Source organism: Mytilus trossulus, chromosome 8 (genome assembly GCF_036588685.1).
Source record: "Mytilus trossulus isolate FHL-02 chromosome 8, PNRI_Mtr1.1.1.hap1, whole genome shotgun sequence".
NCBI lineage: Eukaryota > Metazoa > Mollusca > Bivalvia > Mytilida > Mytilidae > Mytilus > Mytilus trossulus.
In genome coordinates, this window is record NC_086380.1 from 73,202,370 (window position 1) to 73,346,548 (window position 144,179).

Below are 144,179 nucleotides of genomic sequence, written 5' to 3' on the forward strand. Positions count from 1 at the left end.
TGAGCAATGAATTGAAAGGATTGCACTTTTGGAATATGGGATATAGCTTATCCATCCTTTTTCTCATCAAATAGAGATATATAGGTAAATGTATCCTAGATATTAACCTGTAAGTTTCTTCATTTATTTTTATATGCGTTAATGTCATCGTTAAACTGGGCATTTACATTTTTAACACACAAAATACCATTGAAATGCTGAAAGACACATTTATTATGCTTCAGTTACTATTATCCGATAAAGAAAATTACGATTATCAAAGAAGAAAAATACCATAGAGTTACGATTATCATCCCGAATTTTTCAACGGCTTTTTTCACAGCGCTTAGACAATTCCAGTGCACCGTTACGATTCACATATGATGTAATGGTATAGATAAACCTTGCAGCTGAATAACTCTTGACAAAAACATGCTACATTTAAGAAAAACGAATGTAAAGATTTTACCTATATCTACCGTCACCATATTGGGATAATCGTAATTGCAGTTACGATTATCTCTTTAATACCAGTGTAACTCAATGATATATGAGAAGAGACAGGCTCAGTAAAATTGGTAATTGTAGTACAAAGTCTTTGTTCAGACAAAACAGAAGATTATAAGTTGTGCTTACTTGTGGAATAATTTATAGCAACTCTTATGATATTTTGTACTTTCAAAAAGCATGTTTTCATTATATTTTCATACTTCTGTAAACTTCGTCTTTCCGTTTTTCCACTGCGGTAATACAACTGTATCTTCATTTGAGTGTTGAACTACATAGTTTCTATGTAGTAAATACCTTACAGACTATGCATCTGTGCTAATCAATTATGGATAGTTTTTGTATTTTAGCTAAGGAAGGATTTTCATTTTAACTGGACTGTGAAAATTCGACACGACTCGAAAGATTTTCTACAATTTTCCGATACGACTCCTTATTTAGAAAGGGGTGAATTCGACAGAACTCAAAAACTATGTTTTAGTTTGATTAGATCTTAATTTTGGACGATATTATATCTATTTAAGCTACACTGAAGTTAAAAACAGAAATAGAACCGTTTAAATATGATTTCTCGTACTCTACTAGCACTATTGGCCGAGTTCACTTGAAACTCTACAATGGACTTCAGAGTTAATAGATTATCACGTGAACGCACGCGAGTTTATATTTGGAACTCAAGGGTACAAAACAAAATATTCTCATTGGTTTGACGTCATTCAAGAGTTTCTCGAGTTTAACCCTGGTTCGGTGATGATTGAACCAGATTACGAGGGGTTAACTCGAGTGGTTCAAGTGAAATCGTATTGTTGAAACCTGAGTAAGTAAAGATAACTCGAGAGTTTCAAGTGAACTCGGCCATTAAGTACACGGAAATCGACTAAGGTAGCAATAAACAGTTAGGAAAAATTATTAAAATTTGCCCTTATAAATTTTGCCATCCCCTTTTCATTACTTTCTTGCAATACTAAGCTTACTGTTTGTGTCATATATGTGCATATGTATGTAATCAGAATCTTTCATAGATTTTATATCCAGTATATAAAATGGTAAAATATAATTTCTTTTGGGTGTATCCATGGCAACAATCTGCACTTATTTGCTATAAAATATTGCAAAAAGGGGGGAAAAGATGTCACATATTTCCCCAAAATTTGACTAAAAGTAGAATTTCAATCGCTTGAAGTAATACCTTTTCTGAAACTGTGTACATATATCATTCAGTAGATCCAATGAAAATCATATGTCTTTCGTCTCATTTTTTTGTAATATTGCGTCAAAAACTTCGTGTAGAAAAAAGCGTTTGTAAACATTACATTAATTTCTGGACTGATGGCCGGTCAAGCTATGAAAATACGGATTGTCAAACAGAAAATAGCCCATAAAACATGTTAAAAACAATCTTGATGCTCTTATAAACCATCTTTGAAGGCTAAATTAGTACTCAGCTGTCTAAAAATGAATTTTATTACACAATAACTTTCCTATTTGAAAAATCCACAGGGGCCAAAATGCGAAACTAAACTCCTAACTGTGTATTGATACCTTAATAGTAAATATTTTTTTCGAATTCTCCCTTTTTACTAATTTTCTGTGTTCTGCTAGCTTAAACGAGTAAAATGGCCTTTTATTTTTGAAAATTGGTTGAGTAATGAATATTTTATGAAGGTTAGCAGTTGACACTGAAACGCGACAAAAATTGATTTAAAGAAAAATGCCAAGTCAAAGTGTAAAATCTTGTTTCTACCTCAATTTTTGGCCAAATCTTTAAAACTATACCTTTTTTGTCAGTTTGTTTAGTTGAAAATCTTAAAAAGATATCTGATGATGCAAAATTGTACAAAATTTAGCAATTTCAAGCATCAAAATGTTAATCTTTATGTTTATTGCATACCTAAGCCTTGATTAAAAAACTTGGTAGTAGGGACTTAATTTCCTACATCTGATTCAACTATACATTTAATATATGCCAAAATGTAACATGAAATTTTATATATTCGCAAGAAAAAAACAAACGCGTTCAATTCTTGGGCTACTACATGCACCCCAATCCTTCAGAAGCAACGGTTAAGCCGTTAGAGTACAAATATAAGCCTTGTGTCAAAATGTCTAATTTTGGTTGCTAAGGACTGTAAACAATAAAATTGACATGTATTGTCATTCTTAAAGACTTAATTCCCTCAGAAGTTGATTTAGAATCTAAATATCAATAGATTTGTCGTATGAAAAGTATTGAATTATACAATTCTGAGCTTGGTAAGTGTGCCATAAGGTAGCAATATACAGTTAGGAAAAATTATTAAAATTTGCCCTTATAAATTTTACCATCCCCTTTTCATTGCTTTCTTGCAATACTAAGCTTACTGTTTGTGTCATATATGTGCATATGTATGTAATCAGAAAAAAAGTGTTTGTAAACATTAGGTAGCACTCCACAGTTAGGTGTGTAGTTTCGCATTTTGGCCCCTGTGGATTTTTTAAATATGAGAGCTAGTGTGCAATAAAATTCATTTTTGGATAGCTGAGTATTAAAATAGCCTTTGTATTGGGTTTATATGAACATCAAGGTTATGTAATGTATGTAATATAGGCTGTTTTCTGTATGACAGTCCGTATTTGCATGTCCATACCATACATTGGTCCGGCAATTATTGTAATGTTTTTTTCCAACTTTTTATCGCACGAAAGTCACTCAAAGGCATTGAAATTCTAGTTTGATCCAAATTTTTGGGGGATATATGACATGCTCACCCCCCTTTTTGCAATATTTTATGGTAAATAAATGCTGAATGTTGCCATGGATACACATAAAAGGAATTAATTTTCACCCTTTTAACTTTGGAAAATTAAATCTATGGAAGATACTGATTACATACATATGTACATGTACAACACAAACAGTTAGGTTAATGTATTAGAAATCCAGGAATAGGAGATGATAAAACATTTTGGGGCTCATTTTAAATTTTATTTTCTAACTGTGGAGTGCTACCTTACATTAATTTCTGGACCGATGGCCGGTCAAGCTATGAAAATACGGATTGTCAAACAGAAAATAGCCCATAAAACATGTTAAAAACAATCTTGATGCTCTTATAAACCATCTTTGAAGGCTAAATTAGTACTCAGCTGTCTAAAAATGAATTTTATTACACAATAACGTTCCTATTTGAAAAATCCACAGGGGCCAAAATGCGAAACTAAACTCCTAACTGTGTATTGCTACCTAAGATATTTAGTCAAAAACCGATAACGACGTAGAAAAGGAATTCCGGAAACTATAGTTATCTTACCCAATATTACAAAATTACAGAAATTCGTGATTTTAAGAAATGTTGAGATAAAGTCTTGGTCTTGATTGAAAAAAAGATAACTGACGAGCAATTGGGTGTGTTCTAATACGGGTAGAGGCCAAAACATTTCACAAAAATTAGATTGTAGATCCGAAAAGGTCAGGATTATGAAAATGTTCGTATAAAATGTAAAAAAAATATAATGAATGAAAATGTATGCGGACTTACAGTTGTAAATATTGTTTTTTCTTATCCATTTTATTATTATGCATAACAGAAGAGATGCGCCTTATTTCCTTTGCTCGAAAAACATGCCGTTATTCTATAATTTTCAAGTAATTTCAGAAATAAAGTCAATTTTACCAAAAAAAACTGCACCGTACGATTTTGTGACGACCAGGCAAAAATCAAAGTAAAATCATTATTCTTTCATTTGAAAAAAAGAAATTAGTCGTATGTTAGGTGGGTGCATTAAAGTCTTTATCTAGACGTCTTTTTTCAAATATAACACTCACCTATATCGATACATGTATCTAAGGACTGATGTAGACGCTTTTAATAAATATAATTTTGTAAGGCCCTTTACAGATGCTACTACCGGTCTACTTTATGGAGCATACCACCAGTGTAATAGACACATCCATCGACCAACCTTTACTGTGCTGTTGCCAAATGACCACCTCCACCATAATACCACCGAAAATAACTTACCACAAAGTTCCTTTACAATTTTTTTTGTACTTTCAGCTTCAATCAAATTCAACTCTTTCTGAACACGAGTCATAAATTCATCATCCTGTTTGAAAAATTAAAAAAAAATCTAGAATAATGTTTTATTCAAATATCGAAATATTACATCACGTAGGAACACGGATTTTAAAAGGCAGTTATAGGTAACTATTAGCATGAAAAGGTCAGCATAATCCGAAAATTCCCCATTTAAAATCGTTTAGTACTGCGATTCAGTTTGTTTTTTAAATATTTTCTATGGGTAAATTCAGTACTGTTTAACATTCTGCTGGCAGTCAATATAGGACTGTTTGGTGCTTTTCAGCCGCGGGAGACCGAAGTGACTGCAAAAACTGGTGTGGTTTAACTTTGCTGTCAGTACTAAGCAAGATACTACTGATAGTACTTTTAAACAGAATAGTTGATGCTATAGATGAAATTCTGAGAAAAGAGCAGCCAGGGTTGAGATCAGGTAGAGGATGTATCGACCATATTTTTAATATCATAAATAAAATAGAGCAAAGTATAGAGTAGCAAAACAAACTTATCCTTAATTTCATCGACCTTCGTAGAGCCTTTGACGGTATTAAAAGAAGTACATGTGGGCCATCCTTAGGGCATATGTGTACTATTTAAAATCATCACCTTAATACAAGCTTTCTACAACAACTCTGAATGCTGTGTATTGCATAACGGTCAACAATCAGAATGTTTCCAAGTAACATCAGGAGTACGACAAGTGTTAATATAATCTCCGATCTTATTCGTTACAGCAATAGATTGGTGCATATGAACAAAATTGGGAAATGAGTACACAGGCATCAGATGGACCTTGAATTCTTTTCTTGAGGATTTATATTTTGCTGATGATATCTGTCTACTTTCCAGCAACAGGAACAACTTGCAGAATGAAACCATCAGACTGAATGAAACAGCACAAAGTATAGGCCTTACTATAAATGAGAAGAAAACCAACCTCATGAACATCAACAGTAACACAATACAACCAGTGTATTTGGAAAACAAAATCATGGAAGAGGTTGATGACTTTACATATCTTTGAAGCATGCTAGCTAAGTAACACCAATGGAACAGCAAAAGATATAGGAACCAGAATAAGCAAAGCCAGATGAGCATTCTGCCAACTACAGCCCATATGGAAGAGGAGGTCAACCTGTCTAGAAAAAAAATCCGAATACACACCAGCTATATAAATTCAGTCCTTCTATATGGCTCAGAATGCTGGAGAATTATCCAATCAGACATGAAAAAGCTTTCCTCATTCCATAACACTTGCTTGAAAATAAACTGTACGACATTCTGACAATATATATGCCAATAGAGAGCTTGCGCAGAATGGTAAAAATTGATATGACAGATCTTGGGAAAACCTGGAAGGAGATTGAGAAGAAAGCAAAAGACGGACAAATGTGGCTAGTACTGGTTGAGGCCTTGGATTAGTGAGTGAGTGAGTCCTTTTCAGTTTGTTGCAGGTTCGCAAATCAGAACTTTCTTGACATACATTGAAAAGATCTTATTCAACTGCATGAAGAGTGTCTCAAAAGAACTAAATGCCTAAATTATCATGTTTCTTGTGGAGAGTTGTCTCATTGGCCATCATACCACATCTTCTTTTGTATATAAATGTACCGCAGTGGCTGAGTCTCGTGTTCGAAATAACGACTGAACACGATCAAATTGATTACGCTTTAACCAGCTGTGTATAGTGTATATCAAAATGGCTGTTTCCTTTTAAAACATGTTTATCAATGTTTTTTATTTAGGTTTTTCAAACTGAACTAGAACAGTTTTATGGAAAACAATATTTAACCTATTACTCTTAGTTAGGTGAAACCGGTTAGTTGTCATGCCCTAAATTATCATGTTATCAATTACACATTCTAATATCCTAAATTACGAAATATAGCGTTGGATAAATCGACTACGTTAGTATTTTTCATACTTTTGATTGTAAGTTACGATTAATACACTTGAGCGTGTCAGGCACGTTTTCAAATAAGATTATTGTGTTATTCTAACTTTATTCAAATAAATACATTTAAAGCCAGGCAACAGTAGTATACCGCTGTTTAAATTTCTTAAATCGATTGAGAGAAAACAAACCCGGTCTACAAACTAAAACCGAGAGTTACACATCAAATATGAGGATGTATATATATATATATAGGAAATCAACAGGAACACTGTAAAGCAACAAAAAACAAACGACAATGAAACATACATAGAAACGAACTATGAGATAACTGCCATATTTCTGAATTGGTACAGTACATTTTAAGAAAAAAAATCGTAAGGGGTCTCGCCTACATTTGCTGTTGTCTATGGGAAAAGTTTGTTACAAATATTACTCTAGATACTATCTTTTGTTTATAAGACGCTTCCGTCCAAGTCTGGTAAAAATCCAGGATGGTTTATGACATACATATTGTTGTGTCGTTGTTCTCTTGTATTTAATGCGTTTAGATCAGTTTTAGTTTGTAACCCGGATTTGTTTTATTTTCTATCGAGTTTCGAACAGCGGTATACTACAGTTGCTCATATTTATGAATCTAACAAATGCTTTAAAAACTTGTTCTGCAGACTGTATGTAATGTTCACTGACAAAAAACTAAGTTTATTTATAAAAATATGAGGATAAACAGGAAACAATTTTTTACAAAATATGCTTCAAGACACTAGCTTTTGATCATAAACAAGTTTAGTACAAATCCAGGATAGTTAGAAAAAGTTAATAAAAGATTTAAAACTTTAACCAAAGAGTGAATGGTATGTTCACTTGCAGAAAAAAAATACGTCCATTTATAAAGAAGTATACGGATAAACAAGAAATAATCTTTTACAAAATGTCCTTCTAAATACCAAGTTATTATCATAAACATGCTTCAGGCCAAGTTTGTTACAAATCCAGGATATTTCAAGAAAGTTTATTTAAGATTTTAAAACTTGCAGTACAGAGTGAATATAATTTTCACTGGCAGAAAAACTAAGCACATTTATAATTAAAATACTGATATACATAAAAAAAAAAAAAATTTACTTCTGAGTACTAGCCTATGATCATTAACAAGCTTTTGTCTACGTTTGATAAATATCCAAGACAGTTATTAAAATTTCAAAAATTTTAATCACAAAGTGATGTTTTTTGGACGACTCCGCCGACGACGGAATGTAGGATCGCTACGTCTCGCTTTTGCGACAAAAAGTCTTGGGTTGAAGTAGGTTTTATGGCTAAAAAACCTCGAACTTTATGGCAATGTTGAATATACCGATAAAATTAATACATAACATGACAGTTTAACAGTACAAGTAAATGCAAGAACCATCAGGACAGGCAACTGCACAAGTAAATAATAAAGTTACTTTGATGTACAATAATACTAACAAATGGCTTATAAAAATCTTGTAGATATCAGTTTTCCAATAGTAAACCTTTTTTTAAAACAAACGATTTGTGAAGCTCTTTAAGCACAATAACATTGTAAGTGAATTCACAAAAGTAATGTATCATTTTGAATATGTAAGCATCGAATCACATTCTATTCAGTGTATGAGTTATCCTCACTATGCATCTAGTGTTAATTCAACATTGGTCCTGATTAACAAAACAAATATTTTAACTTAAATAAAAAAAAATGTAAATATCTCTGCACATATATCAATATGAGAAAAAAAATCATAGTCCTTCCAACTATGGTTTGTTTGTTCTTCACCAGGAAAAACTAAGAATCATTGTGCTTTTGCTACAGATATTCGCTTGCTCGTTCGTTGCCGCTTTACTCATAATCCGGACCTAGGATCAATGGCAAACTCACTTTCTGCAACAATCCAGGTTATGTGAACTATGTTGGGTTTTTTTTATATGTATTGATGTGTGTGCGTCTATTTCACAGATGAATTAGGTACTGGTGTTTGATGTGATTGTGTTCCCTCTTCAATGAATAAGATACTTCTTTAATTATTCAATTTATTTGTTAATTTAAATATTTAAATACAGGATTACATAAATGCTTTGACACACTGGACAGTATTAAAACAACACCAACTATTCAACAGAGACTCTTCTATAAACAAAAGATATGTAAAGAATAGCACCAATAACTACAGCATAGTGTCAAGTTCACCGGACTAATTACACACAAAAAGTGTAATAAGGTTACACCATAGAACATACAATAAACAGATGTAGAGGTTTTTAGATGATTTTTTTCATAAACAGTACTAGTACTTTTTGTTTATTTTAAGGACTTTCCTTTTAAAATACAAAATACAGATCAAAACCACATTTTAATGGGTCCTAAATGAAAGAAGAATACCAAATATACCGAACTCCGGGAGAAATCCAACACAGAAAGTCCGTAAGACATGGCCATACCTAAAGCTCAAACATACCAAACGATTGGATAATAATATTCCTGACCTGGTTCAGGCTTTTTCTTGTGTATCAAAATGGTTGATTAAATCAGGTTGAATAGCTAGCTTAATCACTCATTTGTATGACAGTCCCACAAAATTCCAATATATTGACGAAAATGTTTGAATGATGTTTTTTTGCATAAAAAGCTTGTCATGCACAGAAACGTATTTAATTAGCAACAAAAGAAAAATAGAAATACGGTAATGAAGCCTAATTTGTAGGGTAATGCAGCTGTTAGTATGAAATTGCCAGAGTAGTCTAAATAGTATTGCAATGAGTTATGAAAACACCCTGTGAGCGTTAGGTAAGAATATGGTACCCGTATCATACAATACATGTATGTTTCCATATTCAAATCAGTAAACAGGAAGTATAAAGTGTGTATTTAAGAATAAGTAGTAACAACAAAAAAATCAAGTAATAAATTATAAACATAAACAATCGTTCCGTCTTTAGACCTATATCAAATTAAAACTCACCTTTGAGAAGGTTGTGTTGTCAAAAGTAGATTCCAAAATACATTTCCGGTATTCTTGTGCTTGTACACAATTAAATGTACCTTCCTTGATCTTACTTAGTTTGTGATCATAATAAGTGTCACAGATACAATAGCTACTGATAGGTTTTAAATGTGTTGTCATCACATCCCACATTTCTTCGAAGGCCTCGTTGTTTATTTCATGTTCAACAGCGATCCTCGATAGCTTCATTTGATTTGTTGTAACAACTTGTAAAGACTGATATAACGGACACATATTGCTCAAAAGAACAAAGTTCATAGTATTATCGAAAGATTGTATTGTTAGTCCTTTATTTGGAAATGTTAAAGATAAATCAAAATCATTGTCCTGTGTGTCCTCAATCTTTGGACCCTGATATAAATATTCCCATTGGCTTTTTGATAAATAGTCCCACTTTCTTTCGTTTCTTAAAGATTGGTTATTATCACGGCCACTTGTTTTATAAAGTCTGTATAAATTCACCTTATATCTATTAAGGATATTTTCAAGACTCGTTTTATCCTTATCTAAACAGCTGTCCCAGAACAAGTCAAAACATTGATCCGACAACAGTGCGTCAATTGCGTAAATCCCTAAATCTGAAAGTTGGATATTTTTTGTTCGGAGGGCACGTTTTATGTCATCTGGCGGAAGAAATTGATACTTCCCATACAAGTAACCAGCTAAATCTCGTTTGGTTTGAGAGAGATAATATTGTAACAAATGCCTTTTTACATCTGTTCCAGTATGATATAGAGCCATCAGTCGATCATGGTTGTCTTTACCAGGGCATTGCTTTACGGTTGCAGATGGGGTACAACCATTAAGTGGTAATTCCATCTTCCTAAAAAAAAATCTGTATTTTTATATACTTATGAATCGTTTTTATCGATAAGATTTGCACCCTTCTTGAGGGGAGTAGAGAAAATACAGCTGAAAAAAAATCAGTTTAGTTATACTCAGCAAATAAGTATAAATAGTACATTTTTTCTGTTTACAATATAATGTACTTGTAACTATCATTCAAATTTAACAAGTGGAAGGTATATTCAGGTCACTAATCTTACCAAGGTCAATTGAGTTTAAATATATTAACTGTACTGACAGTTCATCCCTTCAGGAGTATTATGTTATAGATAATGCATATTGTAAGGTGTTGCATGTCGTTAAACACACAGATGGGTATCCGGATTGGTCAAACGAAAGACCGACCGTGGGGAGGTCTTTCTTTGGACAATCCTGACTTCCCGAGATGTTTTATATGACTTATATTCCGTCACAAAATATAAATATTTACAAAACAATTGGGACGATTTCCATCCAATTTTACCAACCACACTAAAGTGGGAAATTCTTTTCTCACACTGATGCGTTCAAGTATTACTTTGCCCTACGGCTTATTTTTAATTTAATAAAAAATCCCTCGGTTTTGGTTTGTAACCCAGTTTTATTTATTTTTTAAACGAATTATGCTTTTGTATAGTAATATACTGCTGTTGCCTTTATTATTCATGTTGCAAAAGTATTTAAACATTTCAGTTTTCTACTCAAGTATTTCACATTCCATATTAAAAGGCAAATTGAAAGAATTGCTTCTGCTTTGTTTTGTAAAAAAAAATATTGACCAACGTAGATACCGTATAGCGGGTTATTTTCGCGGGTGTAAAATTTCGCGATTTTCATTGAATAAGGTATACGAAAAATTTTGACGGTTATTATTTTGGCGGATTCAACATTTTTAACATTGCCTTTGCATGTACACTTTGAAATTGGCGGAATTTATTTTGGCGATTTTGTTCTATCCGCGAAAATAGGCGTAAATTTACACCCCGCGAAAATAACCCGCTATACGGTACTAGTATCTTGTCTAAGTGAGTGATAAAGTTTCCATTTACTTCACTTGCTGTTATAGAGATGTTCTCCTCTCAGCAAATTATTCAAATTTGGTAACTAAAAGAATGCACCTATCCCATCGAACTAGTGATAAAGGATATACCAATTACAGTTAAATCTGTCTCATATCTTGACATATATCTAAAAATTGACATCATTAGGTCGGTTTAAAACATAACTATCAGACAAAAGTGATAACTTCAGCTTCCTAATTGAGAACTTCCCATTCTTTAAAGCAACTTTCCAGCACCGAATGAATACCGATCATTTATCTCCACCTTGATATTTCATTTCAGGGCTTGTATTTCCTATCCTGATTTTTTATTACAGGGCTACTGCTCACACGGAAACAATTAAAACAAGAATTCCAAGCTGTTCAGCCAAAATCGTCACTTTGTAATTTTTTTAGGACGTCATCACGAGTTTCTTAATCGTTATGGAATATCTGTTTTACTGATGATATCTTATACGTTCTAATTAGCGTAACTACAATACAGTCCTCTTTTCCATGATTGTGACCTACCGAATTTGACTTATAAACCATTTGCTACTTTTCGTACTAACATGTGTTACACGACGGGTGCCACATTTTGGAGAAGGATACGCTTTTATTTTGTTACTTTGTTTTGTGTATTATTGTGCTTTTGTTTATAAGATATTGCGATGTCAATATATTTTCGAATTGTGAGATTGGTATCCTTTGTCACTCTTAGAATTTGTCCTTCTACCTCGACAAAATTACAGTAAATTTTGCTTATTTTCGGACTTAACTGGTACACAATTTGAAATTTGAAGTGCCAAAATAGTCTACAATAGTTATCAAAGGTACCAGGATTATAATTTAGTACACAAGACGCGCGTTTCGTCTACATAAGACTCATCAGTGACGCTCATATCAAAATATTTATAAATCCAAACAAGTACAAAGTTGAAGAGCATTTAGGATCCAAATTTTCAAAAAGTTGTGCCAACTACGGCTAAGGTAATCTATGCCTGGTATAAGAGACGATTTCAACAGGTAATCTATGCCTGGCAAAAGAGACGATTTCAACAGGGGTATATCTTTTGTCACTCTTAGAATTTGTCCTTCTACGTCGCCAAAATTACAGTAAATTTGGCTTATTTTTAGACTTTACAGGTACACAATTTGAAATATGAAGTGCCAAAATATTCTACAAAAGAGACGATTTCAACAGGGGTATATCATTTTAAATGGCGATACCTTTCATGTTACCTTCCATATCGAGTTGATCCATATATCACAATTTGTACAATTTGATAAGATATTTTCTTATAACGCGGAATTTATTCATCGTAGCCCAACATTAACTCACAAGTATATTCAACAGGGGGGGGGGGGGGGGGGGTGCGTATGCAAAACTGGTTTGGTTCTATTTTTTTTATCCAAAAGCACCATCTGGGCTTTCAGAACCATATGTAGGTAACAAAAATATGTACTAGTTTTGTGAAAATGGACGTCATACTGAACTTCAAAATCTATATAAAAAAGCTAATATTAAGAATTATACAAGACTAACAAAGGCCAGAGTCTCCTAACTTGGGACGGGTGCAAAAATGCAGATAAAACAAAAATTTACATGGACCACCAAACAAGAAAAACATATCAAACATATTTGAATATGGTTTTAATGAAATGAAACATGTTATATAATTTCTAGATGTTCCCAAGATCAACATCCAGCTGATTTGTTAATGAATGGAAAATTTGGAATGATAGAGTAACGTAAGTATCAAATGGATAAGTTGTTCATACAGCTGAATGTTCACCAGATTTTTTTTACAACAAAATCACTGTGAAACTAATTGCTTTCTGTATCTTTCAAAAATTAAATTAATAATCATATCTTTGTTAGATTTATCATATTTTGATTTAAAATAAAACTCTTTCCACAAGTTTAAATTAGTTTTTACAATGATAAGTGCTTAGTTTTGCCTATTTCATTTGTGTCTGCTTTTTTTAATTCATTTATAAAGGTAGAAAGCATAGTTTATATGTGGTTCATGTTCATTAGACATCATCTGACAAACAAAGTATTCTCGAAATTCTTACAGAAGGTCAAATCATACCATGGATTGTTTGACTGTATGCTGTCAATAAAATGATTACCTTGAAATTAGAGTACTATACCGCACCATTCTAGACAAAAAAATCTATCTTTTATAAAGTTTAAAAGGAATATGAAAAATTGTACATTTTATAACTCATATTGAATGGTTTAGACTTAACAGAAATATGGTTATATTTTTCATTAACTTTTGCTTGTACCATTTCATTATATTTTAGCAGTTGCGACACAATTATGCCAATAGATGATTTAAAGAGGGCATCTGGAGAAAAAAGACTACTGAGTATAACAATAAATAAGATTTATTATATTAGAAATGTATTATGACAATGACATTTATCAATTTATAAATCATTTTAACATTTTTATTTTTCAAATTCAGTTTAAGACTAAGTAATTCCTCCAAAATAGTACTTAAATTACATACCTAACATGCCTAAACAGTTTCATTCATAAGATTCACGACGCTATCATTATAAATTTCTTAATATCACTCATCATACCTTATACAACAAAGTACTAATGGTTTATATATCTACCAGTAAATACTTTTAAAAATACTGTCTCTATCTTTCAGTGACCATGCACATTACCATCTAAATTGCAGTCCTTCAAATTACCATTACCATGAGTATATGTGTTTATGTTAACAGAAGAAGAGGAAGCAGATGATGGACAGCAATCCAGTAATTGTACAAAAACAATTATAAATATGAGGACTATAACGAGTAACAAAGATTATGACTATTTCAGTTTATTACGAACGAGTACCCAAACAGACATGAGTGAACAAGATATTGTTATGGCCATTATTCAGGAAATGAAAGAGCAGCATTATTAACACTCTCATTTAGCCAATATATATACAAATGATTAAGGTTATGTCGCATGATTGTCATTGAAACTCCAAATGCTGATATAGATGTAAAATTTAGGAACAGTTACACTTAAAGGTAAACGTTTTTACAATGATCAAACTGATGATTACTCGTGTACTACATGTACTAAATAATAATAGTTATCAAAGGTACAAGGATTATAATTTCGTACGCCAGACGCGCGTTTCGTCTGCATAAGAATCATCAGTGACGCTCATATCAAAATATTTATGAAGTCAAACAAGTACAAAATTGAAGAGAATTGAGGATCCAAAATTCCGAAAAGTTGTGCCAAATACGGCTAAGGTAATCTATGCCTGGGATAAGAAAATCCTTAGTTTTTCAAAAATTCAAAGTTTTGTTATCAGGAAATTTATACAAATGACCACATTATTGATATTCATGTCAACACCGAAGTGTTGACTACTGGGCTGGTGATACCCTCGGGGACGAAACGTCCACCAGGAGTGGCATGGACCCAGTAGTGTAAATAGTTATCAAAGGTACCAGGATTATAATTTCCTACGCCAGACGCGCGTTTCGTCAACTAAAGAGATGCATTAATTACTTATTTCTACTATAACTTTAAAATAAATTTATTGATGATACCAACTGACAACCCCTTATAAAAGGCTCCTGACCTGAAACTTAAATAATATTTCAGGTATATACAGTAATAACCAGTTAATGAGTGGCTTTTCTATGCTTTACACTTAAACATATTTTGGTGGAAAAAAGCAATTTTACAGGATAGCACAGATATTTCTCTATTGCTTAAAATATACCGGTATGTACTCAACTTTTTTTAACTATTTACTTTTGAAACATCTTCAGCTGTACAAATTTGCTTGATACATTTATATCAGTACGTGTAAAAGATAAGGAAAACGTTACAGTTAGACAAATACTAACAAGTGTAGCAGTGGCTTTCTCATGCCTGATGTTCTTCAGGAATAATAAAAATTCTGCTATTCAGAGAGTTTTGACTCTATTTGCTGTGAAAGGAGATTCTTATGATGAGGTATGAACAATTCATCACAATATTTCCTTTTTCTGTAAAATAAATTGAATTACAATTACAATTTATGCTCTACATACTTTATACTACTAACAAAGTACATGATATATAAGTCTGTATCTAAGGGAAAAACACTTGCTGTATGTTGGTTAGAATCCAGCTGCAGACAAATAAATCATACCCAACTATGTCAGTCCTATTCGGGACCGATAACTCTGTCGATATATATTATAGGGTATACACTATTGTTGAAATCAGAGCAATCGCATTATAGGTCTCTGTTGAAATGTAAACAATAAAATATGATTTACAAATGTTAAACTTTATATCGATTCATCGAATGCCTGAATTTAGCTTAAAACATTGAATTAAAAAAAGTATTTAATCACATATGCAATGAAATCTCGTTGAATTTCCTATAAAATAAAAAATAAATTATTTGAATTAAAATTTGAATCATAATATTTGTTTAAAATATTTATGGAAAAAATTTCTAAATTGAATATCTTTTAAGCAAAAACTATTTTTTAAAGACATTTTCATAATATTCATATTTTCTTCAAGTTTATTTTGATAGATACTTCTTCTGATTTGAAACGGGAAATTAAGAGAAAGTTTACTTGTACATTTATGAAAACTTTTGTATATCGCAAAATTTAAACTCTGGTAATACATGTATACACAGGATGTTTAATGTCACCTGGTTGCTTTTGGTTTGCACTTCTTCCTGACACTATATCAGTGTATATAAAGTGCGAATCCAGCTAGTTCATTTTTACTGTTATATGCGGGTATGTCTTTTGTAGAATAAAGGATCATGGGAAAACTGTATTTGTTTACGTTTTGAAAATATCAAGTTAAGTGATTTGAAGGAAAGTTTTAACATATTTTCATTGTGATATGTCTTTATAATATACAAACATAGCATTAAAGTTCAAATAAGTGTTATAAAAGCATCATAATATAGCATATCGATTATTGAAAGCGATCCATTTTAACTATAGATGCGATGAATTATCACTGTTAGTGCAGTCATTATTAATGTAGAATTTTCAAAGATGCGAGGAATTTTTATTGTAGAATTATGTGATAAATGCACTTGCAACAAATGAAAAAACTTAGTTGATGACGTTAGGATTTATGATACATGTATTTTGAAATTGAAATACAAACTCCTCATTCATTCTTCATCAAATATATAGTTTTTCGAACTTGTAACAAAAGCGATTCTCAAAATGAAAAATTCTAGATCCGCGAATGGATACTACCGCAGAGGTAAAACCATACACATTTGGGTTATTGTACACGAAATGCATGCCACAATTCATTTATTTTTTATTTTAGACCCTTTGAAACTCAAGTGGGCTATTTCAGAAACTAGGCAAAAAAAACCAAACTAGATACACAGTTAGATTCAGCATGTCAACGAAACCCAAATATCTATATTAAAGGACTTTTGTCTATAGATTTGGACCCCACAAAATTGAAAAAGGGACCAAAAATATAAAAAAAAATGCATGCATCGGATACATTTGTTATTGAAGTCATGACTGTAACAATAGGATGAATATACAAAAATATCTTATTCTGGGGTCTCATTGGGGGGTTCTGATCCTGGATCCCGCTTACTGTTTTGGCAGATTCCTGTTTTCCGCTTATTGTTTTGTCAGATTCCCGTATCCCGCTTATACTATGCTGTTCTTATTTTTTGTAATTATCCGTGTCCCGCTAGACTTCATTTCTCGTTTTTCACGACACAATCATTTGACTTTCACCTGTCACGCTTGCAAAAAAACGGCAATCCGGCGTCACGCTTATACCCAAATGCGACCGACTATTTACTCTATTCTGACTCATATTAAGCCCATTATAAATATATTAAAAAAGTAGCGTGGATTTTTTTATCCCGTCTTTGTCCCGTCTCGTTTCGTTTTTGGGACATATATAGATGTCGTACATGTATGTGACAATGAGACAACTTTCCATCCGAGTCACAATTTATAAAAGTAGACCATTATACGTCAAAATACGGTCTTCAACATGGAGTCTTGGCTCACACCGAACAGCAAGTTCTAAACGGCTTTAGTGTAAAACCTTTTAAACGGGAAAACAGAGGTTCAATCTATATCAAGATGTACGTAATTAGTGGTGAAGTGTCATGGAAATGGATAAAAAAATAAGGATAAAGATCCATATACGCTTTATAAGAAACTAAATGGAATACATGTGAAATAAATGTTATTTCTATTGAATTTATTACAGTGTTTTAAAACCAAACTTTCCTCCGTCAGTTAAATTTTATCAAATCTTTCTCTTACTTTATCTATTGTTTGAGCAAGTCGGCTAAATTTAGGCTTTACAGCTTATTTCCTAATGCATGTAAAGCAAAACTTTGATTGGCTTGCTTGCTTTGTTTGTTTAATTGTTTATACACACTTTGTAAATAAGATTGACATTTTTAAACAATATGAATAGGCAAAGTTTAACCTGTATGTTTAATATTTGAATTAAATTGGGTTTTATCATAATGATTATCCAATAAAAGAAAAGCAAGCAAGTCAACCAAAGTCTTGCTCTACATGCTTAATTAAGAAATGAGCTGTAATAGATAAAAAAAAAATTATACAGTGAAAATGCACCGCATATACAATACTAATGATTCGCTCCACAGTGAAAATGAAAGAATAGTATCATTATTCGACAGTAAACATGACTAGCATTCCGAAATCATCATAGTGGAATTTAGTTAAATATGAAGAAACTGAATGACAAAACATATTCTACGTTATACAACTTTATTAATTGTATTAAAATGAATATTTTTTACTGCAACAACATCTTACCTGTTAGTTATAAAGCACCTGCACGATCTGTTCGTGAAATGTCCTAAATATTCACCTATTTTGGTATATATTTCACAGCTGGATGGCTTTAGGCGCGATAAAACCCCGCTCGCACCTCTTTCTTTGTTTTATTAGTATTTTGTATTTCTGAACATATACATTTTAACTAATTTTCTTCATTTTCTTCAAAAATTAAAAAAAGTTCGTCTGTTTATTTATCCTTCTACATTAGACATTTATAGCATATACAGTAAAAATGATATTTTTGGATCCGCACTTTACATACACTGCTATATTGTTATGTAACATTACAACGCAAGTCAGAGTTCGCCTGTTCTGTAGAGGGATAAAATCTTAAAGGTATAAAATATTTATCTATTATTTTCGTGCATTGGGTTTTTTCTAATGGGATGAAAACTTTTTTTGTTCTGAAAAGGAGGTTTAAATAGAATCATATTCAAAACAGTGTGGTCCTGGCGATTGATTGACGACCTAAATTATCCCATTGACTGTGACAGATTAGGTGAACGTTTGTCTGTAACGACCATTGCTCACTTCTTACTTATTATAGAATTTAAACTGTGGGGTCACCAAAGGTTCTTAACGCCTTAAATAATAAAATAATTCGAAAAATTATTCAGGAATAACCTTTATGTTTTGATTTATATTATTGATATAAATCAGCACATCGTATTATTCCGGATTCGTTTTTCGAATTGCTTTATTTAGATGTTGAGAACCTTTGGTGACCCCACATATTCAGTGTCTTTAAAAAGTACATAGTGAGCAGTGATTGTTACCGACAAACGTTCACCTAATCTGTCCCAGTCAATGGGATAATTTAGGTCGTCAATCAATGGTCAGGACCACACTGTTTTGAATATGATTCTATATTTCTAAAGAAAGATAAAATATACAGAAAAACACCTTTAAAAAAATAAGAGAAAAAATTAATTTTAATTTTATTGTAAACCATTTTCGGATAACAGTATATCCTGGATATCTGTCAAATAAATGTTCCCGTGTCACACTTTACTTTTTATTTGTTTTATCAAGAAATTTTGAAATCTAACATATCGAAAAATCTCCATAGAAAAGAACAGAAACATCTAGGAAAGTCTTACTATACAAATACTTGATTTGATGCAACATTTCCATATTATGGGATATACATCATCCGCCATTTTGAAAAATCCCGAAAAATTCCATTTTTAAATCGATATTTGACCGACTTTGACTTGAAATTAAACCATTTTAAGGGGGCTCCTGGGTATAAATGATTTTTTTTTCTAATATAGGATTTCGCTATTATTTTTTTATAAATGAACTTTATCCTATACTTAAAAGAAAAATGAAATAAAAAAATGGAGTCACCGTTCGTTTAAGCTAAAATCTGCCTCTGGAAGAAGCATACATTTTTGTTAATGTCCTTTTTTTCTGTTGAACTAATAGGAGAAAAAGAGAAAATATCGAAATAAAAAATAACCTAATATAAGAAATCTCTTAAATTTTACAATTATTTAGTTAATGTATAGCTTATTTGAAAACAATAATAAAAAAAAATGTAGGTCACCGATGAGTTAAAAAAGATATTTCAAATTTAAGGTAAAAAAATGGCATTTGTGCACCAAAGGGAGATAATTTGGAGCTTTTTCAAGTTTTAAAGTCATCTGGGGCGAAACCAAATAATTTTTGGGGGTTGTTTTTGTACCATATCATAAAGTAACAACTAATAGACTAAGTGTAATAAATAAAATTTGTAATGAAAAAATAAAGGTTTAATTTTTTGCTAAAATTTTGGTACCCACGAGCTACCTTAAGTAGTATTTTTTGCAAGATATATGTATTAATATACTTAATCGATTTGCAAAGTTTGCTTTTAATGTACAGAATTTCTTTATTTGTTGAACAAGTAGACATGGGTATCGGTAATAATTTAGCATGGAGGCAACAAAGAAATGACGAGAAAATTGCATGATTTTACAAGTCTAAAATAACAGACTTTAATAAAGAATTAAACTGTATGGACCAATATAGTTTGATAGAAATATGTTTGAATATCAAGGATTGATTTGCAAAACTTAGAAAACGGGTCAGGTTTATCCCGGGCATAAAAACAATGCTGTATTTGGCGAAACCTTTTCAACTTTTGATCTTCAGTGCTGTACAACTTTGTACTTGTTTCACTATCGATCTTTTATATCTGGGCGTCACTGGTGAGTCTTGTGTGGACAAGACGCGTTTTTGACGTATTGAATTTTAAACCTGATGCTTTTTGTTATCTATTAATCATGTTTTTCTTTGTCTAATATGTTCTCCTATTTATTTGTATTGTAGTCCTGTAATATTATGTTGTCATTTCAATGTTATATTCAACTTTGCCATTAAAGTGCGAGGTTTGGCATGCAACAATACCGGGTTCAACCCACCACTTTTATTCCCCTTTAAAAGTGTCCTGTACCAAGTCAGGAAGATGGCCACTGTTATTTTATTGTTCGTTTCTGTGTGTGTTGTATTTTAACGTTGAGTCGTTTGTGTTTTCTCTTATTTTTGAGATATTGAGATAAAACATGGCACGGTACTTGTCTATCCCAAATTCATGTATTTGGTTTCATGTTATATTTGTTATTCTCGTGGTGTTTTGTCTGATGCTTGGTCCGTTTCTGTGTATGTTGCGTTTCGGTGTTGTGTCGTTGTTCTCCTCTTATATACAATGCGTTTCCCTCGGTTTTAGTTTGTTACCCCGAATTTGTTTTTTGTCCATGGATTTATGAGTTTTGAACAGAGGTTTACTTCTGTTGCCTTTATTTAAACTTTATTGAAGCATCTATGCATTTTATATGGGGAAATATAATACAAAATGGTGGCTAGAATACGTCACAACAGTCACGTGATGTCTAACTTAGTTGGATATGGTATTTCATTTAAGCTATTCACACTTTACTTGTGAAAGCATTCTTTAACATTTTTAAAAAAAGCCATGATTTTTAAGACAATAGCTCATTTAATAATATAAATTACAAAAAAATATTCTGAGTTTTTGGTTTTAAAAAAAAACCCATACTATTCATTTAATTGGCATAATGCTAAATTGAATATGAAATAAAACAGATTGACCAGGAATAGATGTTAAAGAATGGTGTTGATGTTTAAACTAACAGAAACACACTAGCTATTGCTTTGCTTTTTATGCTTATTTCTTGCATGCCTATAAAACTGTCTTGGATTAATACCCAATAATTTGTCTTTTCAGATGAACAAAAAAATTAATTTATATTTCATTTTAAGAAACAAATACAATATTGCTAATTCTACTTGAAGCTTGGCTTGAAATATATTGTGTTGATTATCATACCACATTTTCATACCGGTTTTTTTATTTGTATTTTATTTCAAAGTTTATTAGAAGCTTAAACAGGATATCATTGAGCCTTTCCTGTTCTGGGAAAATAAGGATATTAGACAAGGCTGTCAGTGCTGTCAGTTGATTGAAGCAATTCGATCAAAACCTCTAATGAAAATTACTGGCGATAATCTAGACTTCTACATAAGAACTAACCACCAGAGCACTGAAAATAGCAATCAGGATATACACTGGTTTGCATCAAATGCTACGAAGGTCTTTCTGATAATAATCCAGAAGCTAGTCCTGTTTTCGTTGGTGCTTTTTTCACCATGGTAACTTATTACATATCATTTGTTCATACAATTCCTTTTCTAAAATTATATTTCGATGGAGCTGAAACGAATCGTCTATAACAGTTTCTTTATTACTGTTTTTACATAGTATTCTTTCCGGTAAAGAAAGTCATTATGCTGATTAATTAAAGAAATTGTGCTTATCAAAACAAGTATTTCGGTAACTTCTATTTTGTCCAATTTTACATACTTCTCAATTTTCTTCAAATCCATATATATATAGATATATATAAATATATGTAAAGTGGCTCTAAATTCTGTCTGATGATGTTAGAGTAAGTCTGATTCTTAACTTCCATCATGACAAGCTTTAAATGGCAAGTTCAATATTAAAATAAGACAAATTAGGGGAGACAATTATCAAAAAATAAATGTAGGAGGGATTATTTCTCTCAGTTTAGTATTTGATAAATTAATGGATAAAAAAATATTTTAAAAAAATGTTCAGGTAAGACAAGAAGACTTTGACGCACAAATGTTTGTTTTGAATGACAGTGAAACAGTTAAGATGAATGACGTAAAGAAAGTGCTGATTAGTCATCTTCTTTGTGACAGTGATGAATTTGAGTGGCTGAAAAACAATACCACAACACATACCACATCGGTACCAATATCAACTCTGAACTTTGGCAAAACGTTTCATAATTTTGTTATACATTTTGCTTTAAAATGCTTTACATTTTATAGTTTACCAAAAAACAAATTGTTGTCAATATTTACACAAGAAATAGTAAATATTAAATAAACAGGGCAGATTGTCTGTTTTAAATTGTGAATACAGATTATGCTAAAATTTCAGATCAAATATCAGATAATTTGAATATGATAATAATAGCTGCATCTCTTTGACTCATTTACTGTTATATGATAAATCATCTATCTCATTACAAATGAAATGTATTAGAAATCCTTTATTCCTACATTGAATCTAAAGTTTATAATTGTTTCTTTATGTCAAAGAAACAACAGGTTTTAAAAATTATGTTCAAAGATAAATAAAAAAAAATGAGGATTGTCGGAATATAATGATTAATTATGAGGATCAAATAGTTGAATTGCACATGTTCACAAACGCATACGGTAATTATCTTATTATAGTCTTACAATACAGTCAAGAGCCTCTGATCTTTGTTCCTCTTAAGCTTGTATGAATATTAATTTTAGTTTATTCATATGTTCAGTATGACGTCCATTATCACTGAACTATAGTACTTATTTGTGTTAATAATAATAATACTTTATTCCGAAAGCAATACAGCTTATAGGATACATATACACAATTTTACACCAATATAAGAATTTCACAAGAGATATATAGTATATATAAATATAAGGTGTGCATGAAAGAGCATATAATACATAATACATAATACAAAATGCAAAATACGAGCGGAGAATGATATGATACTTAAATAAAGTGAGAACAAATTATTAATGGCAATTAAAGTCTAAGTTTTTCAGCAGATTTTAGAAATATACCTAAGTTATTCAATTCTTTAATATTTCTGACAGATAACAACTGGATAAGTTTGAATGTAGAAGGATTTCTCCAATAATACTTTTTTATATACTTTTCTCGAATCTGTCAGACTATATTTTTTACATTCAAGTATAAAATGGTATTCATCTTCAATAGAGCTAGTATTACAATTTGTACATAGTCTATTTTTTTTATCAACATAATAATATCTACTTGTTTCTATACTTAATATATGAGCTGATATACGATATTTACAAATGTATGGTTTGTATATATAATTTACAGGTCTATCTAAATAAAATTGCAATGTGTGTGTACTATACATGTATCTATACAAATGACATTTGTTAAGGGGCCCGCTGAAGCACGCATTCGGGTGCGGAATTTTCTCCCTGTGTTGAAGACCCATTAGTAACCTGCGGGTGTTTTCAGATCTTAGGTCGCGTTGTTGTCCCTTTGACACATTCCCCATTTCCTTTCTCAATTGATCATGTATTTTAAATGTTGCTATACTGAAGAAATTATCCGATTCTATTTTAATAATTGGGTTGTTGCACGTAGCTAGTAGCAATAAACAAAGTATGTAAATTTTTAACGAATAATGTCTTATCTAAACATGTTAAATAAAACTGCTGAAAGATTTGGAGAAACATTTGTACCAACAAATACGTTTACAAAGGAAAGAACTGTGTAACCCATGTTTATTCAACCGATCAAACTATATCTGTTACTTCTTCCATTGTTCAAACCTTCTAGCCTTTATATTGTTTTAGTATTTAAAAAAAGACACTGGTATATCAGATGATAGATCATCTAAAACATTTAAAGTGTATATGCAATGAAGAAATAAACGTCCATGACATGACTATTCAGATCTTCTATTTTTATACGATAACATGTTTTGTCTGACGGTTTTTAAATAACATTTTTCATTGTATAGATTTAATATTTTCCTAAATGGACGATTTTAGAGAAAAACAGCTTTTAATCAAATGTGTGACAAATCGTCCGTCATTAATGAAGTAAATTTTTGTATTAATTCTTTGGACTTGTTTGGGTTGGATCTCGGTTTTTCATGCATTCGCAGATGATCTGTTATGCTTTCCGTATGTTTATTTCAGATGTGACTTGGTAACCGATATCCAAAAAAGTATTCGTAATTTATCTTGTCCACGGAATATCCTTCAGAATACCCCCGAGGTGATACATTGACAGCTAAAAGTTAAAAATTCCAACACTTTTTTTAATTAAAACTATGTATTGTTGATAGTTTTGACTTTTTAAAAACACCCGTCACGATTTAATAAATCCCTATCAAATTTACTTGTAAATATCAAAAAGGAAAACAAGCTCACCTCTACAAAATCGTACTATCCTGATTAACTAGTTTGTGTCTGTATCATTATTCAATAATTTTAGTAAGTCTGAATTTTCTTCAATATTACTTGACATTGTCTGAAATGATTTTGAAGTAGTCTAAATAATTCTCGACATCACTCTCAATTGTTTAAACCAATTCTGTTTTGTATTTATACAGTCTCGACTATCAGAAATATACTGTTTGTTAAAATGTTCAAGAATGATTGAAATCAACACTATACATGTTATGGTCAATGTCACCAATTGTTTGAACTCTACGATGGGTCCCAACTCACGAGTGCTTTCTTGACCTTTAAATTTTATATCCAAAAAAGAGTCGTCAAATTTCTGATTCAACCAATTGTTTCCTGTTTCCAAAATCTTCATTATAAATACAAGAAAAGCATGAGACGCTTCTGTTTTCAGCGCCTTCATATTCAGTTTCAATCTGCATATGTTAAAAAAATTTGGACAAGTTTTCTAATTTTCACCAAATTCACCGTAATATAAAAGAATGTACGACAGTGTTTTAATTCATGCAGTCAAATGTTTAAGTTGCTTTATAAAAGCTTTTTGAATAAATGAGTTGTTACACTAGCACACCCGTGGTAATAAACACTGTTTTGTAAACATTGTGAATTAATGCCACCTCTATATTAAAACTGCTGAATGTTTTTGTAAAATATGCAGCAGCAAAAGGAACGAAATGTTACGTATAATTCCGCGTTTATTTAACCCATCATGCAGTCTGGGTTACTACTTGTATTGATAATACCTTACGGCCTATGTATTTTATTAGTTATGAAACAATGACACTGGTATATGAATTCAGATGATAGACAATATTTAACTTATAGAGTTTGTTAACAATGATGAGCTTAACGACAGAGACATGAATATTCAGATATTTTATTTCAATACGATAAATTGTTTTAGATATTTATCATTGTAAACTGATATTCGTCATTGATTTAATTATTTTTTCAATGGCCGATTTTGGACAAAAACAACTTTAAAATATGCGTATTGGAGAAGCTATCACGGATAAATTTAAATTTGTGTATCTTTTTTGAGACTTATTTATATCTACCTATCTTGAGATGTATTATTTGAAGCAAATCATTGTAGTACATCACATCATTGATGCATTTAATATACCGCGTAGTTAGTGCAGTAAATTTATTCAGTCAATTATAATATGTTAGACACCTCTGCTGGTGTACTGTTTATTTCAAATACTTTTTACCAGCTTTAATGCGCATAGCTTTGACTGTGGCATGGAACAACTAGTATTAATTTCTTGACATGTGTTTCAGAAAAATAGGACTATTTTAGATTTTAAAATATTTTTCCCTATGCAAAAGTCTGATTCCTTTAACTTTTTATATATATCTTTAACGTTAAACAAGGTTTTTATACTTTCAAAAAAGTTTATTTGATTACGAATTCAAAGAAGGTATATTAGGGAAAATTCCATACATCTACGATGGGTCCCAACTCATAAGTGTTTTCTTGTCCTTAAAATTTTATATCTAAAAAAAAGTCGTCAAATTTCTAATTCAACCGATTGTTTCCTGTTCCCAAAATCTTCATTAGAAATACAAGAAAAGCATGAGACGCCTTTATATTCTGTTTCAATCTGCATATGTTAAACATTTTTTAACAAGTTTTCTAATTTTCATCAAATTCACTGCAATATAAAAGAATGTACGACAGTGTATAGTTCATGCAGTCAAATGTTTATCAAAAATTGCTTTATTTAAGAACTTACCCGAGTCTATTTGAATAAATAAGTTGTCACATTAGCAAACCCGTGGTAATAAACACTGTATTGTAATTATTGGAATTGATGTCTCCTCTACATTAAAACTGCTGAATTTTTTGGTAAATCATGTAACAATAAAAAAAATTGTAAAGGAACAAAATATAAAATTCCGCGTTTATTCAACCCATCATGCAGTCTTGGTTACTACGTGTACTGTTCAAACCTTACTTACGTTGTATTATTTTATTATTAAAACAAAGACTAAATGATTTCAGATGGAAGATAATTTAAAACTTTGATAACAATGAAGAACTAGACGACCATGACTTTATTATTAAGATCTTTTATTTCTTTACGATAAACTGTTTCGTCTTGCGTTATTCAGTATTGATTAAATTTTCACGATTTAAGACAAAACAGTTTAAAATATATGTGTTGGAGGAAATAATAAATTAACATTATTGCATCGGGTTTTATTTACTCTAATTCCACCTTTCTTGAGATTTTTTTATTTTGGAGGAAACTATTGCATCAAATCCCCTTATGAACACATTTAATAGATACCGTGTAGGTATTGCAGTACAATTACTATATATATGTCAATACCTCTGCTGGTCGACTGTTGATCTCAAAGACTTATTGGCAGCTTCAAATAGCATATAAAATGAAGTAGGGGTGGGGGGGGGGGTGAAATTACATGTTAAAACATTTGGGTGGTGAATCTTTATGTAAAGAAGTTAGTTGGTCCAGTAAAAGACTAGTGTGTCTGAAGCTGTCAAACTGAATTTTCGATTCCTCAACACACAATTGTCAATATTCTCAGTTAGAGCTTGTAGACTTTTCTACTTTATTATATTGTTTGTCCCAATAGTTGTTCAATACACTTTAAAAAAAATCATTTAAATAGAGTAAGTGCGATTTTTTTTTAATTGGAATGTATTGTCTAAATGAAATGCAATACGAAATAACTATTCTCGGGCCCCTTGACATTTGCTATTAAAAAAATAGGAAACTATTCTAGATTATGAAATATGTCTCCCTAATACGTAACTCTTGTACATTTTACTCTTTTTTAATAGATGTTGATCGTTTACCAAGTTATTACACCTTCAAATATTTTATTAGATCACGAAAGAAGACATATCAAGATAACTCTCATCAGGTGCAGTAACATGTTTACTGGTTTTTTTTCTATATTTCTAATTGGTCGATACCTCTGATGGTAGACTGTTAGTAAAAGTTTGTTTAAAATTAAAGCCGAAAGCATGGAGTATAAAGACAAAGATAATCTCTGTGGCTATCATGCTTCCTAGCCGTGAAGTCATCATTATTGTAAGTAAACTATCCTCCTTTAAGAGTATAAACTAGTTCGCAGATAACGAATCTATCTGTGTTCAGGACAAAGCTACTTCGAAAGGAGTGTAGTATACCTTACCTAATAATGACTTCACGGTTCAGCTAGCAAGTAAGCTAACCAAGATATCAACTGTGCCTACACATTTAATGCAATCGGTTGTAATAAATATATTATTCTCGTGCATCTCAACAATCAAGACAAGTTTGTGGGAGCAATAATCTGTTTTTAAAAAGTATTCATATTGTAATTATATAGATTTCATGAATAATGTCTTTTTTTTTGTTTTTTTTTTTAAACTTGTTTTCAAAATGTTCAAGTAGAGTGTATTCTAAATCAATTATTGAAGAGTATTGTACAATGTTGTAAGCAATACCAAAGGATCAAATAACAAAAGTGTACAATAACTACAAAAATAACGACTTATGAATTTTACCAATGAGACCACACCATCCACTAGATAACGAATGACGTAAATACAACTAACTATAGGTCACAATTCGGCTTTCACCAATGAGCAAACTCCATACTGTGTAATTGAGTCAATATTACTCATGTGCCCCTTATTGAGGAACAACTCAAGAGTTGTTCGTAAACAAAAAATATTTGTTTAGTGATATTGGACATGTTTCTATTTTAACAAGTGACTTAGCTTAAGTATTTGCTATGATTTGTAAAGTAGAGGACCATAAACTAAATGTGTAAAAACTATGGAGCTCTTAAATATGTTTAAAGTATTAAATTTACATAGAAATTATTGTGTGAAAGAAAGGGATATTTGCCAAGAGGAGCCGTATCACGAAAATGTTTTCGAGGTAACCTAAGTTACGGAAAAATTAATCTCACTTCGTACCCCGAAAATTTTACCACATAAACTCTATGCATTCATCTTGTATTAAGCTCCATAAGAGGACCTGGTCCTGCCCCTTAAATCAGTCTCTGATATTCACGTAATACTATGTTCTTGTTCTTAATCTGTCATTTGTTGAAAACTATTTTTTTTAAATGGGGTTTTTTTTAAACACCGATTTCATATGTGTTTGTTTTTTCGTCTTCAACTTTCATATTCAATCAATTTTTAATTTTCTAGAACGAACTTTATATACATTATCACACCAAACGAAATGATCATAACGTTAGCTTTGACATGCCATAGTACTATACATTAAAGTTGGTATTCCCCTTAAATACCTCTCTAACCAATGATTTAAAAAAAACGTATATATATATATCAATAGAGGTCGGTCATTTACAAACGTATCAACCGTATCGTATACGTTGACGTATCCGCATCTGCAGATATATATAAAAATATTATGTGATCCCGAGCTTATAAGTTAGACCATGCTTCTTTAAAAAAAAAGTAATTGGAATCTCTTTGAAACGTTTCAATCAAACATATACACTTTCAATATTTGTGATAGTGGTGTTCTGTAAAACAAAATATAAGGGATTCTATCAACTACATTTTTAGTACTTTAACATGCGCTTAAAAAGGAGCCAATATAGGACAGGTACACGAATATCGTACACAATCCTTTAATAATCTAGTTAAAAAAATCAAGATCTTACATGAATAAACACAAAAAAAATCAAATGGACTACTCATACACATGTACGGAACTTTGAATATTGTTCATTTGCGTTTTTATCATTAAAGGTAATAGAAAAGTACTGAGTATCACTCTATATGTCAATTAATTAGAAATTAATCAGTCGCCCGTTTGCATTATTGAAAGTACATAAAATTAAAGCTCAGGATCACATACTGTTTTTATGTATTTCTGCAGATGCGGATACGTCAACGTATATGATACGTCTTTAAATGACCGACCTCTAATAGAGCATTTGCAGGAGACTATATTTCAGTGGTTGTCGTTTGTTTATGTGTTACACATTTGTTTTTCGTAAAATTTTTTACATAAATAAGGCCGTTAGTTTTCTCGTTTGAATTGTTTAAATACATTGTCTTATCGGGGCCTTTTATAGCTGACTATATGCGGTATGGGCTTTGCTCATTGTTGAAGGCCGTACGGTGACCTATAATTGTGTATGTTTGTGTCATTTTGGTCTTTTGTGGATAGTTGTCTCATTGGCAATCATACCACATCTTCTTTTTTATATTGTGAGATCCAACACTAACCTCTACAAAAAATGGTACAGTGGTGTATCACCACAACATTAAAACAAACTGTAAAATCATCATTTGGATTAACGAATCAAATCGCTACCAACTAACATAACAACCATACAATTAAAACACAAAAAAAAGAACCGATCTAAGATTCAAAGTATAATTTAAAATATTTATAAAACATGTTCTAAATTCAATTACTTTCACAGCAAATAAAAGTTTCAAATATATATTTAATCGCGTTGTATTACTATCAAGATGCATAATAATTTCATGAGACACTTTATTAAAAACTAGTTATTTATGTTTACAGGAGTCAAAATAGAAAGTAACTGAGTGATTGCCTAAGTCATCATAACAGGGCTTACATGTCTGTGTCATTTTGGTTTTTTTTTTTTTTTTTTTATAGGCTTGCTAAGAGGTCTGGGTTTTACTCCATTTTTGCTAGTATGAACTTTTAATAACGTAAATAACGACATACAATAAAATATATATTCTAATTATTTTACAGGCGAAGAACAAAATGGCGTCTCAAGCTTTCTGTGACCCGTGTTCCGAAGAAGACAAGTCTTCATTTGCGACGAGATATTGTACAGACTGTGAAGAAAAACTTTGTAAAGATTGCGCCGAATCCCACCTGCGTTTCAAAGCGTTCAAATCACACCATGTGATTATTTTGTCGGCAATTGGCTCCACAATTCATGTTCCTGAGTCTGCGAAGAAATATTGTAACATTCATGTCGACATATTATTGGATTATTACTGCACTGATCACGAGTCTGTGTGTTGTCGCGCATGTATTCCGGATTGTCACAGAACATGTGAGAAAGTGTTACCTTTAGACCAAGCGGCAAAGGATGTCAAAAACTCATCTTTATTTGTGGACATCTTTAAAGATATTACGCACATTGTAGAAACTTTGGATCATCTTCTTGCGAATAGAGAACAAAATATTCAATTGCTTGAACAGAATAAAATTACAATCACAGAGCAAATACGCATGCTCAAAATTCGGTTAATAAAACACATTGATGACTTAGAGAGCGATCTGGTAGCGAAGTTTGTAAGCATGCAAGAGAAAAATGAAGCTGATATCCGGAAACAAAAAGATGACATATCAAAGTTGTCAATGACTCTCTCTGACAATAAAAACGAACTTGAGTTTCTAAAAAATCATGGCTCAAACAACCAACTTTTTCTAGCTTTACGCGAAAATGTTTCTGAAATTCAAAAAGCTGAGAGCAAACTTGACTACATAATTTCGTCCACAAAACAAGTTGAAATAAAGTTTTATGAACGAAAAAATCTTAATATGGGTTCCATAGGATCGGTCCTCGATAGGAGCCGTTCGTGTAGTGTCCAGTACAGACCACTTAAAAATAAGAACGCGCAAGCGCAGCCATATGCAGCAAAGCCGTTGATTGAATTTAAGAGTGGTGTAAAATTAAATCTGAAATCCGGTGAAAATTATTATTTGACAGATTTAGTCGTAACTCGCGATAATAAACTACTTCTTTGCAATTATAACCCGTCATATCCAAAAGTGTATGTATACAGTGAGTGCAAGTATTTTGAGAAGGAAATTCCATTCCCAAGCGATCCATTTGGTATAGCATTGATTCCACACTCAACTAAAGCGATTGTGACAATGCCACTGTCCAAATCTATACAATTTATCGACACCGCTTCCATGACAATTGCCGGAAACCAAGTACACGTTTGGTTTGCTTTTAATGGCGTTGCGGCGACCGAAGATAAAATATTTTGTGGCGACGAACAAGGCAGCATTCATGTATTAGATACAAACGGACTGTACCAGTCTAAAATACCATGTTGCAGATCGCCTATTTATTTCATTGTATATAACACACTTAACAATCAATTGCTTGTTCGCAGCAGAGGTGATTTACGCTGTGTAAAATTAGACGGTACACCAGTATACCGGTATAACAAAATTTCCGGAGTAGCCGGTATAACAATGGATAAGCACGAAAACGTTTACTTGGCGGGTTATGATACGCATAGTATACTAAGACTTTCTCCAGACGGTAAATTTCACGATACTGTCTTAAGAAAAGACGATGGTGTCTCCTATCCTTATGGTGTGACATTTAGTAGGGATTTCTGTAAACTTGTCGTTTTAAATAATAGTCACAAGTCTGTCGTTTTTTATAGATTTAAGTGATTACAAAAGTCATTAAGTTTTGAATTTCGTTTTACTCGACTTTTTAAGTTCACATGCAACCGGCATCACGCTATCTATTTCCGGTATTTAATATACTGTATGTTTATTGATGGATTAAAATGATTATGTTTTTGTAAAATAAAGGGTAAATAAAATTGTAGTAAAACAATTTAATGACGCATTTACCTTAAATCCATTGGATGTGTACTAATTGATACATTTGTCTAGAAAGACATGGTTTATTCATTAGTTGGAATTGGGGTTTGAGTTTGCTTCGGTACAACAGCGGGTACTCTTTTTTATGGTTTTTAAGTAGGGTAAAAAATTTCTATCTGATGAGTCAAGAGCATTTTGGCGCTTACTTATTTTGTTACCACGTTCAGTTTTATGCTTGTTCCAGGTCAAGAGCCTCTAATTCAGTGGTTGTCGTTCGTTGCTGTCTGCAGATTTTTTTTATTTTCTATTTGTTTTAGTATAAATCAGGTTTTTGTTTTCTTTTTGAATTGTTCCTCATGTTGTGATACTGATTTTATTATAGCTTACTATAAGGTATGGTTTTAGCTCATCGCTGAATGCCGAATTGTGAACTATACAGCTTGGCAACGTATTCTTTTGGTCTCTGCATGGTAGATAGGTGTCTCATTTATATCGTCAATCATAACATATTACTTATTTTCATATAAATGAAAACGATTTAAAAAGACAATCTTAAAAAATATATATCACACAGTTTACAAGTACTGTAAATTCAGAATTTTTTTGCGTGGTTTTTATTACTGCGAATAAAATGGCGAGGATAGTATTGTAATAATAATATTTCGCATTCTGATATGCAGAGTTTCTCAGATTCGCAATTTCCTACCGAAGTTTGGTAGTGTTCTCTCTGGCACTCCGACCCCATCCACAAATAAAAACTGACCGTCACGAAAGAACACAAAGTGACGTTCACCACCAACCAATCAATCAATTAAATTATCATAAATTAATCTCGTATTGTTGTCCATATTTTATCGCAATAATAAATGCACGCATTAATTTCGTAATTTACACTATATTGTCATGCATTCATGATGATGAAAATTGAAATCGGGAGCAATGTCTGATGCACAGATCGGAAGGTTATATAAGCATATCCTAAAACTCATTGAAGGAGAGTTATAATTCGTTATATCGGGTAATTTTTGAAAACCAATAGGAACTTTATCATGATTAGAATAGCTCTTATGTCAGCTTGATGGCACTTGTTAGTAAAATAGCCTCAACCAAATCGCCCTGTCATGGCAACCCAGAGGCGGATTGAGGGGGCAGGGGGCCAGCCACATCTCTTTTTGTGGGAAAAATGTTGTTGATTATATAGGGAATCACTGAAGCATGACTGTAGCAAGGCCCCTTACTAGGCTGTCAGTGGGTTCCCACTTATGAAAATTTCTGATCCGCCCCTGCAACTTTATACTATATCAACGTCTTTAATGTTAATTTCTATCTATCTTAAATTAAAAGTGAATGGTTATTTTCTGAGAGTACAATACGTTTGATCTATAGAGAAGGTTACTGAGTTTGCCCCATCCGCATTATAGTTTTCTATGTTTAGTGGACCGTGAAAAAATCTCTAATTTTGCATTAAAACTAGAAAGATCATATCATAGGGAACATGTTTACTTAGTTTCAAGTTGATCGGATTTAACTTCATCAAAACCTACCTCTACCAAAAACTTTAACCGGAAACGGGACGAACGGACGGGCAGACTACCAAACAGACAACAAATCAAAATGCCCATAAATGGGGCATATTAAGGTCGTATATAATTATTGGAAATGTAATATGCATGTATAAATGACAAAATGATTTAGACCGCAGAACTTACCTGCTTTGATTAATTTTATGATATAGGTATTTCGTCCTATAATTCATTTGAAGATATATCAATTATATTTAAGTGCAAACAAAGATACAATCATTCAAGTTCCCATAGGCGGATCTAGAGGGGCCTCGGGGGCCAGCCCCCTTTCGTAGTGAACATTTGGTTGATTATATAGGGAATCACTGAAGCATGATTGGATAATATCATTTATCAATATTAAAGCCAAAACAAAGATTGACTCATTTTTTTCTTCAAATTTTTCCAGTAAAATTTTTATTAAGCTCAGGGTGTATAGGTTTGCTCATCGATAAAGGCCGAGCGGTGTCCTATAGTTGCATTAGCAATCCACGTCCTTTGAAAAAGGTCCTATGGTGGACATTTGTCTCATTGGCACTGGTACCATATTTTCAACCATAGTTTTATCTAAATCAAATGCGTGCTTCTCTCTATCATAAAGATTCTAAATCTGTACGTATTTATTGTATTCATTTTACAAATTCAATATTTTAAACATACTAGTAACACACAGAACATGTGTACATGTTATTTGATAGACGTGACCTCTTTAGTACTATGTTATGTCTTCTCGTTATTATTTTTTTTATGGTAACTTATAATTATGTTAGCCTTGAAACTTCCTTTTTTTCAACATATGCACTATTCACTACGCATTATGAATTGTTTTTTATTTAATTTTTCATGTTTTAATTTTAATGATTCATGTGATGTCCTTCTTTGATGTTTATGACAATTATTATGTTTTCAAAATGTAAAAGATGTAGTATATGTCCATTTCATCGTAAAACAATAATAAATATTTATTTATTTAACATGCAGGTCAAAACTTTTGAGTTGATTTAACAAATTTAATTATTTATCGTTTGTTGAACAAGTCATTTGATATTTCCTTTTAAAAATGTATTGTATATAAAGGGAGGAGACAAAAATAGTAGTACATCCCGATTTTCTTCTTCAAAACCAAGACCAGCACTCAGGGTAAGAAGCTTTCAATATACTAGTCAATTATAAAAAAAAAAACGATTCCAGGCATTTTTCATAAAAAATAGAATTAGATACACGGTATCAAGTTTTTAAATAAAAGCCCAAATGGTGTATTGTATTGTTTACACTGTGTAACTTTCTTATCAAAATCATCACTTCAAATCTAAACGAGAAACTTTTGATGGCAATTTTACGCGTTCAGATACAAATGAATACCTTCGTAAAGATTTGAATGCATAAATCTCATCTTTAAAATTCCTTTCATGTCATAATTTTTCTATCATCATTTTCTGCAGTAAAGAACTTCCTAACACCTCTTCGTTCAATAATATGATATTTTATTACTTTTCTGCTTGTATTGGTCATGTTGGTGAGGTTTTCAGAATCGTATGCATTTGCTTTGCAACGAAAGTATTTCACATGACAGTTTAACAGTTTTCCTTATATATCAAAATTTTAAATAAATAAGAGTTCACATTTGATTATGAGCATAATGCGACTTTTGATGACTAGAATTGTCGGACATGGAACGCTTTAATAGGTTCAATTGTTTACTACATACAATTCCAATTAGTAACTTTTTTTTTATTGTGATATCTAAAAAAACAAACGTCAAGATCATGAAACCTCGTAGATTTTTGAATGTTGAGTTGTAAACGTAAATGATATACTAAAGAAAAATTATCAATTCGTTAAAATCTATACAGTTGTTATGTTTTTCAAAGCTACAGACCAATGACGTACAATACTGTGAATTAAAAGTTGTAATATTAACATAGAAAAGATCTGTAATGAAATTAATAAAACAGTATTTTGATTCAGACAGACTTCTGGGTTTGCATTAAAATGACTTTTATTAGTCTTTGTTGTTAAAAAAAAAAACCGAAAATATGCGAAGTATTATTATGATCACAATTTAGAGGCATTGTTAGATATACATTAGTAGAACTTGACTATATAGGTTCCGAAAATGTGATACAATGTTAGAACCTCATAGATATCAATTTGTAAAATTGAGAAATAAAGTATAGTTTCTAGGTAAAATCTTAATGTAGTGTAAATCGGTCATAAATCTTCTTAAATAAAGTATACCTGTTAATTTGTAGATAAAAATGAATCGCCTTCAATGTATGTCTATGGTAATGGCCGTTATGGTTGTTGCTTCTAATGCCAATGGATATGGCAGACGTGGAGGCTGGGGTGGTGGAGCAGGTGGTATTCGTGGCAGTATCGGAGGTGGTATAAGTGGCAGCATCGGAGGTAAGCAGACGATAAAACTCAACCTACTGCGCATACATTTTGGAATAAATAAATTTGGTGTATTTCCCGTCTTCTGATTGGTTAAATTATTAGTTTTATTTTCAATGTTGTCAATTTTTATGGCGACACGCCCACTCTAACGTTGTATATTCATACGCCAATTTGTGTGTACGTTGTTATTGTTAATATAAATAATATAAAAAGTTCGTTGAGACTTATTTTTGATAGAAATTTATTTATAATGAATGGCAATCATTTATTTTGAATTTATTGAACCATAAAACTAATTTTTGACTCTTCATATTTTACATAATCCGCTTCGCGGATTATTCAATGTGAAGAGTCAAAAATTAGTTTTATGGTTCAATAAATTCAAAATAAATAATAGCCATTCGTTTAATATTCTCACCAGTAGAAAATTTCATCGTAGGAACTTGACAATGCAAATAATAATTTACAGGGGACAATATTTACATCGCAACTATGTAGGCCATTTAGACGACATACTTTCAAATGGTGTAATCAACTGGCTCGATGGTTTCATTGTAGACGTGCTCCTCTTGATTTTTAATCGCTGTCGACAAAACAAAAAAGTACAAAAACAGTACCATGAGTATATTAAATAGTCAAAAAAGAGAAAGGATTGACCGGCTTAGAATTCGAGAAGATATTTGAGCAGGGTCGTTCCGACATTTCGCTACCCGTTATATCGTCATGTACTAAGTCCGAACAATCACATATTATTTTTCTGTTTTTGCTATAAAAAATCTGCCCCGTTAAATTTTCGATTCAAAATGCTGGTCTTGTAAAAAGTATTATGAAACAAACATTTTTTTTTATTTTTTTTAAATAGTAGAATATTTATGCCATGGGACTTCAAGGGGGAATACTAGTCCACTGAATGTTTTATACAACTGCGTTTTATAGCTATAAGTGATACGAAAGAATAGGTTGGTTGCACGAATAACAAGCTATAAAAATAAAATCTACACAACACAAACACGCATGTGCAAAAGGACAAAGAAGCAAAACGAAAAGAAAAAAAGCAATACCTAACAAACACATCCACAGTAGATAAATAACTTTAAAAAAAGGGTTGTCATTTATATTATACAGCTGACTACAATATCATATGGTTAAAACGTCTATCTAAGGATAATTGAAAACGAAGCAAACAAAGATCTATTATTTTCTTCGTTAACATTACAGGGGGTGGCCTAGGCGGCGGTCTTGGTGGGTTTGGCGGAGGACTAGGCGGTGGCGGTGGCGGATTTGGCGGTGGACTAGGAGGAGGATTCGGAGGTGGATTAGGCGGATTAGGTGGAGGTTTAGGTGGTGGATTAGGAAGCAGTGCATCCCTCAGTGCCAGTCTTGCTGCTCGTCTAGCCCTTTCAAGTGGTGGTCGTGGTGGTGGATTTGGCGGTGGTGGATTCCGTGGCGGTCTTGGAGGTGGATTCGGAGGAAGAATCGGCGGAGGAGTTGGTGTTGATGCTGGATTTGGCAAAAGGAGTAAGTGGATTTTTTTTAAATTACATCATTTCGCTTTTTCGGATTTGAACGAAGTATAAGTCGTTGGCTGTTAATCAGTTAACTTTAAATATTTATTCCTATTGGATTTCCAATATGTAAATCTTCTTAAATCTATATGAAATTGAAGTTGAAGCTATTTGAAATATCCTACTAGTATTCCAGAAAGCTTGTTACTCGTTGATAGTATGTAACTTATTAATAACCAGTCTCCGTACTATACCGAAATCAGAGTTCTATATTTCAATTAAACTCGCGGTATCTTAACAAATGGAGAGAGAAGACACATTTTATTATGTTCAAAATGCCAATGCATGAGTTGCAAATAACATCAATTTTCTATAGTGGACAATAAATAATGGTTTACTGTTGTTTTTCTTTCTCAGGATACAGAAGAAGTGCAAGTAAGTTTATCTTTAAAATATATATATTCCTCGTCCGACTGATATAAAAAGTCTCATGAAAATAGCAACTATCCCACTAGAATTCCATGACGTATGTTGTATCCCATCAGGTGTTTTAACTTAACACTCGGGGCTTCAGACATGTGACTGTGTGGTTTCCTGTTATCTCTTATTATCCAACAAATTCCAAATAAGCTATTTCGTTTCTATTACTAAAATTCACATCCTGTGTATTCTTTTTTTCATACAGAACCCAATGACGGCAGAACATGAAGAAGAAAAATAAACCATATCGCGTTATAACATTCTAAATTTATAAAAGACAGATGTTTTTACATAAAGCAATAAAAGTCTTTAAAATCGCTCATGAAATCAAATTCTATGTATTGTATTGTTACTTTTAGTCCTTTAAGTAACCCTTTAATCAAATGTAACTTAAAGCAAACATATGTGATTGTCTTTCTATTTTTAGGCTTCAACTACAACTATTAAACCACTGTGGTGTTTAGTAATGTGTGTGATGTTTCGGTGTGTGGTGTCCCCGTTCCCGTATATTTTGAAACAAATCCTAAATAAATTTTGTTTTGAAATTGTCTTTTTGTTTTATTAGTGAATTAAAACATTTTCAACCAAAATGTTACACAGCTTTATATTATTATTGAAAAATACTATGAGTACAGTCACAGATATTAGTGAGTAGGCCTGAATGATTTCATAACAAAAGATTGATTATTTTGAGTTTGCCTTCAATTACAGTCACATTATTAGAGAGGACAGAATGATTTCATAACAGAAGATTAGGTATTCGAGTTTGCCCTCAGTTACAGTCACATTTTTCAGAATATTAAAGTATGAATTCATACAAAAGATTAAATGTGAGGTTCAAGTACAGTTACAAATACTTCAGAACAGGAGAAGTAGAGAGTAATAAGAGTATGATTTTTTATCAAAAGATTAAGTATTTTGTAGTTGTTTCAGTTACATTCACATATGTTAAATAGTAGGACAGAATGAATTCATAACAACTGATTGAAAGCTTCATTCAAGGTAATTTCAAGTACGGCTACCAATATTACAGAATAGGTCCGTATGTTTTCAAAGGATTTGAGTACTTAATTTCGGGTTGCATCCAGTGACAGTCACCAAGTAGACCAAGTAGAAAAGATTTGTTATTTTGAGTTTCCTTCAGTTATTATTTTATAACAAAAAATTGAGTATTGGTGAATATGCCTACAGCTCTAGCCACAGTTATTGGAAAGTATAGGACTACTGTTTATGATCTCATGACAAAATATCGAGTATTTTTAACTTCCTGTCAGTTGCTTTGTCTTTACAGTCACAGATATTAGAGAGTAGGACATAATGATTCCAAATCAAACAAGTATGGACACAACATGCAAGCTGGATTCAGCTCTAAATTTGGATAGTGATTAAATAGTTGACACAGAATGAATGTGGTCTAATGAACTTAAAATTTTTGTTTTGCCTTTGAGCAATTCAATATGCTGTTGAATATTAATCCTCTCCAAAAAATGTTGAAGAAATTTTCTTTTTATTTATGAAATTTCAAATGAGAAAAATTGAACCCCCCCCCCTTTTTTTCACATCCCCCTTTCCTTTATTCCAAAACGGATCTCAATTCAAATTTCAATGGAGTTTGCAACAATAATTACTCATTTAAATACATCATAAAATATTAAAATGTAAAAAATAGTGCTTGTTATCACTGAATGGTAAAGATTGTTTTAATTTATCAGTTGGTAGTAAAAGTGAATATACATTGTATATTGTATAAAACAATGATTTAAGTTGATTCAACTACTATTCTGGACAAAGAAAGATAACTCCAATTGAAACTTCTTGCTATTGCACAATATTGTGCAATTAGATATTTCTTGCTATTGCGCTATACTGTGCAATTGAAAATACTTGCTATTGCACAATACTGTGCAATTGAAGATTTCTTGCTATTGCACAATATTGTGCAATTGAAAATTTCTTGCTATTGCACAATACTGTGCAATTGAAGATTCCTTGTTAATGCTGAGTACTGTGCAATTGAAAATTTCTTGCTATTGCACAATACTTAATATAATAATTTTAGATCCTGATTTGGACCAACTTGAAAACTGGGCCCATAATCAACCAGATGCTCCGCAGGGCGTAGCTTTATACGACCGCAGAGGTTGAACCCTGAACGGTTGGGGCAAGTATGGACACAACATTCAAGCTGGATTCAGCTCTAAATTTGGATTGTGATTAAATAGTTGACACAGCATAGGTTTCTGACAGAGAATGAATGTGGTCTAATGAACTTAAATTTTTTGTTTTCTCTTAGAGCAATTCACTATGCTGTTGAATATTAATCCTCTCAAAAAAATGTTTGAAGAAATTTTCATTTTATTTATGAAATTTCATTTCAAGTGAGAAAATTGAACCCATTTTTTTTTAATCACATCCCCCTTTCCCTTATTCCCAATTAATCTGAATTAAATTTCTAATGGAGTTTGCAACAATAACTACTCATTTAAATACATCATAAAATATTAAGATGTTCAAAAAAATGCTTGTTATCACTGAATGGTAAAGATTATTTTAATTTATCAGTTGGTAGTAAAAAGTGAATATACATTGTATATAACAAAGATTTGAGTTGATTCTGGACAAAGAAAGATAACTCCAATTAAAAAAAAATATTGCTATTTCACAATATTGTGCAATTAGATATTTCTTGCTTACTATTCTGGACAAAGAAAGATAACTCTAATTAAAAAAAAATATTGCTATTTCACAATATTGTGCAATTATATATTTCTTGTCATTGTGCAATACTGTGCAATTGAAAAGACTTGCTATTGCACAATACTTAATATAATATTTTAGATCCTGATTTGGACCAACTTGAAAACTGGGCCCATAATCAAAAATCTAAGTACATGTTTGGATTCAGCATATCAAAAAAACCCAAGATTTCAATTTTTGTTAAAATCAAACTAAGTTTAATTTTGGACCCTTTGGACTTTAATGTAGACCAATTTGAAAACAGGACCAAAAATGAAGAATCTACATACAAAGTTAGATTTGGCAAATTTATTCATTTTTTTATGAAATCAAACAAAGTTTAATTTTGGACCCCGATTTGGACCAACTTGAAAACTGGGCCAATAATCAAGAATATAAATACATTTTTAGATTCAGCATATCAAAGAACCCAACCGATTAATTTTTTGTCAAAATCAAACTAAGTTTAATTTTGGACCCTTTGGACCTTAATGTAGACCAATTTGAAAATGGACCAAAAATTAAGAATCTACATACACAGTTAGATTCTGCATATCGAAGAACCCCAATTATTCAATTCTTGATGAAATCAAACAAAGTTTAATTTTGGACCCTTTGGGCCCCTTTTTCCTAAACTGTTAGGACCAAAACTCCCAAATCAATACCAACCTTCCTTTTATGGTCATAAACCTTGTGTTTAAATTTCATAGATTTCTATCTACTTGTACTAAAGTTATGGTGCGAAAACCAAGAAATATGCTTATTTGGGTCCCTTTTTGGCCCCTAATTCCTAAACTGTTGGGATCTAAACTCCCAAAATCAATACCAACCTTCCTTTTGTGGTCATAAACATTGTGTATAAATTTCATTGATTTCTATTCACTTAAACTAAAGTTATTGTGCGAAAACCAAGAATAATGCTTATTTGGGCCCTTTTTGGCCCCTAATTCCTAAACTTTTGAAACCAAAACTCCCAAAATCAATCCCAACCTTTCTTTTGTGGTCATAAACCTGGTGTCAAAATATCATAGATTTCTATTAGCTTAAACTACAGTTATAGCGCGAAAACCAAGAAAATGCTTATTTGGGCCCTTTTTGGCCCCTTATTCCTAAAATGTTGGGACCAAAACTCCCAAAATCAATACCAACCTTCCTTTTGTAGTCATAAACCTTGTGTAAAAATTTCATAGATTTCTATTCACTTTTACTAAAGTTAGAGTGCGAAAACTAAAAGTATTCGGACGACGACGACGACAACGACGACGACGCCAACGTGATAGCAATATACGACGAAAATTTTTTCAAAATTTGCGGTCGTATAAAAATCTAAGTACATGTTTGGATTCAGCATATCAAAGAACCCCAAGAATTCAATTTTTGTTAAAATCAAACCAAGTTTAATTTTGGACCCTTTGGACTTTAATGTAGACCAATTTGAAAACAGGACCAAAAATTAAGAATCTACATACACAGTTAGATTCAGCATATCAATTATTCAATTTTTGATGAAATCAAACAAAGTTTAATTTTGGACTCCCAAAATCAATACCAACCTTCCTTTAATGGTCATAAACCTTGTGTTTAAATTTTATAGGTTTCTATTTACTTATACTAAAATTATGGTGCGAAAAACCAAGAAAAATGCTTAGTTGGGCCCCTTTTTGGCCCCTAATTCCTAAACTGTTGGGACCTCAACTCCATAAATCAATACCAACCTTCCTTTTGTGGTCATAAACCTTGTGTTTAAATTTCATTTATTTCTATTTACTTTATTTCTATTAGCACAATAACTACTTAAAGTTATTGTGCAAAAACCAAGAATAATGCTTATTTGTGCCCTTTTTTGGCCCGTAATACCTAAACTATTGGAACCAAAACTCCCAAAATCAATCCCAACCTTCCTTTTGTGGTCATAAACCTTGTGTCAAAATTTCATAGATTTCTATATACTTAAACTAAAGTAATTGTGCGAAAACCAAGAAAATGCTTATTTGGGCCCTTTTTGGCTCTTAATCATGTTAATTCCTAAAATGTTGGGATCAAAACTCCCAAAATCAATCCCAACCTTCCTTTTGTGGTCATAAACCTTGTGTTAAAATTTCATAGATTTCTATTCACTTTTACTAAAGTTAGAGTGCGAAAACTAAAAGTATTCGGACAACGATAACGACTACAACGCAGCCAACGTGATAGCAATATACGACGAATTTTTTTTCAAATTTTGCGATCGTATAAAAATTGAATGCTAAAGAGGTTACCTTCAAATGCAGTTACCAATATTAGATAGTAGAACTGAATGCTTTCAAAACAAGATTAATTATTTTGAGCTTGTCATCAGTAACCATTCTTACTTATGGTGCTGTTTATTTACTGTTTTGTTGTTATAGTATCAACAGCTTTTCTATTTTGTCGATTTCGTTTTTCACATGTTTCATTATATCTGCTATAATAACAGAGGTATGAGGAATCTAGTGATTTGTAGAGATCTGCAACTTTCATAATTTTTTCAAGATTTTATTGTTTAATTGATATACTTCCCCATGTAATTACATCTTATGTTTTTTCCAACATAGCAGCATTTTAGAACCTGTCCCTATTCAGGAGCCTCTGGCCTTTGTTAGACTTGTACGAATTTTTATTTTATTTTCTTGTGTATATTTCGGAGTTTAGAATGACATCCATTATCACTGAACTAGTATACCAGATCAAGTATGCCTCCTTGTGCAGGAGTTTCTTGCTGCATTGAAGGGCCCATTGATTTCCTGTGAATGTTGTCTGCTCTATGGTGGGGTTGTTGTCGCTTTGACACATTCCCCATCTCAACTCTCAATTTTACAGTGGGGCCTGTCAACATCAAGGTTGTAAGAGCAATTCACACACATGGCAGATGTGCTAGACTACAATCTCAATCAACTAAGATTGTCATAGTTCTCTCTTGGAACACCAGGTTCTACCACTAATAAAAATTGACTACCATGAAATAGCACAATAGTGTTGAAAGTGGTGTTAAACACCAATCAATCTATCAATAGTTTGATCTAAAACAAAGTCATATCTTTCCTTTCTGTGCATGCAATCTGATGTACAGTAATTGTCGTTTGTTTATGTAAATTATACGTGTTTCTTGTTTTTCGTTTTTTTTTATATACATTAGACCGTTGGTTTTCCTGTTTGAATGGTTTTATACTAGTAATTTTTGGGGCCCTTTATAGCTTGTTGTTCGGTGTGAGCCAAGGCTCCGTGTTGAAGGCCGTACATTGACCTATAATGGTTTACTTCTTTTTTAAATTGTTATTTGGATGGACACACCACATCTTCCTATATCTATGCAAATGCTAGAATGAAAACAGAACCTGAAATAATATTAAAACATAATAATAAAACAAACAATTGACAATGTTATGAATTAGTTTTAATTAAGGAATGATATTGACATTTCTTTCTGAACAATAATAATAATAATAAATACAAAATTATATCACAGATATCTATATAAACATCTAAAAGAAACAACATGTCTGATAAACACACAAATGTCAACAGTCTGAAGACGACAGAAATAAGAAGGAAGAGAACACAAATTTCAACAATCTGATCAGGACAGAAATAAACACAGAAGGAACAGAACACAAATTTATATCACCGATTATAAAAATACAACATTTTTAGCAACCAGACTCTATATAATATTTAACATTTTCTAGTCATTTATTTTGTACAAATCATCATATTCAATATTTCACCTAATACATTATATTTATGGAGGTCAATATAGGTTTTTCAGGATTTTATCATAAACATGTCATTAAAAGTTACAAAAGTTTTTTTATGTTTTAATAAAAATTCTAATGTTTTTCAATCCAGATAGGATTCCAAAGTTACAATTCTTGTTTCTGTAATTTATAAGCATTTCAACAATTTAATCAATAATTTGTAAAGTTAATTTACTAACCAATGCAGTTACAAAACTCACATGTGGTAGGAAAGGATATCTAAATGGTCATAAATAGTACAAATACTTTATATTCTAAGATACATTATTTAAGATTTCGTGGTAAATAATAAATCAATTTTGCATGATAATAACCAATTAATTTGGTTGACAATAAACAATATTTTAGATTTATCGGTGGACAATTATTTTTAAACATTAAAACTATGTCATCTCTTAACAAATTTAGACTTACTAAAATTGATACATAAATTTAAGAAAATACATCTGCTCAAAAGTTTTGAAATAAAATATATCATTTTAAATCTTTCTACATTTTTTTTTATTTTAACACATCAAATCTAAATAAAATTAACAGATAAATTTCACCAAACCTCAAGAAACTTTTATAAACCTTTAATGTGTATTTAAGGTGATTTGTTGGTTCAGCTACAGTACACAAGTTGTTTCAATGTACTGTTGGCCCATAAAACAATAGTGCTGAATTAATATACGGTCGGCCCATAAAACAGTAGTGCTGAATTATTATCATTAGTGCAATACCAAATTTTGTATGGATTTTGTTAATAAAAGTGATAACAAATAATTAAACCTCAAGCATGACAGCCACTTCTATTTTTTACAATGAAATAAAAAAGTTATTAAAAATTATATGATAGCACTCTGAGTAAACACTTTTAATTCACACAGTAATGGTATAAAAGTTTAAAACTTATATTCAACCACATAGGTTAATTAAAAAGTTTAAATGGGAAGGAAACTATGCGTTTTTAAGTGCAAAGTGAAGCAATCTCGTGTTTTTATCCAAATAACTTGGCACATATTTTTCTGATTTGTGAATGTTACAAATGCAATGATGTAGAACAACTTTCTGATTTGTCTTCACTTTCAATTTATCAATTTTATTAAATCTGGCTTGCACAGCAGAATTCCCTCATTTTCCTTTACTAAGGACTATTCCATTAATCATTAATACCGTAAGTGGGGGAGTTGAAGGGAAGTTTTACTTTAGGCATATCTATGGATGAATGTCAATTTGATACATTTAAAATAACATGCATTAAGTAGGTTGGTTGTTGAAGGGAGGAATGGGCTGGAAGCCCAACTTTTAATCATTTAAATGGTACAGCCCTGTTTTATAACATATCTATAATAAATGTCCAATAAATCTGATTAATCTATAAAAAAAAAAAAAGAACTTTGAACTTTTATGATATGAAAAGTTCTTGATACTCCAAGAAAGAGTGTTCATGCGTTGAAAGTTTATATGTACTGATTTAAAATGTTTTTTTACTAAATCAAATAAAATTTATATGACCCCCAGCTTCAGGATGAACATTGTTTCTAAGGGATCATGAAAATTCAGCGACTGTTGAGATATTTTTTAACTTGATAAATGCAGACAAGAAAAAGATAGATACCTAGTAAGTGACCACATGGCCTGCAATAATGAAAATTAATCACAAATAATTGAAGATAGAAGTTTTTAACGACCTTGACAGTAAATAATTAACAAAGCATGTGAGCTTATATATAATCATCTTTCTTTAACCTGAGAAATATTTTTAACACTAATAATATATGTTCTGGATTATTTAACAGAAGCTAAAAGGGGAAAAATACTTGTAAAGGAGAGTTATCAATTTGTTTTTCCAGAAAAATGAGCAATAAATCTGCAGTAGTTTTTTTTTCTAGCTTTTAATTATTGTTAATAGGTGTCAAATTTTCAGTGATAATGCTTTTCCCCGTTCAGAGATAAAATAATATTTCCTAATAATATCAAATACATTTCATGATTAAATGCAGTCATATTGCTTAACAGCTTAAGAAAAAGATTGATATTTATATAAATTCAATATCACTTCAATCCAAAACATAAAGACTTTCAGTTTTAAGTACAAAATTCAACTTGAAACAATACACAATAAGAGCTCTGTTTAAAAATCTTTATAATATACTCAATAATCACTGGTTATAATGTTTCTAATCTACAACAGAATTATAAAGTAACAAAATAAAGGGACATTTAAAAAAACTTACTTAGTTTTACCAGGGGTCGTCTCAAAGAGTAAAAAGAGCATCCCCCTCTTCACTTAAGAGTTATATTTGTCAAAGTTGTACATATATCGATGCTAGTTTGTTTTGTTTGGTAAGGAACATTGTTTGGTAAGGAACATCTGTTAATGCTATTTATAGAAAGGTCTGTTTGATTGGATACATAAAGTATGCTGGAAGTATTTCATGCACGGGTGGTTTGATAGTAGTTAAAGTCATTCGAGTCATTGCAGTCAAGTGCTCTAGATGCTTTTTTCCAAATAAATAATTATGAAAATTATTTATTTACAGGTTGATAGTCCAAGAAGAGTCGCAAATATTGATGTTGCAGTGCTACATGTAGTTAGAGACAAGACAATTTTCATAATTCTCATTGATATATAATGAATTATGTGTACTTATAACCTGAATAAAAATGCACTTGACTTTAGCAAGTGGCTACTCCCATGTGAGATTTTGTATTATATTGATAAATGTTTTATGTTCGGTTGAGGTTACGAATTAGAACATAAGGAAAGATAATGAAATTAAAATGTGAATGCATTTCGTCACATAATGTAATTTCCTGCAAATATAAAACGATTTGTTCAATGTGTACTTTAACTATCTGTAGAAGTAAGAAGAAGGAATGAATGGACTTTTAGAAAATGAGGATTAAGTAGGGATTAATTTCAACTCATATCATTGCTTAGGTGCCCCCGCCTTTTTTTCTAGATCAGCAACTGTAAAATCACTAACTTTATGTTCTGAGGTTATAATATAGAAAATACAAAGTTTTCGTTTTTTTTTATTTATTGTTTATCATTAATCACAATTAATTTTGAAAAGTACTAAATTTAGATAAAATCATTTATTATTTTTAATTTTATGCTGCTCTAAATCCTCCAGTTTCTCTTAATAGTAATTGTATTCCTCCCAAATAAAACTAAATTAGCTATGAATTGAAAGCCTCCCGAAATCCCAAGCTTAAAAACACCCCATCCCCACATCCTGAAAAAGGTCCTGCCCCCCTCTTCCCAGGCTGTAAGGCTGTCAGAACTTTCTGATCTGAGGTAGAATATATTATGGACATAAACAAACAAAACTGATACACTAACATATATTTTAGCTATTCTAAAAATAACACAATTCTCACAATCTTGATAATCCGTATATATAATTCATGCAAATGAGCGTGCCTTAATAGAGGGGAGATGGTTGCTTCATTTCTATTTTTCTTTATTCTTTGTTTATTTTGCCTAATATTCTCCATCATTCATATTGTAACCCCCCAGTATGATCTTTTCTGAGGGGGGTTCAAGCTCCTGATCCCAAACAATGAGAGGTTCCGGAATTTAAAGAAATTTAAATTCATATATCCCAAAAATTCAAAATAAGAAAATTTAATTCTGACATGGATCAATCCCCAAATCCCAAACTTAACAACACCTCATCCAGGAGGCCTGATAAAGGCCCTTCCCCCCTATTTTCTGTATGTTTCATTTTGGATGGAGTAGAATTTTCTTCATTTGTACACCAAATCCAGCAGTTGTTTCATGGTTTTATATTATAACATACAAATAACTTTATCGAAGGAGAACAATTTGTATAGCAGTTATATAGAAATGAGTTCACACTTTATTAGCATTATTCAAGTACTGAAAGCACTAACGTTATAATGAATCTGAATCCAAATTAAACAGCATGGATGCATTTACAGGAAATATTTTTATATCATATCAACAAAAAATGACAAATAAGCTGTATTTTTCCTTTGATAAAAGGAGATGTAAAGGATATGTTTTGTTTTCTATGGATAAAAGAAATGTGGGATATTAGACACACTAAAGTTTAAGGTGAGGCTAACTAAAAAGAAATTACCATGGGTTTTTTTTTCTGGCTTATCTCTCTTAGTATTATATTACTTTACTACTTAATTTCAGTTCAATGATTTTTCAAGACATTTTCATTATTAAATATACCAGTATTTTCATCATTGAATATTGTATTTTTTTTTAAATATACCAGTATATGATTTTTCAAGACATTTTCATCATTGAAATCCAGCGGTCCTGAAGTTAAAGAAATTTAAATTCTGACATCCCAAAAATTGGAAAAAAAGAAATTCCTAGATCCCAAAAGGATAAATCCCCAAATCCCGAAACTTAAAAACACCTCATCCCACAGGCCTGATAAAGGCCCTACCCCCTACAGGTACTTTGATATGTGTTGGAGATCTGAAATGCTAACTTAAACAGAAATTTGTAATCATAGATGATGCCATGAGAAAAATCATCAAAAATAGTAGTGACCACTTCAAAATATTTATCAATTATCAACATTTTAAACATTTTCATTGCTTCTATGTCAAAAACAAAATATATTTATATTTTCCAAAGTATAAATACATCAAAAGGGGGTCACAGGGCAGTTAAATCTAATTTGAGGGGTAATGAAATATTTTGAGTACTGTAAATTCAGAAATTATTGCTAGGTTTGTATTACTGCGAATAATGCGATTGTGCAAGTATCACAATAAAAAATTTCCATTTTGATATCTCTATAGAAATTTTCCTGAAAGCGCATAATTAATCTCGTACTTTTGTTAATTCTTCAAAAATGCAATAATAAATACAAGCAATAATTTCTAAATCTAAATAGCCTAAAAAATAAAAGAATTATAAAATGCATTTTGTGAATGGTGGGATAAAGAATGAGATGCCCTTTGACCTCATTTCTGGAACAACAGTAATTAATACAATAATAATTAGACTAGATTGTCTTTCTATTCAACTGATAACAAGTGTCTATAATTCGCCGCTTCAGAATCTAAAGCATCATGGGTAATTTCATTGTTCGCACCCCAAAGTGAAAATAATGTTACGTCATTGGTTGAATTTCCATTGTTTATAACGTTTTAAACCAATCAAAACTCTTTAGTGTACGCTTTTGAAAATATTACCCAGGATGCATTAGATTCTAAAACGGCCAATTTGTTACTACTAATACATGGTACATGGTCATAAATTGTTTTATGCTCTAACAATAATATTTTCAATATAAAGACAAAAATAACAACCTTAAAACATCATTCAGTGTCAATAACATACAATGTAGTACAAAACAAATCTGTTATTCTCAATTTATCTGAAGGTCTCAGAATTTTACAATACATATGGTTCAGAAAATAGTCAAAACTAATTAGATTAGAAAATAATTAGTACAAATTAGATAAGAATAAAATTAGTACAAATTGGGATTTAAAAGTACTTATAGACTAACAAAATAATTTGTATAAGTACTGTGGATTTATTGAGAAACTTTTGTCTTTTGGACAACAATATTTGATTTTTAGGTAATGTGGATTTATTGAGAAACTTTCATCTTTTGGACAACAATCTTTGATTTTTGGTTTTCAAAAATCTGCATTTTATACTATAGGTGTTATGTAATTTGTTCAACACTTAAAGTTTACTAAAGAAATTTTTGAAATAGCACCGACACAATAAAAGCGGTCTACAGCATTCTTATATTTTTTAAAATTGACTCTTTTATGATTTCCAAAAATGTAGCAGACATAAGAAATTATCAAAATTCCTAATTATATAATGAAACAGACAAAAGAGAAATTGTAGTCTAGCTTTGTAACAAGTTTATTTATTGTTTTATGCCAATGATAACTAATAACTTAAGGCACTATCATACTTAAAAGAATTCAGCTCTATGGAAGTTCTCAAGCTTCAGTTTGGTTCAGCAGTTCATTTTTCAAAGCCTTTAAGTCAGCTGCATAATTTTTACCGGGAAAACATTCAAGGCATTTTATTTCTGAAGCAGGTTATACTTTAAAATTAAGCTGTGCAAAATTAAACAAGTCTATTTATTAATTAGCACACAATATATAAACAGAAAAGTATGAAATGAAAACCATGTGCACAAAGGTTTTTAACATGAAGTGAAAAATGAAGATGTATATATATTATGTTAATGTTATACAGTATTTTAGTAGGTAGACCTAGGTGAAGGGAAATAACTCTTGAAATCATCAGTATGTGTCAACCATTTTCATAAATATATTCTAAGCTTCTAGGTTACATAGATTATTTTCAATCTGTTTCAGGTAAATGCTTAAAATACATTGATGAAACTTATCTTTTACAAACGCATAACTGATTTAATGAGCTATCTCCCTGAACCAAGGTCTAACCCCATAAATGTTTAACTTTAATACAAAGCTTGAAACTGTGAGAAAACAAATTCAAACGTTCAGACTCTGAAATTAAAAGAAATAAATTGAACCCCCAATGGTTGAGCAGAAGTTAAAAAAAAGTTTCAAAAAGTTGTTTGGAATGAACTTTAAGGTTTCCAATTTGTTCCATTATTGTATAACACAAGCTTTCTTAAAATCAGATTCAAATTCATCTTCAATCTCTGACAAGTCTGGTTCTTTGCCTTCCAAATTAGGCATAAATTTACTGAAGTCTACATTCTGTTGTTCATAAAATAATATATAAGCAGAATTGGTGTCCACTTGGTCATTAGATATCTCCTGTAAAAAAGAAATTGAGAAATTAATAAGTGTTATGATACTGTGGAATCATTATTTTTTTCGTAGGTACCAATTTTTGTAGATTGAGGAAAATTTGCCTTTTTAAATGGATATTTAATTTCATTATAATTGCTAAGTCAACATACATTCTTTCTAAAAAATTCTTATTCATTGAACATTTGAATTAGTTGTTCCCCTGTACCCATGAAATTCACAAAAATTAGTATCCAATGAATATCAATGACATTCAACGTCATTTAGTATCTGAGTTGTCTCATAGGCAATCATACCACATCTATCTTACTTTTAACAGACAAAAGGATAAGCAAATGTAATGATTTCAATTCAATATACACTTCTAGAGATTAATATAATAATGCAATAATATTGAGAATGAAATTTGGGAATGTGTTAAAGAGACAACAAGCCGACCATAGAAGAACGGATAACAGCAGAAGGTCACTAACAAGTCTGTGCACCTTCTAAGTGTATTATCAAGAATGCTTTCGATTGATATTCACCTTCCTGTTTCCACTTAAATAACATATATTTCTAAATATAATTCTCACCTTACAACTACTGTCATTGTACAAATACCATTTGTGGTTTGGATTTTTAGCATAGCAAACATAATGTCCTCCACCAAGAATTCCTGTGTGGCACTGCGAAATAAAAAAAATCAATCATGATTAATTTCAAATCGTTGTAAACATGTGAGTTAAGTTTTCATCCCATCATTGTGAACCTTGACATAGTTCTTGTGAGGAGTAGATAGACAATTTCAATTACATGTATATTGACTTTTATCATATACTTAGACTAAATAACATATAAATTTTACCGTATGATAATAGCATTAAATTGACGTAAATTTCATATTTTTTCGAATTGGTGCTTAGCGGGCTGATATGAAAAGTTTATCACATGGTTCGATTGTTATCACATGCCTTTCCGTAACGTTATCACATGGCATTCCGGTGATACTCGGCCAATTCCGGAAAATACACTTCAATGCTACGTTTTCAGTGAAAAACATTACAAAGTAGTGTGCAAAACAATTGAAATGGAAAGTATATCGTGTAAAATAATAAAAATAATTAAAATAATTAAAAAACAAACAAATTATTAAATAAATGCATTTTTTGATTTTTTTCTGAAACATAATTTGAAAAGTTTCTTTTAAATAATTGACTTTTCCAAAACTGTTCATAATTATGTATATTGTTGAATCATTTTTTTTTGTCGATTCGTTAATATTAAACTATTGTTTTTTTTCTTCTCTCTTTTGAGGCATATGATTGAAAAAATTAATATTGAATGTATCAAATTTTGGGTCCGACGTCCGTGAAAGTTTTTACTCTTTAAACTTCGAGAACCACGTAAAAGGATCAATACATTAATTAATCTGTTATTTTTCTTTTCTGTTGAAGCATATGATAAAAAGATCATAACATGTCATTTTTCATATCGCATGTATTATCAGCCCTCGGTCAATATCAGCCCTCGAGCCATGCGGCTCTTGAGCTGATATTAAACCTAGGGCTGATAATACATGCGATATGAAAAATGTCATGTAATAATCTGATATTATTAGGTCACATCTTTAAAATTGGTTGTAAATCATTTACTGTGGATTCATTTATTTTCGTGGATTAAGGAAAACTTGCGAATATATAATTTTGTGGCTTTAAAGAAGTCTACATAAACATGATACAAGACTTTAGAAATTTTGGTATTCGTTTAACATTTAAATTTCCTGGTTCACCTGTAACCACGAAATCAATGAAAATTGGTATCCAAAGAACAATAATGAATACACAGAAAACAGAATCATCTGAAGATGTCAATCATTATTTCCATTTGCAAATTTTTTTCATTCTTTCTGTTGTTTACTGAAATTTCTCCCTGTCTCCTATAGTTATAAAAAAAAAAAAAAAAAATTCTGACGAGAAATACGGAAAATAATCAAGGGCAAAAGCTTCTTTAAAAAGTAAACTGACAATGTAGGTCATTTTGACATATTTGTAGGTCTTAAGGTGGTACCTAACACTACAGGGAGACAACTCTGTAAAATCAACTTAACGTTTTAATAACGTTGTGTTGTAAAGGGAACAATAAGCTTCTCAATGATAAAAATTGGTGTTTGCCAAACTACTATATACCCAGTGTAATTTTTCTGACAAAAACGGTTGGTTCAAAATTTTTGAAATTTTAATATTTTTGTTAAAGGGTCAAAGTAAATACTTTGTCAAAATTTTATAAAAATTAAACGAGCCAAATTTATTTTAGTGAAAGTGTTGGGTACTACCTTAAGTTGCTGATAAATTTTGCAAGTATTGTATGTCATCATTATTTTGAATACAACTAACAAATATCAAAATGGGGTGGTATCCATTATAATTGTATATTTAAGTTATATACTTCAACTAAATTCTTGGATTTCCCAAACCATTGAAATTCACAAAAATTTGTATATCCCATAGTTTTGTGTTTCTACGTACTCTAGAAAATTTATATGACTTACAGACATAGAGTTGAGGTGGTATCGTACATCAGTGTAATCTAATTCATCTATATTTCGGTTGTTGTTACAACTTTTGCAGTCATCTGTGCTAATTTGTTTCTCTAAAAAAAAAAAACATGAAGACTAATCATGAACAAATTATTCAAAAAAACAAATTTTAAAAGTATTCAACATATCAAGATTTTAGATCATACTGACTGGAGAAAAAAACAACATTTGAAAATAAAATGGTCTGATAGCAAATAAATTAAAATTTATTAATTATCACAATGTCTATCAGTATCAGGTACAGTATAATAAATACTCCCATTCATTATATTAAAAGTGATTTGCTTGCAAAATTGCATTATTATGTCACATTGCAAAATTTTAATTTAGCACACATTTTTAAAGTTCGTATCATAATAAACATATGAATTTCAAGTTCAAATTCAAGATAAACTACTTTAAACCCAAAACTTACATCCGATAGGGGACTGAAGAATAAAAAGATGCACAGATTGGAATGCAATGTACCATTCTCAAGTCAGTAATATTAATTTGTCATTTTATGTGTTTCAGCTTTTGCTAAAGGTTTTTCTTTATGAATTTTCCTTGGATTTCAGTATCTTTTTAGCAATCATACATATATGCTGATATTGTATTTCAAACACCTACCTGAATCTGATTTGTCCTTATCACACAAGGTTGGAATATTACCATTTGGCACAATAGAATCACTAGTTTGTAAAGTGTCTTTTGATTGGTTACAATTTGCATCATAAATGTTTTTTTGTTTTTCACTAGATCTGGGCACAACATATCTTGAAGGATCAAATTCCTCGTACGGGAAATTAACAATTTTATGTGACTTCACCCATCGACCATTCAAGAACTGGAATCTTTTTAAATTGATAATCTGAAATAGAATGATAAAAGTATTTTATTCTATTCCTATCATTAAAGACAAAATGAAAGTCGTGCAAAAACTATGGGGAAGAGTTACATGGACAATAAAATCAGAACAAATGATTTAATACATGTACCAAGAATATATACCTGGTACACGAATTCTCCATCCACACTATCATTTTCTTTGTCCAGTGGATCGTTTTAAAAATGTGGGAAAATCTCTAGAAAAAAAAAATAAAAGATCATATCACAGGGAATAAGTTGATTGGACTTCAAACTTCATTAAAAACTACTTTGACCAAAAACTTGAACCTGAAGCGGTACAGACAGAGGAATGGACAGGCACAAGGACAGACAAACATTTTGTTTCGTGTCATTAATGAGTTGATAACTTACAAGTATTGGTGGTAGTCTCCATATGTCCAGTTTTTTAGAGGCTAGACAATGTTTTTTACATTTTGAGCAATAGAACAAATCATCCTCTCCTAACTCCTCCTCTTTAGTGAAGGCTTGTAGACAGGTATCCAGGTTAATTGGTTCCTTCTGTTTCCGCCGACTATCTTCTACACTTTCATGTTCTTCACACAACTGAAGAATACAAAAGGAGTTAAATCCATTTGTTAAATATGTTTTTAATTCAGAGTTAACAAGCTTTTCTATAAATATGGAATTCAAAATAAAATCTAAAATCTTAAAAATCCAAATTTATTTTTAGGCCTAATAAAATTATAATTGTGCTTCCGCTAAACTCTACCAACCCTAATTTTTTCTTCAAGTTAGCTGAATTGCTTTGGAAATTTTAAAAATCTATAAATGCAAAAACGTGATAAGTGGTTTAAATTTGTCTTTAAATAATGATAAAAATAGTGAATTATTGATATACATTATTAACTTACCCGTTCAAGAGATGTCTGATACCTGAGGTGTAATGCTGTAGGATCCCAATCAATAGCAATGAAAGACGAACCAAAGTTAAAACTGTCACTGTTACAACTTAACTTGCATCCTCGACAAAATCTATAACACAGAAACCAAAGTAATTTGATATCAAATCACACTTTTATAAATTTATTATTCAACTCCCTCAGCTCTTTAATGAATTTGGCCATTATTTTAAAGTCCTTTTTGGTCATAAATAATTTTGACTGTTTCTGCTCATACCCCTTTTTTTTTTAAATATGACTTTGAGCGCTCTGATGAAGGTAAATCCCAAAAGTGCTTAGACGCACACAGTTTATAAAGTGTTGTTTTTATTTTTAATACAGTCATACATTTGTGGTCCTAAAATAGTTATTGAGGCACCAACCATAAGCCAGTTTATCCATTGCTTCTGTGACCTTGAACTTTGGACCAATAAACACAAAATAATGTTTTTGTCACCACAAGCACAGATATCACCAAAACATTCATTCGCATATGATTTATGATTTTATAAAAATATTGTCAAGAATATTTTTTATTAAAAATTTCATATTACTGTGGAATTCATTTATTTTCCTGGGTATTAATTATTGTGGATTTCTGAAAACTTTTTTCTTTTGGATACTGTAAATTCAGAAATTATTGCATGCATTCATTATTGCGAATTTGTCATTTTAGACTTAAATGCGATTTTAATTATTACGATTTTGTGAAAAATCCTGTGTAATTCATATAAAATATTTCAAAACGCGAGTTTCAATTATTGCGTTTACAACTCGGTCGCATTTTTCGCAATAATAAAAACCTCGCATTAATTTCTGAATTTACAGTATTTGATTTCATGGTTTTGCCAAACTCTATACAAAGCCTATTGAAATTATGTTATTCATTGAAAATTTGAATTCTTGGTTCACCAGTTCTCACGAAACCCACAAAATTTGGTATCCATCGAATAATAATGAAGTCCCAGTATTTATAGATACTGCTGATCTTGACTTTTGACCCTCTGAAACCAAATAAATCAGGATTTTTTTTATTGCCACCTCCAAATAGGATTATCATGTTGACCTTGTGACCTTTGTTATACGTACCTGTGCCAAGGACACCATGCACATGTTAAACCATCTTTTTGTACAACTTTTAATGTAAAGGGGTACTCATAACCAAGACTATCATCACTGAAACAAAACAAAAATTGATTAATAATATAGAGAAAACATACTTAAAATAACTTAAACATTACAAAAATCTTTATGAGAATATGATTCATACTCATAACCACAAATTGTATATTGATAATTTATAAGTTCAGCTTTCAGAAAAGTTTCGTTCTATGATCAAAATCACACTTGTCATTAAATGGAGAATGTGTCCATGCGACACAGATAATGCCCCACTTATATATACCATTAAAAAGGTGAATAACTCTAGAACAGTAAAATTGACTCTGTCAAAATTCGAACTTGATTTGTGTTTTGTGGTTATAAGCATTGTGTGTACGTTTTTAAGAGACTAAGGTTCATATTAAGCCTTACTCACCAATCTTGTGCATGGTTTGTAGTTTTGGCTTCTGAGGGAGGTAGAGGGCTAACAAGTCTGGAGACCGGGGTACAAACTTGACGTTACTTACCAATCTTGTGCATGGTTTGTAGTTTTAGCTTCTGAGGGAGGTAGAGGGCTAACAAGTCTGGAGACTGGGGTACAAACTTGACCTTACTTACCAATCTTGTGCATGGTTTGTAGTTTTGGCTTCTGAGGGAGGTAGAGGGCTAACAAGTCTGGAGACCGGGGTACAAACTTGACCTTACTTACCAATCTTGTGCATGGTTAGTAGTTTTAGCTTCTGAGGGAGGTAGAGGGCTAACAAGTCTGGAGACTGGGGTACAAACTTGACCTTACTTACCAATCTTGTGCATGGTTTGTAGTTTTAGCTTCTGAGGGAGGTAGAGGTCTAACAAGTCTGGAGACTGGGGTACAAACTTGACCTTACTTACCAATCTTGTGCATGGTTTGTAGTTTTGGCTTCTGAGGGAGGTAGAGGGCTAACAAGTCTGGAGACTGGGGTACAAACTTGACCTTACTTACCAATCTTGTGCATGGTTTGTAGTTTTGGCTTCTGAGGGAGGTAGAGGGCTAACAAGTCTGGAGACCGGGGTACAAACTTGACCTTACTTACCAATCTTGTGCATGGTTAGTAGTTTTGGCTTCTGACGGAGGTAGAGGGCTAACAAGTCTGGAGACCGGGGTAAAAACTTGACCTTACTTACCAATCTTGTGCATGGTTTGTAGTTTTGGCTTCTGAGGGAGGTAGAGGTCTAACAAGTCTGGAGACCTGGGTACAAACTTGACCTTACTTACCAATCTTGTGCATGGTTTGTAGTTTTGGCTTCTGAGGGAGGTAGAGGGCTAACAAGTCTGGAGACCGGGGTACAAACTTGACCTTACTTACCAATCTTGTGCATGGTTAGTAGTTTTGGCTTCTGACGGAGGTAGAGGGCTAACAAGTCTGGAGACCGGGGTACAAACTTGACCTTTAACTTACCAATCTTGTGCATGGTTTGTAGTTTTGGCTTCTGACGGAGGTAGAGGGCTAACAAGTCTGGAGACCGGGGTAAAAACTTGACCTTACTTACCAATCTTGTGCATGGTTTGTAGTTTTGGCTTCTGAGGGAGGTAGAGGGCTAACAAGTCTGGAGACCGGGGTAAAAACTTGACCTTACTTACCAATCTTGTGCATGGTTTGTAGTTTTGGCTTCTGACGGAGGTAGAGGGCTGACAAGTCTGGAGACCTGGGTACAAACTTGACCTTACTTACCAATCTTGTGCATGGTTTGTAGTTTTGGCTTCTGAGGGAGGTAGAGGGCTGACAAGTCTGGAGACCTGGGTAAAAACTTGACCTTACTTACCAATCTTGTGCATGGTTTGTAGTTTTGGCTTCTGAGGGAGGTAGAGGGCTGACAAGTCTGGAGACCGGGGTAAAAACTTGACCTTACTTACCAATCTTGTGCATGGTTTGTAGTTTTGGCTTCTGACGGAGGTAGAGGGCTAACAAGTCTGGAGACCTGGGTCCACACAAACTGGTATACACACTGATTGGTTGTAGTGTCCACACAGGGTAGAATGATTGGTGTACCAAATAAACATGGCCTAGTCTTTTGTACGGACAGAAAATACACATCCATCAATGTCTGAAAAGTAAGAAAAAATAGTTTGGTATTCAAATGTGAAGTAAATTTTAATTTGAAAACTGAAGCATTCAAGCTAATTCTTGACCTTTGGCAAAAATGTGAAATCTTATTCTTCTTAATTGTTGAACAGTAATAGAGCAAGATTTCACTTGGAATAACATGTTTATCAATAATAGACAATACTAATTTTTCAAACATAAAATGATAAAACACAGTAGTAAATTAGTGGTAACAATATAAAATATGAATGATATGCTCAAGTTATTCAACTAAGGTAGTAAGGCTGTGTTAAACCTATATACCGGTACTTGTTTTACATTTGTAACTTTGGGGCCTTTATAATTTGCTGATCAGTTTGAGCCAATGCCATTCTTTGACCTAGTTATACTTTTGGAAATTAGTATGGCGTTCATTATCACTGAACTAGTATATATTTGTTAAGGGCCCAGCTGAAGGACGCCTCCGGATGCGGGAATTTTTCGCTACATTGAAGACCTGTTTGTTGGTGACCTTCTGCTGTTGTTTTTTTCTATGGTCGGGTTGTTGTCTCTTTGACACATTCCCCATTTCCATTCTCAATTTTATTGTTAACTTTTTATACATTGACTAAGATGGAGAGTTGTCTCATTGGCACTCATACCACATCTTATTATTGATATACACATCATAAGTTCATACCATTTTCCGATGAACTGCAATAACAAAACCATTGAAAACATCACCCACAGATTTTGACATAGAATCAGGACTAGCTAGGCTGCCCATGGTGGTTAGATCACTGGGGTTTCTGGAATGTGTGGGAGTACTGCTATTAGAACTAGAACCATTGTCTGATGACTTCTGACCATTCTCTATACTACCATTCTCTTGAGGAATTTTTCCTGTTTATGAAAAAAAAATTATTAGATTATTCAAATAACGATCGCTAACAATAATTCTTAATACAATAGGAAGGTATATTTCAATCTAAAATGTTGAAAATACCTAATACCTATTAATCTATTAAACCTATTAATAAATATTTAAACTTGAACAAAACTGGACTATCATCTGCTGCAAATGGGTATAATTGAATATATTACATTAGAATATTTCAATTGCTATAACAATTATGTTCAGTAATTTAAGCAGCAAATGCAAGTCATTTGACAACAATATTATATATCATCTCATTACACCAAGAAATAGTGGCCGGGTTAAAAATGTTTGTCCCCCTCTCCTGAGTATAAACATAAACTTACTAGCTGCTAGTCCTCTCTGTATATCACTTAGGCCTAAACTTCCCTTGGATCCTTTCTCTTCCTCCAATGACAACGGTTTGATGTCTTCAGGGGGAGGTAACTCATAGGCATATAAAGTTCCACCAAGTAAAGTCCGTACCTTCTGACCATCCTGAGGTAATGTCTGGAATGATATTAATTAAAGTCTTTAAAAAGGCATTTTCCTGGATATTTGATTTCGAAGTTGAAAACTATAGAAAATATGTAATTTATACAAACTTCAAAGGTGTTTGTATTTTCTTGTGGTCTTGTATTGTATTTTCTTGTAGTGTTCTATTGTATTTTCTTGTAGACTCTTATTATATATTTCTTGTGGTCTCATATGGAAATATTATTTCTTGTAGTCTCATATGGAAATATTATTTCTGTAGTTTCAATAGGAGGTTGTGTAATCTTTTGTTGTGTAATCTTTGTTTGTGTAACTGTTGAGGGATCCTGATATAGCAAATCTCAATAAAGTCAGCATTGCAATATGATAGCTAGCCCACATTAAAATGAGCAAAAAGACCAAATAACTGCTCCAAAACAAACTACAACCAAGGCAAATATAAGGGGTTTCTGTGTGTAAACCAAAACATAGTCTCAGCAAATCATACTGGCTTAAAGCAGAAAGACAGTCAGAATAATAATATTTATTAAAAAATCATTTAATTTTGGCCCTTGAGAAACACTCAGCATACAAAGTCAGCTTGCAACCTTCAGTGTAAGGAAGAACCTGCCTGCCCGACAATGCGCCAGCCGGGGAATGTGAAGCGAGGGTTCTCCACTTAGGTGATGAGACTAGGCGTCTCATCGGCAGCCAGGTAGTGCAAGGGTCTGCCTGGGGGATAGCCCATGTACTCGTGAAGTAGCAGGGGTCTATCAAACTGGCACTGGAATAAATTTGATAAAATTTGTCCCCGAAATGCTTGGGGATGAATGAAATTTTAGAAATGACCAGTGATAAAATTCCATTAAGGAAAACTGAAATAAAGAAAAAAATATCACTAGTTTAAGCTGAGTTGTTTCTCTAGTCATGAAACAATATTGAAGGTGTTATAGGAAGGGGAAGGTGGGAGGTAAATTGAATAATAGCACTGTAAAACTCCATCAACTAGTCAGGCTGCTATGAACCAAGAAACTGATTATACAAAGACCATGCAATAGGCTTTACACACAGATTGGGTACATCTAACATCCAGGGGAGGAGACTGACCTACTGACCCTCAAATAATATACTATTTATTGTGTAATCACTATTAAAGAGATCTGGTATCATATACTGCTTCCTCTCCCACAGTGATTGTTTGTGACATGTATCTGATTAAGACAAGATTAGTGTGCCTCCTAGTGAGATTCCAGTTGTAACTTCAAAGTGTCAAATGTTAACAAGTGGTCTATGTATGTTAATTAATTGCATCCATAATGTCAGCATCTTTATCATAAAATTAATTACTTGAAAACTGAAATAACTTTTCTGTTTGTATAAACAATACTTAAATTACATATAAGTAACTATTTAACATGGTTCAAACCAAATACACGAAAATTGATATCCCACAAAAAAAAAGAATCCACAGTACCTGAGTATTTGCTCTGTGAGGTAGTGGTAATTTAATCATGGCATACATAATAACTTTCTAAACTATTAACTTGAGGTTTATAAGAACTTTTAAAATAAACATATTTTACAACTGGTAAACCTTTAAAAAATATTGTTTCCTATACACAAATAAATATTAACATACAGTCAATTGATTTTTTTGCTCTCTTTTTTTTGTTTGGGGGGTGTGGCTTTATTTGACCAGCAATGGTATATTTTTTAATTTTTAAGTTTAAAGGATCATTAAAGTTGATTCTTACGACTCAAAGATAAAGGGCAGTAAATAAATAATTGAAATTTGAAAATAATTTCCTAACCTATTAGATTTTATGAACCCATAAGTTGAAGAATTAAAAAACAATGGAAATTTCTTCCAACGATAGACATGATAGAAGTGACAAAACATCTATAACAGTGAACTTCAGGTCATTCAACTTTGATAAATAACACAATGTATACACTTACAGATGGTTATTGATAAAGATCTGGTAAGTAAACAATCAACACTATTAAACATACATGTACTTATAGATATGAGACAGAGGAAAATATATGGCAGGCAGTTATTGTAATGACTGACAGAAAATAAGAAGCAAATCATTTAAAATTCTCTCTGAAACAACAAAACAAAAGAAATGAATTACATGACATTGGAAAAACAGGCAAATCATTAATCAATCCCTAAAATCAAAATGTTGAAAGAGGGATTTTTGTGGATTAACCTGGCTAATCTTTTCTAATGTTGCTTTTTTCTTTGACAGCTTCATCTTTGCAAAAAAATATGTTCAACAAAAAAATATGTTCATTGTTGTACACAACTGTTTTCTGCATTATGTGTTGCAGAATCTTCATTTGTGTGTGTTCATATGTAATGTTATCTTTTTTTTAGCTCTTACCAGGAAAGGATACAGGTAACCAAGATATTCATTTCCAGGCCATAATAAAGAATAGGTTTGTTTGCCCAAACGCTACCTACCCAGAAAAAAGCTGTCTACTCAAATTCTTTTTTTGTCCTGATTTGAAGAAGTTTTTTTTTAATTAAATAGGCATGAAGACTAATAAACATCTGATACTTCAATTTCTTTTTTTTTGAAAACCTACCTAAAAACTGTCTCAACCTTTGGGTAGGGTTTGGGCAAACCAAAATATTTTTAAGTGTGGAATCCCCCCTTTTTTCAAGAAAATTAAATGGTCATCCTGGGGACTCATCCCATTGTAAAAACAGACCCTGCAACCAATTTCAGTCATTGAAGTAATGGTCTGATATAAATAAACTGAGTATTATTATTTGTGATATACTTATTTTCAAGGTAGCCCAACAAAGAAAAGCAGTCCTAAAGATGAAGATACATATTTCAAACTTTTAAAAATCAACAAATTCAAATCCTTAAAATTTTGGGTTTTTTTTCTCTCACAAATTTGAAAAGTGATACTTAGGAACTACATAACTTCCACAGTATTTTAAAAACTGAATTTTCATCATTTGAAAAGCAACTATATGTTCTGTTAGAACTAAGAATTATTTGTTTTTCATATTACTACTGAATGTTGAAATGTTAATATATTCTATAGAATATAGTGCACAAGACCTTCATGAAATATAACTAATATTGCCTGCAACGTTCAAAATAAAAGACCACAGACTAGAAAGATAACATTAGCTAATCACCTTTCCATGTGCCTTTTCTGTAACATATTGTAATATTTACCAAAGTGTCATTCCTAATTCAGTATTGTGGAAACTTTATTTATTCTTGTACAAATACGTCAGTTTAAGAACAGTAAGAAGACAACCTAGATTTAAGCGCCATTAAAAAGACTTATTCTTCCTCATGATATCAGTATTAAAAGTCTTAATGGCATGTTTAGTGAAAGTCAGCTGTCGGAAACTGTAGATTACGCTTGTTATTGGGTAATCCACAATTCCACAATACCATATGGTTTCTGAAGTGTTTATAATATCTATGTAAATATCAGGAGCAATATGTCATATAAAAACAAATTGTAAAGGCTGTTAACATTTTGTTGGTTCAAAATGAAAAAAAATATGGATAACTGTGAAATTATATGATTTTCAGGTAAATATGTCTAAAATTAAGTGTTGAAATTATATTTTTTCTTCTTTTTATGTTAATTTACAATAAATTATATAACTAATGAATTTGATTTTTTTCAAATCTTATTTTATTTTCAATAGAAATATTAAGATAATAGCACGTCTTGTTTTCAAATAAAATACCAGGCAATGATTTAAAAAGATCAAGAAATTTAAACTGACATTTAGTTGTAATAGACCACTTTCGAGTTCATCTGTTACGGGAAAGAACTCGTCAATTATGGGTGCCTTTGTGACGTCATTTACCAGATAAAGGGGCTTGCCTGTATCCCTGCACTACTAACGTTCATCAAGCGTCTTAGTGATCGCCATTGTGCAGGATAAACTAGAAATAATAGATGTTTTGTATGTACTTAATGACAATTCCCTCATGACAGCAGTGCTGATTTTCAATTATGAGAATTAAATTTGCCTCAAAATTTGTACAATATAGAGTTATAGTTTTACAACCACTCCCTCCACAATGACGCACCTAAACGCACAAATGATGTTCACTAAAACCAGAGTTTTTGACAGAAATGCATCGAACTCGAAAGTTGTCTTTTGATTGTTGTATGCTCTATGCTGCCTCAAAACACTTGTAGCGAATTCAGATATATTTCTTTTGGTTATGAGCCTACTTTCATGACAAAATATGCCAAAGTTTCAATTTCATATTCCTTAAAATTGACCCAATGTTTTTATTTCTTTTAAACCTGAATATGTCTTTAATATTTTTAACATTCCATGTAACTATCAAAAATCTATTATTAAAAAAATAACAATTACTTTTATCTGATATGATTCCTTTCGCATCCTTTACCTTATACAAAATTAATAGTTCCAGAGGTGTTTTATGGCAAATATGAATATTCTATTGGTTTTATTTAATCTTTTTAATAAATCTAATAGATAATATTTATTTTTTTCTTAAACAGATACTGAAATATTGGAATAATTTCTCAATTGAAGCTATCTAGGAGGATTTTGCAAGAACTAAATAGAAGAAGAAATAATTCCATTATTTAGGGACTGTCTTTAAAATGACAACAGACAGTTAAAATTTTGCTGGAAAAGTACCAAGTATGTAGTTTTTGGCAAATCAGTCTGTTTCCTGCGGTATCTAAAACTGGGCATCAAATCTAAATCATACACCGTATCATCATCAAGTTCCTTTATATAACATCAACACCATGAACGGGACAAATATGACTTTCCCAATGAACTGGACGAGTCCTAAACCAAATCAAACCCACCATCAACACCATCCATATCATTACTTCGGGATGGATGAGAACTCTTGTGAGACGTTGGACTGCATCATGGTCAAGCGATATCGCCATGACAACTACAATGAACTGTTCAATATGTCACTGATGCTCGGCTTTATCAGTTTTATCGGAGCAATCGGCAATATAATCGTTATAATGGTTTTCATCAGAAACAGAATCAAGAAAAGTTCTACGTATTTCATGTTGACCCTCGCCATTATAGATTTTATGGTTTGTACAATGGTCATACCAGGCATTGTTGCCAGAGAATGGATGATGAAGTATTATTACGATGTTTTGTGTAAATTCATAGAGTTTATGCGATCTCTAATGATTCCTGTGTCAGCGCTTATCCTGATTGCTATAGCGTTTGACAGATTCTTTCTGATTTGCATGAGTACTAAAGAAATCATGACCCCCTTTGTGACAAAAATGGTCATATTAGTGATTATGCTTGTCGGAATGGGTTTAGGGGTACCGCCATTACTTTTCATAAGTGTTTACGTCCCCGAAGACGATGGAACCTACTATAACTGGGAGTACTGTGTGAAAACGGAACAATTCATCGGTATCAATGGTCAGTATCATTACTGGTATTTTGTCACAACTTTATTTGGAACGATGATTGTTATTATTTTTATTCTGTATCTTCTCATATTAAAGAAGGTCATTCAGCGCTCTAGAATGTGGATAAACCGAAGACCCAAAATCTTCCCTGAAAGGCGAAACACAGCAGGAACACTGCATGGGAAAATACATATTGAATCGACCATGAGTAACCATAAAACATCAGTAACAAAGATATTACATATATCAACTATTTCCTCAATATCAGAGCAATCAGAAAACCAACCATCAAATTCAGGAATCAACAGCAATCAACCAACAAACTCAGGTATCAACAGCCATCAACCAACAACCTCAGTGGTCAACATCAAAAATATTCAACCACTACCTTCAGAAACTAGCACCAAAACTCTCACAACCCGAAACTCCAAACAACAGATGGACACTAAATCTAGCAGTCCTAATATCAAAACTTTGTCAGACATACGTAAAAGATCGGTCCATGTTAAAACCACACAAGTTCTTTTCATTGTAACTCTTGTTTACATTTTTTCGTTCCTGCCAACTTTTCTGGAGACCAATGAAGTCCTTGAAAGTAACAAATACCTGACCTACATCTATTTTGTAAACAATGCGGCTAACCCAATCATCTATTCGTTTATGAATGCCAGATTCCGTGAAGAGGCTAGAAGACTGTATTGCAAATGTATGAAAACTTAAGACTTTGTATTGAAATATGTACATACTATACAACATGTACAAGTAATCTGTTTAAAGTGAATCTTACTATCATTTCATAATGTAGGCTATTACAATAAAACTTTCAACCCCTCATATTAAACTTGTTATAGAGTCTGTTCATTCACAAAACCAAATTAGGACATGGATACTTTACAGTTGTTCTCTTAACCACATAAAAATAAGATGTGGTATGATTGCCAATAAAACTGACACTATCCACCAGAGTCAACATGAAATAGAAGTTAACAACTAGAGGTCACCGTACAGCCTTCAACAATCATACCTGTCAACTTTTGAAAATCTTCATGAAGGTTTTAGTGTTTGACAACAATTTCAAAGGTTAAAATTTTGGACTGCATTTTTGTGCATGCTGTTTTGTGGTCTAGAAAAAGTGTCATATTTGTACGATGAGCTGACAAGCCTTTTTCTTCTGTTATTCCCATGAGTCTAGTTATTATATAATAGTAAATACTCTTGTAGCTATATTAGCAGTATTTATTTTCTTGTGGAAGAATAATAAATTATTGTTGACTTTTCCAATTCAAAATTATGAATGAAAAAAGACATTTATCTGGTCCTTGTGAAAAATAAAGAATCGTAAATTGTACTTTAATTGATTTGGTAATTTGATTCAATACATTGATTGATTGATTGTTGGTTGCTTAACGCCGCATTAGCACAAAAAGGCTATATCCCAGCAAGAGCTAATCCACGGAATGTTAATGAATCCACAGTATATCTTCATATGTTTACACTACAGAATCAAAACACCCACAATTTATTTATTTAGGAAAAAAACTGGCAAACAAAAATATTTTATGTCTACCCTTGCACACACACACTCAACACATATACTTATAATTAAATCACGAATTTTATGATGTCAGTCACTGATGCTAAGCTTTATCTATCACTAACAGGACTGACCATCTAAACAAGAATACAACAGACAATTTGCTATGAATCTAATACCAATACAACACTAGGATGGGATTTGACACCAATATTTCTATTCACTTTGTGTCAAATGTCAGATGTTTGACAAACAAACATGAAAGTTATGTTTTGGAAAATCGTGGTTTGATTTGGAAATGATCACCTAATTGTAACATACATCTATTCCAATGGGTCATCGGATAATAAAATCTTAAATTTGCAAGAGTGGAATACCAACAAATCTACATTTCCATTAAAGCCTTTTTATTGATTATTTTTTTCAATTATTCAATGTGTAAATTGATTAAAAAGAGGCATGAGAAAATAGGGTATGAATAAAGTCACAGCCCTTTAAAGTAAATATGTCAAATTATACAAACAATAGTGTAACAACCAGTATTAATTGATTGGTTATTTGTGCTTAACGCCACTGTTAAAACACTTGGATATATTATCCCATGATTATGGCAGTCAGGTTTTTCTGGTGGAGGAATTTGGAATGCCAGGAGAAAACCAGCAACCTCAGGTTGAGGCACAAAATGGCCCTTATATACCTTGTCTTTTATCATCTTTATCATGTTACCAAATGATCCAGTCTCAGGCTGCATCTACTCAATTCAGAAAACATTAAAGTCAATGATGTGTATAATTTATTTAAGTCTTTTACTGTTGGACAAATACATTTGTATGCAACTTAATTTGAGACACGAAATATTTTAAACCAATACTGTGGATTCCTTTATTTTCCTGGGCAACATTTTCTTGGATGGAGCAAAAATTGTATTTTTGTGGTTATATGATTTTCTGGTTTTGACATAGTTTGCATATTATCCTATAAACATGATAGATCATTTGTACTCTGTTGAACAATCTTAGTTCATGTTTACCAACAAAATGCATTGAAAATTGGTATCCAACATCAGTGTATCCAAAACTCTGTCAAAATGTCAGACTAAAATTCAGTCTGGCAGACAGAAATATTTAGATTTTTAAGTTGAAAATATAGTAGAAAAGGTGAAATTTCTTAATTTCTTATTCCAATCAGACAAACTCAAAAACAGTTTGGCACAGACTACCACATGTCAATTCACAATAGACGTCTCTTCCTTAATATCCCTTAAGTAATTCACTTGCAGAATACCTAGTTTCTTTTCTACGTATATTTTACATGACCTAAATTGCCTATCTACTGCATGTAACTTGATTTACATTATATCCCTTAATTTTTTTGGTACAAATTTTGTGGACTTTTTAAATATTTTAAAATTTCATAGTTTTGCTTAAGTGTGCAATCAAGGCAAAAGAAAATTTGAACTTTTTCAACATTAAAATTAATGGTTCATTTATATAATACCCACCAAATCCTCAAACATTATAATGAATCAATAATATATGTTATATATTAATCTATATCAATTGTAGGGTAGTAAGGCAGAGTTTATGTGTTGATGACACCAACATTGCACCAAGTTTATGTGAACATCGCCAGAATTACAAGTGATGATCAAAAAGTATTAAACAAGAGTGGACACACTGAAATGTCTTGCTTGCTGTCTTAATTTCTGCTTCTTGCTATGTTTTGATATAGTTATAAAGGCAGCAAATATGAATACTCATCAAACTAGTAATAACTAAATACGGACGTCAAATCTGTTGTCTGTTCTCTCTCATCATTGGTAGCATGAATAAATGATAAGTAGTAAAAATGATACTTTTATTAAACAGCCGAAAAGTTTCCGTACAAGTACAATATTCCAACAATTATATAATAAACATACGGGGCGAAGCTACTAAAATAATATTCTTTCTCGTGTATTTTCGTACAGGTCAACTGGGATTATCTTACACATTTCAAAGACAATATAAATAAAATGCAAGGCATACAGCTAATGCACTGCTTCTTACCTCTAGGACCCCCCGGGATGAGCCTTGCTGCATGCCAAACGTAAACACAGCAAAGACTGACGAATGTGACGTTGCACTGCTATTTATTTCAAATTACCAGAAGTAAATATTCTAAGCAGGAAGAAAAACATAACGTAAAACGCTGACATAAAATATAGGAGTCCTCGACTCTAAATGCTTATAATAATACAATTTTATGAATAATCAAATCTAGACATATTAATTCTTCCAGTTAAGAGCTCGCAAATGAACACTTTTGGGTTCACGCTTAAAATATTGACACAACGGTAACGTTCTGAACAATACATGACAAAGTTGCGCCATATACGACGTTATCGATATAACTTATAACATAAAGTAAAACGTACGTTAATTACTCATTCGATATACTATTTACTAGAAATAACTTCTGTCAACTTATGTAAACTCTCTTATTATAATAGATAACAATATTCTTTTACTTGGAAATGACCAAAACACACATTTACAACACTTGCTTAACTGATTATTGATGATTTTATATTGAAATTTTGAAATTAATTGTTTAACTAGATATAAGTTTCAAATAAACGTAATATAAAATAATAAAACTGTGAGCTTTTTAAGTATTTGGTAAAGAGGAAGTTGAAGAAACATGAATCAGAAACAACTAACATGGTCATCAACATTTTGTCTGCAGCATTTCCTTCTTTTGTTCAATATATTGATACATAACAAAATTTCAGTAGTTTTGATACCTCATGCTGACATGAAGTCTGATAACAAATTTCAGGAAGCTGCTAAATAAAGAAGAAGTTGATGAGCATTTAATCTGAAACTATAGCGAGCAGTGACCATGAAAATAAGCGCAGTTACAATCATCCCTAACACCAAATATAGTTGCACTTTTGCTTATAAAATCTGAGAAACACATCTAATCAGGAAAAACTTTACATTGATCAATGAACCATGAAAATGAGGTCAAGGTTAGATGAACCCTTCCATAGAGACATGTACGATTAGGTTTAACTTACTTTGACTATAGGACCATTGACTTCCACAAATAAAATCTGGTTACTAGGGATGCTTGTTAGGTTTTCTAATTCCTTCTTCAGAGCTCTATACTTCTCATCCATGTTAAGCCGTAATCCATACTTCACTGGTACAGAACCATCTAATCTTATCACTGGAAACAAAAACAAAAACAAAAACTTCTTGAAAATCGTGTCATCCTGTTGAGGGATATTTATGTGTTTTATTCTTAGTCTTAAGACATATGGTCTATTTAAATAAAGGGGGAGGGGGTTCTGGTTTAATTTTTGCAGGTGAAATCAAACAAACTTCAATTTAGCAAATGTTTTGAGGTCTAGATTTTATCTTTTTCCATTTTTTATTCCAATTTTAACATAAAGCCTTTCATCAAATGTCTCTTTCCATTAGCTTTGTAATATGAATTTGACAATTATGAAGTTGAAGTTGAAATAGGAAGACAAACAGTTACACCTACTTTTTACAGTTTAGATATATAATTATTTCTACATGCATTATATTATTGAGTTGAACACTTCACATCTTTTAATTCATTTTTATTTTTATTGATTTAGTTAAAAGAACTTTCCATGGCATTAATTTTGAATACCTTAAGAGAAAAAAATCATTGTACAAACAGACAGCTAAACCAATATCTCCTACCTACTAATAGGTTTGTTAGCCCAAACGCTACCTACCCAGAAAAAAGTTGCCTACTCAAGTTCTTTTATTGTCCTGATTTGAAGAAGTTTTTTTTTAATCAAATAGGCATAAAGACTAATAAACATCTGATACTTCAATTTCTTTTTTTGAAAAAAATAAGAAAATGCCTACCTACCTACCCACTGTCTCAACCTTTGAGTAGGATTTAGGCAAACCAAAATATTTTTAAGTGTGGCCCAGGCACGTTACTAATGAGATAAATCTACACTTACCAGTTAATTCAAGGTGTATACAACTATCCATTGGTAATGGTAATGATAAATAGTTAAAAGGGTCAAATCGTACACTAGTATGACCACATTCTTGGCACTTGACCTGTGACTTAAGCTGACCATGGAATAAATCAACAATAATTGACTGGTTTCTTAGGAGATGATTTTCCCATGCCTGAAAATTAAAAGTATATATATATAAAAAGAAGATGTGGTATGATTGCCAATGAGACAACTATCCACAAAAGACCAAGATGACACAATCATTAACAACTATAGGTCACTGTAAGGCCTTCTTTTTTATATTATTATCTTTAAAAAAAATTTAACATACCATAAAGGGAAGAGGAATGTTTAAACATTTCTAGTTAACATATTTTTATAGTGAATATTTCTGGGTTTTTTTCTCTCCAATTAATGACTAATCATCACAATTTAATTTGTGACAGATGTGTTTAAAGTAAAATTTTTGGAAAATATAAAGACAGTATCATAATAACAATGTTGTTTACAAATGGACATGTTTTGTCTTGACAACAAGTTTGTTCAACAGATGTACAGCAAGGATATTATCATTGCTTAATGCAGTTATCTGAAGGCTGGTGATGAAAATAATAAAAATACTGAGGTGAAATGTTTAAAAAATTGACATCAAGTTGATTTCAACCTAATACAATTTTGATGATAAAAATGTATAAATAATAAAGTGTGAAATAGCTCTGACCTCTTCAGCAACAACATCATCAGGTCGACCATCACTATCCTTTAATTCTACATATGGTTTGTCATGGACTCTGAAAATAATAAAACAATACAATAAATTAATAAATTGTTAATTAAAAGTTTCAAAACATTTTTTTAGAAAATATTGTACGAGTTGTTCATGACTGACAATTGGAATTTTCAAGCTAATCAAAATATTTTGTGTATAAAGTTGAATTGTGCCAAATGACGTTACATCTGTCTCTGAGGTCATGCAACGTTCACTTTTAATTATGATGTAAAATATTTTAATTTTGTTGCAATATTTTGCAGGAACTTGTGCAGTTGTAAGTTACGAAATATGTATGTGCACAGTTCATAGTTGTGTCGGTTCTTTAACAAAATGTTGCAATGTTTGCTTGCGTCAGATTGCCAATCAAAATCATTTTATAAGAAGCAGAAATTATTTTAAGGACACTTAATTGGAGCAATGAATATTTTAGGGTCATTTCATTAGTGCGATAACAGTTCTAAGCTCTAAATTCTATAAAACTAACTATGTAATTACCTATTCAGATCTTCATGAAGGCCATCTAAAAGAAAACTAAGTAATTCTTGGGAGTCATGCTGCTGGAAACCATTAAATCTAGGCGCATACTTCCCTATAGTCCACTGAAAAAGAGAAATCTTTCTACTTCTAGTGATTTAGATTTCAAATCATGCATGTTTGCAGTCTAGTTTGCAAAGGTATTTTTCATGAACAAAGAAGAATTTATACAAGGCCCTTAAACAACACACATTTCAAGGTGAAATTTCAAATTAGGATTTATTGGCCAATACCAACAAAAATTATAGCTAAAACAATGACTAGACAGGAAATATGTCCATTTGCTGAAAATTTCATATTAGAACTATTTTATTTATTGTGTCTGTTTATTTAACGCATCAATGTAAATATAACGGAATTTGATGAGACTGTCATTAAAGTGAGAGGGTTAGCGCTACATAACCAGGTTTAATCCACCATTTTCTCCAATTGAAAATGCCTGTACCAAGTCAGGAATATGACAGTTCTTGTCCATTCGCTTTTGATGCGTTTTGTTATTTGATTTTGCCATGTGATTATGGACTTTCAGAATTGATTTTCCTCTAAGTTCAGTATTTTTGTGATTTTACTTTTTTCTTTACATCACAAATAAAACAAATTTAAAATTTTCTACAAAAATTCAATCATAACTGGTAAATTTCGATTTTGTCCATTTTTCAAAAATTGCTGTAATAAATGTTCCCATGAATTTCTGAATTTACAACAAAAGAACATGTTAAAAGTAATATGAGTATTGATCTGGCTTTGTATTAGACCAACATGCTTAATCAAATTATAAATGTGCGTGTTCATCAGTTAACAGTTTGAAGTGAGATATGTCATATTTTTCTGATTTATGATCACAAGCTTAAGTCTTATTCCTTAATGCTAAGCGGAGAAGCAGCAAATACCAATTTTTGAATCTTTTATTTGAACCCATTATCTTCCACATTCAAGACATCATAAGCCAACACAATTGCTTGGTATTGATTGTTTTAATGTATATCTCTATTAAGTAATTGTATAATGTACAATTAGTATGCGACACAATAGTAAAATAGGCCCATAGTACTTACCCTCAATCTAAGAGGTGCTAAAGTTCTTGATGTTCCACTCCATAAATCTTTGACTAGTTCTCCATACCTCTGAGCAATATGGCCTCTCATGCCTAGAGGATTGGATCTTAAAACAAAAGGTTATATATTCATATTATTAATTTAGTATAATTGCATATTCCTATTTCCCTTTTATAATATCAGTTTATAAAATGAACAGAACTATTTTTCATATTCTAATGTAAGAAATCATAATTTACAGGATTTTAAACATCTAATTCACATATTCTTACATTAAGTGTAATAATCTATTATCTTCTACTTAATTTCGTCATTCTCATCTTTTCTTTCTTTTTTTTTTTTAAGAGGTATAAATATCATGGTCTTTGGGATTGTAGATTTGTTATTAATTACTTAGTTTATGTTAATCAAATCAAATAACTGTATGTTTTGAGAGAAAATGCTTGTTTTTACAGCCTTAACAAGGAACCAGCCAATCCAAGTCCAAGGACAGGAAAAGGAGTGTAAATGTTCTAAATGGTAAAAAAAATTTCAAAATTTGCGGTCGTATAAAAATAACAAACAGGCCCATAGCCAGGGGGGGAGGTATTTGGACTTGACTTGAACAGTCACAATTTGAACAGAAAGTTGTCTTTAACAGTGTTTATTGGGTTTCAAGGGGGGTCCGTCAGAACCCCCAAAACCCTCCCCCCTGGCTACAGGTATGATAAAATCATATTTTGGGAGAATAAATTACATTTTTTCAATCAAAGGGAGGGGAGGTTACTCCCTCTGCACCTCTCCCCCTGAAATCCAGCACCGCAGGCTCAAAAAGATTCTCTACATTTTGTTATCTACTGACCTATTTAATTCAAATCTGTACAGTCCTCCAATGAAATATTGAGTAAGTGGCCATGTGTTAGACACACACTGTACTGCAGCGTTCATAAAACATGTATTCCCAAGATTGTTTAATCCAGTAGCACCTTTATGTGTTGGCCCTGAAATAAAAAAAAAATATTTTACTAATTGATTGATTGTTGGTTGCTTAACTTCCAGTGGGGGAAAATTTCATGCATGTTCCAGAAAAGTATAATATTCATTGTTATAAATCTAATGATGAATACAAATTGATTTATTACTTATTTGATATGTTCTTGTATTGCAGAAAAACTTTTGGTTTGTCTTTTTTTTCAAAGGTATCACTAATTTTATGTTCTTCCTAATAACTTTAACTTTCAAATTTCTTTTGATATACATGTCTAATTCTTAACATTTTACTGGAAGCAGTACCAGTGGGCAGTGTTATTCAGATTTAAACTTCAGCTATTTCAAAGAATCCAATAGTGTTATACAACAAATATAACAGCAAAAGATCACCTTAAACAGATTACTTTAATCTCATTTCCACATAAAAATTTTGAGCTGCTCTGAGAAATACATATATGAAAAAACTAAGCCTAAATAATTTGTGATTTATTTTGTATGACCTATTGTAAGGGCTGTTCAAGAAATAAATGCGTGGAGTATAGGGAGGCACTTGAATTAAGACCCAAAAACACCCAGAATAAACAGTTATCATTTTCCTTCCAATTTTTCAAAATTCTAAAAGAAAATGCAACCCCAATCAATTAAAGTGCCTCCCATCTATGCCACTACCATCAATTTTGGAACTGCTCTAAGGAAACTCAGGCATGCATGTTAAAAATGACTCAATGTTCTCTTGCCCATCTACCCATCTACTGTTTATTTATATACATATATTTACCTGATCCAGCCTCCTTCCTGAGTGTTTTATTTTTAGCCAACTGAGACATTTCTTCTGGCCATGTCAAATCCTTATTCCTTACTGAAAACAAATATGTAATAAACTGTTAAGGTTTAATAATGCATTAAAAAAAAGTTTTGAGTTTATCCTAGCTATATAACAATACAATAAACTGACATGTTAAAAATAGAACCTTTCTTTTTTGAATTCATCACATTGAAAAAATTACAACAATACTTTATAAATTATATACATCCAAAGGCCTTTTCTTCATTTACATTAATCAGGAAAGCTTAAAGTTATGCTTCTCAAAAAAGAAAATTCTTTGAATTAAAAAAGATGTTGAATTCAAGTTTATATATCCTCATTTGATAAAATAATATGAATAAATTGAACTTACTTTCAATAAGCATCTGTTGATTTTCTTCAACACTACAATCTTCTAAAGTTTGATTTTCATCCTCTAGTAATGTCATACACTGTAAAATAAAATATAATTATAAATTATTTGTATAGTAGTGAATTACGTCCTATTGTTATTTCGATATATATATCAAGGGAGGGATGAATTCCTGAATTTCTCACTTGTACTTGTTCAGGTTTTAATTGGATCATCAATTTTTTTAAGTATCACCAATCATACAACAAGAAGCAAAATTATAGTAGATCTAAAAAAAAAATAACATAGTAATTTCACATATATGAAAGTTTAAGATATTTTTAACATTCATGATTTCATTACATACTCAGACTTAAAGAACAAGAACTGTAAATGAGAAATGAAAACTAATTATGGACAAGTCATTGCAGTTAACAGCCAACTCCATCAATGAGTATATTGCATGTTAAATCTTGAATGTTATTTGAAATAATGAAAACTTTTAAAATCTGTTGTACTTACATCTTCTTTAGAGCCTATCTTCCATAGTCGTGTGTCCTCTCGGGAAAACCTCAGCTTTGTGCACAGGAATTCATAGATCTGTTGTACTGTGTGTTGTCTACTGAATGTGGCTGTATATGCTACATAACGTCTTGGTGTTTGTGTATTGCTAGCAACCATGTTTGACATTGCTGAAAAAAAAACAAAATTGAAAAAGTTAATTCTTTTTTTTTAAGTTGTATGGGGTAGGTACTTTAAAATTTGGCCAAAGTCTGATATACAAAAACTAGAGGCTTTAAAGAGCCTGTGTCGCTCACCTTGGCATATGTGAATTAAACAAAGGAAGCAGACAGTTCATGACAAAATTGTGTTTAGGTGATTGTGACGTGTTTGTACATCTTCCTTTACTAAACATTCTCTATCTCTATCTATAATGAACTTGTCCGTGTAGTTTCAGTGGAAAATGTTAGTAAAAATTTACAAATTTTATGAAAATTGTTAAAAATTGATAATAAAGGACAATAACTTCCTAGGGGGTCAATTGACCATTTTTGACTTATTTTTGAGTCTTAAATTGCTGTACATTATTGCTGTTTACAGTTTATCTCTATCTATAATAATATTTAAGATAATAACCCAAAACAGCAAAATTTCCTTAAAATTACCAATTTAGGGGTAGCAACCTAACAATGAATTGTCCGATTCATCTAAAAATTTCAGAGCAGATAGATCTTGACCAGATAAACAATTTTACCCCCTTGTCAGATTTGCTCTAAATGCTTTGGTTTTTGAGTTATAAGCCAAAAACTGCATTTTACCCCTATGTTCTACTTTTAGCCGTAGTGGCCATCTTGGTTGGTTTGCCCGGTCACAAAACACAATTTTTAAACTAGATACATCAATGATGATTGTGGCAAAGTTTGATTAAATTTGGCCCAGTAGTTTAAGAGAAGAAGATTTTTGTAAAAGTTAACGCCGGACGCCAAGTGATGAGAAAAGCTCCCTTGGCCCTTCGGGCCCGGTGAGCTAAAAATATATCCACAGTACCAAAACAGCTGCATTAAATGAGGATTAATTTTATTTTTTGGCAAAGGGAATTTCCAGTAATTAATGTACCATATTAGACATTTAGTAAATATTGAATACAGGATTAAGGTTTCTACAGTAGTCTTTTAAATTCATAATTAAAAGCTATGCAACTCTTAGGAAAAGTAACTCAAAAAATGAGATATATGTTGTTTCACAAAAGCAATATTTATATAAAGTCACAACATGTCTATAAGTAGCTCTAGGTAAAAGTGAAGTTTAATTGACCAGTCATACGAAAATTAATTGACAACTGTTTAAGTTTGGGTATAATATTTGTGTGACTATGCTATAAGATATATATGGTATTTTTTGTGTTCAATAAAAAACTCATTTCAGAAAAAAATAAACGGCTGCGCTTTAGCGCATGATACGCTCATTGCTCTTTTAACTTGTCTTTTATGCTTAAAATGAATTTATATGATCAACAAGAAATAGTGTGAGCCCTGTCAAATACCCCCCCATCATACAAAGGATCTATTTTCACCGATTAAATGTCCAGCTGTTTTCGAATTTTTTTTTTAATAACACAGCATAAAAAGTAAAATCTGACGAACTTGGTATAGTTGATGTAAAATCTGATATTTATACAAATCAAAGGGGATTTTACATTAATATATTCACCAAAGTTTCACCAAAGTTGAATAAAATCCCTCTTTTCTAAGTATAAAAATTCGTCACTTAAGAAAACGTAAAATCTAAAATTTATAAAAATGGAAAGGGAGCTTATGTCAATAGATATAAACAATTTATCAAAGTTGCATAAAATTTTGTGAAAGTGTTAGTTATTGTCCCAAAATTGGAAAATCCCCCTTTTTTTATGAATAAATCCCCATAAATCCAAAACTTAAAATCTGAAATTAAAAAAAAAACAAAAGGGAGCTTACGTCAATAGATATAAACAATTCACTTAAGTTTCATGGAAATTGGTGAAAGTGTTTTTGAGTTATTGTCCGAAGTGTGGACGACGGACGGACGGACAGATGGACAACGGTATACCATAATACGTCCCGTCTAAAAGACGACGGGCGTATAAAAATGAAAAGTCTAACTTTTGTTTGTTTTGAATTTGTAAGTCTGATCATTAAAATAAGGATGAAAGATTAATAAAATTATCTTGAGCATAACACTATTTATGGACAGGTGTAAATTATCGAACAAAAAGATGGTAAAAAAAAAACTGAAATGCCTCCAAAGAAGTGGAAATTAACTAACTCACTGAATAAAGCTTGAAGAATTCATTTGAAGCAAAATCTAACAGAGTAATTATTGTAGCTTTGTGTTGTTTAGAATGTTATTATCTTACACAGAGCCATTCCACCAATACCCGACATCATTCCTGTAAAAGTTGTCATGGGAACAGGTCTATTGGTTACAAACTGGTGCCGTAATAACTTGACAGTAATGGGATACAGTTCAAGTTCTGGTTGACCATCATTTGTAGAGGAAGATATCACCTAAAATATATGAAAGCTTTAGATTTGGTTTGTTTCTAACATAAATAATTCTTACATCTTTTGTTGTGAAACAAACATATGAAAAAATATCAACAAAGGATATAAACTTCGGTGGTTTTCTCTGAATTAAAAATATTTAAATGGATATGTCAAATGTTTTTAGGGCTATTTCATAAAAAAATGTATGGGGGCTTGGAAGGCACATTGTATTAATAATACATGGGTGACAGGTATCAGAGCAACTTTTCACACTATAATTTTCAATTACAATTGTCTGGGTGGCGGGTGCTGACAAAAACTGCCTTCCAACTCCACGCCCCCCCTCCCCCCCCCCCCCCCCTTACATTTTTTTCTGGAATAGCCCTTATCTTAAAATTCATAATCACAACCACAATTAAGTGAAAAAAATAGTGTAACGATAAATTAGAACTCTTTTCAAGTCTTAAATTTATTTTATTTTTTTTCATTATTTAAGAATGCTTTAATCCCATTAAAGTAATTCAGCTGTCATCTAAAACAAATTCTACTATATGGCAAGGAATTTGTCTCTTCCTTTGTCTGTTTTTCAAAGTTTGATTTCAGAAGTTACACATCTTAAAGAATATACTAAATGTTGTTTAGGAATAAACATATTAGTTATGTAGAAAATGATGAAAATAACCTTTCAGAAAGTGAAAATAATTGGAGTACTAATGCTTTATGTTTTTCAAGAGTTTTCAATGACTTACAGTTCTTGGGAGTGCTGTATTGGCCCCATACCATGTAGACAGAGCTCTCCATATAGCCTCAGGAACTATCTCAAAATCTTTCCCTCTGACTAACATTATATCTCTTTTTAATCTACCACCTTCATTTGTTAATGAGATCACCTACAAATAACAAAACAATCTAAATTATAAATTATATCAAAAAGGTAAACAATATTTTGTTTAAAAAGTTTCCAAGACATCCTGTTTATGTATTTAAAAGCTATCGGTACTTAGTTTTCAAGTTTAAAAACAGTGAAATAAAAGAATATGTTTACCTTACCTGCCAAAATAATGCAGATATCTATTAAATTTTCGTTATAAGAAACATTAAAATGTGTATGTTTTTCCTGTTATCATAAAATTCTATCCTAACATGGAGCTGCACACAGTTGAGTGATAATACATTTAAGGAATGACCGTAATATTTTTTCTGTCTATGAAGAAATAACATAAAAAATTTGGTGCACACTGAATAACGCGCATAGTGGGTTATTTGATAGTGTGCACCACATTTTTTATGTTATTTGAATAGACAGAAAAAAATTACAGTCATTTCTTTTAATTTAATTCTTATTCCATTGTAAACCGCAGAAAACCATGATAAAAATGTTGATGACGTCACGGTCACATGACTAAATTATGTCTATGGGCTGATAACAAAATAAAGTCTGCCAATCAGAAGACACATTACATCCAAAATTAAATTATTCTTATACATGGATTAAACTTCTGACATTAGGATATCATAAAGATGTTTATCATTTTATTCTATCTTTAATAATGCTTATTATTACAAATTCTGGACATACTTCCCAGCTAGGGTATTACAAAATGAAACCATTTTCATTGCTCTACTATACTTACTTTAGACTGACTAGATACCAACAAAGGACTAATGTCTACTGCAGCAGGTTTTAAAGGGAGAGAATTATTTTTTTTGGTCCACTATACTTACTTTAGACTGACTAGAAACCAACAAAGGACTATTGTCTACTGCAGCAGGTTTTAAAGGGAGATAACTATTTGTATTGGTCCACTATACTTACTTTAGACTGACTAGAAACCAACAAAGGACTATTGTCTACTGCAGCAGGTTTTAAAGGGAGAGAATTATTGATCTGTAGAGGTTTCTTCCTGAACTTAGGTGATGGACTTGGACTGCGGTTCACTAAAGTCTGGTCCGGTGGATTAAGGCATGTTTTAAGAGGACTTGCACAGTTCTGTGATTTGATTGCACTGTTTGAGTGGTTATGTGTAAGACTAGCTCCACTGTAGGACTGAGACATGCTATAACTAGATGTCTTGGCATTGACCATGATTACGCTGTCGTCCTCCCACGGTACAGCTTTCCCAGGATGTTTATTTTTAGTTATTCTATGTTGGGTTTCCTCATTGATAACTTTGTCATTTATAGATACCCCACCATTGATGTCTCCATTCATTTCTGTCACATTCTACAAAATAAAATCATTCTTTTGTAACTTTTGGGAAATTGAATAATACAAAAATAAGGTGATGAGGTATGATTGACAATGAGACAACTATCCACAATAATTCAAATACAGTGGATGTAACACAACTTTCATAACAGATGAACAAACAAACATAATTATATTTACAAGCAGACAAACTGACAGACAAGGTAATTGCAAAATAAAATCCACTATGTAAGTATGTGTTCTATTAAATTTTGATTCTTTTTTTCAACCTGAGAGAATGTAAATCTAACTGACCAAAATTTGCTGAACACATTAATCTATAAAAGAAGACTTCAAGATGAATGAGTTTTTGGATATGCACATTTAGATATGTATGAAATAATATCATAAAAGCTTTGCTGAACTCAGAAAATGGCTTTGAACATACATAACCCCATAAAATTATCTGAAGGTAAGGGAAATTGAAAAGTAACAAGCATTGTGTGAGTATTGCATGGCAATACAAAGATCCCTACCAGTTAAACATTCATTGTATTGGAAACAAATTCTTACTTGATATATAACTTGTCATGGGGTAACTTATAAAACCAATGATAAGTCAATATCTTTAAGGCTCAAGCATGGGAGAAAAGTGTTAAAAACATTTATATGAATTTTCCAAGTCCATAGACCATAACTCTGCACAAAATCATCAAAATTTAATTTTGATCTGTTACTTATCATGATAAAACTATAAACTAATTATCAAATCAATATCTTCAAGCATGACGATAAAAGTGCAGAAAATTGATTATTTGACTAAATTTTCTATGTCCAAGGACTAAAGCTCTGCACAAAATCATCAGACCAGAACAAAATTTGAAATTGATCTGTAACTTATCATGATAAAACTATAAACTAATTATCAAATCAATATCTTCAAGCATGACGATAAAAGTGTGGTTAACTGATTATTCATGTTAATTTTCTAAGTCACTGTCAAAGACAATAACTCTGCACAAAATTAGACATAAAGATAGACAGAGTGCAAACCTAAAGTTCACATCAACTTCATCTTAAAATTCTTGCATAGGAAAAATTAATGTTAAACAAAATAACTTTAAAATTGATTCATTATTTGTTGCTAGCTTAACACCTTCTCAGTTAATGATCTTACCTTAAAACTGACATATTCATTCCAACAGTTCCACCATTGCATAGATATTAGATACCATATCTGTCCTACTTGGAATGATTTCCTCGACTCTCGACTCAACCACTGGCTGTCAAATCAAATATAAATGTTACTTTTTAGCTTTTATTTGAATCATTTCTTAAAAGAAGAATCTGTCCATAGTACACAGATGACCCACTCACACTATCATTGTCTATGTTCAGTGAACAGTGAAATTGGGGCCAAAACTCTAATTTAGCATTAAAATTTAAAAATTCATATCATAGGGAACATGTGTATTAATAAAATTGAGAATGGAAATGGGGAATGTGTCAAAGAGACAACAACCCAACCAAAATAAAAAAACACAACAGCAGAAGGTCACCAACAGGTCTTCAATGTAGCGAGAAATTCCCGCACCCGGAGGCGTCCTTCAGCTGGCCCCTAAACAAATATATACTAGTTCAGTGATAATGAACGCCATACTAATTTCCAAATTGTACACAAGAAACTAAAATTTAAATAATACAAGACTAACAAAGGCCAGAGGCTCCTGACTTGGGACAGGCGCAAAAATGCGGCGGGGTTAAACATGTTTGTGAGATCTCAACCCTCCCCCTATACCTCTAACCAGTGTAGAAAAGTAAAAGCATAACAATACGCACATTAAAATTCAGTTCAAGAGAAGTCCGAGTCTGATGTCAGAAGAAGTTTCATTTTGATTGGACTTCATCTTAATCAATAACTACCTTGACCAAAAACTTTTACCAGAAGAAGGAAAAACATATATAATGCCCACAGGTTTGGCATAATGAATCTTTCCAACAAAATAGTAACAAATATATATAAAACAGGTTTTAAAACATAAGAACTTACTTTATTTTGACACAATTGTTTTAATTAGGGATCTACCACAGTATCAACTGTGATGCAATATTTCTCCTCTATACACTCAAATTTCAATTTTCAAATGAAAGTGGAAAATTTCATATCACAGGCAATTATATGTGAGGGATGAATTGGCTATTATTATTGAGGAGTAAATGTTATATATATTATTTTCTATCTATAAACATATAAAGAATAGCATCAAAATGTAATGGACACTGAATAATACAGTCATTCTTTATCACTTAATACTAAATTCCATTTTAAAGGAGAAATTAATGAAAAAATGTTGATGACATCACAGTCATTACACAAACATTTTTCAGTCAATCAGAAGATGTGTTACATCCAAAAATATATTAGCAAATTGTCACTAGTAATCTAAAAATGATTGTTTCTAGCAAAACTGAATGTATACATGAGAGTCACTAGCAATTTAACATTGTTAATTTCTAAAGTAAAAAAAAAAATGGTTTTCTTCGAAACATATTGAAACCTGTATTTTGAAAACTTACTTTACAATGTTGCCTTCTTCTTCAGTCGACTGAGGTTTCAGTCCTAACACAATATGACAAATCTACAAAATAAGGCATATTATTAAATATTTGATGCAGACGGTTACCAAAAAGAAAGCATCCAAAAATATTTCATATTGCACTAGTACAAATAAACCTTCAAATTAGTGATGTTGATCATAACAAAAATATGTTTTAACAGTTTTTCAAGCTTTGCTATACAATAAAGCATTTTCTCTAATAGAAAATGTATTGCACTTGCAAGCCTCTGTATTATAAAAAATCTACTTGAGACAATCTTTAAATATTCATTCAGTAACTCTATATCATTTATATAATGCAACGGTGGCAACTATTATGACCCCTCAGTAATTCAAAACTTAACATTGTTTTTAAGATGTGGGAAGACAAAGTGCAATAAACATTTACACTTTTTTGTACTTTTCCCATAACTCTTAATAGCTCTATTCAGAAATTTTTACAATGGTTATGTCATTGAGAAAATCACTGCAGGTTAATATCTTTTTTTTTTTTAATTTTGAAAGCAATATCTGTAAGCACCCTATCCTTAAATGGTAATAACTAATCTTTCACTTTTTGTCAATAGTTCAACAATCTCAAATTAAATGCAGGTAACTATTTCTATAAAACAAACAGAATAGGTTTTCATATGTATAGAGTATAAGTTTTTTTTCTATGTTTGTAGAATTCCTACCTGACTTAGTAGATTAAGAAAGTCATCAGCTAAAGTATTGTTCACAGTCCATACTAAATATTCTTCTTGTGTAATACTGTCATCCTAAAGTGGTAATATAAAACAAGAATAAATACACTCATACTAAATATTCTTCTTGTGTAATACTGTCATCCTAAAGTGGTAATATAAAACAAGAATAAATACACTCATACTAAATATTCTTCTTGTGTAATACTGTCATCCTAAAGTGGTAATATAAAACAAGAATAAATACACTCATACTAAATATTCTTCTTGTGTAATACTGTCATCCTAAAGTGTTAATATAAAACAAGAATAAATACACTCATACTAAATATTCTTCTTGTGTAATACTGTCATCCTAAAGTGGTAATATAAACAAGAATAAATACACTCATTCAAATTTTATTTATTCTGTACAATAAGCAGATAAAACAAGCTTTCTGAAGATATTGCATATGCAATACATCACATTGTTCTCCATGGGTTGAAATGCTTACAAATGGATGTGTTTATGGAACAAGATCTAAGAGTTGTTTTTGCTCTGTGTTGATGGGCTCACTGTGACTTTGAGATGAAGAAAAGCAATAAAAGCACTGTTCCTTTGCTTCATTTTTCTTTGGTTGTTGCTGTGCTTGTATTTATTTTATTTTTCGAAACAATATTCTTTGTATATACATAATATGTTCAGAAAGAGTTGGTGCTTACACAGAAAACTGCTACGATGTGTATCATTTACTTTTTATGTTTTCAAATGTAAATACAGTTTCTATAAAACACATGTTTATATAATAAAAATTTGTTTACCTTATCTGCATCATGGCATGCTAAAATTTCCATAGCAACTGTTTCTGGATATAAATTGTGGAACACATCAGATTCCTGTAAATCAAAACAATAAAACTAGTCATTGAGATATGGAAGCCACCATGTCGAAATTACCCATACATACTGTACACTCAAGAACATTCAGTAGTAATTTTTTTTCAGAGAATGCTGCTAATAATAGTTATTATACTTTGAGACAAGAATGGAGCGGTGGTTGTGCTATGGTATATATTTTTTTCTGTACATGTTGTACAATCCATTTGTATGTAAAATTCTAAAATTGCATCTATATGTGGTGCCCCAATATCATTGTGTTCCATGGTTGTATACATGTTCAAATGGAACAGCCCTTATGATTTTATGTACACCATGATCATACCAGATCTGTTGTTAGTCAAACTATATTTCAAAAATCATTTAAATATTATATAAATTCTGTATCCATCTTCCTGAAATTCCTGATTGCTTTGATTGACTTGCATAGAACATGACATAACTAAAATGTACATATGTGTTGACAAATGTAATATCATAAAGTAATAACACCCTATATGCTAAAGGTACTTACTAATTCATGGCTTGCTCTATTCTCCGATCGTACAGCTAACATGGCTGTCAGCATCTGTATCAAATCTTCTTTACTCAACTTTCCATCTTTCTTTTTACAAAATACTTTAAAACAAACTGAAAAATACAAAATGTTCACCTTCTTACAAAATAAATTGGTGCAGTGTGTAGGTATCTTTTAAACATATATAACTGGGGTGCGTTCAATATCATAGCTGGTATCTAGGACTACATAGATTTAGACTACTGAACATATTGCTAGCCTAGCCGCTAAATAGATCTAGACAGCTTAAAAATTCTCACTATCTAGTCTTCTGATGTCAAATGGATAACATACAATGTAGCTACAATGTACGTACCATATCATTCAGCATGGATATCTAAGACAATGCAACCCAGTAGCCCTTTTCACAAAAAATCTTAAGTGTAAAATTAATCTTACGATAACAATATTTAGTTGAATTGTTAAGGAATATTTTAGACTTCTGATAAATTTTACACTTAAGATTTTTTGTGAAAAGGGCTACAGATCTTTGGTTAGCATTACAATGTTCGACATATTGTAAATTTATACCAGAATGTTCCCATCTATATACATGTGTGAAGTTTCTGTCTCATTAACACATCTACTTACATTTAGAACCATATTCACATGCAAGTGTTCATGAAAATGATTCAATAAAAAGTAAACAAAAATATTCATATTTCTGGTATTAACAAATTTATGCAATATAAAATTTCAAGTTATTGAATAATCATACAGATCTAAGTTCTGAGATCTTACAAAATAAATTGAAGAAATTTAGGTTACTTTCCTGCAAAATTAAAAGCTCAAACACTTCCATAAACCAAATGGATCACAACTGTCTAAGCTATTTCAGCTTTTTAGGCTTGAAATATTAATCTTAATTACATGTATCAGAACAGAAATGAAGGAGTAAACTTACATTTTTGTCTTTCCATGCTAGGTCCTCTACAACATGCTGATATACCACAAGCCATTTCCTTAAAGTCAATGTGGTTATCACAGTTCTCATCAAAAGCTTTAAATAAACCTGAAATGGAATAAAATTAAAATGAAGTGAGTGCTTTAAATAAAACTGAAATCACATACAATTAAACTACAGTAAGCATTGTTCTCTAGATTTATAAGTCTGAGTACAATAATTATGCTCAAAATAAAACTTTACTAAGAATCCATACATACATATATTATGAAAATGGGGTAAATATATCTGCACAGACATATTTGTGGTCTGGTCATATATGTGCAAACAAACAAAAACATCAAATTTGTTTTCCTAGTGCAACATGTTTTAATTTTTGTTTCTCTACTTTCTTTAGAAATTATATGCTTCACACATTTTATACATCTCTATAAATATGAGTTGATGTATAAAATGAAAGGGCACTTAAAATTCTACATGGGTGATGGTTATTAGAGCAATTTTTACACTATAATGCATTATGATTGAGATTCTCAATTACAATTGTTTAGGTAGCAGGTGCTTAAACAAACTGCCTCCCTACCTCCACCACCCCCCTTTTCCCCATTAAATATTGTTTTATATCCCTTTTCTCTCCTTTATTTTTACATCCACAACAAACCTAACAATTGTTTTGGTGACAAGTGCTTAATCAAACTGCCTTCCAACATTCAACCCACAACCTCCTCTCCCCCTCCCTACATATTTTTTCTGGATGAGCCCTATTATATATTTTTTTACACCCATAACAAACCTTCTGATATATCCTGTGGTATTGGTGGACACACCATACTCTGAAATGTTTCAAGATCAAACTTCCCAGACTTGGACTGGGATTTCAACATCCAGTATCGCTTCTCTAGTTCACTAATGTCAGTCTCTTCCACTAAAATAAACAGAATATATATATTGTAAAATGGTAAATAAACAGATTCAGTCGACTTTTTATTAAAACCATAAAAAAATAGCTCAACGATGAAAAATTAATCAAAACTCTTGATTTTATACATTACTGTAGATTCATTATTTAAGTAGGTACCAATTTTCATTGATTTCCTGTATACAGGTGAACCACAAATTTAATTTTCAAAAGTACATATTTCTAAGGGATTGTATGCAGACATCAATGTAACCAAGAAATCAATATCCACAACTATACAAAGTTTCATCAATCCAAGAAAAATCAATGAATCCAAGGTAAACAACAAAACATTTGTATGTATATCATAAATGAATCCCATCTTTCTGTTTATAAAAATATTTTCTTAATATATATAGTACATATATTAAGAAAATATTTTTATAAACAGATAAATAGAATTTTTTAACATCTGGTTTAGTTCATCGTGCTCATTGCTTGGTCATTAAAAGGGCCATTTAAATGTAAGCTAAGATAATTTTTTGTCATTCAAAACTTTGAACCCTTCATTAGTTTGGAAAGCGAAATATTTCAGCCTATCTTGCAGTTAATTGTTTTCTGCCAAACATACGAAAATTTCTCTATTATCTAGAAACTTACAATGAGTTACACCAGCCAGAGTCTGGTAGAATGTGGGCGTGTCTGTATCATTTGACAGACTGATTGTAATGTCCTCCATCAGAAGCCATTTTGTAATGATTGTTGCACCAGGGTGTTGAAAAATCCATAATCTGAACTGTTCAAATGTAACTTGGTCTCTCTGAAATCAGACAAAAAGAGTTTTATTTATAAAACAATGATTATCTTCCATTAATTATCTATATTTCTACACCTGGTTATTGTTTCTTAAAAAAAAACTGTATACTGTTGATTCTTTGAGAAAAAAAACACACTTTTGACAAAATGGAAGCATGAATCTAAAAAATCTTAAAGTGCACACAAGTTACAACTCAAAACCATGTAGTTCAGTGTGGGATGGAAGCATGAATAGACGGACAGTGGGAAATTACAATTAGAGACTGAGTAGATGTAAATTACATACATCTGAGAATAATTCTGACACAGCATGGGAGACCTGGCCCTCTGTTTCAATAATACGTCGATCCATCTCATCCTTCTGTACCATAGTATAACTGTCATCTGCATACATTCCAAATATCACTGAAAAAAAAGTTTTAAAAATATAATTATACACTGTAGATTTATTTATTTAGCTTGCCCTATGTGCCCCTGGGCACATAATAAGGACTAGGTAAGTAGGTAGGTAGGATACCAAATTTTGTTGGTTTTGTGAGCAGGGTGAACCACAAAAACAAATGTTCAACGAATTTCAAATTTTCTATAAGCTTTAAATGTAGAGATTGGCAAAACCATGTATAAAAAATCCACGAAAATGCCCAAACATAATATAGAAACAAGTCAGATTTCTTCTAGCTGACAAGAAATGCTGTAAGAAGACCTATAGTTGGTCACTTCTTTGTCATTTGGTCTCAAGTCATGTTAGTGGAGGGTTGTCTCATTGGCAATCATACCACATATCTTCTTATTTTTATATTGACCTATTCCTCATTTTTTGTACTTTCAGTATGTCACTAAAAGTTGTTTCCCTTTAATGGGCCAAGTATTTTCAATCAATATTGATCTATTTTTGTTAATGCTCCTCACGTCGTAACTTAAATAAATCAACAGTTAAATTATTTGTTTTTAATATTTAACATTTTTTAATCTGACAGAAGCCTAAAAATCAATTTATGACCAAAAGAACTTTGCAGGGTAACTTGTGGCGAGTTGTCTCATTGGCAATCATACCACATCTTTTTTTATATTTCCTACTATATACTGATAAATATCATATTCTTCAAAATCTTCAATATTTTTCATATGATTTTTAAGGCATGTAATATAAAGGAAAATGCAGTTTTAAGCTACATGTAACTGTAGAGTTAGTAAACAATCCTAAAATAATTTGAACAGTGTAAACTTTACTTAAAAATAATTCTGTCTACTAACATTTAATTCTCTCTTCTTTGGTTCCCTTGGTCAGAACTACAAGTCCACTAATCAAATCCTTGTAATTGAGTCCTTTAGATGAGCCCCCAAAGCCTTTAAATATTAGCTGTAAAAATCAACAAATTTATATTATACTGAGTCACCAAAGCCTTTCGATATAGCTATAGGCTAGATAAGTATTAAAATATGAGCTGTGTCGAATATCAACCTTATGCAACTGAATATCAACCTTATGCAAATTGAATATCAACCTTATGCAAATGAATATCAACCTTATACAAATGAATATCAACCTTATGCAAATGAATATCAACCTTATGCAAATGAATATCAACTTTATGCAACTGAATATCAACCTTTTGCAAATGAATATCAACCTTATGCAAATGAATATAAATGCACCTGTTTACCTATTTCTGATTGAAATTCCCTGGGCTTCTTCAACTTTTAAAGATCAGATGAAAACACTTTTACCCATTTGTGTCAAATATTTGTTGCATAAAAATCTATACTAGAACTGCATGCACATACTAAATATTATTTTGGAAATTCTTTTTTTAAATTAAAATATAGTCCAATGACAATAAAGAACATAACTTATAAGCCAAGGACAGACAAGTACTGTTTGTATTAAAGAAATTGTAAATATTATTAATTACATTGTACATATTGTATAATATTGAGTTATAAAACGTCTATGTAATATTAATATTACATGTAGTCTTGAGTTACAAAATTTCATTGAGTTCAATTTTAGTAATTCAAATTTAAAGCTCTGAATTAGACTAGGAGACACATGAAACTGAATTTCTCGTTAAAAAAACATAAATCAATCAGGAAATAATCAAAGGAGTTGAATGGACCAACAAAAATCATAAGCTTGACTTCATATAAAATTGCATGTGTACTTTTAACTCCAGGAAATAGGACAAACAATTCCGAGTTGCTCAACCTTCCACAATACTAAAATAAGGATAAACACTATGGGTATTTTCATGAAAGTTTTAGGGCCCCAACAAAAATTTCAGTAGCATTGGCTACTGGGTCCCTGCTAATCTTTTCCCCTGAGCTCAGTACTTACTTTTGAAACTGGAGCTGGAACACCATCTCCTAGAACTTCTCTTAAGAACATTGCTTCTGTCATTGAACCACCAAAGGTCGATGATCTCTTAAAAGCATCTTTCAGACGTTTCTGTTCTAAGTCCCTTACTGAAAAAATAAACTCTTCAATACATTTTTTTTGTCCATTAACTAAAGGGATATTCAAAATTCTAACACAGATATTCAACTAGCTATATGAATTTTGTATACTGTGGATTAATTTATTTTCCTTTGTACCAACTTTCGTTGATGGAGAAAAACTTATGTTAGTGGATATTTGGTTTTGTCTTTTGATGTATAAATGTATAAAAGCCTTTTGAAAATTTGTCATTTGTTGAATATTAAATTTTGTGGTTTACTCATCATGCTCATAGCCACAAAATCCCAGAAAATTGGTATACAAGGAACAATAATAAATCCACAGTACTCATGAGGCCAAACAAATTATACATGTGTTTTTGCTTATATGCGGAAAAAACATAGGGTAGATAGGTAATATCCTTTAACTTTACAAAGGATTGTTAGCTTGTTACAACTAGCTTTAAATAGGGAATCAGTCTGACTTTAACGGTGCTTGTTCCAAAATGGCATAAAAAGTGTTAGGGGAGGCACTAAAAATTACGGTAGGTAGGGTGAGCAGAAACACATATATTTTTGGGGGTCCAGAAATTCACACCGGTAACAATCCATTCGCAAATTTGACACAAAAAATGTCAGCTAAAAATATTGAGTAACTGTAGCCAACAATTAAAGTCAGATGACTAGCAAAGCTTCCATTCAATTTCCTTCAATATTAGTATCCATGATATCCCAAAAGCCATCACTAGATTTCCTTTAATTTTGCATACAAGTACATATTTTAATTTAATATGTGTGCATGTTGATTACACTCATGTTTTCCCTGTATGCCACAAAGGGACAACAACTCTGACTACTTGACCAGTGCCTGAAATGGCTGGTCGCCCACTCGCCTGAGGCGACCACTTTGATGTGAGGGCGATCAGAAGTTCTCAAAAGACAAGTAATTACTGGCCCAAAATAAAACGTCTGGGCAACTGCCCTACACTTCTTCTAAAATTCAAATTATCGTAATTCCAAAAAATAATATTTATTCATGTAGAGAATTGGAGGTTTTCCTGAGCTGTAGTCTCCCGTAAAAAAACCAATGGAAGACAACTCTTGATTAACTAGACATTTGTGACAACTCGGCCCACAGGAAACTCGGTCCTGGACAGTAAATTATGATTACTTGGCTTGATATCGTCCTATAATCCGGTCCATGATGTTCCGGGTTGAGTTGTCTAAAACTTTACCGAAACGTATTTGTAACAGACGTAGTGATTGGTCAAACTGAATATATGCGACCAATGATAACGAAGTTGGTAAATAAAGCAGGGGTCGTAATAAGGCACAACTAAAATAAATATGACCAAGTTAAAATACTGCTGGTCGTTTTTGAAAAGAATTGGAGGAGAAGAGAAGAAGCCAGTGTTCCCGTCTGCCCTAAATAGCACCCTTCTGCCCTCCAAAGCAAAAGAATGCCCCCTCTGCCTTTTCAAAAGATATGTTTACCAAATTTCATGCCATCTGGCTCTTTTCCGGTAAAATTGTTACCTGATTGTGTAACAATAATTAACAGACATAAAACTTAAAAAGACATAGTTTGACTAAATTAGTTAACTAGTAAAAACGTTTTGATTGATAACCATGGCATGAGTACATGAGTATGGAATTTAAAGAAGAACCAAAGAAATTTGTACTTGAACATAACAAGATTACACCACTTCCTGTGTTATTTCTTGTATTAATAATCATACTCACATAGGAGCACTTATTAAATGCTTTTATGTTTTAACCATAACGGAGAAAAATTTAACTGTTTATACCTTCTGTAATATATGCGATGTATCATTGCATCAATAAGATATGGTAATCTCTTGTATCACCTGTTATATTTATAAAACTCCCTACTAAGGAGCACTTCTTGATACTTTTTTGTAACAATTTGAATGATTATAAGTTAGGTAACTTTCAATAACATGAATACTATAGGTCTAAACGAGTTATTTTAATGTAGATAATTTAATTACATAACAAATACAATTTTGTTTAGCTTCATCTTTCAGAACTACTTGGTTATTTTTATAGACTTGTATAGTTAAGTTATTAATAAACAAAAATGAATTTCTAATGATTCTTTTCCCGATCAGAGGTTCTTTAAAGATATGAACAAAATAGAGGGTGAAGGCAGTTTCAAGAATCTTGGCTGCAGGTATCTGCTGAGTCAAAGACCCGTACTTGGTGTACAGATGTACATGAAGCACCAAATGAGTACTTCTTTGTGGTTTTTCTTTACTTTTTACTACAAAAAATTGTCAAAAATATTTGGGCTTGCAGTATATCATTTGGGCCAGTAATCCTGAAATTTTACTTGCCCAAAAAAAAATTTTCGGGCATTCATTTCAGGCACTGCTTGACTACAAAACAAATACACATCTTCGCTAGCCAAGGGTTACGATCCTTTCCCACTCACTTCACCCTTGGTGGATTGAGATCAAATTTTGGAGACACAAGGTAAGGATTTTTATTGGTTGCAGTAGAAACTTGCTGCATCCAATCAAAAAGCATCTATACCATGATCATGTGTAGATGAAGAAAGTGTTTGTAAAAAATGCCACATGTTTATTGTGCAACAAGTCTTTACATCACTAAACATATGACTATATTTAGTGATAACTTGAATGTTTTAATCAACTAAAAGAAGTCCCTGTGTATGTTTCATGCACAAATGCATGAATGTTGACGCATATTTTCTTTTCCGGCTTTACTACATGTAAGTGTGTAGAATCTAAATGCTACCTTGTTTTTATCTCCAAATTGAAGAGTTTTAGTGCTACCATTGGTCAAGAATAATGTATTCTGAATGGGCGTGACTTTTATTTTTCTATAGATTGCGCAACATTGATATCACAAATGTTAGCTCAATCTGCCAAGGGTGAAGAGGGCAGGAGTGGATCATAACCCTTGGCTAGCGAAAATGACAAATACATAACAATCGGCTTATTTATCTTATCCTGATATTAAAGTTCATACGGATACCCAGGGAATGAGGGGATTTCAAGGGATACAATAATAAACATATTTGAATTAAAACAGCTCTGAAATTCTTAATTCCAGTACACCTTATTGCTAAATCCTAGCTGACCCGGCTGCTTGAACTTTTGACGTCATACACAATCACTTTTCCATTGTGGGGCCAGATATTTTGTTTTAAAGACGTCAAAACTATACGGGAACCTGTGTGACATCCAGAAATGGCGAACAAAAAGGGACAAGCTAGGTGTATAAATTTAAAGGGAGGAAATTTCTTTCAGTCATTCAGTTATCAAGCACATCAGACATGAGTTATAACGTAAAATACATGTTTACGTGCAAAATATTTTCAAACTCATGTCGTTTCTAATGTTGTTTGATGAGTCTGAATATGTAGTCAAGTAAAAGATTGCATCTACATGTGTTTTTTTATCAACAGGATGTATTAATTTTACAGACGAAAAAATGTCAACATAAATTTGCAATATTTATAAGGTGTGTTTTCAATCAAATTGTTTTCTTACATCGTCTGACAGCTTCCTCGTAAGGAATATAAGATAATTTTGATTCTTTTCCTCCCATTCTAGCGTTTATAATTTATCAAAGATCCAAAACAATCACTCTAAACTGTCAAAAGTGTCAAAATTCAGCCGATCGTCATCCATATTACATCACGCGATGTTGACACAAGTCTCGCGAGAAAAGGTAAGGGATCGGACAGGTTAAAAAAAGTAATTTCCCGCGGATTTTTGAAAATTCTGTTTTAAACTTGTGAATCATACTGGAAACTGTATCATTGACGTCAGTGCCGTAACTACATTGAGGCAAATGAGACAAATGCCTCATGTTAGAAATTAAAAAAAAAAAAAAACTGAAACAAAAGATTTTCTTTATATCAAATTGTTTTCACGGAAAGTGTCTAGCAGGAAGCAAGTTCTCTTCGCTCTCTGGTGTCGTCCCTGTATGTTTTTCGCGTGGTCCATGTTTCTATTTTACTTTTAGTTTTCAGAGTTGATGGTCTATTGTTTGTACTTCTGTGTCCCGGGTTTGTCTTTTGTTCATTTATTGTCCTACTTCATGACTATAGTCAGCTGAGTGTTGAGTTTCATTTGTAAACGTGTGCATGGTTATGCAATGTTGCATGCCCACCCGATGTCCAGACCAGATATTGTGCGAGAAAATAGTTTAAGAATAGACGATGCTACAAGACACAGAATCAAATGGTCGTTTCTGCAAGGAGACTGATTGAACTTGATATCGAAGAATACAAAACTGGCTCTTTTTTGTAGATAAAACTAGATAGTTGAATGGTTTAAATTAAAGTAAGGTCACCAATGTCCTGGTATCAGAAAAAAAAAACAATAATGTATTGCCATATGACCTTTTACATTGAAGGGTTAAACTTGCATTAAGTCATGTTCAGACCCTTTCAGAAAATAAAGGAATATGGAGTAAGTGTGCACGATACCTAATCGCACACAAAGTCAATGCATAGAAATACTAAAGATCAATGGTCAAAGTTGCTGGAGGGTCTTCAACAATAAAAGAATCATTAATACCGTAAACCAGGGTAAATATGGTCCCTAGTGTTGACTTAAGCAGTATGCTAGTACTTAAAGTATAATACTGCACTGTCACTATATTTAAATCTAGTCATAAAAATATCACCAAATTCTAAGCACATTGGCAATATAAGACAAGAACAGACAGACAGATCCGGAATTAATGATTATGAGAATTACGATGTTTACTTTATCCTACTTTTCTACATTGACTAAAGGTATAAGGGGAGGGTTGTGATCTCATAAACATGTTTAACCCCGCCGCATTTTTGCGCCTGTCCCAAGTCCGAAGCCTCTAGCCTTTGTTTAAGTCTTGTTTTATTTTTAATTTTAGTTTCGTGTGTACAATTTGGAGTTTAGTATGGCGTTCATTATCACTGAACTAGTATACATATTTGTTTAGGGGTCAGCTGAAGAACGCCTACGGGTGCGGGAATTTCTCGCTGCTTTGAAGACCTGTTGGTGACCTTCTGCTGTTGTCTGTTCTATGGTCGGGTTGTTGTCTCTTTGACACATTCCCCATTTCCATTCTCAATTTTATATCGGTCTTTTAATGTTGTCCATAAACCTATAAGTCTTAAATTACAATGAATCTATGTTTTTGCTTTGAGACCAGATCATTGTCGGAAAAATAGCTAAACTGAATTAATTGCGTTTCAATGTCATAGTCCGGGAAACGCTCAGAATGCACGAGTTTGCGTTATTTTTTCTCAGAGCTTCTGGGGGTCTTGAGCGGCCTCCAGACCCCTCGCCAAAAAAAATTTCGGGAAACATTTGCCTCACTGTTAGAAGAGGCTGGTTACGGCCCTGGACGTGTAATTGCTAACAATTCACAATATATCTATATATGTACACATTTAAAGGGACACTTCTTAGTAACAAGATATATAAAAAAAATCTAAAGTATGATTTTTATTGTTGATCATTGTTCAATCATTTTATAAAAGTGAAATAGTGAAATAACAATTTGCTTTTTTAAACAGCTAAAATGGTTCATTTTTGTCAAATTAAGCTAACAGGCTAATAAACATTGATAATGAATTATTCACTTGCAAGTATTTGTGAACTCCGTAGAAAGAGATAGAAGAGGGAGGGTAGGAGGTCTATGAGGGGTTATTTACTTACCGTTAGGCCCTTGGCTCCTCCGGGTCCCCCCCCGAGCATAGGCCATTGACGAACTCCCTCCATCTAACTCGATTTTGGGCAAGCTTTTCTAGTGTGTTCCAGTGCTTTATTTCCGGCGATTCTGTGTCCCTACGCCAGGTGTTTCTTGGTCATCCTTGGTTTTTTTTCCTTGAGGGTTCCACTTATAAGTGCCTGCCTTGTAATGCTGTTTGCTGGTTTTCGCAGTGTGTCTCTGTGGCCTATCCATAGCCATTTTCTTTTCTTGATTTGGATGTCAATCGGTTCTTGTCCAGCTGTTTTCCATAGGTCTTCACTTATTTCTTACTTTAAAAATATCGAACCATCTGATGTTCATGATTCTCCTTAGGCAGTAGTTGATGAACTTTTGGAGTCTAGACAACATTGCTTTGGTTGTTCTCCATGTCTCTGATCCATACAAGAGAACTGATTTAACGTTGGAATTGAAATTTTTCATTTGTGTGCTTCTTGAGATGTTCTTGGAACTCCATACTTTCCCTAGAATGTTTAAGATGACTCTGGCTTTGTTGATTCTTGCTCGTTTTACATCAGCGTCTGTACCTCCTTTTATATTGACAATGCTTCCTAGATGAGTAAACTCCTCTACTACTAGTTCTTTTATGTTGGTGTTGTTCATCTTTATTGGTTGTTTACTTTTGGTATTTATCTTAATTACTTTTGTTTTTTCTTTGTTGGGTTTGAGTCCAAGCTTAATAGATGTTGAAGAGAGAAGATCAAATGGGGGGACAAGGGGGGTCCACATAACAGCAAAACAGTGAATTGATTTGGTGAAAAACAGATAACAAGGAATTGAAAAGGGAAAATAACAGATAACAGTAAATGAAATATGAAAATAAATCTATCCAGCACCAATCCAGTAGATGACTCGTAGAACTTAGTATATAACTTGTGGTATGGACCTAGAAAATTGTAATTTGTATAAACAAGACTTTTTGGCCGATTAGGCAGTTCTGCCTTGGTCGATTTTTTCCAGTAACTTGTACAATAAGTTAAAGTATGGATGTTGAATTTTTCTGAACGACATTACTAGTTTCTGCTTTTTATATAGGGATATTTTTAATCTAGAGCATTTGAGGGATTAATTTTTAATGACTTAGGTTTTATTATTTATTTTTTGAAAATAGTGCAGCCAGTGACACTTTATTATCAATTTGAATTTTAGTTTTTTTTTAAAGAAATCTGAAAAAAAAAGATTGATGCACAATAAAAAAAAAAATTAATGACCTCATAATAAAACTTACTTATAAAATACAAAATACCCAGATCAGTGGAAACAGGACATGTAACTGAAACACACATGCCAGTTATGGTTATTCTGATAATAGAAATTGACTCAAGTGACAAATCTGATTGTATAATAGAAATTGGACCCACTGAAAGTTGTGATGACACCAAGTGTAACACCATTCATGAATCTTATGTGAAATCATAGAATACGGAAAATTTGGGTACAGCATTGGAGAAGCTGTAGGATTTTAAAAAGGATATATGTCGAAAAATTAAACTGAAGACACATCTGTATTTGCATCAATGGTTTCTGAGCTTCAATTTTCGCCATGTGTAGCAGTTAAAAAGTTTTGAAAATATGGTGGTCAGGGTTCTCTTTCATGTAAATGAAAAGAGAGGTAGTAGCACTTATAATATAAATGCTAACAGAAAAAGATGTTGTATATATAGTTAATTCCCAAAGCCATAATTCAAACCAATACCACTTAGTAATGTAAAAACAATTCAAAGGAGAAAACTAACTGCATAATTTATCCACAAAATAGTGAACGAGAAACTTAGACACACAGTAACAAACTGCAACCATGCACTGAATCCAGGGTCCTGACTTAGAAATAGGCACATACAGAATGTGACTGCGTCAACTTTAGCATGCTAGTTGGTGTCCAATCCTCCCCTAATCAGGGACAGTGGTTTAAAATTACAACCTACAGATTATTATGTGGTCATTGAATAAAAAAATCTAAAGGGTGTACCAATGCCTTTTTTTATAACAAAATCCATACTATAAGTTATTGTACAAGTACTAAGTGAATTATAATTTGTACAAAATGCTACATGTTCACAGACAATGGAATTTATTACAAAGGATAATAATAATATATACTGGAATGGTCCTGGATTTTATATGTTTATATGATGTATGTTACTGAAATTCTTCTGCAAATACAGGGCCACCCGATATTACCAGTAGAAAGACCCCAATAGATATACATTGTAAGAAGATGTGGTAAGGGTGACAATAAGACTATTATCCATTCAAATCACAATTTTCAATTATCTTCAATTTCTACGGAAGACTGGCTGTCTGAAAATGCTAACATTCCAATTTTCAATAATAGATTCTCACAATAACAAATAACAAAATAGATAACAGTCCTATAACAGCTAACAAAGAATAAGACAATAACAGGTAACAGTAAAATTTCCCAGAATAACAGATAACAAAGAGTTAAAATGCCCCATAACAGCATAACAGTTAAACCCCTTGCCCCCTCATCAAACTATAAAAACAGTTAAAAGAGACCTAATTCGTTAGATCGAGACAAAGTACAAAAACAAGTACCAAAAACATATCCGAGCGTGCATGCATGCGGCCGAGGGCTGTATAGTCAGTCAACGTATATGTGTCTGCCTAACAGAAGTTTCACTGAAAATATAAGTTATATAAGCAAATGATGCCATGAAATCAGTTCCTATTGGAACAAATATTCCGTAGTTTACCATTTATTTTGTAAGGAACACAATCTATATCATCTCTCCCAGTATGGAACTTTTGTTTCATATTAGCAGCAGCTATGAGAATAAGGCACTCTCAGTCTGTATTCATGTGAAAACCACGTCGAAATCATATTGTATCTTTTTTTTAACTTTTTTTTCATCTGCAGTTGTTTCAAATAAGCATTGATATCATCATTATCATAAAAAACAATGTTATTATTCAGCTCAGCTTTGGATGTTGTTCTCTGCAGGGACTTTATATATACATTAAGTGTGAACTATGACATTGAGACGGAACCGCTGACTCTGTATGCCGTGACGGTGTGATAATCCGACCTCGAAAGTTTATAATGGGTATGTGGCCGGGGAGGGGGGCGTAGGCGGTAGGAGGGGTCCTGATCCCGAAATCCCGAGATCTCGAATTTCAATAAATTTAAAACCTGACATCCCGAAATTCGAAAAAAAGAGTTGTCGGATGCAGAAAGGGTCAATCCCGAAATCACGCATCCAAGAGTCCCGAAAAAGGTCCTTTCCCCTTTCTATAATAGTCTAGACTCTGTAATAGAATAGATGTTTTAAAAAAATGTATTGAATATGGCCTTAACATTTTATACATTGAAACATTTCAAAATAAATCAGCTAATATTTTAACATTTACTGACGTGACTAAAACTTACGTTGAACTGAGTGGGGTTAAAAAAAATCGAGAAAAGTGGCAGATGGCACTTGTTTATATTGATTGATTGATTGTTGGTTGCTTAACATCCAGTGGAAAATGTTTCATGTATATCATTCAGGACGAACACTTGTTTATATATATATATATATACAACTCGTCTAAACATCAACCCAACAATGTTAGATCTGTAAATTTGCTTTCGCAAATTTTTGGTTCTTCCCTATATATATATATATATATATATTATATTTATAACATCTCCATGCCTTATATATCATGTTACTGTACTGTAGTACGCCGCTAGATTAAAACTGACGTGGAAAGGTAACACATGGGCAGCGAAAGCTTCATTTTAATGAAGCCCAGGTGGTCGTGTGGTCTAGCGGGACGGCTACAGTGCAGGCGATTTGGTGTCACGATATCGCAGTAGCATGGGTTCGAATCCCGGCGGGGGAAGAAACAAAATTTGCGAAAGCAAATTTACAGGTCTAACATTGTTGGGTTGATGTTTAGACGAGTTGTATATACATTATGTACACAGCCATGTATCACCATGGATAAATCTGTTGTAGAGTTGTCACTGACTCAGACGTTTACTTATAAATATAATTATTTTCTGTGATTCATCATTGTATCTTACATTAATTTGTAGGATCCTTTACAATAGATAATTTAGCTGATCTGTAAAAATAACATCTCCATGCCTTGTATATCATGTACTGTCTGTAGTACGCCGCTAGATTAAAACTGACGTGGAAAGATAACACGTGGCTAGCGAAAGCTTCATTTTAATGAAGCCCAGCTGGTGGTCGTGTGGTCTAGCGGACTGCAATGCAGCCGTCCCGCTATAGACCACACGACCACCTGGGCTCTAGCGGGACGGCTGCAGTGCAGAGGGAAGAACCAAAAATTTGCGAAAGCAAATCTACAGATCTAACATTGTTAAGTTGATGTTTAGACGAGTTGTATATACATTATGTACACAGCCATGTATCACCATCATTGATGGCGATCCGATGGATACATCTGTTGTAGAGTTGTCACTGACTCAGACGTACTTATATATATATGCCTAGTGTGTGTTTGGAAATTTTAAAATTGTTCCAGCGTTCGTTTAAATTGTATAAATCAAGATTTCGATAGAGTCTCAATTTGAATTGACATGATTCATTTGTCATCGTGCAATTATACCGAAGAAGGATATCTGTTATCCGAAATATCTAATATTTGTATATTTTATAGTTATTTTATGGTGATGTTGTACCCTTTTTGACTTGTTATATATATATATCTATATAAACGAGTCTAAATTGAAAACTACGTTCAAACCTATGACTGCGTTGGATAAAAACCGCAATTTTTATACGTGTGCATGTCAAACAAATTTCGTTGTAGAAGGGTCTAAAAACAGCACAAACAACATTTTCCAAAAGACCAAAAGAGTGAAAAAGTATATTTAAACAAAACGCATTTGACTAACAGGTCGAACAACTGATGTTCTTTAACCCTGCTGACTGCCATTGGCGATTGCCAAATAAAATTGATCACAAGATGTAACAAAATGGATTCTCATATAAATTTAATACGTCACAGAAGGAAAAAAAATTGTTAACTTGTGGACAGGATGTTGTGCCACAAACATTCGGTGTCAATATTTCTTTAGTACACCATATCCGGATTTCGACAATAAATGTCTCTTCAGTGATGTTAGGGATCGAAACGGTATTTGGAAGGCCATATAAAAAGTACCCTCATTTTTAGAGAAAGTACCCTCATTTTTAGATTAACTCTTGAATTTTAAGAGTCAATATATAGGATGAACGGATCATATAAACCGGAGGGAAAATATGATACATGCCCAAACAAAAAATATAAACGAGTCTAAATTGAAAACTACGTTCAAACCTATGACTGCGTTGGATAAAACCCGCAATTTTTATACGTGTGCATGTCAAACAAATTTCGTTGTAGAAGGGTCTAAAAACAGCACAAACAACATTTTCCAAAAGACCAAAAGAGTGAAAAAGTATATTTAAACAAAACGCATTTGACTAACAGGTCGAACAACTGATGTTCTTTAACCCTGCTGACTGCCATTGGCGATTGCCAAATAAAATTGATCACAAGATGTAACAAAATGGATTCTCATATAAATTTAATACGTCACAGAAGGAAAAAAAAATTGTTAACTTGTGGACAGGATGTTGTGCCACAATCATTCGGTGTCAATATTTCTTTAGTACACCATATCCGGATTTCGACAATAAATGTCTCTTCAGTGATGTTAGGGATCGAAACGGTATTTGGAAGGCCATATAAAAAGTACCCTCATTTTTAGAGAAAGTACCCTCATTTTTAGATTAACTCTTGAATTTTAAGAGTCAATATATAGGATGAACGGATCATATAAACCGGAGGGAAAATATGATACATGCCCAAACAAAAAATATAAACGAGTCTAAATTGAAAACTACGTTCAAACCTATGACTGCGTTGGATAAAACCCGCAATTTTTATACGTGTGCATGTCAAACAAATTTCGTTGTAGAAGGGTCTAAAAACAGCACAAACAACATTTTCCAAAAGACCAAAAGAGTGAAAAAGTATATTTAAACAAAACGCATTTGACTAACAGGTCGACCAACTGATGTTCTTTAACCCTGCTGACTGCCATTGGCGATTGCCAAATAAAATTGATCACAAGATGTAACAAAATGGATTCTCATATAAATTTAATACGTCACAGAAGGAAAAAAAAATTGTTAACTTGTGGACAGGATGTTGTGCTACAAACATTCGGTGTCAATATTTCTTTAGTACACCATATCCGGATTTCGACAATAAATGTCTCTTCAGTGATGTTAGGGATCGAAACGGTATTTGGAAGGCCATATAAAAAGTACCCTCATTTTTAGAGAAAGTACCCCCATTTTTAGATTAACTCTTGAATTTTAAGAGTCAATATATAGGATGAACGGATCACATAAACCGGAGGGAAAATATGATACATGCCCAAACAAAAAATATAAACGAGTCTAAATTGAAAACTACGTTCAAACCTATGACTGCGTTGAATAAAAACCGCAATTTTTATACGTGTGCATGTCAAACAAATTTCGTTGTAGAAGGGTCTAAAAACAGCACAAACAACATTTTCCAAAAGACCAAAAGAGTGAAAAGTATATTTAAACAAAACGCATTTGACTAACAGGTCGAACAAATGATTTTCTTTAACCCTGCTGACTGCCATTGGCGATTGCCAAATAAAATTGATCACAAGATGTAACAAAATGGATTCTCATATAAATTTAATACGTCACAGAAGGAAAAAAAATTGTTAACTTGTGGACAGGATGTTGTGCCACAAACATTCGGTGTCAATATTTCTTTAGTACACCATATCCGGATTTCGACAATAAATGTCTCTTCAGTGATGTTAGGGATCGAAACGGTATTTGGAAGGCCATATAAAAAGTACCCTCATTTTTAGAGAAAGTACCCTCATTTTTAGATTAACTCTTGAATTTTAAGAGTCAATATATAGGATGAACGGATCATATAAACCGGAGGGAAAATATGATACATGCCCAAACAAAAAATATAAACGAGTCTAAATTGAAAACTACGTTCAAACCTATGACTGCGTTGGATAAAAACCGCAATTTTTATACGTGTGCATGTCAAACAAATTTCGTTGTAGAAGGGTCTAAAAACAGCACAAACAACATTTTCCAAAAGACCAAAAGAGTGAAAAAGTATATTTAAACAAAACGCATTTGACTAACAGGTCGAACAACTGATGTTCTTTAACCCTGCTGACTGCCATTGGCGATTGCCAAATAAAATTGATCACAAGATGTAACAAAATGGATTCTCATATAAATTTAATACGTCACAGAAGGAAAAAAAATTGTTAACTTGTGGACAGGATGTTGTGCCACAAACATTCGGTTTCAATATTTCTTTAGTACACCATATCCGGATTTCGACAATAAATGTCTCTTCAGTGATGTTAGGGATCGAAACGGTATTTGGAAGGCCATATAAAAAGTACCCTCATTTTTAGAGAAAGTACCCTCATTTTTAGATTAACTCTTGAATTTTAAGAGTCAATATATAGGATGAACGGATCATATAAACCGGAGGGAAAATATGATACATGCCCAAACAAAAAATATAAACGAGTCTAAATTGAAAACTACGTTCAAACCTATGACTGCGTTGGATAAAAACCGCAATTTTTATACGTGTGCATGTCAAACAAATTTCGTTGTAGAAGGGTCTAAAAACAGCACAAACAACATTTTCCAAAAGACCAAAAGAGTGAAAAGTATATTTAAACAAAACGCATTTGACTAACAGGTCGAACAAATGATTTTCTTTAACCCTGCTGACTGCCATTGGCGATTGCCAAATAAAATTGATCACAAGATGTAACAAAATGGATTCTCATATAAATTTAATACGTCACAGAAGGAAAAAAAATTGTTAACTTGTGGACAGGATGTTGTGCCACAAACATTCGGTGTCAATATTTCTTTAGTACACCATATCCGGATTTCGACAATAAATGTCTCTTCAGTGATGTTAGGGATCGAAACGGTATTTGGAAGGCCATATAAAAAGTACCCTCATTTTTAGAGAAAGTACCCTCATTTTTAGATTAACTCTTGAATTTTAAGAGTCAATATATAGGATGAACGGACCATATAAACCGGAGGGAAAATATGATACATGCCCAAACAAAAAATATAAACGAGTCTAAATTGAAAACTACGTTCAAACCTATGACTGCGTTGGATAAAAACCGCAATTTTTATACGTGTGCATGTCAAACAAATTTCGTTGTAGAAGGGTCTAAAAACAGCACAAACAACATTTTCCAAAAGACCAAAAGAGTGAAAAAGTATATTTAAACAAAACGCATTTGACTAACAGGTCGAACAACTGATGTTCTTTAACCCTGCTGACTGCCATTGGCGATTGCCAAATAAAATTGATCACAAGATGTAACAAAATGGATTCTCATATAAATTTAATACGTCACAGAAGGAAAAAAAATTGTTAACTTGTGGACAGGATGTTGTGCCACAAACATTCGGTGTCAATATTTCTTTAGTACACCATATCCGGATTTCGACAATAAATGTCTCTTCAGTGATGTTAGGGATCGAAACGGTATTTGGAAGGCCATATAAAAAGTACCCTCATTTTTAGAGAAAGTACCCTCATTTTTAGATTAACTCTTGAATTTTAAGAGTCAATATATAGGATGAACGGATCATATAAACCGGAGGGAAAATATGATACATGCCCAAACAAAAAATATAAACGAGTCTAAATTGAAAACTACGTTCAAACCTATGACTGCGTTGGATAAAAACCGCAATTTTTATACGTGTGCATGTCAAACAAATTTCGTTGTAGAAGGGTCTAAAAACAGCACAAACAACATTTTCCAAAAGACCAAAAGAGTGAAAAAGTATATTTAAACAAAACGCATTTGACTAACAGGTCGAACAACTGATGTTCTTTAACCCTGCTGACTGCCATTGGCGATTGCCAAATAAAATTGATCACAAGATGTAACAAAATGGATTCTCATATAAATTTAATACGTCACAGAAGGAAAAAAAATTGTTAACTTGTGGACAGGATGTTGTGCCACAAACATTCGGTGTCAATATTTCTTTAGTACACCATATCCGGATTTCGACAATAAATGTCTCTTCAGTGATGTTAGGGATCGAAACGGTATTTGGAAGGCCATATAAAAAGTACCCTCATTTTTAGAGAAAGTACCCTCATTTTTAGATTAACTCTTGAATTTTAAGAGTCAATATATAGGATGAACGGATCATATAAACCGGAGGGAAAATATGATACATGCCCAAACAAAAAATATAAACGAGTCTAAATTGAAAACTACGTTCAAACCTATGACTGCGTTGGATAAAAACCGCAATTTTTATACGTGTGCATGTCAAACAAATTTCGTTGTAGAAGGGTCTAAAAACAGCACAAACAACATTTTCCAAAAGACCAAAAGAGTGAAAAAGTATATTTAAACAAAACGCATTTGACTAACAGGTCGAACAAATGATTTTCTTTAACCCTGCTGACTGCCATTGGCGATTGCCAAATAAAATTGATCACAAGATGTAACAAAATGGATTCTCATATAAATTTAATACGTCACAGAAGGAAAAAAAATTGTTAACTTGTGGACAGGATGTTGTGCCACAAACATTCGGTGTCAATATTTCTTTAGTACACCATATCCGGATTTCGACAATAAATGTCTCTTCAGTGATGTTAGGGATCGAAACGGTATTTGGAAGGCCATATAAAAAGTACCCTCATTTTTAGAGAAAGTACCCTCATTTTTAGATTAACTCTTGAATTTTAAGAGTCAATATATAGGATGAACGGATCATATAAACCGGAGGGAAAATATGATACATGCCCAAACAAAAAATATAAACGAGTCTAAATTGAAAACTACGTTCAAACCTATGACTGCGTTGGATAAAAACCGCAATTTTTATACGTGTGCATGTCAAACAAATTTCGTTGTAGAAGGGTCTAAAAACAGCACAAACAACATTTTCCAAAAGACCAAAAGAGTGAAAAGTATATTTAAACAAAACGCATTTGACTAACAGGTCGAACGAATGATGTTCTTTAACCCTGCTGACTGCCATTGGCGATTGCCAAATAAAATTGATCACAAGATGTAACAAAATGGATTCTCATATAAATTTAATACGTCACAGAAGGAAAAAAAATTGTTAACTTGTGGACAGGATGTTGTGCCACAAACATTCGGTGTCAATATTTCTTTAGTACACCATATCCGGATTTCGACAATAAATGTCTCTTCAGTGATGTTAGGGATCGAAACGGTATTTGGAAGGCCATATAAAAAGTACCCTCATTTTTAGAGAAAGTACCCTCATTTTTAGATTAACTCTTGAATTTTAAGAGTCAATATATAGGATGAACGGATCATATAAACCGGAGGGAAAATATGATACATGCCCAAACAAAAAATATAAACGAGTCTAAATTGAAAACTACGTTCAAACCTATGACTGCGTTGGATAAAAACCGCAATTTTTATACGTGTGCATGTCAAACAAATTTTGTTGTAGAAGGGTCTAAAAACAGCACAAACAACATTTTCCAAAAGACCAAAAGAGTGAAAAGTATATTTAAACAAAACGCATTTGACTAACAGGTCGAACAAATGATGTTCTTTAACCCTGCTGACTGCCATTGGCGATTGCCAAATAAAATTGATCACAAGATGTAACAAAATGGATTCTCATATAAATTTAATACGTCACAGAAGGAAAAAAAATTGTTAACTTGTGGACAGGATGTTGTGCCACAAACATTCGGTGTCAATATTTCTTTAGTACACCATATCCGGATTTCGACAATAAATGTCTCTTCAGTGATGTTAGGGATCGAAACGGTATTTGGAAGGCCATATAAAAAGTACCCTCATTTTTAGAGAAAGTACCCTCATTTTTAGATTAACTCTTGAATTTTAAGAGTCAATATATAGGATGAACGGATCATATAAACCGGAGGGAAAATATGATACATGCCCAAACAAAAAATATAAACGAGTCTAAATTGAAAACTACGTTCAAACCTATGACTGCGTTGGATAAAAACCGCAATTTTTATACGTGTGCATGTCAAACAAATTTCGTTGTAGAAGGGTCTAAAAACAGCACAAACATATTTATATATATATAAACGCCTAAAAAAGTGTACACAACAACTCCTAGTACTGAAAATACAAAAAAGGGTAACTATAAATGTAATTATTTTTAAATATTTTGGATAACAAATATCCTTCGTCAGTCAGATTCTGATGCTAAATGAATCATCTTTAAGTCTTCTTAGATTAAACTTTTACTAAATCGTGAAATTTATACAATAAAAAAGTCAAACTGAAAATTGTTAAACATAACAACATGACATAGGTTACAACATATATATGGCTTATTACAACAGAGAGCTCGCATATGTGCTTTAAATACATATAATAATGTGCGACTTGACCCGGCACAATTCTCAAACTTTATCGGGAACGACAACTATGATGGTATAACATGCCTGCTAGCATGATAATGTCTGTAAAATTACCAAAAAAGACAGCACTGAACGATCTAAATATTTGAAATTTGACAGAGTAAAGTGGCTACAACAGAGTCTGAATATTTAAACATCGCGAACAAACGGCCGTTAAAGTATAATAATAATTTTTGACTAAGTATAACTAGAAGAACGTGACTAGATTATATATATATACACAAGAAAAAAACAAAGAGCTGTTATATAAAAATAAGAGGAAATGCATGGTATGATTGTCAATAAGACAACTCTCCACAAGAACTACATGTGGAGCAGTGGCGTCTCCAGAGGGTAAGGTAAAAGTGGGTTGGAACACAAAAAAATTTACGATCAATGCTTTTGAATGGGGACACATGGTTCAAACCCCCTCTCCCTTTATCCCGACTCAAATTTGACCCCTTGCTTTTTGTTTCGTCTATTTTAACCATAATATTGTCTATATTCTTATCTATAGCTTTTGAATATTTCCCTTTTCAGGACTTTTCAGAGCATGTTCCATTCAGCTTTATAAATAAACCATTCATTTATCAAAATATCCAAATTTAAATGTGGATCAATTTCCAAAGTATTTATCATATTTATCAAACAAAACCTCCGGGTGCGGGAATTTCTCCGGCGCTAAATTGAAGACCTGTTGGTGACCTTCTGTTGTTGTTTTTTTCTATGGTCGGGTAGTTGTCTCTTTGATATTTTTTTTTTTATTCTATTCTACCATATAGTGACCGCCTTCAACAAATTGAAGATTATGTCACAGGAGGAAACTTACAACAAGACAAAGATTGAAAAATGTACAATTTAAAAAAAAATATGAAAAATTAAAAATATAAAATGTTTTGTATAATAAAGTAAGATGTTGTAATTGAGTTAATATTGATGCTTTGAAATTGAAGATTTGAAAGAGTCTACTGAAGTGCAATTTACAATGTTGTCCGGTAGTTTGTTCCAGTCGGTGATAGTTCTTGGACAATATGATTCTTTTCTGTACTGTGTTTTGCAGGATGGAATTTGGAAGCTGTTCGAATTTGTATGTCTTGTTTGTCTTTTTTGTGGAATTAATTTATTTTGTTTAGGGATTGCAACCTTTTCGTGTTCAATTTTGTGGAGCATTACCAATCTGGAGTCTTTTCTTCTGTCAGAGAGACTGCGCCATTCAAGATGTTGTAACATGTTACCAACGCTTGAGGTGTTTCTATATTTTTTGGTAACAAAACGCGCAGCCCTCTTTTGAACTTTTTCAATGCTATCTATGTCTTGTTGTAAGTATGGATCCCATTTCCATTTCCATTCTCAATTTTAAATAGATAATTTCAAAATTACGTGTGGAATAAATTGAATTGAATTGAATTGAATTGAATTGAATTGAATTGAATTGAATTGAATTGAATTGAATTGAATTAAATTGAATGCAACCCGACTTTAAATAAAGATTACTTTCTTCTTCTTCTTCTAGGTAAGGAACCGAATTGAAATTTTACTTTTAAATATATATTTTCAGGATAACAGATATAAACAATGAATTAGATTTCCCCAAAACAGCATATTGGCATTTTGGCATTACAGTTAAACCCCTTGGTCCCCTCTTTCTTCAGCGTAATTGCGGATAGTTCACCCCGTTACCGTGTCCGATTCATTATTTATGCATGTTGCAAGGGAGATAAATCTTAAACTTAGAAAAAAGATGGGGATGACTTTTCAAAACGACGACAAAGGAAGGGACAAAATTCAGACGATATAATAGTGGTTGTCTTATTTCAACAGAGCTCGAACTACAATTTTTCATTATTTGTAGTATATACTGTTATTTCTGCAACATTTTTTAGAGCGAACCAAGAAGCTTTCGAAAGCGCCATTTTCAGCATCCAGAAAACGTGAAATAAATCGATCCCCATCCTCTGAACATGGCAGATGATAAGGTAAAATTAATCCCGATTTAAATTTCCTTTCTTTTGTTCTATCTTAATGTGTAGTTATTTTTGGGTAAGAGGAAAAGGATTTCGAAAATATATGAACAATTTATGGGAAAAGGGGGAGGGTTGGGAGTTTGATGAATTTGTAGAGCACAGATAAATAAAAATCTATAAGTATTACCAGTCCAAAACGGGGAGGAAACATATGTAACTCAAGTCTTAATGCCATAGCAGGTTGACAGGATTATTGTTTGAATGTTGCACAATTTGCAAAAACCAAGATTTCATTTGGGTCCCCTTTCTATGTTAACTTTTGGTCCTGTTCAATAGATAGGTAGATAGATAAATTTGCTCTAAATTACTCTTGATTTTTGCAACGATCACGACCTCAGTCAAATGTTTTAAATTGTGACGCATAATTTTACAGCCTAAATAGGGCTCTTCATGGTTAGTTCGGCCATATTGGATAGGGGGCAGATTTTTTGGAAGGAGGTGGAAATAGTATGAAAGTGTGGGAAATCCTATGTGTGTTTCCAAGCAACAGCTCTGTTTTAATGATGTTTTCCCATATTTTTCACACCATTTTTACCTCTATTATGAAAATCTGCCCCCTATCCAATATGGCCGAACTAACCGTGAAGAGCCCTATTCCTATAGAGTATAGTATAGTATACATTACACAGTAACATCTTATTGCTATTCCCGGCTGACCTGTGCCCAAGAAACTGTACAGCTTGAACTATTGGTGTTATACAACAATCAAATTTCCATTGTGGCATCAGATATTTTGTATTATAAAGCCAAATTACTACAAGATAAAATTGAGAATGGAAATGGGGAATGTGTCAAAGAGACAACAACCCAACCATAGCTAAAATAACAGCAGAAGGTCACCAACAGGTCTTCAATGTAACAATAAATTCCCGTACCCGGAGGCGTACATATTGTACCTATAAGAACCTGTGTGATGTCCAGTAATGGCGTCAGGCGTACAAATAGCGATAAGGTGTATGTATTACAAATGTAGCTACAGGACCTTGTTTGACGTTATTGCAAACTAATAGTACATGTTCAAATGTAATATGCATGCAGGTGTTAAAACATCTATAGACTGACTGTTTCCTACGACAAACAAAGGGGGTCCATGAATGTTTAAACATATAATATATTTTCAATTGTTTATTACAGCATGATGAATCAGTTGATGAATCTCCAGAAATCCATTTTGAACCTGTGATAAAGTTACCAGAAATAGAGGTTAAATCATTGGAGGAAGAGGAAGAAGAAGTATTAAAGTTGTTAGTATTAAAAATGTTGCATATTTAAGTTCACTTTGTCCATCTGAAGTCTAGGCTTCCCTCCTATTTCCTATAAGGCTAAAAAAAACATGTGTGTCAGGGTTCGACACTTACGGTAGTCTGGTAGTCCGGTGCCCTCCTAAAATAGAGGAGGACTACCAAAACATGGTTAATCAGTAGTCCTGTGGACCATCTGAAATTTTGTGTATGATCTGGCTATTCTTATGCTAAGTTCTCCTAATACATTTTATATATTTCAAAAACAGTGATGACATTGGTCGTAATGTACGTAAATTTCCATTGTGTTTTGATATTGTGAAAGCACTTTTGAGATCCAGGTTTCTCATCAGAATCATCTCAGTGTTTGTAACACATGGGTATATTTTCCTTTAAAAGGAACAAGAAAAGTTGATTATCATTTAAAGCAAATTTATTAAATAAATTGTAGAAAAGTGAACTGGCTAATGATGATAAAATATATTATTTTATAGCATGTTGATTTTGGTTGAAACTATCACACGTGACGTTGAACAAAACATCATATTCCACTCCAAGAATCATATATTCCCCTCTGAAGGTCTGATTGCATTGTGAAAAGTTACTGGCGGTTAATGTTTAAGGGGCCAGCTGAAGGACGCCTCCAGGTGCGGGAATTTCTCGCTACATTGAAGACCTGTTGGTGACCTTCTGCTGTTGTTTTTTATTTGGTCGGGTTGTTGTCTCTTTGACACATTCCCCATTTCCATTCTCAATTTTATTAAATAAAATATTTAGCCAATTTTAGGGTTTATTTTAAAAATTATTTCAAATCTTCAAACAAATAAAAAAGAATAAATAATTAAGGTGGTACCCAACACTTTGACTAAAATTAATTTGGCTCGTTTAATTTTCATAAAATTTTGACAAAGTATTTACTTTGACCCTTTAACAAAATTATAAAAAATTCAAAAATTATCAGAAAAATTACACTGGTTATATAGCAGTTTGACAAACACCAATTTTGATCATTGAGAAGCTTAATATTCCCTTTACAACACCAATGTAATTTAAACGTTTAGTCGATTTTAGAGAATTATCTCCCTGTAGTGTTAGGTACCACCTTAACTTGAATTCGGTACTGATTATCATTGTGTACAATGTATGTTGTGATTAGTTATAAAACATAACGAATAAGAAAACAATTATGTGAATTTTATATTCAGAAGTAAAAAAAAGTATAGGCAATGGAATAAAACATTCATGTCATTTGGCTTTGTGAACTATGAAGATATGTTCACCCTGGAAACGTCATATTTTTGGGGTGAAAAAATCTTCATATTTCCTTCAGGCACTGGGAAATAAAGGTATAACAGCTCACTATGTGGTTTGCATTTGCTCAAAGTTGAAAGTACAAATGTATGTCATAATGATGACCTATAGTTGCTACATTTTTATACGACCGCAAATTTTGAAAAAAATTTCGTCGTATATTGCTATCACGTTGGCGTCGTCGTCGTCGTCGTCGTCCGAATACTTTTAGTTTTCGCACTCTAACTTTAGTAAAAGTGAATAAAAATCTATGAAATTTTAACACAAGGTTTATGACCATAAAAGGAAGGCTGGTATTGATTTTGGGAGTTTTGGTCCCAACATTTTAGGAATTAGGGGCCAAAAAGGGCCCAAATAAGCATTTTTTTGGTTTTCGCACTATAACTTTAGTTTAAGTTAATAGAAATCTATGAAATTTTGACACAAGGTTCATGACCACAAAAGAAAGGTTGGGATTGATTTTGGGAGTTTTGGTTCCAACAGTTTAGGAATTAGGGGCCAAAAAAGGGCTCAAATAAGCATTATTCTTGGTTTTCGCACAATAACTTTAGTTTAGGTAAATAGAAATCAATGAAATTTAAACACAATGTTTATGACCACAAAAGGAAGGTTGGTATTGATTTTGGGAGTTTAGGTCACAACAGTTTAGGAAAAAGGGGCCAAAAAGGGACCCAAATAAGCATTTTTCTTGGTTTTTGCACCATAACGTTAGTATAAGTAAATAGAAATCTATGAAATTTAAACACAAGGTTTATGACTATAAAAGGAAGGTTGGTATTGATTTTTGGAGTTTTGGTCCCAACAGTTAAGGAAAAAGGGGCCCAAAGGGTCCAAAATTAAACTTTGTTTGATTTCATCAAAATTGAATAATTGGGGTTCTTTAATATGCCGAATCTAACTGTGTATGTAGATTCTTAATTTTTGGTCCCGTTTTCAAATTGGTCTACATTAAGGTCCAAAGGGTCCAAAATTAAACTTAGTTTGATTTTAACAAAAATTGAAACCTTGGGGTTCTTTGATATGCTGAATCTAAAAATGTACTTAGATTTTTGATTATTGGCCCAGTTTTCAAGTTGGCCCAAATCGAGGTCCAAAATTAAACATTGTTTGATTTCATCAAAAATTGAATAATTGGGGTTCTTTGATATGCCAAATCTAACTGTGTATGTAGATTCTTAATTTTTGGTCCAGTTTTAAAATTGGTCTAAATTAAAGTGCAAAGGGTCCAAAATTAAACTAAGTTTGAGTTAAACAAAAATTAAATTCTTGGGCCTCTTTGATATGCTGAATCTAAACATGTACTTAGATTTTTGATTATGGGCCCAGTTTTCAAGTTGGTCCAAATCAGGATCTAAAATTATTATATTAAGTATTGTGTAATAGCAAGTCTTTTCAATTGCACAGTATTGTGCAATGGCAAGAAATATCTAATTTCACAATATTGTGAAATAGCAAAATTTTTTTTAATTAAGAGTTATCTTTCTTTGTCCAGTATAGTAAGCAAGAAATATCTGCAAGAATTTTTTTTAATTGGAGTTATCTTTCTTTGTCCAGAATTAACTTAAATCTTTGTTATATACAATATACAATGTATATTCACTTTTTACTACCAACTGATAAATTTAAATAATCTTTACCATTCAGTGATAACAAGCAGTTTTTTTACATCTTAATATTTTATGATGTATTTAAATGAGTAGTAATTGTTGCAAACTCCATTAGAATATTTTTAATTGAAATTAGTTTTGGAATAAGGGAAAGGGGGATGTGATTAAAAAATTGGGTTCAATTTTTCTCATTTGAAATTTCATAAATAAAAAGAAAATTTCTTCAAACATTTTTTTGAGAGGATTAATATTCAACAGCATAGTGAATTGCTCTAAGAGAAAACAAAAATTTTAAGTTCATTTGAATACATTCATTCTGTGTCAGAAACCTATGCTGTGTCAACTATTTAATCACAATCCAAATTTAGAGCGGAATCCAGCTTGAATGTTGTGTCCATACTTGCCCCAACCGTTCAGGGTTCAACATCTGCGGTCGTATAAAGCTACGCCCTGCGGAGCATCTGGTTGTACATGTAACTTCTCCTTCATTTAAATTTGGTATTTGGTGGAAAACTGTCTCTTGGCAATCATACCACATCTTCAAATTTATTATTTTAATATTATTTATTTCACTGGCTTTTGTTGAAACAAGTTTTAGTAAATATATAATTTTACATTTTCAGACGTGCAAAACTATTTCGATTTGACAATTCTTTTGACCCTCCAGAATGGAAAGAACGTGGAACTGGAGATTGTAAGCTGTTGAAGCATAAAGAAACCGGTTTGATACGTGTTCTTATGAGACGAGATAAAACACTGAAAGTTTGTGCTAATCATTTCAGTAGGTTTGAGTCATATTTTCAATCAAAGAATTCAAGAATTTATTTAAACGTTACTTTAAAATTCTAATATGAAAAGCATTTTAGAGACGGCCTGTGCTTTTAATAATCCATCTTCCAATATTAAACAAACAAAGTTAATCATTAGGTTGATTCGTTTAAACTCCTTTATAAATCTTCAATTATTTCATAAAGAGTTGATAAATACTGAAAATTGGGGGTATTCTAAGCAATGTAAATGGACAATTTGATTAACATATTTCCTACTGAAAGGAGTCAACAATCTTTAGTCTGCATACATGTACATAAAGTGCTCACTTTTGTTTGCATTCTGGTATATTTTTTCTTAACTTTGATCTTTTTTGTAGTTACTGCACAGATGGAATTAAAGCCAAACTGTGGGAGTGATCGTGCCTGGTTATGGAGTGTGGCGGCTGATTATGCAGATGAAGAAGCTAAGCCAGAAACATTGGCAATACGATTTGCTAATGCTGAAAGTAGGTTTTGAATATTGATTTGAAAAATATTTTTGGAAGGAAGGTACATGTATCTACCAGAGAATTGAAAAAAGTTTTCTCCACAGATCATTGACTAAAAAGTTCAGTAAAGAGTGCATTCATTAGCTCTTTGAAAGTTGTAATTGTCATATGGTTTTATGGATAAAACGTGAGATATAACTGCTTCAGTGGGCTGTTGTTAGGTACAATGTGTCAAAGGGAAAATTTGAAGACTGTCCCAACACATCCAAAATTAAAATTTTTATAATGTTTTATGTTAAAAGTGCACTTTCCTGTAATGTTCTTTTAACCTTACATAGTTAAAAGGTCAAAGGTTAGTGCTACAGTAAACAAAAGTTAATTAGCAAAGCTAGTTTTTGTACTTGACTTTGTCAGTCACTTTTTGACAACATTTCAAAAACATGTTATAGATCTAAAACTAGGTTTATTCTCAACACAACAAATTTTTTATTTTTTTTAATTTTTTATCACATATCATATGCAATGCATGCTGATGACGAGAAGTTTTGAAAGCCCCAAAGAATAATATTAAAATTTGAAAATAAAAGGGGTCTTGATAATAATCGCCTTTGTTGAACATGGTTAAGTAGTAGATTGTAATAAATCCTTTCTCTGTTGCCATCTTGTTGGTCACTTTTTGATAATAAAGTTTTGTAGGTACTGCATAGAAAAATACATAAAATATGGTATGATGAGAGTATAGTGACGGGCGGACTGAACATATCATGTTGAGTGTCACTTATATCTGACTTATCTGTCATTTTACTTCATTTGAGGTCAAGAAACAGTAAATTTGTGCACACAATTGTACAACCTGGACACATTGATGGACATTAAACAGAAAATGGTAGTCAATTTTTTTTTACTTCTCTGGGGCATTGGACATGTCCATGTACTAATGAATAAAGACTGTTAAAGTCATTTTAAAACTATTTTTTCTCTACCTAGTTTAAATTATAGGGGTTAAATTGTAAGTTCAAGTCTTCTTTGCAGATATTTCCTGGCATTAGGTATATCAGCTGTATATTTGTAAAACCACTTGGATCACACATTCCTTTTAGCAGAGTCCAAAGATAAGCTTTGGATTTCAAATATTTTGGCCACGAGCATCACTGAAGAGACATGTTTTGTCGAAATGCGCATCTGGTGCAACAAAATTGGTACCGTTGATTTTATTAGTTCTTTCAGCTGATTTGCCAAGTCTAAACAACATTGGAAACCTAAAATTAAAAAAGAACCGAAAATATTGAATTAAACATTAATACTCTTTCAGCTTGCATACGTACATGTACCATGTGTACATATCAAAATTTGATAGTTATGAAAATTTACCTTAAAAGAAATACATGTTTTAAATTCTGTTAGGTAATTAGTACGATAACTATGGAATGATGATAGTCTAGTGACGGGCGGACTGAATTCTCTATGTTGAGTGTCACTTATATCTGACCCAATCATTCTGCCTATTTGGTCTGACACTACAAATAATTCAATACACATAAAGTTATTCAAGTGAGAACAGTATGTGTACTGAAAAGTAAAAAGAATATGTTGGTATTTATTGGAGAGTAATTACTGTTTAGTCTTTCTAACACCATTAAACAAAAAACTCTTTGGTCCCTTAGGTTTGAAAGTAGTTCAACTGTTGTATCATTAATCTGCCAACACAGGTTGTTAATTGACCTAGATGGTTCTCTTGGGGCACTTTGGCTACCACAAAATAACTGAGGGTGGCATTATCAATCATTTGCTGTTTTCAATATATTTTATCATCCTTTATCAATATGAGCTAGTAACCAGTAGTTTTAGATATCTTCACTGTATACATATATATAAATAGTACATTTATCTTTATAAGCACAAGATTTGAAATGTTGTTTATAAGATATAGTATACTTGAATGAGAGTGGTATGATGATAGTATAGTGACGGGCGGACTGAAATCTCCATGTTGAGTGTCACTTATATCTGACCTAATCAGTCATTTTGTTTTTACTAACATCATACAAACAGGACACTATGATCATCTCAAACACTTCAATGACAATGTTACAATTTCTAAAAACATCTTCATTTCACTTACCCTTCCGGAGCACCTGAGATCACCCCTAGTTTTTGGTGGGGTTCGTGTTGTTTATTCTTTAGTTTTCTATGTTGTGTCATGTGCACTATTGTTTATCTGTTTGTCTTTTTCCTTTTTAGCCATGGCGTTGTCTGTTTATTTTAGATTTATGAGTTTGACTGTCCCTTTGGTATCTTTCGTCCCTCTTTTGCAAGAGTCAACATTGTTTCAATGGTTAAAGAATCAATCAAAACCCTGTGTAAAAGTATGCAATCAAAACCCTGTGTAAAAGTATGCAGGAATGGTGTGTTGCTGTGTATGTAATAAGAAGGTTGTGTGAGGTAAAGAGAAAGGTGTTAAGAATATTATGTCAGTGTCAAATTTGGTCATTTCTGTTTGAAAATCAAACATTGTCTACATTTTGAATGGATGACTTGGATTTCTATTTGTAGATCAATAGTGTTTATGTTAAGTTTTGTCCTAGCTTTAAGAATAATTTTGAAGTCTCAATCATAAAAAAAGGGTTTTCTATAATGAGGCTTTCAAAGGCACTTTCCTATAATTCTCTTTTAATGTTTTATAGTTAAAAGTTAAAGGAAGAGTGCTACAGTAACCAGGAAGATAATTAGCAAAACAAGCTTTGTGTGCTTGACTTTGTCAGTCCCTTTCTTACAGACAGTGTTACAGTTCCATAAAGGGAAATGGGAAATGCCTATAGTTTATGGGTTAAAAATAAATTTAAACGGATAACAGGTTTTCTGGTGTTACTTAAAGTTTCCCATGCTTAAATGAAATGATACAGAAAGAAAACATATATAAAAGGGGTAGAAACCTATTTAATTTTGGGTTCAAATTTCTAGGTTCGGTGTTGAAATTATTTCAATTCATTTAAAATTTTTAACCTTATTTGAATATGATATTGTTTATTATTCCTGTCGGTGTTATGTTTTGAATGAAAAATCATAAAAGGTTTGTTATATCTAGCAACAAAAGTGACATTTTATTATTGTTTTCTTTTGAAACTTTTGCTTTGTTTTAGATGTATCTGTGTTTGACTTGAATATCCTTAATTTCTGAATCATATCTAGATTAAGCATGAGTTTTTAAATCTACTTGTATGGAATGATGATAATATAGTGACGGGCGGACTGAAATTTGCATGTTGAGTGTCGCTTGTATCTGATCAATTGTACTAAGTAGTAGTTGCCAAACATTTGTATAGACTTATTTTAAATGAGTACTGTATCATTGTGTATGTGTGCAGAAAAGTGAAAATTTGCAGTTCTTCTGTAATCCTTTGTCAAATAAATTTCATGTTTAGCAACCCACTTTGAATCAATCTTTTAGTCATTCCTTATATCTTTTTTCTTCTCTAAATTTCTTTACTAGACGTTACTAAAAAAATGTTACAAATTATTACCTTTAATGACTTCCCAGCTGGTACTTTCTGTTTTCCTTAATGGTTTTAATTAGAATTGGTAGTCCTAAATATCGGCCCTATTTATAACTAGTACAGTTATCCTCAGGATTATTTTGTTACATAAACATGGATTAAGGTGGTACCCAATACTTTAACTGAAATTAATTTGGCTCAGTTAATTTTCATTAAATTTTGACTAAGTGTTTTACTTTGACCCTTCAGCAAAAATATAATAATTTTGAACCAACCATTTTATTAGAAAAATTACACTGGTTATATATATAGCAGTTTGACAAACACAAATTTTGATCACTGAAAAGCTTAATATTCACTTTACAACACAACGTAATTTAAATGTTTAGCTGACTTTACAGAGTTATCTCCCTGTAGTGTTAGGTTCCACCTTAAAAGGTTTTGCTGTTAAATGATCATGATGATAAATATAGGTATTGTAAGCTGAAATTATTTCAAGTGTGGTATGATGATAGTATAGTGACGGGCGGACTGAATTCTCCATGTTGAGTGTCACTTATATCTGACCCAATCACTCTCTGTTTCAAATAAATCAATGTTATATTGCCAAACTGTTCTATAAATATATATAGGCAAGTCAAATAGTATGAAGAAGTAATGTAGACAGATTCAGCACTGCTATCATAAGGGAATTGTGCTAAGGTGTACCTGTGGAAAAAAATGTTATTTCTAGTTTATCCTGCACAATGACGATCACTAAGACGCTTGATGAACGTTAATAGTGCAGGGATACAGGTGATCCCCTCTTTCTGTTAAATGACATCATAAAGGTTCGAATATTTGACAAGTTTTTTTCGGTGACGGACAAACTCGAAAGTGGTCTATTATATATTTCTATTCTTGGTGAAATTGTGATGTTACATTAAAGACATTTACATTTGAGCATGATTTTTTCATCACACAAGAACAAATTATGAAGACAAATTATTCAGTGTTCTTTAATTAATGTTGAGTTTAAATGCACTTTCCTATAATTTTCTTTTAATGTTATATAGTTAAAGGATAAAGGAAGAGTGCTACAGTAACCAGGAAGATAATTAGCAAAACAAGCTCTGTGTGCTTGACTTTGTCAGTCCCTTCCTTACAATCATTTTTTAAAGCAATTGCTTTCATGCCGTCGCGTATGGCCATCTTTGTGACCCAGATCAGAGACTCCGTCCAGATCAAGCCATAGTATTTTGTTAAACAGGCTCCTGGTCTGTCATTCTTAAACACCTACATGTATGTATGTTTTCTTATGCAATACATAGCTTGAAACTTTTGAAAAACGTAAGTGGATTTAAGAAGTTTCAGTATACGTTCTTGTAGATGTATTTTTGTATTTAGGGGGACAACCGTTTGACTATCAAAAAACATAGACGTCCGAGTGAAAAAAATGCATTTTTAAACCTGCGATTCCGTTTTCCATTCGTACGATGTTTCAACAAAATATGGAATAATTTCAGTTGTTGAATTAGTATTGAAAATTTGACTGAATTATCTTTTATATGTTTAATTGGTGTTTTTTTTAAGAAAGAGGTCAGGTGCTCTTGTTCATTCATAAAATTGTCGTTCATTCATAAATTTATCGTAAAATCAAAATCACTACACAGGTTATATAGACAGGTTATACGTAGTGTCAAATGATTACCTGTAATCTAAAAATAGACAAAGTTAACTGACCTATTTTGTTGATTTGTTTGCACAAATAATTTAGAGGAACGAAACCCTTGTTAAAAACACATAACAATAAATAGTTATCAAAAGTACCAGGATTATAATTTTATACGCCAGACGCGTGTTTCGTCTACATAAGACTCATCAGTGACGCTCAGATCAAAATAGTTTGAAAGCCAAACAAATACAAAGTTGAAGAGCATTGAGGACCCAAAATTCCAAAAAGTTGTGCCAAATACGGCTAAGGTTATCTACTCCTGGGGTAAGAACATCCTTAGTTTTTCGAAAAATTCAAAGTTTTGTACACAGAAAATTTATAAAAATGACCATATAATTGATATTCATGTCAACACCGAAGTGCTGACTACTGGGCTGGTGATACCCACGGGGACGAAACGTCCACCAGCAGTGGCATCGACCCAGTGGTGTAAATAGTTATCAATAAGTTTGTTTTCCTTTTTTGTCATAACTCCGTAAGATTTATCGATCACCTTACTAATGAAATGGACCAGTCCAAACGTGAAAGATGCCAAGTCCAGATGAAGAGATATTTACAATTTGGAATTTTCTAGTTTCATAGATTAAAAAAAGTACATCCTGTTTGGATATCATATTCAAAACTGGGTATGCATGACAAATGATGAAACCATTATCCTCGTCTTTCCAATGGACGAGTCTACTACGTTTGTTGACCCTCGACGGTCCACCGTGTTTGCAATTTTATTTCACATGTTTTCAAAATATTGAAGATCATTTTCACAATGTTTCCTGAAAATTGGATAAATATCAAAGCAATTTAGAGCTGTTTGTTCTTGTTCGTATAATGACGATTTAATGTCATGTTTGTCTGTGGTGGCCCCTCTTTTCGGGATTGCACGAGAATTATAGTTATCTCGTACCGCATGAGGATGACACATATCAACTAAGCAATAATGTTTGGGACTTAGTTTTTAAGAAATAATGACAAAGTAACATTATGAAATTATTTTTAGTCAGCTGAAATATATATTTATTTTTTACATGTTTATGTCTTGTAAAATATTTTGTTTCTTTCCCGTTTTTCAACATTTGCGTCTGAAAAGTTATAATGTTTTAACTGAAGTGTTAAATTTAAATTAATTATGAAAATTAAATCAATAAAGGAAATTATTGCCCAGTTACAAACACTACTAGGGGATAATCCATAAGAATTTCTCTTGGAGTTATATGTTTCAGCACATGTATATTTGACCCCAACTTTAGCCGGGTAAACGTGTTGTCTCCTTGTGAAATATAAAACATATTGAAAATGACTTTCTGCTAAAGTCTTTAATTGATATAAAGTTAAAACCTTCTTAATTCTCACTAGACAACACTCCTGTCATGTTTAATTCTTAAATATATGTGGATGAAAAAAAAGTCCCCAAAACATAAACATGGCAGCAATTGCTTTTACAGCCTTTCAGGCTTTGATTACCCTCCTTAACATGCTTACTTTTATAAATTTTTATTTGGATGGAGAGTTGTCTCATTGACACTCACACCACATCTTCATATGTCTATTATACCTTGCATCTCCTTTCATCTGGAGGATTATTCATTCATATGAGGGGGGACTTTTATTGGGTTTATAATTTTTCTTAAAACAAGGAACCTAGTACCAATTGAGTAAATTGTTAATAAAACAAGTTCTTCCCTTTAACATTTTCAAGCATAAAATGTTAGTGACTGGCCATGGAGGTTAATTAGAAAGCAATAACCAATCTTTTGATAAATATGTCTTGATAGGAATTTCCTGACTTTAGATTGGCTTTATTAACTTATGCACTAGTCTTACCAGCGTTTGAATCTATTTGCATGAAAATGTTGTGGTGATAGTTATTAACAATGATATGGTATGATGATAGTATAGTGACGGGCGGACTGAATTCTCCATGTTGAGTGTCACTTATATCTGACCCAATCAGTCATTATATTCAAACTATTGGTAAATACAGGTTATTCAATGATTCAAAGTGAGTGCAGAAAAGGAGGAAATTAAGTTCCCTCCCATCTGCCTCTGGTTAGTCCTTTATCTCTTCAATATGTATAGCTATCGCAGTCATCTTTAGCAGCTCTATTATTGTACAAGAATTGAAATGGTTTTGTTAAAATGAAAGTATTGATAATACAAACATGACACCAGATCTATCTTTCATGTCTTTGTAAATTTGGTATGATGATAGTTTAGTGACGGGCGGACTGAACATATCATGTTGAGTGTCGCTTATATCTGACCCAATTATTCTGTCTTTACTAGGACCATTTTAAATATGCCAAGGTTCAGTGACTTGTAGATTTCAATTATTTGTAAAATTGTGGTTAAGGTTGTTGACATAAATTTGTATGATTTTCCTTGGCTTCAAAATTCAAATATATTTATGAAGGCCCATTTTCTGAAGTGTTATTAATCTTTATTGGTAATTGGTATGTTTTCTCTTTGATCTTACTGCCTAATATTTTCGAGTATCAAAGTACTGGCTGTATCACTGAAAATATTAGGCAATACATTGTGTGACGTCATAATTACTGATAAACAGTATAATAGGTAGTTTTGTTTGTGATACTGACTATATCATGTGGAATAACTTAACTCGCCTTAAACGAGCTCCTCTAGATATTCCATATGATATATTCAGTATAAAAAACGAAACTACCTATAATTCTACATGTATTAGCTATGAATGAATGCACTTTCCTATAATTGTCTTTTAATGTTATATAGTTAAAAGATAAAGGAAGATTGCTACAGTAACCAGGAAGATAATTAGCAAAACAAGCTTGGTGTGCTTGACTTTGTCAGTCCCTTTCTTACAAACAGTGCCATAGCTCCTAGTACATGTAAAATAATTGCTTTTGGTTTATATTTAAGGGATAATGGTAAAAATTGTCTTGATAATATCATTTTGTCATTATTCAGATAAGAGCTGCCAAGGCCTTTTATAAAAAGTTATTCTGCAACAAGAAGTAATTTTTGATTTGGTAATTCATGGCAGACACTAAAAGTCAGGTCATTATATGCAAGTCTACATATTATTATAAACATAGAACAGACAGAAGTATATAATTTGGTATGATGATAGTATAGTGACGGGCGGACTGAATTCTCCATGTTGAGTGTCACTTATATCTGACCTAATCAATCAACTGTCTTAACTCTGGCCATTTATATAACGTGAATATAGTATTGTTACAAGCAGACTGAAATCTGCATGTAGAGGGTTGCATAAATCTTTAATTTGTCATCTGACTTATGAAAATCTGGCTTGTGTCCTGAATTTAATCTGCCGTTTATGGGACTTGTATTGCTAAACATTGTACCATTGTCTGTCGTTGTAATGTCAGACAATAACTCAAAAAATTAGATTTATATTTATTCTGATATGACTTTTAGGTGTTTGGAATTTTACTCCTTGAAAAAGATGGAAGAATCATGCCCTGATGGGGCAGCTCTTTATTTTCCTCGTTGTAATGCCTTATTTTGTCATGTTCAGTTCATGTTAACTTTGAAGCACTTCCATATAATTCTCTTTTAATGTTCCCTAGTTAAAAGATACAATAGAAGTGCAACAGTAATCAGAAAGATAATTAGCAAAGCAAGATTCTATGCTTGACTTTGTCAGTCCCTTTCTTACAGTCATTCATTGAGAATTGGAATTTTTCTTTATTCTTCAAAATGACAAATGATAAGAGATTGAGGTTGAGGACAAATTATTATGATTTTCCTTCACCTCAAATATAATTATAAATGCCCATTTTGGAAGTGTTATAAATCTGTATCAGCTTTGGTTGCACTTTCATATAATTGTCTTTTAATGTTATATAGTTAAAGGGGCACTAGCTGTCAAATTCATGGTCACCAATTTGACTCAAATTCTCATATTTGATTAATAACAATGTAAAACATTTATCCAATCTATCAAACGTTTAAAATAAACAGTTTACAGAGCATGAGGTAGATGATATGTAGGTTCGTTTCGTGTGTATCTAAATCCAGACGGCATCTAATTAACTATCGATTTGACCTCAGATGACCATATAAGCGATGTAAACACAAATAAAGATATGAATAGGTTAAACCAGCACGTGCAATTGGATTTTTATAGGTCTGTTTGATTTGAATTTATAGATTAAAAATATAAGTTTCTCATTGTTTTTAACCGTATAAGAATGATTCATGTGGATCGAATTAGTAATCAAATGATTTACCGTAGTTTCACTTTCATTGTTGACATTCTTTTTCTTTAAATAACCAGTTCACGTACAATGCATGCGTTGTCAGTCTCTAGCTAGGGGGTTAAATTAAGTTCACATGAATACCGGTTAGAATGGTGATGACGTTTTCACTTGCAAGTAAATCAGTCAAAAATTATGTATAATCGCTTATTTCAACAAAATTAAAGCAAATTGATTGCTAAATGCAAATTATTATTTCATTATTCCAATTTAATTAATGATTAATCTAAAAAAAAAATTACTTTATTTTTTTATATATATCGTAGCTAGTGCTCCTTTAAAAGATGGAGGAAGCGTGCTACAGTAACCAGGAAGATAATTAGCAAAACAAGCTTTGTGTGCTTGACTTTGTCAGTCCCTTTCTTACAATCCTTGAGGAATTTAATTATTCTTTATTATAAATTTTGAACAGAATTGAATTGTGGTTACAAGTTGTTCTTTGTCTATGGCCTTTCTCTCATTGTGTTGCTTTATAATTCATCCATTCTAAAAAAAAAAAACCACCAGGAAATATTTGATAAGAAGAAAGGCACCTCTACTTTAAAAAAGGACTTTTGATTATTTGCTATATGCAGGCAAAACAAGACTATCGCTCTTATAGCTGACTATGCGGTTTGGGCTTTGCTCATTGATGAAGGCCGTATGGTGACCTATAGTTGTTAATGTTTGTGTCATTTTGATCTTTTGTGGATAGTTGTCTCATTGGCAATCACACCACATCTTCTTTTTTATAAGACTAAACATTTTCCATCTTGAGGTCCATCTATCCATATTAAGAGATGAACATAAGCTCTATGTGCATTTCCTTCCAAATGGTTGTGAACGTAGGCCATTTGTTGAATGATGATAGTATAGTGACGGGCGGACTGAAATCTCCATGTTGATTGTCACTTATATATCTGACTTGCAAAATAACAAAGTTATTGAAACTGTCTTGTCTCATATTTATGAAAATGAAGGAACGTGTTAAATTCATTCATTCAAAAAATCCCTCTTATGTATAGAGCTACTTTGTAAGTCACATCTAGGCCATTGGCACAAGTTTTCAATCAAATTATATATATTGCAGTATAGATATAAAATATGAAATTGCATTTACTTAACACCGACCGTGCAAGGGCTGTATAGCCAGTCAAGGTCGTTAAAAACTTCCATTTGTTTGTCTCATTAAAATACTAAACAGCTTTTCTGGAAATCGACCGATATCCAAACTTACATGTAGGTCTGCACTTTCTACAAACTCTATAGAAAAAATACTTACCAACTTTTAATCAGTTCTGAGTTGAAAAGAAACTTTTCGCCCTGTCAAATATTTGGTATAGTTGGATGTTTAAATGATCAAGGTATTACAAAGACCAGATTTTCTGTCAGTAAAAACTGATAGGTTTAATTTGGTGACAGTAAAAGCTGAAGTTTATTATTTCAGAGGGAATGCATCTGAAAATTGACACACTTTTCAGTACGCACAAAATTAAAGGTAGAGTCATCATTCCTGACAATATGAACATTAGACCATCTCGTCACCTTCATATTTTATGCTTTTGTTTTCAGATGCACAGAAATTCAATGAAAAGTTTAACGAAGCAAAGACGAGCAATGTAAAGCTTCTAGAGAAAGAAAAATTAGGTAAGTTTATGTCACACTTTTACATTGCCTGCATAGAAAGAAGGTTCAATGGCTAGACAAAACATGTCTTCCATCATCATTGTCAACAATTCACATAGTATTTAATTTTATTAAAATCATTTTTAGATAGTTTTACTTCCTCAGATGAGTATATATATACTAACAATTTGATTTGATAGTATATGGAGTTCATGACAATTAATTGTGACATCATTTATTGATGTTGTATTTCAAGTGAGCTTTTCTCATCACTTGGCGTCCGCCATTTGTCGCCTTTAAACTTGTACAAAAATCTTCTCCTCTGAAACTACTTACCAAAATTCAACCCAACTTGGCCACAATCATCATTGGGGGATCTAGTTTAAAAAATGTGTGGCGTGACCCTGCCAACCGACCAAGGTGGCCACCATGGCTTAAAATAGAACATAGGGGTAAAATGTAGATTTTGGCTTATAACTCTGAAACCAAAGCATTTAGAGCAAATATGACAGGGGTTTGATTGTGTATCAGGTCAAGATCTATCTGCCTTGAAATTTAGACAAATCGGACAACCCGTTGCTGCCCCCACCAAATTAATAATTTTAAGGAAATTTTGCAGTTTTTATTTAAAAATTATTTATTGAAAATTTTTTGGTTGTATATTGGTATGGCGTTGGCGTCATTGTCATCGTCTGAATACTTTTAGTTTTCGCACTCTAACTTTAGTAAAAGTGAATAGAAATCTATGAAATTTTAACACAAGGTTTATGACCACAAAAGGAAGCTTGGGATTGGTTTTGGAAGTTTTGGTCCCAACATTTTAGGAATTAGAGGCCTAATTAATAACAAAGCAAACTACAAAGAACAAATATGCCAACACAAGACAACCCCTGACCTACAGGCTCCTGACTTTGGACAGGCATATAAAGAATGTGTTAAGATTAAAGTGTAAAATACGTTTGTGAGTGTTCTTAACATGTCAATTGCTCAGGAAATATAGGAAAGAAAGTAGTCATTTATTGAAACTTTTTTTCCTTGACAGAGAGACTTGAGAATGGAGATGGAGATAATAAAGACACAGATAAAGTGGCCGAGAAGTTAGGTGAGATGTCGGTGAAATCAGACAGTAGTGAAAAGAAGGTGGAAAATAAGACTGACGACCAGAAAACTGTAACGAGTGAAGAGAAAACAGACACAAAAGATGAGAAAAAGGAGAAAGATTCTCCAAAAAAGACAGAAAGTGTTTCGTGATATGTGAATCCTTGGGAGATTGCCCAGGAATGCAAATCAGCTATTGTGACAAATTTTTAGTTCCTCGTTTGTGGGAGGTTAACAAGAAGACTTGTATAATCAATTGTATGGCTTGGATAGGGATAAACATTGTCACCGGTTCTCAAAGTTAGATAATCAGTTGTTTCATCTGTCATCTCATAAATATAGGGGAAATGTCATCTAATTTAAGTAAACTTGTATATTTTGTTGTACTCTTGAAAAGGTAATTAACATTGTCATCATTTCTCAGAAATAAAATGTTTTGACTGTTAACAGTTGATATTGTTTAATTTGTCATCTCATGCATGTGAGGGAAACATCATCTTATTTACGGGAAAAAAATCTTTGTTTGTTTTTCATTGTGAAACATGAGAACTATCCTTCAATTGTCGGATGAATTTATTACCATTTGATGCAAATCAGACCACCTCCATTATTTGTATTCTAAGTTATTTCTTGTTATTGTGATCTACTGTTCATGATTTTATTTTCAAGTAATAATTGAATTATAAGTACTTACAAATAAAGATACAGATGTAAGAGTATTTATGTTTTTATTTGTTTTTTTTAGCTCACCTGGACCAAAGGGTTCACATCATAATTCATCTTTTATAGCTGCAGGACCAATTGAAACAAAATGTAGTCACAATTATACATACAATATAATAAACAAAGGATATGGATATCCATCCATGAAACAAAAGTACATGTACAAGACCCTGATTGATTTTGGAACATTCATATACAAAATACAATGAAATAAAAGATGGAAGTTTAGTCTGTTTTTTACCATTCGATTAATGATGCAACTTGCAAACAGTCCCAGACTTTCTGTTGATTATTTTTCAAAACCGAAATAGGTCAATAGATGTTTTGGTGTTGAGTTACATCAGGTCGATTTCTATCCAACACAGCTCAGACTAGGGATCCTTATAGAACACACATTGACTGATCATTTTATATAATACAAAAATGTATGAATGAAGTCTTAAATTAGGGTTAGTTTTAAAATTAATCTGTCTTCCATAAAATCTTGCTCTTGCTTTCTATAACAAGAGCTCTAGCAGAGGAATCTACGGAAAAGGTAAGAAAAGTAAAAATGTGGTTTAAAAATAGGGAATGATATTTAACCATACTCTTGAAAGTGTAGGCAAGTACAGAAGAGGATGGGTACCTACAAATAAAGTCCATACTTTGATAAGGGAAACCATAAAATGGTTCTGACAACAACAAAGGAAGGGGAGGACAATAGTATAATATGGTTTTGATTGAAAAATTTGTTTCTATAACTTTGAATAAGAGGTTCAGCTGGAGTTGTGGATACAAAACTGATATCCTAAATAACACTGGCATTGTTCTGCTTTGGCAGGAAAATCCTAAAAATGAATATGATAAATAAAAAAACAACAGAAGGATCTGTTAAAAAAAACCAAGGGTTTATGAGAAGGGGATACACATGCAGTATATAATTTACCTGAAAAAAAAACAACATTGTCATGAAGAAATGAAATAGGAGGAAGGAAAGTAGTTCATGTTGATTAGATTCTCTGAAAATTTCATTAATTCTGAAGAGCAGTTGCAAATTAAAAGGTGGAACAGATGGATAAACTCTCACCACTATTTATCCTCAGTTTCTGAAAACAGGGGCTAGCTATACCTACTATGGTTGACAGGCTGTTTTTTGACAGATACCATATTTTGACTTCTGTCTGTCCCACTAGAGAGGGATGCTTATCTGATGACATAAACTATCTGTGTAAAGCTTTATCAATATAGGTGTTCTTGGATGCCTTACTTTATGATGTTTCGGTCTGTCATATTGCCAGTCCTTAGCCTTATTTTCATGGTGTTAGAATTTTAAAAGATAGTTTTCTGACATATTAATAATCCAGTGACTCACTTATGAGTCATAAAATGATTTATTTGGTATATATGGAATCCCTTATAAAAAGTACATGACGGCCTCAACCTCATTTCATGGAACAGTGAATAGAGGTTAAAGTTGCATAATATAATTTAGTTCCTCCGATACTAAAAGCGGTACATGTAAGTCAATTAACTATATGTGGTGTATGGAATGCTTGTAAGTTGAAAATGTCAAAAGCATTTGTAGGAAGAATCCTAATCAGTAAAGCAGGTGATATCAGAGTCATATAATACAATACATAGTATTATATGTCTCTGGTGATATGTATCAGTGTGCACTCTTTAAAATTGGTTATACGACCGCAAAATTTGAAATTTTTTTCGTCGTATATTGCTACATGTATCACGTTGGCGTCGTCGTCGTTGTCGTCTGAATACTTTTAGTTTTCGCACTCTTAAACTTTAGTAAAAGTGAATAGAAATCTATGAAATTTTAACACAAGGTTTATGACCACTATAGGAAGGTTGGTATTTTTTAGAGTTTTGGTCCCAACATTTTAGGAATAAGGGGCCAAAAAGGGCCCAAATAAGCATTTTCTTGGTTTTCACACAGTAACTTTAGTTTAAGTAAATAGAAATCTATGAAATTTTGACACCAGGTTTATGACCACAAAAGGCAGGTTGGGATAGATTTTGGGGAGTTTTTTTTCTAACTATTTAGGAATTAGGGGCCAAAAAAGGGCCTAAATAAGCATTATTCTTGTTTTTTTTCACAATAACTGTAGTATAAATGAATAGAAATCAATGAAATTTAAACACAAGGTTTATGAACTCAAAAGGAAGGTTGGGAGTTGAGATCCCAACAGTTTAGGCATTTTTCTTGGTTTTCACACCATAACTTCAGTATAAGTTAATAGAAATCTATGAAATTTAGACATAAGGCTTATGACCATAAAAGGAAGATTGGGATTGATTTTGGAAATTTTGGTCCCAACAGTTTTGAAATAAGGGGTCCAAAGGGTCCAAAACTAAACTTTGTTTGATTTCATCAAAAATGGAATAATTGGGGTTCTTTGATATGCCAAATTTAACTGTGTTTGTAGATTCTTAATTTTTGGTCCCGTTTTCAAATTGGTCTACATTAGGGTCCAAAGGGTCCAAAATTAAACTTAGTTTGATTTTAACAAAAATTGAAACCTTGGGGTTCTTTGATATGCTGAATCTTAACATGTACTTGGATTTTTGATTATGGGCAAAGTTTTCAATTTGGTCCAAATCAGGATTCAAAATTATTATATTAAGTATTGTGCAATAGCAAGAAATTTTGAATTGTACAGTATTGTGCAATAGGAAGAAATTTTCAATTGCACGGTATTGTTCAAAAACAAGAAATCATCAATTGACAGTATTGCGCAATAGGAAGAAATATCTAATTGCATAATATTGTGCAATAGCAATCAATTTTCAATTGGAGTTATCTTTCTTTGTCCAGAATAGATATTTGTGCAATAGCAAGATATTTTCAATATTCTTTGAAAATTTGAGTTATCTTTCTTTGTCTAGAATAGTAGTTGAATCAACTTAAATCATTGTTTTATACACTATACAATGTATTTTCACTTTTACTACCAACTGATAAATTAAAACAATCTTTACCATTCAGTGATAACAAGCACTTTTTTTTTACATTTTAATATTTGAAGATGTATTTAAATGAGCAGTTATTTTTGCAAACTCCATTAGAAATTTGAAATGAGGTCAGTTTTGGAATAAGGGAAAGGGGGATGTGAAATCAAAATTGGGGGAGGGGGGCGGGGGGCGAGGTCATTTTTTTTCAGATTTCATAAATTAAAAGAAAATTTCTTCAAACATTTTTTTGAGAGGATTAATATTCAACAGCATCGTGAATTGCTCAAAGGCAAAAAAAAAATTAAGTTCATTAATTAGACCACATTCATTCTGTGTCAGAAACCTATGCTGTGTCAACTATTTAATCACAATCCAAATTTAGAGCTGAATCCAGCTTGAATGTTGTGTCCATACTTTCCCCAACCATTTAGGGTTCAACCTCTGCGGTCGTATAAAGCTGCGCCCTGCGGAGCATCTGGTTGAAATTTTAATAACTTTCTTAAACTATCCTGGATTTCTACCAAACTTGGACACAAGCTTGTTTATGATCATAAGTTAGTATCCAGCAATACATTTTGAAAAAAAGGAATATTGTTATTATTTTTCCCCCCTCATTTTTTGTTGAGCCTGCAATTAACAGCAAAAGTACTGGGTTCCGCGGAAACCTTACACAATTTTTTAACAAGTTTTATATAAAGGAGATATCTGAAAGCTACCACTTAAAAGACGCACTATCATATTAATATTGTCTCGCATGCAACACAGTGCTAACTATCTGTAGTCGATGTGAACTATTTGTATTGAGCTTCACATTTCCGAAGGTGGAAGACCTAGATGCTTCATAAATTGCATCTAATACCTTTTTATATAGCTTCTATAAGTCATATAGCCATTGCCATCGACCTCATTTTCATGATTCAGCGGCTATCACAACGAAAAATAGTTGTTTTTTGTCTTGTGAATTTCTTACCTTTTGTCACAGTGGGTAAATGGACTAAAATTGATTTGGAGATTTTTCGGACATTTTGTAAAAGATTTTGTAAAATTACTGTTTTGTTATATTTGCAATATTTCACTAGGGATTTTGATATTTTTATTATGCAAGATTTAAGTCAAGATTAGAAGATTAAGCTAATCTAATTTCAGGTTTTAATTTGTTTTTCAATTAGCGACATTTTACTTCAAAATGATCTATTATTCGTAAATGTTTAATCCCATAAATAAGTCCGTATGTTCTATTGTTAATTATTATCTATGTGCTTATTTTTCCGTAATCCCTTAATTGAATTTTCTCACTCATTTAGAGAAATATTTGTCAAGTCTATTCTAGTAATTTTTAGTTTGATATATAAACTATGTTATTATTTTGATGTGGCAGATTGGATTTAATATTACACTGAGCAGTTCCAACTCTGTACAATTGTATTCCATGCTGAACTTATTAAATTATACATCGCGCTAACCAGAGTCGTCTTTTGTTACAAGAGCTAGTCCCAGAGTCAGAGTCCGTGCAGACTTGTCGTACTGTTTATCGTGTGTGTGAGGTTCCAGGCCAACACATTTCCCATTCACAGATATACCCAGAATCTATTTGTGACACTTTTATGAGTAGCGAATATTTGACATACGCTTCACCCGACCTTATTTCGTGGATCAGTGATAAAGGTTAAAGTTACGCGATTAGTTTCGTTTCTCGGATACTAAAACATTAGGTAAATACATATGTTGTGTATAGAATGATTGAATGGGTACATATCAGTCTGGCAGTTTTGTTCGACTTTGACCTCATCTTCATGGTGTGTTGGTAAATGTTAAATTTTTGAGTATTAGTCGGGTTTTTTTAATACTAATAGCAATAGGTCAGATTTATTTGGTGAATGGAATAACTGTAATGCGTACATGTCAGCCTAGTCGGTATCATCTAACCTTGACCTCATTTTCATGGTTCATTTGTCAATGTTAAGTTTTTGTGTTTTCGTCTGCTTTTCAATTGCCAATGGGACGATTAATTATATTTCAAATACTAGTATGTAATAATTGTTAGGTGTATATGACTCTGGCATTTCTCTGATCTTGAACTTATTTGCATTGATCTTTAAAAATGATGAGTGTGTGATACTTATCTAAGGCTTACAACATATAAAAACATGCAATTTTCTATTATATCTTCTAAAAAATCAGTTGTCTCTTTAGTTTCCAAAAAGGACATAATTATTCAGTGAGTCAACCCTCTTCTCAACAGCCCTGTCAACATTCTATGTCCCAAAATTTGTCTCCGTTCTGTCACTGAAATTTGCACCAACCAAATGTTATAAAACTTATACACAATGCTTACTACCAAAACAACTCAGGTCAAGTTCACATTTTAGTAGCATCACTTTTACAGTTCTTGAGTAATGCCCCTTTATAACACCTTATGCAAGCGGGGGCTTCATCTGTGTCCCATGGACACATTCTCCCATTGATTTCAAGAACGCCTCTGTGGGCATCTGGTGGCGTACTCACTTTGATTGCTGGGAATCGTCGATTCGAACTGAAGATTTGAAAATATGCATTTGTTGCTTAGCCGTTCAGCTCGCGGCATTATGGAAGTAAGAGCAAAGACTGGTTGGCTCGTGGTGAAACGTGATAATAATGTGTCATCGGGTAGGGTGACATGTCTTCCAACAGACCGTGATTTCTAGCGTGGTAAAAAATCGACTCAACGTGATAGTTCAGTACAAAACAGAATTTACATTCTTGTCACCAGTGGCGGATCTATATATTTCTAGGGGAGGGAGGACCCACTGTCAGGCCACATTTAAAAGAATGCATGTTTCCCCTCCCCCGGGTCTACCCTTTGTAAACAGACCAGGAAGGCAGGTACTTCTTTTTTTTTTTACTGGATGTGATTGTCATAGCATGGTCACATGAATGCTTTGACCTGTCCAGTCCAGGCCACTTATCAGTTTTTTTGTGCTCAATTTGAGTGTATTTATTTAGATTATCAATCCTTTTGCTTTCAAGTAGTTTCCAAAAATGGAAGGGAGGGGAAACAAACATACTTTTTATTTTGGCCTGACTGTCTAAGAGGGACCCGGTCTAGGCATGCTAAATTCACACATATTGAATTATCCTCCTTTTGCATGGTTAATGCAAATACTTTCTACAAGTCTCCATATACTGGTGCTTTGGTCACCATCTCCGTTTTCAAGATCATGTTGCCTCAACTGACATCTGCATCAGATGAGTCTTCAAATGTACAATGTGAATATAAAAAAATCTAGGTGATCTTCACAATCCCACTGTATACCTTAATATAAGGTGTTATTATTTATATAAGATAATACAGGTAAAAAAAAAATCAAAGACAAGTCCCTATGGTCATCTTGCCTGAAAGAGTCAAAACATTACTTTGATGGTATATTTCTTAAAATGTATGAAGACAAAAAATGGCAAATGCTATGACTCTAGAACTGAACAGGTGACGTCAAGAAGCTTTATCAAAACGCATTATCATCTATCCAGTAAATTGGACATTCAAAAACTACGTACTTTCTCATATAAATAGTATGCCAGTGGCGGATACAGGATTTTTCATAAGTGGGGACCCACTGACTGACCTAAGAGGGGGCCCGCTCCAGTCACGCTTCAGTGATTCCCTATATAAACAAATTTTTTTCCCAAAAAGGGGGGGCCGGGCCCCTGCCCCCCCCTAAATCCGCCTAAAATGCTGTGAAACAAAGTCGGTATATTTATGTATTTATTTTTAATTCTGATTATTATATTAGTACACACACATTTACAGATCTAGATGCACACATGTTACCCTGATTTATTATTTACATAATACTCAGATGTCCATAACTGGTATAATGGGTTTCTGATAATATATACACATGCAAGGTATTGAGTTTATGACAGTATTATGCTTGCTGGAAAAAATAATGACCGACCTTGATATGAAAACAAATATGTATGAATAAAATAACAGTTTAACTTGAATGATTTTCATACAGAAAAAAATACAATAAGAATTGATAAAGATATTTAGATAATAAAAGTATGGATTGATAAAAATAACAGCTTTTATACTTTTAGTAAAAATAATTGACTGATCTTAATATAAAATAAAATGTATTGATAAAAAATTACTACAAAATGCAGTTGATACTTTTCGGAACAAAATATTGACAGAAAATGGAAAAGTTTAATTACTTAGTTCATTCTTTGAACTTGTATTAGTACCACCATTTGTTTGTTATCCGACATCAACAGTCCCTATACAAAATCAAACTATTCAATTAATGGAAAATTAATCAAAATGCATGTGAACATTTACATTGTATTCCTTAAGACGAAAAAGCAGCAATACAAAATGAAATGTTGTGAACATACAATAACATTGTTGAAAACGACACACCATAAACCAAAACATAGTCAATTTCTTTAGATATACATCAGTCTTCAGATGTATCAATCTTTAAGTTATAGCCAAAGATTGCGTTTTTATGAAATATGAAGCACAACTAATGTTGTGGTATAAATGACTATTTTGGGCTCCAACAAGTCTACAAAAGGCTACGAAAAGTCTAAGCCTAGTAGTTCATTACATAGTCATTATTGGGTACTAGTATTAATAAGGTTAGAAAAAAATGATATCAGTATCCATTCACCGGGTAATATCTCACTAGTGTTGCCATTGTTTTCTTCAATACACAGTGCACAAAACGAAATCTCGCAATTTATCTTGATATGATTGTCGTTTCCGTACATCATTTATTTTCAATGTTTCAAATCACAACGCTACCAGATTAGCTCACATAAAACCAGCAGTTTCATAAATTTATATAAGTCTACCCAAATCATGCATTGTTGTTTATTGAAAAACCTGAATTAGATTAATTCTGGATAAAGAATCACAGAAGATTTGATTTTAAGTCTTGCTACGGTAAACTTCGGAAGATTCTGCACGACACCGACAAATGTTTACTCCAAATTTCGACAAATGTAAATGAGGAAACTTGCAAAGCTATAATGTAGTCCCATCATTACTCATGAGATGTGAACAATATCAATAGCACAGAGTATATTAACGAATAACAATGAACACGCTGTATAATTACGTAGTCAAACTATGGCACTACATTATGATTACATCCATCAAACTTAAGATATCTATATTAAAAATGTTAGTTTTTCTTAACGATGGCGTTGTTATAAATAGCCATAGCTATTATTCCAGAACTCATCCCGACAAGTCCTCCAAAAAGTGCACCACTTCCGGTAGCTGCGCCTATCCCAGCGCCACCAACGGCTCCAACAATCGACCCCCGATCAACTCTGACCTGTCCTCGGTTATTTCGCAGACGGTAACACCTGTCCCAAATCTTATATTCGTCTTCATCTTTAACTTTCAAAAATGTCATGAGGGGCCCCGTAACAAGTCCAAGTATGAGACCCCCGCGACCTGCTCTGGTCATTTTGTGCTGGAGTCCTCGCATGTTTCTGGTTTCTTTTTTCGCGATAGCAGCAATAGGGCCTACTAAAACTGTTCCGAGTAAACCAAAGGCTTGGACAGTTTTAATTGTAACATGTACGCCCAATTCAGTAGTTGAATGTGGAACTTTTTCCATCTGTTGGTCCGTCAAGGACATTCCACAATGATTCTTGGCCCATTCTAGACTCATCCTCTTAGTGTAGCAGACGACTATAAAAGAATAGAAAAGTATAACAGTATGAGGATGGTTAAGACGAAGCTGTGGTCAATTGCCAGATAAGGCCAGCTTGTATCGGACATACAGGTAGATTTATGTGTGCCTTCAACCCCATTGGGGTATATACTAGTATATATACTGTGCATTTATTCAATAAACAATTAATGATCTAAATGTCTAAAGGTATTTTACTTAGCCCATAGTTTAAATGCATTTCTATATATATATATATATATAAATCGTGAACACTTGAACTATATCATACGTAAAAAAATCAGTTTCTGTGGTTAGGGTCCGGCATTTTTGTATTCTTTAATATGTTAGGTAATTTTCTATTTCTTTTTTTATATATTTATATGCTCCCACTGTCATCGAAGGAGACAGTACGTGTTTCCAGTGTACAAACCAAATTTGGTTCTCGTTCTCTTATTTTGTTTGCCTCAACCAAATGTTATGACTTAAACACAGTATAACCACAAAACACAGGTTAAGTTCGAATTTAAGGTGACATCACTATTACCGCTCTCGGGTAATACTTCTTTATAACGTTATATGCAAACTGGTGCGTCATCTGTGTCCAATGGACATCTCAAGGACACATTCATTGATTCAAAATTAGACAGATGCATGTCTAATCAATATGTCATTCTGAAAATGTCTTCTATGCTTATAACAGAGGACAAGTCCTGAGATAATCATATAAATATTCATTTATACAAAATCCTTGCAAAAATTCAGGTTAAGAAGTACGGATAACAAACAGCTTCTCAAAGTCAATGAAAGTTAAAAATCTATATTCAATTTCAATATACCATGTTTACTTCTGGAATTATAACTTACACCACCGTGCCCTCACCATTAAATGGTGGTCAAGTGGTCATTTTGAAAGGAAAAGTTTACTTCTGGTTAACATAACTTACTAGTATTTATAAGTAGCGTGTTTTCAGTGTAAATAATTAACCTCTCATGTTATGTCGAAAAATTGATCAATAATTTAAATGACAACGATAACAGCTCATTAGAACTTTAAATAATATCTAGCTAAAATTGTGACCCGACGAAAATCTTTAGTAACCGAGGAACCATGTATATACAGATAAAATTAAAGTAACATTGCAGTCTAGCAAAACATACTAGTAATGACCTCAAATTCTGCCTCGTGCAGCACAAGTTAATAGAGAGGGACGAAAGATATCAACGGGACAGTCAAACTCATAGATCTAAAATAAATTGACAACGCCAAAGCTAAAAATAAAAAAAAAAAGACAAACAGACAAACAATAGTACACATGACACAACATAGAAAACTAAAAAACAAACAACACGAACCCCACCAAAACTAGGGGTAAGCAGATCCTGCTCCACATGTGGCACCCGTCGTGTTGCTTATGTGATAACAAACCCGGTAAAAAGTCTAATTCGGTAGGTCAAATTCATGAAAGGGAAGGGGATTGTAGTAACGACGTAAGGAACATATCCAATATCATCTGTGAAACGGTTATTCCGTAACGGTCAACCAACTCGTGATGGCGTCAGTAAAATTTACGAAGGGATGATTTCAACTTCACCATTTGGAATTCCTGGTTTTAATAGCTTCCTTGTGAGCAGCAACCCTCTATCAAGAAAATCATAATAGGAAATGTAAGCATGGGCATATCGTATCAATTGGGAGATATATACCCCGTATGCAGGTGCTGCTGGAATGTTGCTACTTAGAAAAGGAAAGTTCACAATTGGAAAGCTGAAATCATCTCTTTTGTCGTAAACTTTTGTTTTCAACCGACCCTCATTGTCAATTTCTAGATGTAAGTCAAGATATGAGGTCGACTTTACTGTATATGCTTAAATATTCAATTTGAAAAAAATCGTGGTCACTTATTTTCTGTCTTGCATGAAAATATAATAATACGAATTAATTAAAAAGAGAGGAAAAGTGGAATTTGTGCCATTGAGACAACTCTCCATCATGCATGTCAGTCACAATGCGTAAAAGGTCAAAGTACAGCCTCAAACTCGGAGCCTTGTTTCACACCGAACAGCAAGCTGTAAAGGGCCCTGAAATTATGAATGGATTACGTTTATCATGGCCCGTTTGTCGAAAATGGACGAAACATTCCACAGAAGTCGGAAAAGGATGAAAATGGATGTCACGGTGACCTACTTTTTGTCAGGATGATGACTGGTCCGAGATTGCCAATCTCGCATTATTTTATAATAGAAGTTTGAACAAGAGATAATCTTTGCCGATAGGTTTTCAGGCGCAGTTTGCATACACCATAAACCAGAGATGGTAAGCAAAACTGTTGATATATATGGGTCTCCGGGAACATGTATAAATAAATATATGCACACAGAATTGCATGATACCGTAGCATGGAGTTTCTGCATAAAGGAAAACAAGCTTTCGTTTGTGCTATCGTGGTTGGGGAGTCGGGAACTATATGGCAAGATATCAGGGCAAGATGCATGTATAAAAATATAAGGAGAATAAGAATGTGTCCATAGTATACAAGGATGCCCCAATCGCACTATCATTTTCTTTGTTCAGTGGACCGTGAATTTAGGGTCAAAACTCTAATTTTGGCATCAAAATTAGAAATATCATCATAGGGAACCTGTTAACAATGTTCCAAGCTGATTGGACTTCAACTTCATCAAAAACTACCTTGAACAAAAACTTTAACCTGAAGCGGGAGAGACAGACGGACGGACGAACAGACAAACACACAGATCAGAAAACTGCTTTACAATTAATCAATTTCAAGTCATATGCATGGGTCTGCAATTTCCATGTTTTCGACGCTGACTGTCATCGCAGAGATAGTATTAATATCTAACGTCCAATAGGACCAAACCAGTATTGAGGACAACGGACGAAAGAGCAACCTCGGAATAATGACCTCAGTAGTGTCGAATTCAACCTAGTTTTTTAGTGTAGTTATTGCTTTTAAGTTTTCATTTTGATAATGAATTAAAAAAAATTCAGGACATATTTGCCACTGGATGTTTATCAAACAGTTAACAATCAATCGTATTCATGATAATTCATTTGGTTAAAGTTTTAATGTTTCCAGATTATTATTTAAACGGAGTAATTAACATGAATAACCATTGTACGTAGTCTATAGTATAGAGGGGGGGACAGGGGGTACCCTTCTCCCTTCTCCCACCCTCTTCTCCTTTCTCCTTATTTTATTTTTTTAATTTACTGGAAAAAAGAGAGATATTTTTTTTTTCATATTTTATTTTTTTCTCCAACTTTTTCTCTTTTCTCCCAGGCTTCCTCTCCTTCCTCCTACCCCCTTTCTCCCCGTCTCCATTACCCCTGTCCCCCCTCTCAGTATAGCTATCAATTAACAAACAGATTGAATACGGTTAAGTTTAAAGTGCGCATAAGAAAACTTATATAGATTACCATGAAATAATGTGTGTGTTAAATGTAATTATTGTGTACTAAATGTAGGACATGTGTACTTACTATGTTCTGTGCATAAAATTTGTTTAAGCTTGTTTCTTATGTTTTGCAAATATTTTAGTTTACTTAATAGCAAAAGTTTGCTTATTGATTTATTTAAATGTGTTTGTGTAGTAAATAATATGAGGCTTTTTAAACAAAAAATCTATAGATAAATGGGGTTGAAATACATATTTGTTTAAAATTGTGAAACAGAGAAAACGGTCGCATATCAATTACATAGGCATGATAGGGGGGAAATGACACAAACAGCACCGTGCGAAAACCATGAAAACAGCTAAAAGAAAAATAAACCAAAAAAATTGAAAATTTTTAAAATCTGGTCCCAACCGCTTTACCTGATCAGGAAGCAAATCAACTGCAAATTATGTTCACATATATTTCCCCCTTCAAATGAAAAATAAAATTAAAGAAAGAAATTTAAATGCATAATAAAACGTACCTTAAATAGAAGATAGGGCATATAGGTGTGATTGCTACTGTTTTTTTTCTCTCAAAGAACAAAAAGCATTATTGGGGGACAACCAGTCGCGTCGTGTCAAGTTATAGAACGAACATAAATTTGTTTACACTGTAATGCTATAATGTGTCCAACTTCCCCGGGATCAAACCCCTTACATTGAGTATTTGAAATTAAAAGTCATTTAAAGAATTAACATGTTAATGATATTTTCATTATTCCACATGTGAATTGTACAAATTCCTCACATACTTATTATAGTGGAGTGACCAAGCCAACAATTTTTCAACTTTAATGGACCACTCTACCTGCAAGCTAAATTGTGAATTTTTGGAAAGAGAAACGTTTACTCTTTAAATTTTGCCTGATTGTATAATTGAAATATAGTTTTTTTTTTAAATAAGGTCAAAGGTTAGTGGTTGCGTTTTTCACTATTGTCAATTTATTTCACAAGAGGCCGGTTATAAAAAAAAGTCTAAAAAAATATCTCAATTGTTACTAGTCTCATATACCAAAGTTGATTCTCGAACACGTCTGGAATAGGCCACCTTACATTTGGGCAACAGTATACAATTGATTGTCAATTGATTGCACAGCACATGTTGACTAGCACGTTTTAACACTGTTTCATAGTTTTAAATACTATTGCCATGTCGAGGCGTGGCATCTATAACTGGAGCATAGGCTACAGACGAAATTTTAGATTCAGCCTTTGTAAGAACCGGTCCAAAATGGAACAATTTGTTCGGTGTTTTCTGCAGAAAATGGAATCGAATCTAAGTTTTGTCTCAAAAGAAGTCAGAGAAATACCAAAGACAGGACAGATATATCTAGTTTTCGATGAAACAAGACACTCTTCCCATACACATTAGAATAACGAGGAGGTCCATACCGTTCTGTTGGCTTGTCGAAAGGTAACCATGCCAAAAGATTGGTATTCGAATTATTCAACGTCAAAGATCTTTCTAGTCCCCGTTTAACCTTTATGGAACTTATGTGAGCGTTTGATGATTCTTTTTGATACTGAAATACAACTCTAGCAATGGAGAGAAATGCTTTATCTTCGGTTGTTTCAGTATTCAAGTCAATATTTTCTGCTAACTCCTTTATAATAAGACCACCCTTTCTAAATACAGCAATACCATTAGGTACATAGGACATTTCTTGGATTCTGTCTATTTCAAAATTTGGCAAACTAGTCTGATATCTACGTACTTCAGAATAGGATGCACAAAAACCATGAGAGTTTAGATTTTCAATAAAAAAATTCTTAGAGCCCAACTCATGGTGTAATTGTAATGTCAAAGCAAGATGAAATGGGAATTACAGGTTATGTTTGAAGCAAGTACTAGTATGCATTTTGTTATTGTCAAGACTTTTCGCAGTTTGTCGACAGAAAGTTTTGAAACATTACTACAATCTTTCAATGAGCATCAGAATTACGAGGTGGTCCATATCGTATTCATTGAACTATAATGCAAAATTAAAAATCCTCATGAAAGTTCATTTATAAGAAGTATGGACATGGAATGGCTTCGCAACTTTTCAATAGGAAGTTTAAAAATTTTAAATCGGAAAATTATGAAATTATCAAATTGAATGTTATTTAAATTTACAACTTCGTTAAAATTATACAGAATGTGCTTTCGCTAAACTGAGTAAAAATTGAAAAAAAATTGAAAAAAATAAGTAATCATAGTTTTACATTATGAATAAACAATTAAGCTCTGTATAAAATGCAAAATTATATGTCAAAAGACAATTTTTTTCCCATCTTGAAATTTAGAAAAAAATCCAAGTCTTTTTCTTTCCATTTTATAAAAAAAACTGCATCGCATGTAATGTTTACAACCTTGCAAACAAGTTAGCTTAAGGTATTGGCTTTGCAAAAAAAATGTTTTCATCCTGCAGGTATGCCGGTCCATTAAAATCGTAAAATAAGCACATTTTTCTTGATCTGTCACTTTACTATTAGACATAGGAAGATGTGGTATAAGTTTCAAAACTCTCCATCCAAATAACAATTTATAAAGGTAAACCATTTTAGATCAAGGCACGGGCTTCAACACGGAGCCTAGGCTCACACCGGACAGCGTGCTATAAAGGGCCCCAAACATTAATAGTGTAAAACCATTCAAACGGGAAAATCAACGGTCTTATCTATATAAAAAACCAGAATTAACGTTGTTATTGTTTATTACAGAAGCTAGTTGCATGTAGTATAAATCATAAAAATATTAACATGACAGTAAAATAAAAAAATCATATATGCTTCTAACATGAAATATCTTGCAGAGTTTGTTTTGTGTATAATAAAATAGAGTTAAAGATTCCATTTGAATATGTCAGCATTTAATATTGTCTTTCGCAGAGTAGTTTTTCGGAAATTTATCTCCATTCTTTATGTTTTCCTTATATTTGAACACGAAAAAAAGGCATCCATTTGATTAATTGAAAACTCATAAATTCGTTATGCGTTTTGAATTTTTCTTTTTTATGTGTTTTGATATCTATATTTTATGTCCATGTTCATTTCTATGTTAAGGTCAAGGTGCAGTAAGTGGGTCACGTGTACTATGACCTGTAAAAGTTTACTTCTACAAATTATGGCTATGATGGAGAGTTGTCTCATTGTCACTCATACCACATTTTTTTATTATATATGTCACAGATTTTTATAAGATTTGTAATCCAACTGTTAAACGTGTTAAGTTAGAACTGAAAATCGAAAGAAAAAATAAAGCATTTATTTCTTTTATTTTCTGAAATATTGTTGACTATATTATTTAAATAGATATAAATATTAGTAACGATACCACACATAATTGAAGAAACATGTTATTTGGAGTCGTCATTAAGGAAGGGGATAGGACCTTTATCGGGACTCCGGAATCGGGTGTTTTTTTAAAAGGGTGCAATCAAGTTTTTTCTATGACGTTATATTTTGAGGGACCATGCATAAGTGGTGGATTGATTTATAAAGATACTTGTATAAAAATAGATATGACTGGAATCAGAATGATCTCTAGTATATAATGAAATACATATAAAGTGTACTTTTTACTATACTATATATCAAAATATTGATTTCAACGAACCATTTAGGTCACGGAAATTCCAAAATATGGCATCAGTAAGGGGTGTATTACAAATAGTGTGAATACACATAACCCCCATCCAATTTCATCATTTTCTAAATTACAT

General features: G+C 32.2%; 3 protein-coding genes and 2 long non-coding RNA genes across 7 annotated transcripts; 3 read left to right on the top strand and 2 right to left on the bottom strand.

The window, feature by feature from the left end:
* The first annotated feature begins 34,893 nt into the window (after positions 1 to 34,893).
* LOC134681389 (uncharacterized) lies at positions 34,894 to 37,519 on the top strand. The gene is made up of 3 exons (XR_010100620.1): positions 34,894 to 34,993; positions 36,106 to 36,259; positions 37,469 to 37,519. It is a non-coding gene; the product is annotated as an uncharacterized LOC134681389 (long non-coding RNA).
* A 5-nt stretch (positions 37,520 to 37,524) lies between these two features.
* On the top strand, positions 37,525 to 38,750 carry LOC134681388 (uncharacterized). Its single transcript, XR_010100619.1, has 3 exons — positions 37,525 to 37,768; positions 38,173 to 38,190; positions 38,663 to 38,750. It is a non-coding gene; the product is annotated as an uncharacterized LOC134681388 (long non-coding RNA).
* Positions 38,751 to 51,011: 12,261 nt separating this feature from the next.
* LOC134681390 (ubiquitin carboxyl-terminal hydrolase 32-like) lies at positions 51,012 to 94,527 on the bottom strand. The gene is made up of 34 exons (XM_063540992.1): positions 94,372 to 94,527; positions 90,735 to 90,862; positions 89,654 to 89,759; positions 88,686 to 88,804; positions 88,244 to 88,403; positions 87,479 to 87,610; positions 86,686 to 86,793; positions 85,740 to 85,855; positions 85,151 to 85,225; positions 84,341 to 84,424; positions 83,626 to 83,687; positions 82,226 to 82,331; positions 80,677 to 81,084; positions 79,610 to 79,750; positions 78,731 to 78,881; positions 76,360 to 76,529; positions 75,859 to 75,937; positions 75,459 to 75,539; positions 74,553 to 74,691; positions 73,712 to 73,817; positions 72,618 to 72,721; positions 72,072 to 72,141; positions 71,348 to 71,522; positions 70,418 to 70,569; positions 60,269 to 60,431; positions 59,706 to 59,908; positions 58,837 to 59,027; positions 56,931 to 57,017; positions 55,815 to 55,935; positions 55,315 to 55,506; positions 54,685 to 54,925; positions 54,028 to 54,128; positions 52,073 to 52,165; positions 51,012 to 51,503 (listed from the first exon to the last, which is right to left on the bottom strand). Exons 1-34 carry the CDS (start codon positions 94,427 to 94,429, stop codon positions 51,333 to 51,335), a joined length of 4,593 nt encoding a protein of 1,530 aa, XP_063397062.1. The 5' UTR covers positions 94,430 to 94,527; the 3' UTR covers positions 51,012 to 51,332.
* A 15,233-nt stretch (positions 94,528 to 109,760) lies between these two features.
* LOC134681391 (ran-specific GTPase-activating protein-like) lies at positions 109,761 to 128,389 on the top strand. The gene is made up of 6 exons (XM_063540993.1): positions 109,761 to 110,043; positions 111,226 to 111,335; positions 114,874 to 115,031; positions 115,398 to 115,526; positions 126,524 to 126,598; positions 127,620 to 128,389. The coding sequence occupies exons 1-6, from the start codon at positions 110,029 to 110,031 to the stop codon at positions 127,826 to 127,828; spliced, it is 696 nt and encodes a 231-aa protein (XP_063397063.1). The 5' UTR covers positions 109,761 to 110,028; the 3' UTR covers positions 127,829 to 128,389.
* A 7,485-nt stretch (positions 128,390 to 135,874) lies between these two features.
* Positions 135,875 to 141,058, bottom strand: LOC134681392 (uncharacterized). Of its 3 annotated transcripts, none has more exons than XR_010100621.1 (2): positions 140,958 to 141,058; positions 135,875 to 137,033 (listed from the first exon to the last, which is right to left on the bottom strand). XR_010100621.1 is itself a non-coding variant. In XM_063540994.1 (2 exons), exons 1-2 carry the CDS (start codon positions 137,897 to 137,899, stop codon positions 136,516 to 136,518), a joined length of 537 nt encoding a protein of 178 aa, XP_063397064.1. In that variant the 5' UTR covers positions 137,900 to 137,908; the 3' UTR covers positions 135,875 to 136,515. The 3 variants fall into 3 exon arrangements, 1 of the variants encoding a protein (XP_063397064.1); XR_010100622.1 differs by lacking the exon at positions 140,958 to 141,058 and adding an exon at positions 137,853 to 137,947; XM_063540994.1 differs by lacking the exon at positions 140,958 to 141,058 and adding an exon at positions 137,881 to 137,908.
* Positions 141,059 to 144,179: the final 3,121 nt, after the last annotated feature.

Excerpts from the sequence above, each read along its gene's own strand:
- LOC134681390 (XM_063540992.1), bottom strand. The coding sequence starts at position 94,429 with ATGGGAGGAAAAGAATCAAAATTATCTTATATTCCTTACGAGGAAGCT. Across the intron at positions 88,404-88,685 it reads TGTCAGAATTATTCTCAGAT|AGAGACCAAGTTACATTTGA; the intron begins GTATGTAATTTA and ends GTCTGATTTCAG. Across the intron at positions 52,166-54,027 it reads ACCACCTCAACTCTATGTCT|TGCCACACAGGAATTCTTGG; the intron begins GTAAGTCATATA and ends TTTATTTCGCAG.
- LOC134681391 (XM_063540993.1), top strand. Across the intron at positions 115,527-126,523 it reads ACGATTTGCTAATGCTGAAA|ATGCACAGAAATTCAATGAA; the intron begins GTAGGTTTTGAA and ends TTTTGTTTTCAG. Across the intron at positions 126,599-127,619 it reads TCTAGAGAAAGAAAAATTAG|AGAGACTTGAGAATGGAGAT; the intron begins GTAAGTTTATGT and ends TTTCCTTGACAG.